We start from the raw sequence: 144,179 nt of genomic DNA, 5'->3' as shown, positions 1-144,179 counted from the left end.
ATTTTCATCAACGTTGTAAAGAATATCTTTTACCTGGGCTACAAAGTTTGGTAACCAATTTAGAAGCTTATCTCACTGAGTTATTTTAGTAACATTTGCAACAATTTTCAAGAAGATGCCAGCATTTTGGAGATGTTTGCTAGAAATCATGATTTTGCTGTACAAATTTGCTTATCTAACTGAGTTATACACTTTAATAATGTGTGCAATACATTTTACCCAGCTTTACCTCTGCAGTAAAAGACCCTGACCTGTGTTGTTTATTACAAAAGGTGAAAATAGATTAATCAACAAAAAGTAAGCCTGTTCACTCAGCACTCCTGGACCTTCACCTGTGAGAAACCATTGGAGTTCCAAAATTAAGCAGTAGGGGCCACTATTCAAACATGTCACATAATTCACATAAAAACGTTTTGTTGGCAAAGTTCTACTAAATCTAAGGCAGGCCAGTCATGATGCAAGTTACACATCAAAGAAGAGTTAAATTAGTTCAAATCATTTGAAACTTTCTATGAAATTAAATAATCATCACACAGATGAAATATTAATCTGAAGTTCATTCATGCCACTGTATAAAGCTCAGTGAAAGCAAGATCCAAATGGATGTTATCTTAATAACCTCATATAATATCAAGACTAAATTTACTTTAATGGTCAAAAACAAATATTCAGATAATATATTTATATATATTTCACCATTACGTTTTCCTGCAGTGTGAATAAACTGATCAGCTTGAAGATCTGCTGCTTAACTTCCTCACTTAACTTTAGTCTTAACTATTTTGTAAAGATTTCTTTACACTCAAGTTGAAGCTCTTTAATACAGGAATGAATCAAGAAAAGTCACTGTCCAATTAGAAATAAGATAATCCAATAACTCAGAGGTGGTGTAACACAGACCATTGTATCGGGCTGAGAAGAATTTCGATAGTTTGGCTGTTTAAAACCCTGACCTGCAGTTTAAAACATGTAATACTGAAATTGAATTATGGGGATTTCCATAGTGTTTCATCCCTTTTTAGCCTGTGTACTCTGATCATCTTGTATAGGGTGGGGAGTGCCTTTGATCTGGAGGAATTAGGTAGTCTGTGCAGCCAACAAAGATAACTGATGTTACGTTTTAATTAAATCCTAATTTAAACTGGTGCCAGCAAGCACATACAGTAAAATACCAGACGTATATTTTGGGAGATAATTACAAACTAAACCCCTGCCATGTTTATGAGATCCTCTGTGTTTGTTTCATCTGCAATATATTTAATGTAATGTTTCATAGCAGAGGGTTTTTTTTTAACAGGACTAAATATTCCTGATGCTTGCAGTAAAGGTTATGATTATCTTATGCTCCAAGCAACTTAAATAATTTCTTTGAAGACCATTTAAAATGACTTACTTTATAAAACTTATAAATGTTCATGGAAAAATGGAGGGATATGTGAACAAACTATTTGCTGTGCAGTAAAAATTCAATGAAGTATTTAAGCAATCGATAAGGTGTCAGTTTTGGCTCAGCATTGTTCTATTCTGAGTCAGAAGGTTGTGGGTTCTGCCTCAAGCTAGAGACGTGAACACCTTGTCTAGACTAATACTCTGGGGCAGTGAGGGCATGCTATGCAATAGCACATGCTGCCTTCAAGATGTTAGACTGAGGCTTGACTTTCAAATTGAAGTAATAGATTCCATGGCACTATTTGAGGAGGAACAGACCCAAAGTTATGAAAGGCACAATAGAAGCTTAGAACTTCCTGTTTGCTCATATCAACCCCAAATTTTATCTTCAATTATTTTTTTGATTAGATTACTTACAGTGTAGAAACAGGCCCTTCGGCCCAACAAGTCCACACCGACCCGCCAAAGCGCAACCCACCCATACCCCTACATTTACCCCTTACCTAACACTACAGGTGTTAGGCATGTATTTAGCATGGCCAATTCACCTGACCCGCACATCTTTGGACTGTGGGAGGAAACCGGAACACCCGGAGGAAACCCACGCAGACACGGGGGGAAAGTGCAAACTCCACACAGTCAGTCGCCTGAGTCGGGAACTGAACCTGGGTCCCAAGCGCTGTGAGGCAGCAGTGCTAACCACTGTGCCACCATTTATCAACAAAAGTAAAGAAAACATTTCCTGAGCATGTTCGTGAAGACAACGTCCCTTTAAAATTATACTTCATCAGCAACTTGGACTTCCAAGAGACCTTTAATGTAGAATAAAGGTAAAATGGTTCACAGTGGTGTAGTCGAGAATTAGATGTTCAACAAACAAAGGTAGTATTAGGCAAGGTGAGCAGACATGTGGTCAAAATTTGGGTTGAAGGAAGATCTTAAGGAGAAAGCGGGTGACGGAAGAGTTTATATAAAGAATTGCAGAGCCTAGGTCTCGATAACTGATGACATGACCATCAATAACGGAATGGTCAGAGAGAAGGAGATGCATTGCAAGTGATTATTTCTGTACAAAGTTAAAAATCACACAACACCCCTGTTCAACACCGGCATCTCCAAATCATGATTATTTCTGTGTTTGTAACACTGTGTAGTTGATACCAAATATTAATAAAAGATCAGTACGGTGGGATATAGAAACTACAGTTTTTCCCTATCTGCTGTAATGACATTCTTAGTTTAATTTCATATAAATATAAGTTGTGAGTAAACAACAACTTTATATTTATTTGAATGAACATGTCATATCATACCTCCAGAGCAGGTAGAACTTGAATCCAGGTCTTTTAGCTCAACAGCTGGAAATACTACCACTGGGTCTGAAGAGCCTTCTAACCAACTGTTTCTTATTTCCTAATCAACCTGTAAAGGGATGATATTACACACCTCTGTAACAAGGGTGGGACTTGAACCAGCACCTCCTGCTCTAGAGGTAGAGACACTACCACTGTGCTAAATTGCCTGTAGTGTTAGGTGAAGGAGTAAATGTAGGGGAATGGGTCTGGGTGAGTTGCGCTTTGGCGGGTCGGTGTGGACGTGTTGGGCCGATGGGCCTGTTTCCACACTGTAAGTAATCTAATCTATCATAATCTAACTTAACAGTTTATTGTCATGGCTTGATCATTTCTATTTGCTAGAAGTCTTTGTCTGTCCAGGAGGAGGCTCCACTTACCTTTCTGTTAACCAACATTAGCAAATTTGAACTCAAGTCAATTGAACAAAACTGGTAGAAACCAAGCCAAGTTAAAACCACTTTCTTGGCTCTTATACATTTTTGAATGAACAAAAATACAACTTGAAGAGGCTAAGTACATTGATCAATCTTAGTAGCAGAATTCTGTTACTATCTGCTGGAAACCTTTGCAAGAATGTTTAACAGATTTTTTTAACATCTGTTTTGAGAATGAGTTCTGCAGATTGGATGACTTTGAGACCATCAATAAGCTTCAATGTGTGGTGCAGCACAAGCTGTCATTCACAGTCAAACCATCCAAATGTGATTCCACTGCAATAGTTATGCTTTCTGCAATAATTCCACAGAGGCCGGTATCCCACCACCAAGTCATCCTTTACTTACACGTGCAAAGTACTTGACACTGGTCCGGCTTCCTCAGAACCAGCTCTCAGAGTGAACAAAACCTCTGACACTCCTCTTTATATCAGACAGCCAAAGTTCCATGATTAGACCAGATTAACACCTCCAATCAAAGAACTCATATTCCATGAGGTCTATCTGGCTGATCTCATTACCATCACTACTCATTCAGTGTCTAGTAATATCACAATTCAGATCATTTAGAAAACTCTTGATTAAAAGTTTCCAGTACCTGTAACTCAGGGGTTTCAGGGGTTATAATCCACATTTCATGCTTTGAATTCAATGTATATCACTTGTGAGCTCACTTCAGATTAGGTTCATTTGCACAGTTTATAAACTCAATCAGAGCATGTGTGGACTCTTCTGCTGCTGATGCATTGATGTTGCAATATATGCAAGGCAAAACGTTATTGTTTGAAATTTCATTTTTGGTCATAAAGTTAAAAATCAGCAGGGGAGAAATTTCTTTAAAATTTCATTATATTTCTGTTAAACGTCACCCCTTTTAAGATCCGAAATTTAGATTGTTTTGTTTTGTCTGTAATCTGTAACTCAGTTCTGAAGAAGCCAGGTGCTGGGCTTAGATGGCCACGTCTGGCTATCATTTGTCAACAACCCATCTTTAATATTCCTGCAAAATAATACATTTCACTGACACTAAAGCCTGTAAATGCAAGCACCAAGACTTTGGCAGATTCTAGTACCAATTGAATGGTGTTTGTTCGGAGAGTTGCCATACCTCAGCAACCCAGTGGAACCTCTCATTTATGGAAGCTGTAACACATTAAGCAAACTGAGCAGCCCATCGTTCTGGAGACTGATTGAATATTTTTGAAACTTTCCTGCCAAGGTTGACCAAAAACAGCAAATATTGAATTTACAAACTAATGTTCTAAATGCTATTGACCCTCTGTCCTCGATTTACCATAGCTCTTTTCTGGCACAGGTTGGTTGCACTGACCATTATTATTCCACCTTTTTACTTTCACTACCACTAGTCTCTGTAGCTTTCAAGCACTTGTGTATAAGCAAAAGTAAGAATAACACTTCAAAGCTATCTTCCTGCTTTCAGTAAAATGACAAATCAATGAATTTAACAAATATTAAGTGGCAATTTACTGTGGCAACTATTTTAGCTTTGAGCTTTCCTGATTTTTGTTTATGTTTGAAAACTCAGTTTGATGTTATGATTTTCTGAATGATGCATTTATTCCTGACTCCTCAGGGATATATTTCTGCCCAGATGACTTGATTTCACTATTTCTGATTTCCATAGAGATTCTAATGTAATGACTAAATAATTAAACTTCTTTACAATTTAAAGAGAGCTTTAATGCACTGCAAAACATAATAAGGAGCTGTTGATGTAGTTACTGATGTGCTGCATGGTTCAGTGAATTCTTGACTCATCTCAGTCTCATTCCCATCAAATAATAACTCATGGTCATAATAATTAAAGATACAACTTTCTTCATGTCATATTTCCTTTCATGAAAGTATATTGTATGGCAAGGTTTTGCAGAAAGTATTTATCAATGGCTTTTAAATACTCCAGTTTGAAATGTTATTTTAGAAACTTGTGTGGGTAGAAAAAGCAACAAATAAAAACAGCAACTTGGCCCAAACAGCATGACACGAGCAATGACCCAAACAACCCCAAGCTTCATCCAAGCATTAGGAAACAGTTATGTTTAATCTACAGTGGACAAGGCAGGGCACAGGATGTGCTGTTGGTTTCCAGTATTGACAAAACAACTTTTCTTTGTCCATATAGCTGCTTACAAAGTTATTTGTAAACCAGCTTCACAGATTAATCAGATATAAACTGCATTCTCTCATTCCTACAGACTAGTTTGATTTGATGAACCAGCAGACAATGCTCTTAATAACTTTTCAGATGCAACATTATTGCTCCGGATATTTCATATCTTTGTGTTTACATTGTACATTAATGCTTTTGTACTATTCTTTTAAAGTTCTCAGACAGTAGTCAGCCCCTTCTAAACCATTTTTTTTGTTAGGAATTAGAATCATAAAATCCCTACAGTGCAGAAAGAGACTGTTCAGCCCAATGAGTCTATACCGAATCTCCAAAGAACACTCTCCCAACCTATCCCTGTAATCTCTCCATTATCATGGCTAATCCACCTAGCCTGCACAGTTTTGGATTATGGGAGGAAACAGGAGCACCCAGTGGAAATGGGTAGAATGTGCAAACTCCACACAGAGAGTTACTTGAGGCTGGAATCAAATTGGATCCCTAGTGCTGTGCGGTAGCAATGCTAACCACTGAGCCACCGTGTCACCCATTGTGTGCTAAGTTGCCATTTTTTGGGATTTTGTTGCTCAGTACTTCTCCAGTAAGAAGAAGTGCTGATTGTCCAGTTCTAAATATTCACCATTGCTGTGAAGTTGCTAATAATGCTATAAGGCTTTCAATGAAATGTCACTCATTCTAACCTGTAACACTAGAGTGCAAATCTTTGAAGCTGAACTCTTACAGGGGAGGAATAAAATGCTGAAAAATAGAAACTTTAATTCAAAAAATATAGTTCAGGAATCTTGCACAACTTGATCAGTTTGAATCAAAATAAAATGAAATGTAGGATATCATGACACTTAAGTTGAAATTCACACTTCTGCTCATTAAAATGATGGAAATGGTAATGTTAGGGGATTGCAACTGCAGCTAATTGCAGTATTAACATACTTGGTATAAACATCATGGCATAGACAGAGAGCACAGGGAGCCAACACCTTCAACATATTGTCTAGCTATCACCATTGTTAACAGCTAACCCGAGAATGCAACTTTTAAAAAAAAGGTTTTGTGATTTGCACATGAAACAAGTGAAACTATTATTGTATTCTAACAGATGAAAGGCTTAACAGACAATTAATTTTTCAATGTAAAATTTCAGTTACATCACACTGTAATTTTTTGCTATAAATTCTGTGTTAGGATTGAGCCCTTCATTATCACCTGATGAAGGAGCGTCGCTCCGAAAGCTAGTGTGCTTGCAATTAAACCTGTTGGACTATAACCTGGTGTTGTGTGATTTTTAACTTTGTAAAGTCCAGTCCAACACCGGCATCTTCAAATTACAACATACTTGGTGTATGCTAAGACATTGGATGCTGCCTGACCTGCTGCTCATTTCCAGCAACACATTTTAAGCTCTGATCTCCAGCATCTGCAGGCCTCACTTTCTCCTAGTATGCTAAGACTAGTCAATATGTTATCTCTTTTCACAAAAATACTATCTTTCAAGTAGAAAAGTCAACAGTATATTTGCAGTGTGATTGAGATGCAACTTGGGCCTATCCTGAAATCATCATGAACCAGCAGGAAGCCTCTGATGAAAGGTAAGACTCAATAACATTGAACCTTATATCAGTCAGAGAGCAGACTGCAAGGGCAGAATGGTAAAAGATCAGCCTGGGTTTCTTTAATTTCACATTGTATGTCCTATTTCACTGTTTCCTCAGCTCTCGCAGTTGTGAGGGCACACTGGTCAGTTGAATATTGTGTAACTTAGCTCAGATCCCTGAACCTTTTTTGAATATGAAATACAAATATCTCCAGTGGTTAGTCTCGGCAATTTTTGACAGCCAGATAGAACACTTTGTGATAGCCCCATTGTCAGGATGAGCCTAGAGAGTTATTCTGCCTGCTCCAATGCATCCACTGACATGGAATAACAGTGATGGGAACTGTCAAAACCTTCTCTATTCAACAATTGAAATATTTGCACTATTTGACTTTAAACTTTTCAATATTAGTATACAAAGTTATAACTCCAACACTTTAATAAATGCAGAGCCAGTCTAGCAAGTTTACTATTGGTTACTGCTATTCTTTGTAGGAAAGTCATGATAACAGAGCTCCTTTAAATTGCAGAGAAAGAAAGGAGTATTGTTGAAGGTTTAGTATCAAAAGGCAACTTGGATCAAAATGAACTTCAAAAGAAATCTGAGATTTTCTGGATTTTTTTTCTAAATTCTTTTAAATTAAGTTTTTAAGTGGACATGTTTGGAAAGGAAAAGCTGTAGCTGTGGTGGGGCAGGTAGGATTTACCGGTGGCGAATTGGAATGATTGGAATATTATTCATTCACTTTATGCCCAGACTTGTCATTTTTAACCTCACAGAGAAGTTTCGATCTAGATTTACATTCTGCTTAACCTTTTTATGTCTCATGTCAGGTGAATGGATTTACCATATTGTTGCTTCAATAGTCAGGAAATACATTAATCATCTCAATGCCAACACTGTGCTTGAAAAGAGCCATGAGGCGTACAAGCAGGGCGATTGACTAGTACTGAAAAGGACCCTTTATAGTTGGCCTCAAACCTGAGATAGGAAAGTAAAGCACAATTTCCAGGCACAAACCCTGAGTACATGTATATACCAAGATAGTGCAGTTGAAATCTGATATGCCATGGTCTAAGAACCAGCTGTAAGCGATGCCATATGGCAAAAGTACTAAAGACCTTCAAGCAACTAATGGAGTATAGACACTGTGGAATGTTCAGGTCTGGGCAAGCTATGTACAGTCTGGCACTTGCCAAATAAACAATTGTGTCTCTATGATGCTTTCAAAATCCAATAAAATTGTGCTTATTCAAGGTAATAAGGAACTTAGATTAATTATACCCAACATCCAAGGTAGAATTTAACTATGATATCGCCAAATACTGAAGAATAAGGCCAAGTCCATTTTAAGAGTACATTTTAGCTGGTAAATTGTAAGAACTTGAATGCAGCTCGCCAATTGTAAGCCACTGCCACCTGACATAACACAGAAAATAATTTTAAACTTAGCTTTCTGGAATGCCTTCTTGTAAAGTTGTCCAAAATTGCAATCAGCATCCTGTGTATGCCTTAATATTACGATTTGCATACTAATAGAAAGGTGAGATTTTGAGAAAACATTCAGAAAATATCTATTGAAGGAAAGGGCAGCCAGTGCCAGACTCAGAAGTACAGATAGCAGTATAAAAATATTAATTTAGGTTTCTTTTTCTTATGGATTACACAAAACGCATCTCAGTCATTCACGATCCTCTGCAGAGTGAGTGTATTGCTGCAGTTAACAGCTGTTTCTTCACAAAGTTGAGTAGGTATGTATGTGAAGTTGCACAGTGGGGTCTGTAGTTAAAGCTTAGCCATAGCGAAAACTGGCTGGAATTGCTTGTTCTGTTTGAAAATAATTATGTCCTAAATGCCTGAAAGTCTTCACCATGTCAAATTCCAGACGAACTTGGATTGGCATAATTCTTCTTTCATTGACAGAGGATCAATGCCACAGAATCACAGCAGCTTGAAATTTGCCTGTGGGAGTGGTGTGACCACAAGAACTGCAGACATTCAAATGAACAGCCCATCAGTACAGCTATGGATAAGCAATGGTGTGGCTCTGCCAGCATGCCCTAATCCCAAAAATGATTTTCAAAAGACCCAATAATTATATGTTTGCCACAAGACTGAATAAAATGAAACCAGGACATAGTGCTGCTGTTACCAGCTTGGTCAGCTAATAGTATGCATGCAGTTGGAAAAATAGATGAATGCAATGTGTAAAGTGATGTTGAGACTAAGTATGAGCACTTGAGTTACCCAACAGTGAGGTTACCCAATCCAAGAATGAATCACACATCATGTGACCATGATTAATTAAAATTCCATGCAGACTAATTCCTGCACAGAGGGTCTACGTGGCTTTCATTTTACACATTATATTAGATAATTGTATTCTGAGTCTACATTCAATTAGCACAGATGTGCAACTTCCATGCTAAAGTTATTGAAGAAATACCAACAGCAACTGTTAATCATTCTCAGCAACTGCCCCATTTGGCAAATTTAAAAGCCTGGGAACAATAAACCGGTGAGCATGAATGGTGGGCAAATTGGAGGAAATCCTAAGGGACAGGATTTACACGTATTTGGAAAGGCTAGGACTAATTAGGGATAGTCAACATGGCTTTGTACATGGGAAATCATGCTCATGAACTTGATTGAGTTTTTTGAAAAAGTAACGAAGACGATTGATGTGGGCAGAGCAGTGGACATGATCTATATGGACTTCAGTAAGGCATTCAACAAGATCCCCCATGGGAGATTGGTTAGCAAGGTTAGATCTCATGGAATACAGGGAGAACTAGCCATTTGGATACAGAATTGACTTGAAGGAGGAAGACAGAGAGTGGTGGTGGAGGGTTGTTTTTCAAATTGGTGGCCTGTGACCAATGGAATGCCATAAGGATCGATTCTAGGTCCACTATTCTTTGTCAGTCATATAAATGATTTGGATATGAACATAGGAGGTATAGTTAGTAAGTTTGCAGACACCAAAATTGGAGGTGTAGCAGACAGTGAAGATGGTTACCTCAGCTTACAATAGAATCTTGATCAGATGGGCTAATGGGCTGAGAAACCTTGGAGTGCAGGTTCACAGGTCCTTGAAAGTAGAGTCACAGGTAGATAGGATAGTGAAGATGGGGTTTGGTATGCTTTATTGGTCAGAGCATTGAGTATAGGAGTTGGGAGGTCATGTTATGGCTGTAGGACATTAGTTAGGCCACTTTTAGAATATTGCGTGCAATTCTGGTCTCATTCCTCTTGGAAGGATGTTGTGAAACTTACATCTCTATGATTCTAATGGTTAATGGTTATTATTGATAACCTTTATTCTAACATTCTCCTTTCTTGTGCTGATGGCCTGACTATATCTTCTGCAAGTCAACTGTAAGCCATCTTCTGAAATAAGACTCTTATATACACTTAAACCACCCACTTGCACAATTCTTTACATACAATCAATAGTTATCTTTGCAATAGAAATGCTAACCATGAAAGTTTTTATCTGCGTCTTTGATGTGAGTAGAATCCCTTTAAAGAGACAAACATCGTTTTAACTGTTTAAGTCTCTTCATCATTAAAGAGATAATGACCTGAGATAAACCCCTTCCTCACTGCCCACATCCTTTCCCTCACCTTTGACATATGATCACTCCACTAAACAGGCACCTTAATTTTCCACATGTTCTTTTGAAAGTAGGATATGATTAGATTAAATTACTTACAGATTAGATTACTTACAGTGTGGAAACAGACCCTTTGGCCCAACAAGTCCACACTGACCCGCCGAAGCGAAACCCACCCCACCCAGACCCATTGCCCTACATTTATCCATCCACCTAACACTACGGGCAACTTAGCATGGCCAATTTGCCTAACCTGCACATTTTTGGATTGTGCGAGGAAAGCAGAGCACCCGGAGGAAACCCACGCAGACACAGGGAGAATGTGCAATCTCCACACAGAAAGTTGCCTGAGGCGGAAATTGAACCCGGGTCTCTAGCACTGTGAGGCAGAAGTGCTAACCACTGTGCCACCGTGCCACCATTCTGATAATTTCACATTTACATTTTTAAATGTATAAACTATCATGACCCAACCTAAAATTGAGATTCTTTAGACCTCAGACTTTGCACATAGCTCACAAAACCATTGTTAATTTATTATTCAGTTTTCAAGATGCACTATGAGAGCATCAAAAAGATTTGGTGTAGCCAAGTGACAACATTGGTTACAGACATAAATGTTTTCTGCCAGGAATCATTATGATAGTAAGTGGAGCTCATTTTGAAAGCAAATGGAGTTCATTTTGACTAGATTAAAAATGCAAGAAAACTTTCAAATACCACACTGGGTAGGGACAGCAGTGATATGGGCAGAGGTTGACAAAAGGTCATCATTTATCATACAGTCATAGAGTTATAGAGATGTACAGCATGGAAACAGACCCTTCGGTCCAACCTGTCCATGCCAACCAGATATCCCAACCCAATCTAGTCCCACCTGCCAGCACCCGGCCCATATCCCTCCAAACCCTTCCTATTCATATACCCATCCAAATGCCTCTTAAATGTTGCAATTGAACCAGCCTCCACCACAACCTCTGGCAGCTCATTCCATACACGTACCACCTTCTGCATGAAAAAGTTGCCGTGTAGGTCTCTTTTATATCTTTCCCCTCTCACTCTAAACCTATGCCCTCTAGTTCTGGACTCCCTGACCCCAGGGAAAAGGCTTTGTCTATTTATCCTATCCATACCCCTCACAATTTTGTAAACCTCTATAAAGTCACCCTCAGCATCCGACGCTCCAGGGAAAACAGCCCTGGCCTGTTCAGCCTCTCCCTGTAGCTCAGATCCTCCAGCCCAGGCAACATCCTTGTAAATCTTTTCTGAACCCTTTCAAGTTTCACAACATGTTTCCGATAGGAAGGAGACCAGAATTGCACGCAATATTCCAACAGTGGCCTAACCAATTACCTGTACAGCTACAACATGACCTCCCAACTCCTGTACTCAATACTCTGACCAATAAAGGAAAGCATACCAAATGCCTTCTTCACTATCCTTCATCTACCTGTGACTCCATTTTCAAGGAGCTATGAACCTGCACTCCAAGGTCTCTTTGTTCAGCAACACTCCCTAGGACCTTACCATTAAGCGTATAACTCCTGCTAAGATTTGCTTTCCCAAAATGCAGCACCCCGCATTTATCTGAATTAAACTCCATTTGCCACTTCTCAGCCCATTGGCCCATCTGGTCCAGATCCTGTTGTAATCTGAGGTAACCCTCTTCGCTGTCCACTAGATTAACGGAGACTATTACTAAGCAAATACTTCATGCATCATTTTAATTATGAATGTAAGGAAGTGAGCTTCATTGTCATTAAGACTTTTGCCAGACTTCCGCATCTCAAGCCATTTGATAATTGGCAAATAGGCTGACTCCAAAGAGACCTGCTGTTGATGTCCTTGACATATATGGAGCAAAATGCAGCATATTTGTGGGTTCCCCATTACTTTCTGACAATCAGATTGCACAGATTGCGTTGATAAAAACCCTCCTTACTGACTCTGTGATACCTCTTTACAAAAACAATACAAAATTATTCTCTTGATCTTTCTCTGTCACCACTTCCAGCCTGACAACAATTCCACACAGGGCTCCTGGAGCCTGTTATAATCGGCTTCAAAAGTTTATTAACTCTTGTTGTAAAAGATGCAGTGCTCTCTGACTCAGCTACTCCCTGTGGCAAAGCATTCTACACTACTATGAACACAGTACTGAAAGAGATACGGTTTCGTACAGACTTGCTCTGCTGATGCAGTAAATCATTAAGGCAAGGCTTTATTGCTTCAAGCTTGGGTTAAAAAAAAGTCTATTCTATTCCCAGGAAACAACAGCTGAACTTGGATACTATGTATTTTTGCACTGCTTTCAGGCTGGAAAGAAACTCTCTGGGCTCACTGAGTTCCTAGCCTTGATGTGTTTAAAGGAAAGTGAACAGTCTCTTATTGAAGTGGAATCAAATCTGAACTATTCCCTCCTAAGCTAAGTGAAAACTTGACTCAGTTCCAGCCGTCCACTTCGTTTAAAAAAATAAACAGTTCATGAAACCTAGATTAGTTTCCATTGCTGATTTTACACACTGTTGCCATTCATGCCTAACAAGTGGAAAATCTAGTCTCTATTCCTTACTATGTTAAGTAAGAATCACTGAATAGAATTATACACTTATTGACAGTAAAATGTGCAGTTTAAAGTGTTTGTTATTCGTTTAGCAAGACAGATCAGATTACCTTTTCTGACATGGGCAACATTTGAACAACTGCCAGATCAAATGAAGAAAATTATTGTGAACGTAGGACATTTTCTGAAATATTAACACAGAATAATGTGTAATGAGTTGAAGATTTTGTCAGCTACCCTTCAGGCCTTCGCAAACCCAATCAATGTTACTTCAGAAAGGAAGCAGTCCTGTATTTCCTTTTCATAGTAAATGCCTTAACATAGGTGTTGAATTGGTGCTTGATTTTTGGTGTCTAAAGATGGAAAAATCAAATATCTATTAGGCTAAGCCTTTAGTCCTGGAGAAAAGTAATTCTCTTATAATCACCTTTATGTAAGCATTATGAAAGAGACTGGTAGGAGTTGGTTTGAAATATTTGACAAAGTGACATAACTTGGTCTAACCGCATAATGGCACATGACACAAGACTCCTCTGCACTGTCCCCTCTCCTGAAACAAAAAAAAGTTTCTCAATCCTTTTTCATGAGATTGTATTGCTTTAACCATCATTTGAACTCAGGCCATCTTTGTTGCTTATATTAATAATGCTTTATTTTAGTGCAGGAATTAGCATCATTAATTTTAAATGGATAAATGCTTCTGGCAAATGAGTGAACAAAGAAATGTTATATAAATGTGTTGCATAAATGTGTTCCTGGTCTCTTTCTTACTTATTTCTTCTGTGCATTGTAGATATTTGCCCCTACAATAATGCTTAAAAATAAAACTAATTATTTTAGTTTGTTATTTAACTATATGTTTTTATGCCCTAATTATAGTAGCTTTAGCCATAGAAGGACGCCATTTCTGCAAGGCACATTAATAGCTGAAAAGTAAGATTCCAGAAAATAGGATTGTGCATGTTTGAAAAGGACAATGAACCTAACTTTGCAGGTGTGCTGACTTGTGTTTTACTGGCAGAAAAACCAAAACTGGTTCAAATTATAAGCACCCTTTGATCATGAATACAGTTCAGCATTCATTTCAGTTGAAAGGAAGTGCATGAATTATTTTCTATTATTATATCCATAATAAAGATATTACAACATCCTCATTCAAAAATGCTGTTGCCACTTAACTTAGAAGATGAGAAATATTTTTTATCCATCCTGGTGATGCATTAAGAAATATAATTGCTTCTACTTGCAAGTTTTAATACAAAATAGTCATGAATACAAATCTATGAATAGACTTCCTGCCTATGAACCACATGAAACAGACAGAAATATCCTAATAAAAGAAACAAGAGAAATGAAATTGGTTAAATGGCTCCAAAACAAAGCTGGCACAGATGCCATGGACTGAATGGTCTCTTTCTGTGCTGCAAGCATTCTATGATTCTATTACATAAGAAAATTGGTTAGAACCAATTTCACATAAAGGTCTTAGAGCAGAGCAGACACCCACTGCTGTCATGAATAACTATTTTCTCATCAGCAGAATTTGCATTCAGTCTATTAACAAACAAATGGGTTGAAAGGTTTATTTCTTTACAAAAGATTAAGTTTTAATAATGTTCCCAGTGAATGAGAGTGCTTAGAAGCCAGTTATTGTCATGAAATATATTTAGCACTTCTATTGACACATAGGTTTCAGGTAGAAACTGCAGTCAAGCATAATAAGCCTTGTAAATTTAATAAGTCACAATATATGTAGGCGCTACAATGGAAAGTGTTTGCACATCAATCTTTCCTATGTGTGCAGTCTGGCTGGTAAATAATTCGCACATTTTGTATAAGACTCAGTAGAGCTAGTGAAGAAAGAAATATATTTTGCTTTGATTCCAGCAGGACCTTGTGACAATCTAATTGACAAATTCTATGAGCCCATAAAAACATTTTACAATGTTTATCATGTGATTTAAGCAAGTTTATTCAGTCTATTGGCTCCCTGAGTAAACAGTTATCATTTGGGCTTTAACAATTGAAATCATAAATTCATAGAATGAAACAGCACAAATGGAGACCATTCGGCCCCACATGCATCTGCTGACTTGTTGGTGGAGCAATCCAATTAGTCTCATTCCACTGTTCTTTTCTTAAAAGAGCACAATTTTGAGTTGGCAGGAAAGGTTGCAAAAAGAAAAAATAATTGAACAAATTAGCCCTGAACAGAAACTAACATCTTCTCTCTACTTTTTCACACTGAGGGTGGTTCACATATGGAATGAACTGCCAGATGAAGTATTAGATGTAGGTACAGTTACAACATTTAAAATACATTTGTACAGGCACATGAATAGGAAAGATTTAGAGGGATATGGGTCAACCGCAGGCAAGTGGGACTGATTTAGCTTGGGAAACTTGGGAGTTGGACCAAAGAGTCTGTTGCTGTGCTGTGTGATTCTATGACCTCAACAATTAAGTGCTGGGCAAGAAGATCCATTGGAGACTTTCTTAATTTTCAGTAATTAAAGATTTTACGTGGTCAATTAACGGCTAGTGAAGGGCCTCAACTCACCACCTCCCCTACCACCTGTGGGTTGCAGGTTGTTACTTTTCCAATTTGGTGACAATTAAAGGCACAGATGAGTAAGGTGAGGTCGGAGTGGTTCAGTGGCTGAAAACATTCCCCTGCCTTTGCTTTGCCAACACTGGTCCACTCTTCTTATGACCCATGACCCCCATTCAACAAGAAAAAACAAAATCCTACCTTTTCACTGCTGAATCTTCCAATGGGTATACTTCGACCGGCAGACTTTAGGACCCAGAGGTTGGAGGCCTTTGATTGGCTGGCAGCTTCTGGTGTGACTGGGGTTGTAAATATCAAGACCTGTGATAGGGTAAAATACTTGTCCTCGGTCAGCTTGCCAGCTTTTAATGAGCTGACTGGTGAGTGATTGAGGTGAATAATCTCACCAGTGGCATTGGTGTATTGCTCAACACACTTGCCCCCTGAATTCGAACAACTATGTTTATAATATTTATGCACTGCTCTGAAATTCAATATTATTTTGGGGATAACAGATATTAATCTGAATAGGAGTAAACATTTTTCACAGTTTCACATTCTGGTTGAAAATTATCGGGGTAGTAGGAGTAAGCAATTCAGTTCCTTGAGCCTGCTCCACTATTTATACTCCACTTCCTTCCCTCCCAATGACCCTCTAAACTGTGACTAATTAAAAATCTGTACATCTCTTCCTTAAATTTATTCAGTGTCCCGGTGTCCACTGTACACTGGAGTAATAAATTCCACAGATTCAAGACCCTTTGAAAAAAGTAATTTCTTCTCATCTCTGTTTTAAGTAAAACTGTGACCTCTCATTCTAGATAACCCCACAAAGGGAAAAACCCCTTTCCACATCAACTTTGTTAATCCCCTTTTTCATCTTATATGCCACAACTGGATCTCTCCCTATCCTTCTAAACTCAAGCAAATATCAACCTAAACTGCTCAATCTTACCTCATAAGACAAGCCTTTCATCTCTGTATGTTTTCAGATGATTTTTAGCACTAATGTTTATGTTCTTCCTTGCTAGTCCAACTTGTAGAAAAAAAGGCTATTCATCACAAGTTCAAGAAACAAAGGAATAAAAGTCTAAAAAAATGTAAAATAAGGTGAAGTAATAACCTGCAATATTCACCCTCTCTACAACAGTCTAAATAAGATAGGTATTAAAGCTGAAAGTCAAATGACAAAATTTACTTCAAATTGTTTTTTACATCCAACAAATACCATTCAGAAATTCACTTAAAATCTTCTTTCACACAATTATTTTATTAAACAATTTTAGCTCCTGCAAAAAAGAACCAAAAATATCTAAATTTATACACAATTATTTTCAAAACCATTATTTGACAAAAATATTTGTTTTAGAATTAATTTACATTAATTCACTTGCATTTACTTTGCTTGATGCTATTTTAATCATGTTTATGATTTTTCTGTTTGATTTCTACTAATCATTCCCTACATCCTGAGTGTTGCTCTCATGAATCCTCAGGATAAAAAGTTTCATCTACACCTATTTCCCTCAATGTTTGCTAATGCATCTGAATATTTTCACCATCAGTGTCAAAAACAATGATTACAGTATTGTTCTTGACATTTTCAATATCAATGTCTGGATTTTCAGTGTATGTTGAAATGTTAAATATACCACATTTCATCTTTTGTTCACCTATGGGTGGGGGTGTCAATGGAAAAGCCAAAATCTGTTGTTCAGTTTTTATTAAATTGAAATTTCACCATCTGCCATGCTGGAATTAAACCCATGACCTTACACTTGTACTCTGGGATACGAACCTACTGACCTTATCACTGTGCCATCAGCTCCTTATTTTCCCTTTAAAATGAACAGGTTGCCCAATGATTTCAGTCAGCAGTAAAACATCAATGACATTTCAGTCAGTCTGGAATCAAATGTTGACCAGGTAAGGATGCCAGACTTATTAACCATAAATGATATGAGTAAACTAGTAAGTTTTTAATGACAGTTATTGATAACTGTCAAGGTCGTCATTACTGATACTGGCTTTACAATCCAGATTTATTAATTGAATTCAAGTTCCATCAGTTACCATTGCACTCCAAGAGCATTTTGTTTGGGTCACTAGTGCAGTGACATTACCATTATATCACCACCTCCCCTCAAATCAAAACAAAGAGATTTATTGATTATTGTACTAACCTGTTATACTGTTTTAAGGAGCTGTTTTGTTTTTGTTACTCTTGTGAGAAGTATATTCAGTGAGTTAGATGAGTCATTTCAGGGTGACAATTATAATTTATCATCCAGGCAACACATTGAAGGTAGCTATTTTTCTATTTTGTTGCAGACCAATATTCAAATCCCTATGAATTACTATCATTATTATACATTGAATCTGATTGGCAATTATGATGTGTGTCATAAACAAAGGCTTCCTTAAAAAGTCATCAGGCTGAATTTTACCAGAAAACAGCTGAGTGTTATTTTCATGGAAGGATTCTCTCCATAATGCCCTCATGGGTTTTCTCAGACTATCTTCTCAAACTCTCCTCATTACTAATGGAAAACACTCCCATGGTACTCAACTCGCCATATTCGCCCAGTTGCCATACGTGGAAGATCTCACTACTGCCCAGACATCCAGGGATCCCTGGCATCGGCTGAATAAGTGCCTATATATAAACTCAGTCAAATGCTGGCTTGTCTTGAACTGCCTGACAGGGTTTATTTGATTTGCCCCAGAAATGGCAGACAAGGAAACCTTAGTGCCCCACTTTGTGTACAGAGATTTGGTGGTCCTGGTGGATAGGGTGTTGTGGAGGAGAGGCATCATCTTTCTTACAACTTGCAGAGGAGGTCTCCACACCAAGCTGCGCCAGCTTGGTCCAGGCTTGGATCTGGGTCAGTGAAGTGTCTATGGTCCAGAGGAAAAGGCAGCCTTACCACAAGAAGGCCAATGACCTTCTCTACTGCGCCAGGGTAAGTTTCACCAGATTCTCTCTAATACCTCACACTTACTTTATCTGTGCTACTGCACTTACCTCCCACCGAGGCTCATGCTCCACCATTCTCACCATTGCAATCATCATCTCCCCTCACTCACTCACTCACTCCCAGCCATTCCAATCATCCCAGACAACTGACCTTTCTTGGTCTCTGCGCTGCCTACTCACTCACTCACGGCACCTCACCACCTTCCCCTCCCCATCTACACCAGCGCTAACAACTGTGCTACCAACTTTCATTGCACTAAGTTCCTCATTCTGTCTCATTCTAGAAGGTGCAACCTACAATAGCCAGGACATAGGGATGGCTGCATGACATTTGGCCCCACAACCCATATGGGGCTGGCTGGCTGGCTGGGACCAAGACTGCTCATATGGTGATACGGAACAGTCATGATCTGGCAGATAAGCAAGAAACATTGGGAGAAAGTGAGGACTACAGATGCTGGAGTTCAGAGTTGAGAGTGTGGTGCTAGAAAAGCACAGCAGGTCAGGCAGCATCTGAGGAGCAGGAAAATAGGTGTTTCGGGCATAAACCCTTCATCAGGAATCGCAAGCAAGCTAGAAGGATTGTCTATTGCTGTACTTTTATTGTCACAGTGAATGCATTTTTAATATGACCAAACTTCACCCCTTGTTTCCAATGCATTCTCTCTTCTGGCCCTTGCAGGTACCAGTGGAATCAACATCTGAGGCCAGCACTGCAAGATATCTCCTTTTCCACCTGAGAAGAAGTATTTCTGGATCTTTGAGACATTGCACTGGCAAGGCAACCTCCTGCAAATCACACTCACCCCCCACCCTGCCACGAGCTTATTCCTGGTTCCTCAGGATGGATATTTCATCTAGATTAAAGTCAGGTGCTCCCCTTCACTGCTACATCTCTGCTCCCTGTTCAAGAAAGAAATACCCATCATTAGCAGTCAGAGAACTGCCGGAGCCTAGGCACTTAATCTGCCCCAGGCAGGAGCGGACCCCATGTTATCGGTCACTACACACTTCATTGAAATGCACAAACAGACACAGGAGCATGAGGCAGGCCTGCCAGAGGCATGAAGCATACTGACACAAAGTTTGTAAAACTACACACCAACACTATTTACATCATGCTGCCTCGAGCTTGTAAGAATTTGGTTGCCTCCGTAGATAAGCTGATGGCTGCCACAGACAGCCAGATGTCCAGCAGTCTCGATGTTTGCACAGTCCACCCACACACATGCATTCTATTACTCCAGTCACTGGTGGTCAGCACCAACAACAAGGCGACAGGCAGACGAGGGACCTCGATCCCAAATCCAGATGCCCCTTCCTGAAGGGTGACATGGTGGCTCAGTGGTTAGCACTGCTGCCTCACAGCACCAAGGTCCCAGTTTTGATTCCAGCCTCAGGTGACTGTCTGTGCGGAGATTGCACATTCTCCCCGTGTCTGCATGGGTTTCCTCCCACATTCCAAAGATGTGCAGGTTAGGTGAATTGGCCATGCTAAATTGCCCCATAGTGCGTTAGTCAGAGGAAATGGGTCTGGGTGGGTTACTCTTTAGAGGGTCAGTCTGGACTGGTTGGGCCGAAGGGAATCTAATCCTCCCGAGGATGCCGGGTGATGCCAGTAGGTACTTAGACAGAGAAAGAACCACATACAGACCGCCTCTCAAACATTCCAGAAGCTGTCACCCTCAGCTCTGCAGGAGTTCAAGCCAAAAAGGTGCTCCTCCCTCTGGGTGGCACACACTCAGCAGGTCTGGCCAGGTTTTTTTTTACAGTCCCATGCAGAGTCAAATCTAACCTAGAGTATTATTGATTTACAGTGTGTGTGATCCACAATGGTTTGAAATTAACATTGCGCAAAATGTAAAACAATGCCTCAGTGTTCAACACTAAAATGCCTTAACTTGATCAGCCATTTAAAAAAAGAATACTGTTTCCTAATGTGAACCGAATTGGCAGAAAGTACACTGCCAACCATTAATCTTAGCTGGCAACCAAGTACCCCATCTCAATTTGCTTAACTTTGAACCTCTCAGTTTGTATTACTTAAACCGCCAGGTACTTTTTGTCATATAATGTTGAAAAGAAGTAATCTCTTTATACTTTACAACCTGATAAAATGTGTTGATAAAAATTGTCATTTAAAATTGTCTTTCATCATTAGCTGTTTTCTGGCATGTCACAGTGACAAAATTAAACAAAGGTCACCATTTACAAGCTTATACTATAACCCGCTGAATGAAGCATTTAATTTTTGATTAAATCAAAACAATTGTGCGATTTGTTAAATAATTATTTGCAGTTCTTAATTATTTACTGTGATTTTATATTTTATTTTACAATAACTGCATACAATTTTACTCTATCAGTCAATAATGTACCACATAGATTTACTTAGAAAATTACTTGGTAGCCACAGTTAATTAATAGATCAATTTTTTGTACTTTTATTAGTATTAAGCCATATAAGTGCCAGCCAATGGCTAGCTCCAGCAACAAGAATCTAACTACCACTCCTTAACATTCTCAGACATTATATTTGCTTATTCTCCCCATCAACATGGGCAACAAAAACTGGCCTGACCAACGATGTCCGCAATCCAGGAAAAAACAAAAAAAAAATTCTGAATACACAGATAGTTTAAATAAATTGGTATGTTGGACAGAAGCAATCTGAGATTCTAACTGATATTAGCAAGGAAATAATTTTCTTACAGACAGGTCAATTTTATAATTTCTATCACCTTAGTTGTACAGTTGTTCGATTGTCCAATTTGTTTTCATCTTTCCTTTGCACTTAGTATTTCTGCAATGTGATTTTCTTATCAACAATACTCAAAAGTAGAAAAGCCTCATTATCATGCATGTGAATTTAAATGCACTACTTAAATCGAACACTGAATTCCTGCTTGATCACAGAATGTCCTAGAGTATGTGGAGGGGGTTTGTTCCAAATTCCAGTTTAATCTTTCCCTCTCAGGTGTCATAAATTATCAGAAAAATCACCTTGATCTGAATTTAGTTCAAGTTGCATTTGAGTGATGGTCAATAGTTGAGTTATCAGTTTCTCCCTGGAAGTGTCAATAAATATGTATTTTAATGATTACAGCATTCTGGAGGAAGTTTTGCAGCTTACTATGGCCTATACTGGATTTGTTATTGTTTCTGAAAGTTGTATTGTAAGTCCTACGTTTGTGTGTTTGAAGATTTTGCCAATGTTGGATTGTAGATCAACAGCAAGATATATTTCTGTTAAATATTTCCAAACCACTGAGCTACTGTAGATTAGGCCCTTTCAGAGCTGCATCACATGACCCTGCGGGATGGCATTCCAATGCCTACTTCATGTGTAACGTCTAATGTAGCAATATACAGGTAATAGCATCCAAGTGTGAATGTCGCATCTGCATCATTCTAACATGGAATGCAATAACTCTCATCATTTTATTTCCTCTGGGTTGCTTTCACCAACTAGGGCATGTCAAAGGGAAGATTTGCTGATTTTTTTCGGGGGGGAATAGTTCATTGCTTATTCAATTGAAAGAAGTCATGGACTGGTGCAACATTGCTCATATTGTACACTATGCAAAGAGAGGAGAAAATTAACACACTTTGGCTATTTTGGAGAGATTGACACACACAAGGGTCCAAACAAATATTTGGTACTTTTGAAAAATAAACAGAAAATGACATAATACTCATTACCCACAAAACCATGGAATTTTTCAGATTATGAGGGGTGGATTGGCAGCACAGTGGTTAGCATTGCTGCCTCACAATGTCTGTGACCTAGGTTCAATTCCATCCTCCAGTATAATGTTTGCGCATTCTCCTCCTGTTCTGCGTGGGTTCTCCTGCAATTCAAAGATGTGCAGGTTAGTTGGGTTGGTAATACCAAATTGTCTGTTGGTTGGGTGGATTAGCCATGGGAAGTGCATGATTATAGGGCCTAGGTGGGATGCTCTTCAGTGACACAATGTGGAATGGACTGTCAAATGGCTTGCTTTTCAGATATTTTTATAGTCCCACTTCTGCCTCAAGATAACCTCAAGACACCTTTCAGTTCAATGTCTCATGATCACTGGCCTGGATGTAACATGCGGTTGCATTTTTCCATTAACTTTCAACCCTTGACATTGGAAGTAATTTGGGTAAAGGAGGTTCCCCTAATGGCCGATATACCATACGGCATATTGTCTATAAACAGGAAAAGTGTGGCACTGGAAAAGCACAGCAGGTCAGGCAGCATCTGAGGAGCAGTAGAATCGATATTTCGGGCATAAACCCTTCATCAGTATTATAAGGTGGGGTTGGAGGAAAAGGAGCTGAGAGATAAATAGGTAGTGGTGGGGCTGGGGGGAAGGTAGAATGGAAGGTGATAGGTAGATGCAAGTAGTGGGTGATGATGATAGGTTGGAGGGGAGGGTGGAGCAGATAGGTGGGAAGGAGGATGGGCAGGTAGGACAGATCCTAAGGGTGGTGCCAAGTTGGAGGGTTGGAGCTGGGATGAGGTGGGGGAGGGGAGATGAGGAGGCTGTATGATTGGCGTTGGCATTGTGTGGCTGGCATGGGCACCGCCCTCTTGAACTGTCTTACCTGTCCACCTTCCTTCCCACCTATCCGCTCCACCTGCGTCTACCTAGCGCCTTCCCAGCTACCTTCCCCCCGGCCTGATCCTTACCCTCCTTTTTACCTCTCAGCTCCCCCCCATCCCTCCCCGCATTCCTGATGAATGGCTTATGCCTGAAATGTCAACTTGCTGCTCCTGACCTGCTGTGCTTTTCCAGTGACACATTTTCAGCTCTGATCTCCAGCATCTGCAGTCCTCACTTTCTCCTATAAACTGAAAAGGTCAACCAATAATGTTATTTCCCCTTTTATAGATAAAGGATACTCCTGAATATGTGCATCTGTCAAATTAGCTATTAACCAGCTTTCCCAATGGTAAAAATATCAAATTGCATTGGCCAAGAACCAAGCAGGCTGGGAATCTGATTGACTGAGTTATGTATTCATTGACACCAACCTATTCCTCTCTGCTCCACTTATCGTTGTGTCCTCTCCGAAGCTAAGATCAGTTATGTGCCACCATTGCTGTGTATATACAGCTCTTACATGTTTCTGCCTTTCCAATGTTCTAGAGAATGGTACTCTTGTGTATTAACTGTTATATCCAACAGAGAAAAATGAAGAGATACCACAGTCTACGCTGTGTGCTATGCTATAATTTGGACCAGAGGGTCTGAATTCTAGAGGAGAAAGTGAGGACTGCAGATGCTGGAGATCAGAGCTGAAAGTGTGTTGCTGGAAAAGCACAGCAGGTCAGGCAGCATTCAAATAGCAGGAGAATCGATGTTCCTAAAGAAGGGCTCATGCCCGAAACATCGATTCTCTTGCTCTTTGGATGCTGCCTGACCTGCTGTGCTTTTCCAGCAACACATTTTCAGGTCTGAATTCTAGTCTCACCTGCCCCAGATATGTATCATAATATGTCTGAACAGATTGACTAAGAATATCTATAAAATTTGGCTGCACTTTATCTTTGACACAAGTGTCTATCCTTCACAAAGTTTACAAGTAAGTAAGGACTCTTGTGGTAAAGTTCCTGCCTGAGTTCGCAGTTCAAACCCCATCTGCTTCAGAGATGATCACTCATCTGAACAGGTTGGTTAAAAGTATCTATTTGGAGAACAAGTTTTTCGCAATGCCTGGACAATATGGACAAATTTTTCTGAAACAGCTCTTTTTATTTGTTGTGGAGCCAAATATTCCTATCATTGTCCACAGGTTAGTACTTTAGAACAGAAATATTGATAGTTCTACCAGATGTGTGTTCCCAAAGAATAAATAAAATATTTCCATCCTGTTTCAGTTCCAAGACTCTTTTCATTTGTTGAAAACCATCAATACATACACAATGGGTTCACATTCCTGTAGAAGGACTACAGTGAAGAGTGCAAATGGGCACAAGTGATATACCCTGCAGAAGGTTTTGTTGTGCGTGGACCATTCACAAAATATAACTTTTGTTATGTGTTTAACTGCATCTGAGAAAGGCACTCTAGCAATTGTCATTTTGTTTGTCATAGGTTCAGAACAGAATGAATTTTAATCTTTTAAAATGTGTGGGGTAGTAAAGAGCAGGAAACCTATGCTTTTATGAAATAAAGAGACTTCTTTGCAAATATAACACTGATTTCCGTGCTAGCTGAAAGGAGAAGTCTAAGTGCCAAGGCGGAGTGAGTGGTGGAGTAATCAGTAAATTGAACGTCAAATGAATTTGTTTAACTCCAGGTTATTCACTGTATTGGTTTCAATGAACTGCACCCACAGCAGGAAGCTGCTGCTACAGTCTGGTGCAGCAATCTGGTGGTGGGCTATGGTGAAAGCATTGCTTTACTCTACCACAGAACTAACTTTCAGAATATTCATGTTGAATATTAACGAACGAAACTCATTCAGAATCAATTTGTTGGAAAGTTTGGGGGATGGTAGGATTGGTGCACCTCAGTAATTTTTACTCGTAACACTCAATCATGTAATTTCCATCCAATCCTACTTTGCAGTAACCAATAGATGAACATGATAACTTCACTAACATATGATGAGTGACCTAATGTCAAATTCCTGTGTATTTTCTCCCCCTATATTCCAGGAAACAGTGTCGGCCTTTTGGCTCGGCCCAATTATAAACTCCAAGTTACCAGTTACCAGAGGATTTTGAGATCTGCTGGATCTTGCCTGGACCTTGAAGGATCACTGAAGGAGCTGAACATCTATTGGTGGATCTTTATGCTGGTTTCAGCATAAAGCCATTTCAGTGACCAGCCAACCAGAGCCAAGGTGTCCACAAGTACCCCTGCCCCAGGCCAGGGTGTCTGGAACACAGACAGGGTGGCTGGACAAGGAACACCTGTCAATTGGACCTTCTTTATGAAGAGGATCCACCTGGTTCCAAGCAACAGATTTTCTGGAGAAATTATGATCACAAAGGTTGCTCTATCAGGGAGATTTGGGCTGATAGCCTTCATTGTTATCATCAGAAAACCTCGAGATCGCGGCTGGAAGGTGATTGCGAGTGGAGCATTGTTGATTGAGCTGAGCTGCAGTTGGTGCTGACTTCAGCCTAACACCAATTCAGTGCCCAGCCAACCAAATCTATAGCCTTTGCACCAGCCCAGGAGCTCCGCAATACCATTAGGGTGACTGTGAAGAAGGTGGAGGAAGGATCACCGGTCATCTGGACCTGCGTCATGAAGACTGATCACCTGAATTGCCACAGGCTCCAAGCAGCAGATATTTTCTGTCAACAGGTTTTTGTTGGGATTCTGTGCGGTACGGTCTGTTCCCTGGGATGCACACCGGGAGACAAACATTATGTGTGACTGGAGGGCCATTGACTCGGTGAAAGTGACTCTTTGGTCTGCCTGAAACTTGTTGGTCTTCCAAAGCTGAGTGTTGCAGACTGGCACATTCCAAGGTCGAGGACCACATGCTGAAGGACACACTAAGCTTGAGGCAGCCGCTGCCAAGGCGCAGAGGGGAAAGTCCACGGTCTGAGGTCTTTCAGCCAAAGTACAATGGGGTTCCATTCAGTTATTGTGACCCTGCTAGTGCCTCAAATGTACGTAAATATGGTCTTGTATAAATAAGAAATGCCCTGGGTTTGTTTGTTCTCCATATGTAAAGATTGTGTACAGAAATGAACTGCTCTAGTGACTATGTATGTGTATGAAGATATTTTGGAATAAAGTATATTTTTGAAATATGAAAAGATATTTTCTGTCTGCAGGATTTTCCAAGTGGGGAGTATTTTGATGTGACCTTCAGGAACATGAAGCAATATGAGCATCTCCTGAGGTATTTGAGGTGAAAGGAGATGGGGTCCCCATTCCGTCCTGTCAGCAACACCATTGTTCATTCTCCCTGCTCAGAGGAGCCGGATTTTAGATTAGATTCTATACTGTATGGAAGCAGGCTCTTTGGCCCAACAAGTCCACACCAATCCTCGGAAGAGTAACCCACCCAGACCCATTCCCATACCCTATATTTACCCCTGACTAATGCACCTAATACTATGGGCAATTTAGCATGACCAATTCACCTAACCTGCATATTTTTGGATTGTGGGACACGCAGACACAGGGAGAACATGCAATCTCCACACAGACAGTCACCTGAGGCGGGAATTGAACCAGGGTCCCTAGCACTGTGAGGCAGCAGTGATAAACACTGAGCCAACATGCCACCCATTACAATCCATTTGTACAACCCCTCATGTGAAGGCTGCAGAAGTCCTGATCTTCCTGGGAAAGTACATACAGCGAGAAGGAGGCAGCACTGACACAGGGGGCCCCTGTGGAATCTGAACCAGCAGGTGCCAGGACAAGGTGACCCTGAAGGTGGATGATAGTGGAAATATCCTCCACCCTGCCCTCCAGCTTTGCGATTGGAGGGAGCAGAGGCAACTTGACATTTGCGGGGCAGCCTAGGGTATGTCCAACCTGTAGAAATGAATCTCTGCAGGAACTGCAAACAGGAGGGCTACCTAGCTAAGGACTGCAAGGAGTCCTAGAGCTGTAATCTGTGTGGGGATGCAGGCCTGTACAACGCCTGCCCTCATGGAGGAAAAGGACAGTTACCTCAGCACTGAGAGTGTCCAACTGTTCACCACACCACGAAGATGCAGGGAATCCCCTGGTGACAAGATTCCATAATACCTCAAAATGGGTTTTAAAATTGCCAGTATTAATGCGCGGAGCATAAACTTTCTACACGATGTATTTCCACATTGATTTATCTGGCCATTGTCAAAGCAGACCTCCTGTTTTTGAGGGATACCACAGCTCAGCAGCTGCAGGAAATGGTCAAGCTCATGGACCTACGGGCCTTCGAATTGGTGAGGGGAAAACAATTGCTGTTCCTTCAGCCTGGGTAATCTGCTATGAGGAGACAACTTCACCATCTGCAAAGTTAAGGAGGTGGTGGGTGGGTGTCTCCACATAATTATGTACAGAAACACTCCCCTGAGATTAATTAACGTTTAGGCCCTGGTAATAAAGAATAAGAGGCTGGCCGTGACATCCACGCTGGTCCCTCTGGCAGGAGATTTCAACTGCATTATTGAAGCAGATGGATGATCCAGAGGGACTGACAGTAAACCAGAACCATGCCCAGATTCCTGAAGGAAATTGTTAAAGCCTCCAAACTGCTTGTTGTCTTCAGCACCCTGCAGACGGAGCACTGCATAGATACATCTAGTTGCAGCCAGAGAGGTCCATCCACTCAAGGATAGATTTCCTGTTTGTGTCCTGCACACTCACAGTTAGATCTACTGACTTTAAGCCAGTGTCTTTCTTTGACCATTGCCTTCTGCTGGTCAGCTGTCACCTACAGGACGATCAGCAAACCGGCAAGGGAATGTGGAAACTGAATGTGAAACTGTTGACCCCAGAACACATTGAGGAGCCTGAGAGGGATTCCACAGGTTGGAGAACTGTGAAGCCCCTCTTTGAGTCTCCAGCTGAGTCATAGAGATATACAGCATGGAAACAAACCCTTTGGTCCAACCCTGTCATGCCGACCAGATGTCCCAACCCAATATAGTCCCACCAGCCAGCACCCGGCCCATATCCCTCCAAACCCTTCCTATTCATATACCCTTCCAAACGCCTCTTAAATGTTACAATTGTACCAGCCTCCGCCATTTCCTCTGGCAGCTCATTCCATACACATACCACCCTCTGCATAAAAAAGTTGCACCATAGGTCTCTTTTATATCTTTCCCCTCTAACTCTAAACCTATGCCCTCTAGTTCTGGGCTTCCCAACCCCAGGGAAAAGACTTTGCCTATTTATCCTATCCATGCCCCTCATCATTTTGTAAACCTCTATAAGGTCACCCCTCAGCCTCCGACGCTCCAGGGAAAACAGCCCCAGCCTATTCAGCTTCTCCCTACAGCTCAAATCTTCAAACCCTGGCAACATCCTTGTAAATCTTTTCTGAACCCTTTCAAGTTTCACAACATGTTTCCGATAGGAAGGAGACCAGAATTGCATGCAATATTCCAACAGTGGCCTAACCAATGACCTGTACAGCCGCAACATGACCTCCCAACTCCTGTACTCAATACTCTGACCAATAAAGGAAAGCATACCAAACACTTTCTTCACTATCCTATCCACCTGTGACTCCACTGTCAAGGAGCTATGAACCTGCACTCCAAGGTCTCTTTGTTCAGCAACACTCCCTAGGATCTTACCATTAAGTGTATAAGTCCTGCTAAGATTTGCTTTCCCAAAATGCAGCACCTTGCATTTATCTGAATTAAACTCCATCTGCCACTTCTCAGCCCATTGGCCCATCTGGTCCAGATCCTGTTATAATTTGAACCCTCGATGCTGTCTACTACACCTCCAATTTTGGTGTCACCTGCAAACTCACTAACTGTACCTCTTATGCTCGCATCCAAATCATTTATATAAATGACAAAAAGTAGAGGACCCAGCACTGATCCTTGTGGCACTCCACTGGTTGCAGGCCTCCAATCTGATCTTTAACCTCAAATGTGTTGAGAAGGTTAGACAGACAGAAGGGGAAAACTGCCCAAACTCCAGAAAAGTATGCAGACCCTAGTCCTGCTGCAGCTGATGGGAGTTGATGCCATGAGGATCTCCAGGAGGCGAAGAGCCAGCAAGCCATTGCCTCAAAGGCCTCCAAGATGGTTTTTTGGTCCAGGGTCCACACCATGGAGCAGGGTAAGACACGCTTGGGTTTCTTCTTCCAGAAGGTGCACAGGGAGAGTCTGTGGTCAGCAGCCTGAAGGAAAAAGATGGCTTGGTAGCATCATCATCTCAGTCTGACACCCTGAGGATCAGGTATGATGAAACCAACAGTAGCTCGGCCACCCCAGTCGTTCCTGTCTTCTATCATGGAGGTCTTAGACAACAGCATTTGGGACTGGCTGGACCAGTCACTATCTCTGGATGAGCTGACAAAGGTCCTTGAGGTCTTGGAACAGTATAAAACTCCCGGAAGTATTAGCTAACTAGCCTAGTTGTCTTGAACTCCATGGGATCTGATTGGCCAGATCCTGCTGCAAGTGTATGGTGATATGCTTCTGTCAGGTAGTGTGTGTGAATCCATGAGCAAAGGTATCATCACCCTGATGTACAAGCGGAAGGGGGATAGAAGGAAATAAGAAATTTGTGACCAATTTCACTGTTAAATATGGATTACAAAATCCTTTCTAAGATCATTGCCAACTGTCAGGTCAGGTCTGCTTTGGGATTAGTGATTTACCCTGACCATTCCTGTGCTGTACTGGGCAGGATGATTTCTGAGATCCTCACGCTCCTCAGGGATATGATCACCTACACGCGAGACATGGGGTGAATGGCTGCCTTATCAGCCTAGACCAGGGCAAGGCCTTTGACAGGAAACCACAATCTACATGAGCGATGCGCTCTCCAAAATGGGCTTTGGGGAGGAAATCCATAACTGGATCTGACTGTTGTACACAAGCATCAGCAGTGCAGTCTCAATCAATGAGTGGGAATCAGAACAATTCCTGACTAGATCTGGAGTCAGGCAGGACTCTACTCTCTCCCGCTTTGTTTATGTGTTGTATAGAGCCTTTTACTGAGTCCATCAGGAAGGATATGAGCCTGAGAGAGGTGATTATTCGAGGCAGCAGAGGCCTGCAGGTCAAAGCCTCCCTGTACATGGATGATATTGCCATTTTCTCCTTGGATCTGCTGGCAGTGCACAGATTCATGAGCATCCTTGACCAGTTCAAACTAGCCTCAGGAGCCAAGGTAAGTCGAGGCAAGAACAAGGCCATGTTCTTTGGGGACTGGGCTGAGCGATCCTTTATCCTCTTTACCTTCAGGACACATTAACTGAAGATGCTGGGAATATGATTCAGATGGGCTGGGTATATGTCAATATCACCAAGGCAAGGCAGATGGGAGCATCACCCCCTCTCCATTGTGGGTAAACTCCTGGTCATCAGATATGAGGTGCTCTTGATTGTTGTATGTGGCATAGGTCTGGCCTGTTCCCTGAGCATACACCACTGCAGTCACCTGAGCCATCCTCCACTTCATCTGGAGGTCAAGGAGAGACCATGTCGACAGGGATACCCATGTACAAAGCTCTAGATAAAGGGGAAAGGACATACCTGATGCCACCCTCATCTTGATGGCCATCTTTGTGTGTGCTGCATCAAGCTGTGCGTGGATCCCTGGTACGCAAACACCAAGTGTCACCTGTTCCCGGTGTTGCAAAGAATGGGACTCACCTCATTGTCACAGAACGCTGCAAGTAGTTGGACCATTCCATATCACCTGTCCCTTGTGGAAAAATTTACAAAGGACCACAAGTCCATGAGACATTAGTCAGCACAGAGCATCCTCAAGACGCTGTGCAAAAGGAGAGGGTGGATCCTGTCATGTAGTTCCCTGAGGAGACTGTCAAGGTCATTTGGCAGAATGCCTCATCACCAGAACCTTCGAACAAGCCCCAAGACATGGCTTGGCTGGTGGTGAGAAGGTCACTAACCATCAGATTCCCCATGTATACCCAGACTCTCTGCACCACCGCACTCTGGCCTCGCAGCCGTGGCTGCAATGGGCATGGGAATAGACTGTCACAGACCTCCTTCTGGAATGTGCCATTGCAAAGAAGGTCTGGAGAAAGATGCAGTGGTTTTTGTTGAGGGTCATCCCGAGCAACTCCATGACACAGGCCTCTGTGCACTCTGGCCTGTTCCCTGGCATGTACACTGAGACAAACATCAACTGCACCTGCAGGACTTAGTGGAAGATGTTCTTTGGTGGAAACTTGTTGGTCTTCCAGTGTGAAGAGGTGACCTCGATCGAGTGTTGCAGACTGGCACAATCCAAGATCCAGGACAACGTGATGAGGGATGCACTAAAGCTTGGGGCAGCTGCTGCCAAGGTGCAGTGGGGAAAGACCACAGTCTGAGGTCTTCCTGCTGAAGTTTACCGAGGGTCGATTGAGTTATCAGACCCTCTTAGTGCCTCAATATCTATAAATACTCTCCTGCATGAGAAGTAAATGCCTTTGGCTTTTGCAACTGCAGGGAATGTCAAATTCTAACGTAAGTTTTCCTTGAAAACGTACAGAACTGCTTTAGTACCTGTGAGTGTAGGTAATGGTTGCTTTTGTGAATAAAGTATATTTTTGCAAAATTCCAGGAAACAATCAATATTCCTCGTAAAGACTATAAAGTAGCTGACATTAAAAAATGGAAAGATGGGGCGGTTGAGCTATAAGGAAACAGTCCGAGGCAAGTATGTCTCCTTTTATTTTTGTATGCTGCAATTTCCTTCCAAGCCTGGGAGCAGTGTCACTTTAAGACTCTGCGACTGGCTTGATAAGCGTGGGTTGTGTTGTGACAGACACTCTCTCTCTCTGTCGTAGGAGAAAGACTGAGCTCCTGACTGACTGGCTGATTGACTGATCCAAGCCATGTGGGGTACGAGGCGCAGATTCTTAATCGTCCTGCTCTTCTCGACTGCTTTTACGATCGACCTGCTCTTCAACATCTTACCAAAGTTACAGCAGCGGTCGATTGGGAACCTGCGCTGCCCGTGTGAGGAGTCTCTCAACAGCAGTGCTGTTCTGCGGGGCTCCCCGCCCCTCGACACAACTCTCTCCAAACTCCGCCAACTCTTCTCGCACCCTTTGTACCGGGAACAGAAGGTCGCCCGGGGAACTGGGGAGCCCCTCGTAGAAAAGGACGATGCTGTGAAATATTGCAATTACAAAGCGAAAGCGGCGAATAGGTAAGTCGTGGGTAAACTCTCTCTCTCTCTCTCTGTTAGGATTATTATTCCTGCAAATACGTGTTTCGTCTGAAGTGTGTGAGGGATAAATGCAAATCATGGAAATAGTTGTTCACTTTTTTAAACAAAAAAATCCATTGATGAAATCCTCCTGTCGCTATCCGGGGGAAATTGAGCTTGCTCATTGCTGACATCTGACACACATACATACTACAGCTCATCGACAGGTAGACACTTATGGACTGAAAGCATCAGCTGCCAGTCTCAATGTTCCTTTGCCCCAGTTTGTGTGACAGTAGCCCTGTTGCTAGCTCATCTCACAAATAACTTGAGCTACTGGACTGCTCGTCTGGTGCCTGGGGCAAGAAGGAAAGCAAAATCCTGCTGCTGTCGGAGATCTGCAATAAAAACAGCAAGTGCTGGAGAAATCTCAGCGGGTCTGTGCAGAGAGAACAGAATTAACGCTCGGAGACCAAAGAGTAATGGGACTCAGCATTTGGAACCAACATTATCTGTATTTCTCTGGGTCAGTCGGGATCCTTTTCATTACTGAATTTTGATTGGGTTGGCATGTTGGCTCAGCACCATAGTCTCACAGGACTAAGGACCTGGGTTCAATTCTAGCTTTGGTCAAATGTCTGTGTGGAGTTTGCATGTTCTTCCCGTGTTTGTGTGAGTTACCTCTGGGTGCTCTGTTTTCCTCCCACAGTCCAAAGATGTGCAGATTAGGTGAATTGGCCAGGCTAAATTGCCCATAGAGTTAGGTGCATCATACAGAGGGAAATAGGTCTGGGTGGGTTACTCTACGGAGGGTCGATGTGGACTTGTTGGGCCAATGGTCTGTTTCCACACAGTAGGGAATCTAATCTTGATTTACAGCTGTCAATCATTCTGTAAAGTCATCCCATGAAGTGCCACTGTGCCACTCTACTTCACCCACTGCTTGTGCCAACTGAGTGCCTCACTAGTCCGTTGCAATTTGACGTGTCCAGGATGGTACATTCGGTAAAGCCAGCATTTCTTGAGATTTGCTTTTAAATCTACCCTGAGCTAAGTAACTCACATTTTCCAATCAACAGGTCAAAGGAAAGCCTGATATTTTACTAGCAAATAGAAGCTATTGTTCTTGCAATCAGCCTCTTTGGACCTGATTTTAGGATTGAGTGCATGGATTTGGAATGGATTAAAATCAGGTCCCAAATCAATGCAGTCAGTGTTAATTGTTAGAAAAAATGTGCCATTTAAATTTTAAAAGAACCAGTATTTAATTCACCAATTTTCTTACATATTTGGCTGAAGTGAAAAAATATATAAATTTTAAGAATAATCCTGAAATTTTTGAAATTGGAAATTATTTAGTTCATGTTGCAGTTTCCCAAATATAACTGATCAGACAGGCATTGAGTTAACCTGTCTCCATGTAGCAAATTCAAATGCTCTCTGTACAATGTACTTAAAGCAGTTTGAGGCACAAAATAATTATACAACACAGTTGGAAGTGCTGCACAAGTGTATCCCACACGTGGTTCATTTCATAGCTCAACTGAGAAATACAGTTTAAGACCATTTTTTGAATTTGTGTTGAGACTCTTGCCAAATCCTACAGCGATATCAAGGGCTCTGAGTAGTCAGTTCTGTGGCTATCACCAGCATCTCCTTTCAGAGTAGAGAGAAATTTCTTATCCATCTGCAACACCCCTGCTGTAGGTTTGAGCTCAATTATGCCAAAGAATTAGGTTGGGATTAATTTCAATGGCCCCATGCACCACTTGCAGGTGGTATAATTTCCTGTGGGTCTTCAACATTGTGGAACAGTTTAATTTACAAGTACAATCACATGCAAATGAGATCATGCAAATTTTCATGGTGCTAATGTTTTCAGTTACATAGTGTGCTCACTTGGTCCTTAGAGACTAGCCACGAACTCCACTTTCAGCATGTACATTCTTTTTAAAAGATGAAACAGTTTGAAGTCAGATTATTACATCCAGAAGTGTTCAAATGGTTCCAGCATTTTGTGATTACACACTCCTTACTCTTCTGAGGTGCAGGTGGCTCTGTGAATGCATGTATGAAAGGGCCTTCTGCACAGGGTCAGCTTCTCTCAATATTATCCACAAGTATGTGGACTCAGGCTGAGTTCTGCCTAAGGAGAGTGGCCTTCACACATCTTCATCTACCAATGAGATAGTGCCAGAATTGATTTGTCTACTCCAGACAGCTTCAAGGTTTGCATTTCCAATTGCAATTAAAATCAAATTCATCTCCAACTTGTATGTTGCCAGGATTTTTATTGCAGGGTGTAGGTGTAATATCTGAATCATTAATGTTTGGCTCATCTGGGTAAAAACTATGTTAAAACTTCCCGGGGGGAAATAAAGCTGTAGGACAGTGCTTGGAATTGATGCATCACTGAATGAAGCCTAGGGCTTTACTAATGGAATTCATTGGTCATCCTAATTCACAAACACAATGCCCGGCCATACATGGAACTATGAGAACTTCTGTTGTAACTATATTAGATTAGATTAGATTACTTACAGTGTGGAAACAGGCCCTTCGGCCCAACAAGTCCACACCGACCCGTTGAAGCACAACCCACCCATTCCCCTACATTTACCCCTTACCTAACACTACAGGCAATTTAGCATGACCAATTTACCTGACCTGCACATCTTTGGACTGTGGGAGGAAACCGGAGCACCCGGAGGAAACCCACACAGACACGGGGAGAATGTGCAAACTCCACACAGTCAGTCGCCTGAGTTGGGAATTGAACCCGGGTCTCTGGCGCTGTGAGGCAACAGTGCTAACACTGTGCCACCGTGCCACCCACGATATCTAGATGGGTCAACATTTCACCACACAATGTTATTAAGGTTAATGCCGTCTCTCCTGGCAACTTCCAGGAAGCCGACTTACATTTGGAATACAGAGGTTGGGGCTTTTCAAAGTGGGCTGTAGGGGACCGACACTGCTGGTGCTGCCAGGACCTGTCAATGCAAAAATGTTGACTGAATGCCTTGGGCTTACTTTCATATGTGCACAGATTTATTTCGAGCTACAGCTAGCTGACATAAAACCTGCCCGGGAGTACTGCCTATCAAATCAATAAAGGTATCAAAACACTGCTGCACCCTCCCGTCCCATCTCGGCACTTCTAGTTCTGCAACTGCCAATTGTCAATCACACTCTCCCCCCGCCCCTCAATGCAGATGGGCTCTGCTCACCTCCCACCCATCTCCAGGTTTTACAAAACCGCCTGGACACATGCAGCTTTCCCCATCAAAGATCTTCCAGTTCCAGTCACCATGCTGCAAGTTAATGTCATTTTAAGGGGACCATACTGTTCAGGGAACTATAAAGGGGAAATCTCTGAGGATGTTGACATGAAGTAGGTTTCCAGGCACAAAGAGGAATATTCCAGGTTCTCATGGTGGAGTTATTCAGCAAGTTGACACTCACATCCATTTCCTTTATTGGTTGGCCAGTATGTACACTACACAATTGTCTATAACACCTTTCTCAATTTGGGCTTTGGAACTTGAGTTGGTCATTAGGGACTGCTATTTCTTCCCACTTGATTCAAGCAAAATTGGAAGCAGGTGCTCTAATTATAGGATGTGTGCAAAGAGTGGGAAGATTATCTATAAACAATGCAGTTTATCTGAATAAATTTCCGAAACAACTCTACATATTTTTGGAAAAGATCTTGGACTTGTCAAACCTTTGCCAATGAAGTCTGGACATAGTAAGGTTGATAGACTGTCTACCATGAAAATGTTTGTTACTGAGGTGAACAGAGATTGACAAATATAAATTTCCAATGAGTTGGTTTGCAGATTCAGGGTAGGTTTCAGCATGCACTAAATGCTATTTGTGCCAAAAAAAAGTGAAAAAAGATTTCCAACCATCTCTCTTCTGTATCCGACCTATTTAGTACTCAGGTCAGGCATGACTCACTCTTAACTGCAGCACTCCTGCAGTCTTTTTATTATATAAAAATTACATTCATTTAAACAACATCTTGAGACTCCCAACATTTCCTTTCTCAGCACAGCCCCCATATATTCCACAGAATTTTGCACTGCATCTCAAAAAGTGACTTATTCATTTGCTGCTGTTAAATTCACAATACAAACAACAAGTGAGATGAATGAGCAATTCATTTATTTTTGGTTGTTTGCCTGAGTGTGAAATGTTAGGACACTGGAATGATTTTTACTCTGTATTAAGCCGTAAGACCTTTCATGTTCATTTGAGGCACTGGAAAAAGCAGATGGGCTTCATCTTAACTTGTCCAAAAGATAGTGGCACTGACAATTTAGCATTTTTTCAGCAGTGAACAAAAGATTGAACTTAATTCATCTGGAGTGATTAACTCTCTCTTAGACATAACAGAACAATCTACTTACTGTTTTCTTGGAATTTTGCAAAACATTCATTTTTACAAAAAAGAAGTTATGTATATTGCTATTGGAAAGAACATGATTCATACTGCTTCTAATTTATTGGCAGATTTCCCCCGACATTGCTCCCTGTGATTCAGAAGTCTAACAGTATGCAGATTAGCAACAACGTGAGCAAGGAAAGTTTTACCTGAAGTAAATATATTACAGGAAGTAATTGCTTGGTAAAACAGAACTTAAATATTGATAAAAAGAGACATGAAGTTAAAGCTTTTGACCTCGAACTCTTCAGGACTAAAATGCAAGACACCAAATGGAAAAGGAACACTATTTATACTTCATAAGAAAAGCTTCAACTTCATGTCTTCTTTTGGCAATGATGCAGGAAATGGGCATAATTTTTAATATGTGAATGTGGCTGTAGGATATAGGCAGCTTTAATTTTCAAGAAAACAAATACTTTTTTATATGAAGGTATATTGATTAAATGTGAGTGAGGTGCAGATCAACTATGATTTAATCGAACAATGCATGTAAGTCAAGGGGCTGAATAGCCTATTCCTGTTCTCGCTCTATGTACAAAGTACAATTTTCAGCAGGTAGCATACAAGCTAGATTGTAGGCTTGTAATCGCACACAGAGAAGATTTTTGCAGATGTGTGTTTGTATCTTTGGATTTCTAATAATTTGAGGACCTGCTGAGCAACATTATCTTCAAGCTTTAACTGATGCTTGCCTTTGGTACATAAAATACTCTGAATTCCTCAGAATCCTGTACACATCATACAACCAATTCAAACCAAAGTGATGTGAAGTTTATGCACTGCTGTACCTTAGGGGTCATACTGGGAGCGGAGATTGTCACTTTGAAACAATATTAAAGTGGCAATTTGACAGCACCCTTGGTGAAAGTGACAAATCATACATCTTTTATTAAAGAAGATGGTGTAGCAAGTTATTCTGAGGATGCAATGTATTGAAATTTTATATCCTGGGGATAAGATGGAGAATAGCAAGAACTTCAAACATTTTTCCTTTAAAATTCTGTAGGGAAATATTTTTCATCCATTATCTGTATAAATATATATATTCTATGCACACACATGTATTAGAGAACTATAAATAGACAAGAAAGAGGAGCGGATGCAAGGAGTTTTATGCATTGACTTTAGCATGAGCAAGATTGGGATCCAGTGAAATTTGACAGCTTCCCAATCAAATAGTTGAGTCATACTCTGGATAAGTAACTGAGCTTTAATCCTTCTCAGTTTCTAAGGAAAGTCAACTTATTCTCCACAAGAATTGCTAAACCAGGTAATAATTGATTGATCATAACTGATTTCCTAAATTCTCAACATCAAATAAAAACTCATTTAGTCTTGCTTGCCCAATCTGGTATTTTCTATTCAAATTTTCCAATCAAAAGACAACGTTTATGACTGCAGATTTAAGGCCTTTGGGGTGCAGTAGTAATCTCCCTACTTATGGTCGGGGGGTCTGGGTTCAAGAGCCAATGCGTGTAATAACATCTCTGAACAGGTTGCTTAGAAAATATTTAAGACTGCAAATTTCAGTGACAGCAATGAGAGAGGTCACCAACAGTGTGTTTTAAAGCTGAGGGCATTGTTACACATATAATTTGTAAGCAATTATAGTTGGAAGCAAACTGAGGCAAAACTTATTTTATTATACCCTTGAGTGAAGTTATTTTTAAAACAGGAAACTTTTTTTATCTTTGGTGCACAAACCTTTAGTTTGTGATGGCAACTACAGTCTCTAGTGTTTGTGTTCATTCACAGGAAGCTGTTGGCCACTAATGTCTATCAACTAACTTGCTGCAGCATTTCTCATACATGGTGGTTCTTCAACCAACTATATTTTAACCTTTCAGACCAATGTCCTAAGCATAAAAATAATCATCAGAAAAAACTTCAAGCCAATAGAACAGCCAAGTGACATCCTAAATCATCATGTATCTTGTTAAGGAGTATTGCCATTGCCCAATAGTCATCAATACTGTTAAAGCGTGGAGGACAATGTGTCAGGGTGAGGGCAATATTGCTAAAACATCACTTTTGACACCCATAGTTAGTATGCTGGGCTTTTACCCAGAGATGATGGACTCTGAGTTTAAACTATGAGCAGCTACGGGGGTGTCTTGCCTGGGTGATTTATTCGACAAGGACATATTGATGTCCTTTGACCAGTTGGCTTGGAAATTTGAATTGCCCAGAAGGGATCTCTTCCATTTCTTTCAAATTGGAAACTTCATGCAAAAAGAGACCACACTTCTAACTAGTCCTTATAGATCTAACATGGACAAGAGGGTGTTGAGTGCTGAGGATACATTATATGTTAGCAACACTTATCATCTATTGGAAGAAGGTCTCTTGGATGAGACCGAACGGCTCTGTAAGGTATGGGAGAGGGAGTTGGACGTTGAGGTCCCTTCTGAAATATGAGAGGCTATTGGGGAAAATGCATGAAGGATCTGGATTTGCAACAGGACCCATGCCTTGCAATTGAAGATTCTCCATGGGGTCCATCTGGCCCCAAACTTTGATACATTTAAAACGGGAACATCTCCAATGAATGTGTTCTAAATGTAAAGTGAGCATAGGCATGCTTACTCATTGTCTTTGGTCCTGCCACAGACTGTGGGCATACTGGAGCACTGTGGTAGGCAAAATAGAGAAGGCCTTGGGGACGGAGCTGGAGATGGACCTGGTAACTCCTCTTCTTGGCTTTGTGAATTCACTTTCATTAGATGCATTTTAAAAAAGCCTTTTCAGTGTCTTCACTTTTTATGCCAAAAAGAACATTTTATTAGAGTGGATGTCGGAAAATCTTCCAGGGCTGGCGGGCAGGCATAAGCTAGTCATGGAACACATCCCCTTAGACTTTCTTATAAGTGTAGTGCATCATAAATCTGAGAATTTCTATAAGGCACGGCGGTCCTTTTTGGACTACCTGAGTACAGATTTGTTCGCCATACTAATAAGAGCCTTCATATAGTCATGGCAATCCTATGTATTCAATCTGGTATCCTGAGGGGAGGAATTACGAGCAAATAAGTATGTAAAAACTTATGCGCTCGATAATCGAGAACTATTGATTTGTTTTGCTGAACTGTGTTATGATTATTTTCATTATTATTACTATTGTTAAGACTTCTTTTTTAGCTTAGTTATTAGTTGACATTTATCTATGTAATTAGCTGTTTTTTTTAATATTAGTTTGAATTGTTTGGTTTTGTATTTGTTGTAATATTCAAAAGAAAAAAATTCCTTTTTCTAAATAAAAATACATATATATTTTTTAAAATTGCACCTTGACTCATTTATAAAAATAGACCTGCAATATATTGAGGACATCTCAGTGAGTTTTTTGGTCGGTTAAGTAGTTACTAGTGTAATGTGGTGAAGATTGCATCCACTTTGTGCAGAGCAAGGTCTCACATATTCAGTGAGTTAGGTGATGTTTGATTGGTTCTTTGATTAATGTCAGTGATCAGAACACTGAAATATCTTTTCAAATCTTGTCCATGCACTTTTACAATTTTTTTCTTACATAGTCTATCTGTGTGTGTGAGAGAGAGAGAGACAACCACTATAAACATTACCTCAACAATCTAATGAAAATGAATTAACAAAGCTAAGAAGAAGAGACACTGGGTCCATCTTCACTTCCGTCCCCAAGGCCTTCTCTATTTTGCCTACCACAGCGCTCCAGTATGCCCACAGTCTGTGGCAGGAGCAAAATCAGTGAGGAAGCCCTGAGGAATTTATCGGTGGCCACTTTCTATTTCTCATCTACATGCCAATCCTCAGAACATCATGCTGGAGAACAGCATTAGTTATCAATGTGTGTTGATGACAACCAGCTCTGGCTGCATCTTGCTTGATTCCTCCACTGTTGCTAAGTTGTCAGAGTGTATATCTGCTAACCATAACTGGGTGAGTAGAAATTTCCTCCAGTTAAATAATGGGAAGCTATTGTCTTCAGTGCTTGTTCCTCACTTCATTCCTAGCTATTGAATCATCCCTGCCCCTGATAACAGTCTGAGCATCAACTAATTGATCACTGGTCACCACCTTGAGTCATAGTTGACCTTGAGATGAGCTTGTAACTACGTATGTGCGTTATCATGTTTACCACCTAAATCACCTCAGTGACATTGTCACCCTCTGTTTTTGTCTCAGCTGCTGAAACCATCATTCTTCCCTTCATTAACTGTAGACTTGACAGTTCCATTTCATCTTGGTTTCACACATTCTACCCTGACTAAATTTGAGGCCATCCAAAACTCTGCTGCACTTGTCCTTACTTTTAAGAAGTTTTGTACACTTATCACTCCTATGCCACTGACTTACATTAGTTCCCATCAAGTAAAATCTTGATTTCAAAATTTCTTATCCTTATTGGCGCCGCCTTTAGCTCAGTAGTTACTTCAATTTCACTCAAATCCTTCTGGCCGCGAGTTCGCGTCCAGTTAACTACGGGCACTGCCCGGCGTTTTTTTGGGGCGGCACGGTGGCACAGTGGTTAGCACTGCTGCCTCACAGCGCCAGAGACCCGGGTTCAGTTCCCGCCTCAGGCAACTGACTGTGTGGAGTTTGCACGTTCTCCCCGTGTCTGCGTGGGTTTCCTCTGGGTGCTCCGGTTTCCTCCCACAGTCCAAAGATGTGCGGTTCAGGTGAATTGGCCATGCTAAATTGCCCGTAGTGTTAGGTTAGGGGTAGGGGTATGGGTGGGTTGCGCTTCGGCGGGTCGGTGTGGACTTGTTGGGCCGAAGGGCCTGTTTCCACACTGTAAGTAATCTAATCATTAGTAATCTAATCTAATCTAATTTTCCAATCTCTCTATGCCTTAATTACTCCTGATTTCCATAACCACCTCCAGTCCCATAACTTTCTGAGACATTACACTCCTCTAAGTCAGAGTTTATGTGCATTATAATTGCCCCACTATTGCTGGCTGAGACTTTTAGTTGTCCAGGTCCCAGGGTCTCAACTTCCAAAAGTGACTCCATAAGCCCTCCTTCTTCGGACAAGCTTTTGGTCATTTGACCCAAGGTATTTTGATGTGGCACACATCATATTTTGTTTTATCATGTGCCTGTGAAGCACCTTGGTAGTTTTTTTTAATTTGAAAGGCACTGTGTAAAGACTGAGCTGCTGTTGTTCTATGCATAGACTTGTTCTTAATAACATAACAGCATATAGACAACTTGCTGGCAAGGACCAAAATACTGTAGTCTGTTGATACGAGCAACTTTGATGTTCAGTAACTCAGATTTTCAGTTTGAGGAGGTAAATTTCCAGAGATACATAAAATGTGAAATTCAAGCTATTATGTAGAGTCTAAAGTCTGTAAATTGTCACTTCATGATGTGCAAATGGGGAGTCAAAGGCAGAGAGAGAAATGACTTTCAATGCTAAATAAATGTCAGATGGATTGACAATTTATGCAGCTAATTACAACTGACTGCCAAGGGTTTTATTTCTTGTTTTTAACAGATTGACTGACCAGGTTTTTTTTTAAAAAAACAGGCAGACAGATGAGCTCTTCATTTTGCTTTAATTGAGTAATCAGCTACAGACTTTATTTTTGTATGTTGACTGATTGCATCCACACTAAACAAAATTGCAAAAATATAAAGAGAGATAGAAAGGAAGGGAGAGGATGCCTTCATGAGTAGATTTTCAAAACATTTTTTTAAATTGGCATGGGAGTGACACAATACAATACAATGCTGTGTGAATTACATTCAAAATAGAATTGAGCTGCAAGCATGCAGTAATAGTAAAACATTAAAGGCCATGTTTTTTGCACAGAATATGGAAAACTTCCTGACTTGGCAGACCTGCCTACCTTATATGAGCCCTTGCCACCCTGTAGGGGTTAGCCCCCCTATAGGGAGGCAGCAGCAAGATAGAGTTGAGTCTGTCACCTCCAGAGGTAAATATGAGGTGGCAGTGGAGGCAGATGGTTGGCAAAGCTAGCAGGAGAATCACATTTACAAGCCCATCGGCCCAGTTGTAATGTCAGACTGTTAAACAAATCCTCTTCCCCTCTCCCCCATATACTCTCCACGTCCCTTCATATCTTCCTGTCCACTCATATCTTCCTTTGAATAGTCATGAACCATATGTACTTGCTGAAAGAACCTGCTGGTCTTAGGCTGCTTCCATGTGAGTATTTTATCTGATACAACAATGCTTATATTATCTCATATTATAATAATCTAAATAGGATCTTGTAATGTTGAAGAATCTAACAGAATTATTACAACCAACTATTATGTGAATATTATACTCCTTAATCACATAAATGTGCTAATATTAAGCCGTTAAGTTTTGATCAGTATCAGACAGTATTGTTATTAGATTAGATTAGATTACTTACAGTGTGGAAACAGGCCCTTCGGCCCAACAAGTCCACACCGACCCGCCGAAGCGCAACCCACCCATACCCCTACCCCTACATTCACCCCTTACCTAACACTACGGGCAATTTAGCATGGCCAATTCACCTGACCCGCACATCTTTGGACTGTGGGAGGAAACCGGAGCACCCGGAGGAAACCCACGCAGACACGGGGAGAACGTGCAAACTCCACACAGTCAGTCGCCTGAGACGGGAAATGAACCCGGGTCTGCAGCGCTGTGAGGCACTAGTGCTAACCACTGTGCCACCGTGTATGTTTCAAGTGATCCATGGTAAGATGGAATATGTGAGTTACTTCCATTAAAACAGTGAAAATAACATGAGCATGTCTTTTAAAGGCATAATGCCACATGACTATTAGATATAGCACAACATACTCCTTTCTCCAAAGATAAAAACGTATCCAAAATAGATATGCACATAGGCAATGATGTTGGTTTGTTAATTATACAAGCACATGAAGCAGAGTTTGCAACACCAATATAGCAAATTTTAATATAATGCCTTCAGTGCTTTTAACTAGTACTGTTCTGATGATCAATTGCCCATTTGGGGAGCTTTGTGTTCTTCTCTATGCATTTGTTTGACAATTTTATTGTCTTGCTGCTGGTTGTCTTCAATCGTAGAATCCCCACAGTGCGGAAAGAGGCCATTCAGCCCATTGAATCTTCACCAATCTTCCGAAGAACATCCCACCTAGATGCACCCACAACCTTAACCCTGCACTAACTATGGCCAATCCACTAACCTGCACATCATTGAAAAGTGGAAAGAAACTGGAGCACCCAAAAAAAATGGGAAGACGTGGGGAGAATTTGCAAATTCCACACAGACATTCACCTAAGGCTAGAATCGAATTGGGGTCTCTGGTGTTATTAGGTAGCAATGCTAGCATTTGAGCCACCTTGCTGGATTATCTCACAGGCATCATTGTATGAATGTTCCTCTGGACTCTTTTCATACATGATTAGTATACCATTCACTGGTCTAACCTGGCTTCTTCACAATACAAACACATGATTATTTTAAAAACCTTCAGTAATATCCAAGCATTTGTATTTTTAACTTGTCCACTGTAGCTAATGCACAGTTTTGGCAATTCTCTACCTGTTTGCTCATCATGCATCTTTCTTATTCTCCTTTTTCTTTGAAGAAGGTCGAACTCGAATGCTGAATATAGGATTAAAGACAGGATTCTTGGCAGTGTGGAGGAACAGAGGGATCTGGATATGCAAGTACATAGATCCCTCAAAGTTGCCACCCAGGTGGATAGGGTTGTTAAGAAAACATATGCTGTTTTGGCTTTCATTAACAGGTGGATCAAGTTTAAGAGCTGCGAGGATTTGCAGCTCTACAAGACCCTGTTGAGACCACATTTCGAATATTGTGTCCAGTTCTAGTCACCCTACTATAGGAAAGATACAGAGGCTTTGGAGAGGGTGCAAAGAAGGTTTATCAGGATGCTGCCTGGGCTGGAGGGCTTGCTGTACGAAGAAAGGTTGAATAAGCTTGGACTTTTCTCTCTGGAGAGAAGGAGGAAGAGAGGAAACCTGATCGAGGTGTACAAGATAATGAGAGGAATAGATAGAGTCAATAGCCAGGACTTTTCCCCAGGGCAGGATTGACTGGTATGAGAAGTCATATTAGGAAGAAGGTATAAAGGAGACTTTAGAGGTAGGTTCTTTATGCAGAGAGTTGTGAATGCATTGAATGTGTTGCCAGCTGTGGTGATCGAAGCAGAGTCATTGGGGATATTTAAGTGACTGCTGGACATGCACATGGATAGCAGGGAGTTGAGGGGAGCGTAGGTTAAGTTACTATAACTTACATTAGAATTAAACCTTGGCACAACACCGTGGGCCAAAGGGCCTGTCTGTGCTGTACTTTTCTATGTTCTATGAGGAATGTTCTGTGTTTCAGAATGGTTAGATAATTGGTGGCTGGGCAAAGTTGCTTGCATTTGCTATTTGAGCAATAGTTGTCCTTTTTCCATTGTTGTTGCACAAAATGCAGCAATCCCATGCCCTTTGCACAGCATAGTCCAACAAACTGTTCAAGAGATTCTTGGGTTTGCTACTTATATGACATCAGTTGGAGTGTCTTGTTCATAGAAAGACTGAGTGTTAGTTTTACAAAGCCCATCTTTGGCAAAGGCTAGCAAGATATTTTAGAGCTGTTTTCTAAAATTGAACAGGACACATCGAATGAACAGTTGTAATTCAATAACAGTATCACTAGATGCCTAATCCATTATGAGGTTTTTGCTATGATTCTATTTCTACTGTACCACCTTAGGCTGTGTGACCCTGATTATACAGCAGTCGAAGTTAAATCTGCTCCCTCCTTAAGAACAAATGCTTTGCAGCTGTTGTTATGAGACACTTTTACTTGTACATCAACTGTAAGGACAGTGTGCGCTGGCCTTCCAGCTTTCTGTATGGAACTATGTGAGTTCCTGCTATACAGTGCATTTCAGATACTTTTTAACTAAGGAAACCTTAGAAATTTATGATTTGGTGGTTCGGGCTTGGACTGGGGTGGACAAAGTTAAAAAAATCACACAACACCAGGTTGTAGACCAACAGGTTTATTTGGAAGCACTAGCTTTCGGAGCGCTGCTCCTTCATCAGATGGTTCCAAATAAACCTGTTGGCCTATAACCTGGTGCTGTGTGATTTTTAACTTAGAAATTTATGTTAACTTGAAATAACTTACATTCCAATCAAAAGTAAATTAGCTCCCATGGGAGCATTTTTAAAACTAAGGCATGTCAGAGATTTTAGGACAGGTGATCAGAAACTGGTTAAAGAGAGACATTTTAAGGAAGATATTTTGAGAGGAATTCAAGATAGAGAACTCAAAATATTATGGAAGGAATTCCAGAGCTTAAGACTGAAACACCTGAAGATGGTGAAGGTTTGACAAGGTCAGAATTAGAGTCCAAGACCTTGGAGGGCTATTAGACTGGAGAATGTTACAGAGAGATGAAAAAGAAACGGAAATTCATAACATTTGTCATGATTTAAAACCTAACTTTCCCGACTGGTGTTATTAAAAATGTATTTGATTACTAATTAATCACGTGCACAAGTATCAGAGCAGCTTTTCACTCAAAGCTTTTAGCCACGCTTAAAGGGGAAAAAAAAGGTGATAAGTTTAAAAATGGTGAATGACCGCTAGCTGTAACAAGTCCCTGTGAAATTAACATGGCTACCATAAATAATTATGCAACATGTAGCCAGATTAAACCCTAGAAAGATCACTTCCCTTTTGACATATCAATTATAGAACTCTGACACATAGGGAAGGTGAGCCTTCAACATATAGGTCATGTATGGTAAACGTATGATTTCAATTTCTTCTCACTTGTCCCTTTTAACAAAGAAAATGAATCTGGAGTTCATAAACAAATCACTACTGGAGAATACTATTGAAGATAGAGACTGTCTTACTGTGCCCTTCCTGTTAACCTTGTCCCACTTCTTTGTTTGTGCATCTACTTGGAAAGTGAAGTACATTTACTTGAATGCCTGCTTATATCAAGTAATTGATGTTTGGCTCATCCTGTGTGGGATAATGTTACTTCATAGTTACTGTTGATTACCATTGGCAAGAATGCAAATCATCTCCAGTTCCCTGGCTGCTCCTAATTTTCCAATCATAATTCAATCAGGTTCAACAAGGAGCACACATTGATTAAAATATCAATTTAAATGAAGTAAAGGTGGATTGCATTGACTTGAATGAAACAGATTTAAGTCTTCACACGTCTTCAGTGCTCATCACTTGGCATTTTAAAAAATCAAAATCATTGCCAATAGTTATAATAGTTTATCCTGATGCTTGCTCATAGATTCACTGTGTATTTTGCATCTACACAAATCTGCTATGAGTCATGAAACTATCAGCTTTCATTAGTTGTTGATTTGAAGCAACGCAAGTTGAATTTTAAGTGTTTTAATCAATGGGTTAATCTTACAGTGAATGATGTTTAATTTAAAAGAACGCAAGAATTATTCATAATTTCCCTTTCCATGTAATGCAATACTTTGTAAGAATCAAGACCATTTCTGCAGTTATGGAAATTTGGACCCAAAGTGTATAACTGGAACTGAGGGCAGAAATTGAAAGTGTTGAACATGAGGAACTATATGAAAGGAAAGAGAGAGAGAGAGACCCTGAGAGAGAGAATGAGGAAAATAAAGAACAGTGTGTGGGCATATGGGAAATATGGGAACAGCTAGTGACGATGGGATGGTGTACACTTTTGTAAACCTGGTGATAACACATAGGTAGACAATTTAGGAAGGTCTGACAATTTGCTATCATACACCTAACATGAGTATATAAAGTTGTAGTTGGGACACAGTGGTATGGTAGTCATTTCACTGGACTAATAATCAGAGCCCCATATTGATGTCTCAGGTCATACAGAGAGAGGGTCATATGTGGAGGAACTCTTGCAGTGGAAGTGCTGCTGTTCCAAAGCCAAAAGATCAGATTCAGGTCCCTCCTGTCACAGAGATATGCCATAAAAGTATGGGAGCTGTTTTGGTACAGTAATAGTGACCTCTGAGCCAGGACATTTGAGTTCAAGCCCTACCAACTCTAGATGTATGTGATAACATCTCTCTGAACAGATTGATTAGACAATATTTTATAAAGCTGTAATTGCCCCAAGTGTTTTTTTTATATAAAATTGGAACTAATTGCTACCATCAAGGAAAATGGAGAAACAGTTGAAAAACTGCATGCTTTGAAATTTCTTGCCATCTTTAACACTTACATGATTATTTCATCGTTATTGTGCTAGAAAACATCAAGGAAACTCAGGTTTAGTTATTTACAAAGCTTCTTTAATATGGTAAAGATAAGTTGCTACAATCCTTTGGAAATCTTTGCGACCTGCCCAAATCTCACAGGGCTCATTTGCACCAGGACAAGATACTATGATGGCTGGGAGTTTCCTGCTATCACAACATCGATACGTTTGGGGAAGTTACACTCATATAAAAAAGAACAGCAGCCTTCTTCGTCCTCTGATTAAAATGTGTGAAGATTTGGAGAGCTGAGCAGACTCAGTGCACTTTCAGCTGTCCTTTCTCAACCATTTATTTTTCATACCTTTGTTCATTGAGATTTGTACTTCATCCCCAAAGGTGCAGCAGTCCTATTGCATTTCAACAATTCTTTACTATCCCATACATACACAGAACAACTCTGGGCAAGTGTGGTACCACCTGCAGACATGCCCCAGGACCAGGAGCACATGGAGGTGAAGAAAATCAGACAGGAAGGCTGAAGACATTGGTGATGAGTGCCAAAACTATCTTCCTCCAGATGACAGGCTGAAACTGCTGTCTGGTTTGCTGCCTGCTGCATCTATGGTTTTCTGTGCATTTCCAGGTGGATTCACTAGTCTTTCTGGGAAAATTTCACTGCCTTTTGGTGAAATGTTGTCCTGTCATGGTGCCACAGTTGCCCTGTGACTGATCATGGCTCTACCAGCAGAAGGTAGTCTGTATGAAGGTAACAGTTGAGCTGAGTGGCTGCAATGCAAAACAGTTGTAGAAACAAGTCCTATAGCCTCACTTTGTTAAACCCACCTATTTTAATGAACACTGCAATATTTCCAGAGTCTGCACTGAAATGGCCAAGAGCCTGCATTTTTATTGCTCAATAAATGGTCTGTCAGTACTTGCACCAATTCGCAAGCAAATTGATTTATCAGGACACCTACACACAGCTCCCTCTGCTGATGAATGCTTCAGCATTGCAACATTAATATTGAGGAAATTGTACTTGATGAGCTGTCAGTACAAAGGAAGAAGATAAACTTTGTTTTGTACACAGAAGGGAAAAACAAGACCAGATTCCTCACCACAGAGTTAAATGATAAACAAAATGTAATTAATAGAAATCAAAAATGACTGGAAAAGCGTCCTTTGCAGAGTTAGGTAGTGAAACAAACAAGGAGTCTGTTCCTTTAATAACACCGGACTGAGCACTGCAGATTCTGACTGCAGCAATGCAAATTACTGATGCAATTCTGCAGTTGCAAAAGACACCAACAACTATTTAATTGTTCTGAGATCTATGGAAATTCTTCTGCCTCTGGCATGAAGGGACGAATTAAACAAAGTTCAATCTTCCAGCAAACAGCTGATGTTTGAATTCCATTCTAGCAGCTCCATTTTCAAGTGTCTTTCTCTTTATTTTGGTAAGGAGCCTTACCGTGGAGGAATCTGCAATAAATTGATCTGGCCTCAGGTATACTTTGAAAATGTTGGCAATATTTCTGTTTGTGGGAGATTGCGTTACACCAGTAACCACACTTCAAAGAACACTTGAGTGGTTGTAAAACTCTTTGGAATGCCCTGTGAATGTGAAAGGTGCAATATAAATATAACTTTTTTAATGCCAGATGCTATCCAATTTGACAATATTATTAATAACTTGAATGTTTTGTGTCTATTTATGATGAGTTATGTGACACGTTTTACCAAGTGACATTGATGTAATCAAAATAGATATCTGTGGATTTTCCCTCCTCTTCCTCAGAATTGGCTACACATAAACTAGGCTGTTGTTTTGTTTTGCAAAAGGATTTTAGCAATTACCACAGTTTAAGTTAGCCATTTGAGTTGTGGCACCATTTTCATGTCTTGATTTTTTTCAGTTCAAGTGACCTGATAGTCTAGAAATCTAGGCAGCTTTATTCAGGATAGAGAATGGGATCCAGTGAATATAATATATTTGGATTTCCAAAAGGCATTTTGATAAGGTGCCACATTTTAAGATACCTAATAAGAAAAGAACCCATGGTGATGTGGTTACTATACAATTGAAGACAGAGAGGTGGGAGAAGGGAGTATATGCAGGATAGCAACCTGTAACTATTAGAGTTCTACAGGGATCAGTGTTAGCCCCACAATGGGAAAATGTGGGGCTATGTACTTTTAACAGGAAGAAAAGAGAAGCTGAATATTGATAAAAATGCAAATGACTGCAGAAAGCAACTCAGGAATTTGAGGAACCGTCATGCATAAATAATGAAAAGCTAACGTTCTAGTTCCGCGGGTAATGGGGAGGCAAAAAGCCTATTGGTCCTTATTTCAAAGGGAATTGAGTGTAAAAGTAGAGATCTTCATAAAATTATACATTTTAAATTATACTAATTGAAAGACACATAGAAGGCTGAGAGCAGTTGTGGTCCCATTATCTAAGAGAAAGTATATGATTATTGGAGTACAAAGAAAGTTAATTGGTTGATCTCAGGAATGGAGGGATTTTCTTATGAGGAAAGATTGAGTAGTTTGGACTTGTACTCATGGTGTCTTAAGGGGCTTGACAGGGTGGATGTGTAGAGGTTGTCTGGTCTTGTGGGAGACTCTAGGACAAGACAGTTAATCTTCGAGAAAGGGGCCATTCATTAAAGACAGAGTTGATGAGGATTTTCTTTTTTCAGGGTAGTGAATCCATAGAGTGATTTACTGCCGAGGGATTTTGAGGCTGATCATTAAGAATATTCAAGGCTGCGAGAAACAAAACTTTAGTCAGTAGGAAAATGGAGGTTTAAAGGGGAAAGGCAGAAAAGTGGAGTTGTGGATGATCAGAGCAGTGATGATATCATTGAATGGCAGAGCTGAATCAACGGGCTGAATGGCTTATACTTGTGTTCCTGTGTTTTATCTTTCCTTTTATACATAATGAGAAGTCTAATAATGAAAAACAGTTTTGGTTGTCCACATATGAAGCATATTTTGTAATGTATAAATCAGGTTAAAAAATGCTGCAATTTTTTTATATTTAAGGTGTTTTCACTGAAACATATTAGAACTTCCCATAAATGATGTTCATTGATATGGGTATGTAATAACACGTTCTCACGTGCATTTAAGTAATAATGTGGCAGTTTATCATAGTTTGACAATAAAACTCTCAACTTTATTTATTATTAAAAAATGGGAATTTTGCCTTGAAATTATTATCAAGATATTTTTAACAAAGCAGCAGTAAGATCAAGAAGACACATCATAAAATTGCTGTGCACTTTAATCAGTGGTCACACAATGGGAGTTCTGTACACTTAAATGTATACACAACAATAAACACTGTTAAAATTAGCATCATTGCTAATTAGGATTGGGTGCAAATCACATTTTTAACTTATACGTCAAACCTGCCAGTTGTTCTTTGCATTCTTGGAACTTTTCAGTTAAGTCTGAGGCTGCTTCTGCTGCAGTGAAGTTACTCCAAGAAACAGCTAATTTTCAATTAATGTCATTCTTCAGTGCAGACCACAATAGGGATCATTCAGTCCTCACCTGACAGGCAACCTATCTGAGAATATAAGCAAGGTAGGGACTGCCAGGAATGTAGAATGGCACAAAAGTGTACTGTCTGTGAAAATGCCACAGTTCTATCCAGCAATTCTTGCAGGCAAGGGACTGCTGAAGGCAGACCATTTGTGCCCCAAGGTTTCCATCCTGTTAATGTACAGGTGCTCCTTCAATCAAGGAAAAAGCTCTGTGTTTCAACCATCTGAAGGAGAAAACAGATAGCAGTGCAAACCTAGAGTTATAGCGTCATAGAGATGTGCAGCACAGAAACAGACTCTTTGGTCCAACTCGTCCATGCCGACCAGATATCCTAAATAAATCTAGTCCAATTACCAGCGTTTGAACCCTTTCCATTCATATACCCATCCAGATGCCTTTTTAAATGTTGTAATTGTTCTAGAGCTCTTCCACAATCCCTCGTCTTCTGCCTTAAGTTTGTGTCTTCAGTGTGTCACTAGTCAACTTATACTCCTTCTGCCCAGTGGTAGTGATTTGGCTGCTTTCTGAGTATCCAGGATAAATTCATCACAATTGCAATCACATTCTACAGACTGCTTGCAAACTCCCCCTAATGACAACAAAATATGGTGTCCAGATAGTGGACTTTTTAAGAAAGTAAGAAGGCTGTTGAAATTGAAATCATTTGTACTCTGCAGTTAAAAACAGCCTTTAAAAGCTGAAGCTGTGCAATATTCTCCTCCCTGCACTGTCGGTGGTCCCCTGTTGACAGGCCCAACTTGGGAACTCCAATAAAAGCAAAGTACTGCAGATTCTGGAGATCTGAGATAAAATCAGAATGTGCTGGGGAAGCCTGGCAGTGTTGACAACATCTGTAGAGACTGAAACAGAGTTAATGTTTCAAGTCTGATGTGAATCTTCTTTGGATGGAGACTTGAAACATAAGCTCTGTTTTTCTCCACAGATGCTGTCAGACCTGTTGAGTTTCTGCAGCAGTTCTGAATTAGAAACATCTTGTATCTACACAGTGAAGCCAACATCAACTGATCTTATGAGCTTAGCCCAGTGAAATAGCTGCAAGTTCTAATATCAGTGGAACCAAAACCACCATTTCAGTGAAATGGAAGATTAAGCTTCATATTTTCTGCTATTTGAAAATGTTACCAAAAAGTCACATAAGTGTTGATTCAAAATCTATAATAAGTAGAGAATAGTCATCTTGGCATAGTGTTAATTTAAGGATTTATATTCCTTTAAAGATGCTAACTAATGTCAGATTGTTTCATGTAAGCTCTTGCTTTGAGTCATTATTGAGGGACTTGTTCAGCATTCCATAGCTGCACAAAAAGGCAACTACTTTTATTTTGTCAGACTACATACTATTTAGTTTAAAGAGTGGGAAGATTTGAAAGCATCATCATAGCAATTACAGCAGTGAACAGTGCCAGACTGTACACACCTGATGAACAAAAACTATTTGTGTTCTTGCTGCTCTGCCTGGAGAAAACCTCGGCCAAGCTGATTTATTGGTGCGATATTAAATTTTTCTTTACTCTTTCAAAACTTCCTGTGAGAGCAAAAGAGAAAATGCTGGAAAATCTCAGCAGGTCTGGCAGCATCTGTAAGGAGAGAAAAGAGCTGACGTTTCGAGTCTAACTGACCCTTTGTCAAGATGAGCTTTGACAAAGGGTCAGTTAGACTTGAAACGTCAGCTCTTTTCTCTCCTTACAGATGCAGCCAGACCTGCTGAGATTTTCCAGCATTTTCTCTTTTGGTTTCAGATTCCAGCATCCGCAGTAATTTGCTTTTTTTCTGTGAGAGCGTTTATCTAGTTTTATTTCCTGTGCTAACTTTTAGGCAGAATGCCACCTCAAAGGGCAGCACCATGGCTCAGTGGTTAGCACTGCTGCCTCACAGCAGCAGGGACCTACGTTTGATTTCACTTCAGGTAACTGTGTGGGATTTGCACATTCTCCCCATACCTGTGTGAGCTTCCTCCGAGTGCTCTTGTTCACTCCCACAATCCAAAGGCATGCAAGTTGGGTGGATTGGAGATTAGATTTCCCTGTAGTGTCTAGGGATGTGTAATAGTATAATAGGTGGATTAGCTGTGGGAAATGCAGGGGTTAGGGTCGGGGTCTAGGTGGTGGTCTTCGAGGGTCAGAAAGACTCAGGGGATGAATGGCTTCTTTCTGTGCTGTAGGGATTCTGTGTTACCTGTTTGCTCGGATTAATAGTTTTCAAATAGAAATCCACAAACATGTTTGAGTTGCTGGTACTTTTTGTTACATTTTGGTCCCTTTTACTCTCCAATTCATAATTACTGATCTTCAATACAATCTTGTTTGTGTAGCAAAGTGAAACCAATATTTAAAATCACAAAAGCAAAACACAAGTTAGAGAGGTGTTGGCTTTTGAATTTTAGCTTCATTACAGCTTTCAGGCCCTTATCCTATAACTTGTTTCACAGAAGCCAATACACTAACCTTTATATTTGTTCTATCTTCTATTTGAAGGAGAAGAGCACGAAGAGGGGACACAGGAACAAAGTACCACTCCCGGGTTTACCTGGCTTCTAATTGGCTGAAGTTTCACTTAGCAATTGATAGCTATGGATTGTACCCTCGACTGGAAACATTTATTGATGACCTGCTTGAAGACCTGGCTGTTGTTGACATCAGTGAAGTTGGTAAGCTCTCTTACAAATAGACAAAGCCACTGCAATTGGTTTGGATTGGTGCAAACCCACATGATGGTCTCCTGGTGTCATGCATCACAGTACATAGGGTCCACAGCAAAGGCTCAGGCCTTCCAAGTGAGCTGGTCTGTGCTGGCTTTCCTGCGCCATATACTTGTGTAAAGTAGGAGGAGTTTTAGAGTCATAGTCATATCACTATGACTCTAAATCTCCTCTCACTCTACACAAGGCTCTTTACAAAAGGTGAAGGGGAACCTGTAGATGTAGTGTATTGGATTTCCAGAAGGCAATTGATAAGATGGTGCATTAAAGGTTACTGTGCAAAATAAAACTCCTGGTTTGGGGGGTAATATATTAACATGACTAGAAGATTATCTGGCTAGCAGAAAACAGAATATGCGTAAATGGGTCGTTGTCTGATTGACAGGATCTGACAAGTGGAGGCCCACAAACGTTTGTGCTGGGACCTCAACACTTTACAGTTTCCATCAATAATTTAGGTGAAGGAAGCAAAGGCATGGCAGCTAAATTTTATGATAACACCATGATAAGTAGAAAAGTATATTGTAAAAAAGACATAGGAAGTTGCAGATTGATATACATAGGTTTAGTGAATTGTCAGAAATCTTGTAGCTGGAGTATAATGTGGGAAAATTATACAGTTGTTTACTGTAGCAGGAAGAATGAAAAAGTAATGTGTTATGAAAATGGAGAATGAGTAGAGAATTCTGAGATGCAATGGAATTTAGCTTATCTAGTGTATGAGTCACAAAACAATAGTATGCAGGTGCACCACGTAATGAAGAAAGCTTATGGAACAAGAGGAATTGAACATAAAAGTAAGGATATAATGCTTCAATAATACAGGGTATTGGTGAGACTATATCTTGAATATTGTGAGCAGTTCTGATCTTTTTATTTGATGGGAGATGAAAAAAGAGGATGAAAATATGTTGGAGATGGTTCAGAGCTGGTTTATGGGAATGATAAATGCTAATACTGTTTGGTGAGTGGGTTGCCTTGTGATACAGGCTGGGCTCATTTCCAATGGAATTTAGAAGAGTGAAAGGTGATGTGCTGAAGAATATAAAATCCTAAATGGCTTTGACAAGGTAAGACCTGGAAATAATGTTTCCACTTATGAGTCTAGAACTAAGGGAGGCTGTTTTAAAATTAGGACATGGATGAGAAAAACTATTTTCTGTCAGAGGATTGTGTGACTTTGGAAATATCTCTGCTTCTGAAGCCAGTGGAAGCAGGGTTATTGAATATTCTTAAGGTGGAGGTTAGTAAATTCTTCTTGGGTGAAGGAATCAAACATTATTAGGGTAGATGGGAAGGTGGGATATGAAGCATAAAAAGAGCAGCCATGATCTTACAGAATAGTGGAGCAGGTTTAAGGGGTCAAAGATCTACCTCTGCTGCTATTCCATTCATTCATATATACATTGCCAGAATGAAAGTAACACTGTGAACTTCATCTTTGTGGTAAAAAACAGAACAAACATAGGAACAGAATTGGAAACGTTAGAGGAATGTCCCCACTAATCACAAGAGGATTGGAGTACAGGAACAGTGAGTTTTGCTTCAGTCGTAATAGGAGATTGGTAAGACTGCATCTAGAGAGCTGTGTGTACTTTTGGTCTCTTTATCTCAAGAATGATATTGTTGCCATGAACTGAGTGTGACAAAGATTTTCACATCAGAAATTTATTCCTGGGATGACACACCTGTCCTAAGAAGAGACTAGGCAGATTGCACCTGTATTCTCTCTAGTTTTAAGTATAAGAGGTGATCACATTGAAATCTAGAAACTACTGAAAGGGATCGACATAGCAGATGCAGGTAAGCCATTTCCCCTGATTGGGGAATTCATTTAATAGCATCATGGCTGACTGTTTTTTTTTACCCACCCTATTCTCATAACACTTTACAACAATAATAAATTAACCTCTACTTTAAATATACTCAAAGACTAAGCTTCCACACCCCTCTAGAGTAGAGAATTCCAAAGATTGACCACCCTCTGAGTAAAGGAAATTCTCATCTCAGTTCCAAACCACATCCCCTTCGTTTTTAGATTGTACCTTTGGAAGTAAATTCCCAATTTCGCCAGGTATTTAAGTGTTTGTTTTGAGGCCTTTTCGAGTAAGAATAAGGAATATGAGACTCGTTTATCACAAGGTTTTTTCTGACTACATCAGTGGTGAATTTTACAACTGACCCTGATAAGGTATAGTGTCTTGCTTTCGAGCCAGGAAGGTGAAGGTTAATAATAATCAGGTTTTCTTGGATTAATTTCCTTATCTGTAATGTGTAATAGGCCTGGCTTCCATGCAGAAATCAAATTGCTATCCAGGGAATATTAAACCATAGGAGCAATAAAAGTGCTGAAAACATCAAAGGCCTTTGTGTTTTTTGTGAATGAATCCCAGCTCATTCAGACATCAGCAGTACTCAGTGTTAATCCAGAATCGTGCGATGGTTGTCTCAGGGGAATGTTGGAATGAATAGTGACTCCATCATTATGTAAGTACCAGATGTGATATTTGGAATGCTCCTACCTTAGGTCAAAAGTAATTACTGTTGTTGGAGTAAGTAAAATGTTTCTGTGATGCATGAAGACTCAAAAGAGAGCTTTGAGTTTTGCCAAAACAAATAAAGAAGCAAATTGCTAATGAAGTAAAAACAACATAAATCCCAGGTTTCTATTGTACAGTTTGACACAGCAAACTCCTGAATAATTTTCAATGTGTGTAAATATTTTAGCATTATTCAGTGTCTTATTTAATAATTGATTAGTTTATTATCTTATCTATTGTTCATTCAAATTTCTAACAGATTCCTGTAATTATACTCTTAACTATAAAAGAAACAGAGCTTTGGAGCTAAATTAAATAGATATCCTGTATAGAGCATAGAAACAGGATTGTACAAATGTTTAATTACACAGTTCTGTATCTTCTCGGACATGATAAATGCAGGTCTGGTGCATTAGAGTGTACAGCAGTTTTACATGGAATATGGAGGAGTTGAAGGGTTAATGAATGATATCAGATTATTAACAATTATTGTCAGAAACACAGAGATCAAGACAGAAGTGAAGGCTGGTAGTGGCAACTGTACAAACCCAGATGTTGATTTGCCTTTTTATTTAACTCTGTGATCTGGCTGTATTGCTCACAAGACAAAGCTTTTCACTGTGTCTCGGAACACGTGGCAATAAATTCAATTCAATTAATCAATTCAATTCAAACTGCTTTCACTGAACATGTTACCAAGTTGCCTTGGTCTTGATCTGTTTCATTCAAAGGCCCTATTGTGTTTGGAAATAAAACATTTTTAAGAAAGTTATTATTTGAGAGTGATTTTGTACAATTTTTGGCTGTACATTTTATACAAAATCTCTTGAAAATCAAAGCGGACAGTTATAATCATAATGTAATCCTGCTGCGTGTTGTTGAAGCTAACTTGTGTAGCCAAAAGTGCACCAGACGAGACTGCTTGTTTACTTCAAACATTTAAATAAGCTCAGCTTAAGTTTCAAAAGTTTACAGAAGATCAAATTGAGCATGTTTGACGTTTGCTTTGGTATAGCACTAGAGTTACACGTTGTCAAATTTAAGTGGTGTGAGGTGGCCTCCCAAACAACACTGACCTTGCTGCAGTACAGAAACAGGGTCAAATTGTGCTCTTCAGTTATGTACTGTCACTTTTGGAATCGCCCTGAAATATAAACTGCTTCATAGATACCCAGAAATGGCAGTCTCCCTCCTTCTTAGGTGATTAATTTTTAATCTTTTAATTATTATAAATAAAATATTTTTACATATTTCATAGATTACACGTACGATGAAAAGGCTTTGAATGGCAGATGCAATTGTAAAGAAGGTATGAGTGAAATTTAACCTTCTCTATTCTGAATCATATTTCTTGCTTTCCAGTAAATAAAAGCCGATCACAGTGCAGCCTAATATTGTTGCTTTATGTCAAGATTAGCACAAGACCCTGAAGCATCAAATTTTAATCTTAGTTAATAAAAGCATTAGTTGCTTTGATGGACAAAATGAAGCAACCTTAAAACTATGTGATGTAACTGATGTTTTTGGACTTTGATATTTTTGGCCACTATAAATCACTTGTATTTGAGCAGAACCTTCACTGTTTGAGCTGGTTTAAAGTAAACTTTGTATCTGTTCCTGCTACAGGAAAGTGACGCGTGACTCAACAGGAGAGGGGAAAAAAACAATTTGACTTTTTTCTACTTTGTGTCATTTGTGGTTGATGCTCACTGCTATTAAAAGCACATCAGCAACATTTTCACACTCAGTTCTGGTCAAGCACACAGAAAGTTGTTCAGCAAACCCCTTTGAATGAAAAGGTGTTTGTTTTGAGCACTTAGACCCCTTACTATTGAGAACTGTGACATTGCTGATTGCAATGAAATCTGTTTAACCTTAGCCTGATCAATATTACCTTTTGCACCTTTTTTTTAGACTTACAGTGTGGAAACAGGCCCTTCGGCCCAACAAGTCCACACCGACCCGCCAAAGCGCAATCCACCCATACCCCTACATTTACCCCTTACCTAACACTACGGGCAATTTAGCATGGCCAATTCACCTGAACCGCACATCTTTGGACTGTGGGAGGAAACCGGAGCACCCGGAGGAAACCCACACAGACACGGGGAGAACGTGCAAACTCCACACAGTCAGTTGCCTGAGTCGGGAACTGAACCCGGGTCTCAGGCACTGTGAGGCAGCAATGCTAACCTCTGTGCCACCGTGCCGCCCAATTAGATTACTTACAGTGTGGAAACAGGCCCTTTGGCCCAACAAGTCCACACCGACCCACCGAAGCGCTACCCACCCATACCCTTACATTTACCCCTTACCTAACACAACGGACAATTTAGCATGGCCAATTCACCTGACCCGCACATCTTTGGACTGTGGGAGGAAACCGGAGCACCCGGAGGAAACCCACGCAGACACGGGGAGAACGTGCAAACTCCACACAGTCGGTCACCTGAGTCGGGAACTGAACCCGGGTCTCAGGCGCTGTGAGGCTGCAGTGCTAACCACTGTGCCACCGTGCCGCCCACAAATGAAAATGTGTTTTTCTCATAGCAGTAGGACAGTACAATGTTTGAGGCTGATAAAATGGTGTTTGTATTTAAGTAGAGAAATGAACCATGTGTCCAAATGTGCAAATACCAGATATTTGATCCAACATTAGGGGAAGGATCAAGTCTAGAGCCAAAACTACTATGAGGATCCTGTGTAGTAACTAGAAGGAGGGGAGTTAAATATTCTAAGTAGAATGCTATATGAATTACTATCTAAGATTTGAGTGTTAGGCAATTAACATCATGTCTATGTCCTATTGAGCAACAGTTTTTGAAGTGTAGGTTGCTGTTCGAAGCAGACCTGGTATACTGTGTTTCTCTTACCTCAAAAAAATGTCTTGCCAAACAGTACAAAGTTTGTTTTCCACAAAGGGAGTAGTTTACCTTCAAACTAAAACTTCATCCCATTGGAAATATGAAGTTTATAAATAAGCAATTTGTTGAAGTGCTGTTTAGAAGATGTTTCATATCATAGGATCATAGAATGGCTGCAGCACAGAAGGGGACTATTCAACCCATCATGTCTATGCTGGCTGTTTTTCACATAATGCTGTTTGCTTGCCCTTTCCCCTCTCAATCAGGGCCTGACTGACACACTATGTCACCCAGTCCTCCAGGATTTAAAGGTCAACATGGCAAAGGTTAAGTTAATACAGCTACTGTGCCACATGCTGATTTGAAAATCAGAGAGCACCTCAGCTGCCAACTTAGTAGGGTTTTTTTTCCCATTCAAGGTTACATTATACCTAGCACAGAGTAAAATCAAAAGTGTGCTTAATAACTTTCCAGCACACTGGGAACATTAAGGAGTTGATAATGTGATCCAGGCTACACATGCCAGAATTGTTTTTAGGTTAGATTACTTACAGTATGGAAACAGGCCCTTCAGCCCAACAAGTCCACACCGACCCGCCACCCACCCAGACCCATTCCCATACATTTACCCATCACCTAACACTACGAGCAATTTAGCATGGCCAATTCACCTGACCTGCACATTTTTGGATTGTGGGAGGAAACCGGAGCACCCGGAGGAAACCCACACAGACACAGGGAGAACGTACAAACTCCACACAGAGAGTCACCTGAGGCGGGAATTGAACCCGGGTGACTGGCGCTGTGAGGCAGCAGTGCTAACCACTGTGCCACTGTGCCACCCATAGAAGGTTCCAAAGGTGCTTTACATGCCTTTCCCAATCTTTGCCCCATGTGTAAAATTGGATCATTTTTATATTACATTTACATTTGGCTCCCAGTATGCAACAGAAAATCTCAAGTGCACTGAAGGCCATAGAATTCTGCACAAAATGTTCAAGGGCACTCATGATCACACGATTGACCTGAATGTCAGTAATCATGAGGGAAATTTAATTTTAGAACAGAATGCGCTACCTTGGAATTCTTTCTACCTCAATCTGGTACTGGTGTGCAGGAAGAACAATAGTTTTACAGTAGTTATTGTGTATATAAGGTTATATTATAATAAATATGAAGTATGAGCTGATCTAGCATTGATGTAATTCCCTGAAATGAAAGGTCATGACATAAATTGCTACAGCTATCTAGAAGCTGGCTTGCTTGGCGCCAGTGTCAGTGTTTTGTAATTCTGAAATACACAAGTGAAACTACACTTAGTTTAATTGTTTGGGACTTAGGGCATCATTCTGCGGAAGGAAGCACTTTTCCCTCAATCATGAGAATTACAGTTTTTAACTGAAGGATGGGAATTGTGGGCAGAAGTTGTGGATTTCCCACTTAAAACTACATGGACAGTCTGCCTCATATAACCGAAAGTGCTTGCTCTGTTATAAAGACACTGCACCTTGGCTTCAAGTTTTTTTTAATTCTCTGTTTGTCTTGGATAGTGAGTAGTGGCTAACAGCAGTATTCAAATGAAGGTATTCTATATGTTATGAAACATTATTTTATCTGTTGATTTTCTTGGTGTGTTTGATTTTCTTGGTGTTTTCTCCCCACAAGTTGTGAAGCCAAGTGGGGTTCATCTGAAACTGCTCCTAAAATTTCAGAATTTCGGCAAAGCAATATTCAAGCCTATGAGGTAAGTCAATTCACCAACACCCAATAATGCAAATTAAACAGTCTGTAACTCTTTCACTTTGGAGTGGATGATTCGATTTTGTAATTGTTCATCACTACTATAAATATACCAATGAAAAAGGGTACAAAGAAAGATTGAGGATATTGCATTTTTCCCATGAGTTGTTGATGTCCATATGCTTAAATCAAACTGCAGAGATACTGCGAGAGACAGACCTTGGGAATGACACATACTACTTTTAATTCTTGGCATTTTTTGCTCATCATTTTCTTGAAAATAACCATAAAACAATCCTTTTTTTTAACTTACTAATTGTTTTCTCCTTCCCATTGCCCTTAAAGGCATTGTTTATTACCATGAGTCTAAAAGGTACTGGACTTCCTCTCTGTTATGTTGCTGATTTGGACATTATTCAATGTGAGTCATTACTGAGCTTTTCACACTAACTGACCTTGGTCTGCACACATACACATGAGCCGCCATCACCTTCAAGAGTAGATAGGAATGAGAAATAGGCAGTAACTTTACAATATTCTCATGTTCTGTAAATGAACACCAAAGAGAGTTAAGTGAATGGTGTCATAGAAATGTATAGCATGGAATTAGGAGGAGTCACTTCATTTTATTATTTTCTGCTCAACCATAAACATGATTGTAAGGAAAATGGTTACAACTTCACAACAAATAGCACCTGGTGAGAAAACCTTAGCCATTATTTCTAAGACATTAAAATTAATTGACTATCCCGTCTCCAACCACTGGTCATAGTTTGATTCAATGAAAATGCACTCAAATGTCACCAACATTAATGGAAATACCACATTCTGAACTGAGTTCCAGTTTTTAAAATGTTACAACGAACCAGAAAAACAAGTTTCAAACTCCACCACAAAACTTTTGGTCACTCAATAAAATGGAATTTACCTCTCATTAGCAATGGTCAGAGGTAACCAGGCCTATGAAAGAAGGTGAGTTACAGTCTTGACCTATAGTTTGACCTGTTAACCTTCATGCTTAAAGAAATTCATTATTCCACTGTATATCACATGTCGCAAGCAGGTGGCTTCACCCACAAATCTAACTGAAGTAATCAGTACCAAGATTAAAAGCTTCTTTCCCTTCATAGAAAACTGTCACTATACAATAAATGGTCAGACTTCCAAGACCCCCAAGGGGATTGTCTGAGATTATGGTGTAGCATTGCTGAAAACTTTGAAAAAATGGCATACATGATTCTGCTATTTCTCTGAAATTTCTGCTGAAATTAAAGTGAAGATAATTGCAATCCACTGTGGAAATCTTACTCACTTTAAAATTTAAATTTCACAAATTTAAAGTAAAATGCATATTTTGCTGTTCAACATCAAATGAATACATAATAATCATGCTGCTGGGTCTCCTATTTTTTTTAAATATGGCCAAACTACTCATCAACACTGTTGCAACCCACTTGCAAAGGTGTTCTGATTATCAAGACCCCCTACTCCAGGGTTCCGTAAAAGTAAATGATACATCCTGGTGCAGTAGATTTTGCAACAGTACCACCATAGCCAAAGTTTAAAGCAAAACAAATCACAACCTTTACATGATGCAGATTTCAACATTCGTGTTGGAGTGTGTTCATGAACTGCAATACTGGCTCACAGTTGAGAAGATGTTCACAAGCTACAAGGTAATTCATATCAATTGAGCATTTCAATTATGTTCAAACATGTAACACTCAAGTGTAACTGCTATTCAAGATGCGGCTCTCAGTTATTATACTTTAGAACTCTAAGCATTAAAAACTAATGTGCCAGCTGTGGCTCGGTCAGTCAGACATTTGCCTCTGAGGCAAATATTTGTGGATAGAAGACAATGTGCATTTGAGCACAAAGTTCCAGCATAATGTTGGAGTGCTGCACTATTATACATGCTGTCTTTTGGAGGAGATGCTAAACTGAACTTGCCCCCTCAATTTTCACAAAAGAGCGCATGAATCTAATTTTAATAAGAGCAAGGGAATTATCCCTGGTGCCCTGATCAATGTATATCCTTCAACCAACATCACAAGATCAGCTTATTGATCATTATTACATTGCTATCTACAAATTGATTGCTCCAGTTCCTACATTACAAAAGGAATTATCCTTAAAAGTACTTAATGGACTGTGAAACGCATTGTGACATCCTGAAGTCTGGAAAGGTGTCTGATAAACGCAATTTTTCCTTAATATTTGTATTACTAACTGATACCAGGAAGCAATTCACGAGATAAATTGGTTGAATTTGAGCTTGTTTTGAGTGTCAATCACAGCAGGTTAAAAATCTCAGTCCCTGTTCAGTCTAGGATTCCTAATAGGACAGTCCAACTTAGCAATTGATGATCTCACCCGATGAGCAGGGGGATTGCTTTCATAGACCACCCAAATGCAAAAACAAAGCAAAATTCAGACTGATCCAGTTCAGATTTTGTAAAGACCTTGGGAGCTCAGCCAAAGAAAATATACATGAGGTGGAACTTGTCTTTTTGTTTTGTTTTAGTGAGATTCATGGGGCCCTGTCTGACATGGCATACAACATTTTGCCCTTCACTTTCTTAGTTTTTAAATGGGCTCTTGAGGACTTTTCTTATGGAATGGCACGTCAGGGGAAGTGCTCATTGTTGCTGGTGCTTCCCAGTGTTCCCACTGCCTTTATCATATTTAAAGCAAACTGTGCTCAACTTCCAATACTGCAAACCAGGAACCGGCCCTCACATTGCACAGCTGGCTCAGTGGTTAGTACTGCTGCTTCACAGCGCCAGGGACCCGGGTTCAATTCCAGCCTCGGGCAACTGTCTCTGTGGAGTTTGCACATTCTCCCCATGTCTGCGTGGGTTTCTTTAGGGTGCTCCAGTTTCCTCCCACAATCCCAAGATGTGCAGGTTAGGTGAATTGGCCAAGCTAAGTTGCCCATAATGTTCAGGGATGTGTATGTTAGATGCATTAATTAGGGGTGTATGTAGAGTAATAGGTTCGGGGAATGGGTCTAGATGGGTTACTCTTCAGAGGGTCAATGTGGACTTGTTGGGCCAAAGGGCCTGTTTCCACACTGGAGGGATTCTGTGATTCTATGAGAGGAAAGAAAGGCTTCCTCCACACTTTACAGACAGGGACTTGAAGGTGATGTGAAGAGGAGGGCTGTCTTCTCTCCTGCAGACTGCCACAAGAGGTCATGCCACCTGGACCTAAATAGCTCAGGTGAGTGCTGTATTTCAAGTCAGGAGGGGACAGCCTGCAATGAAAGAAAAGGCCAATGATCCTCTGCATCCTTCAAGATAAGGGCCACCATCGTCTCTCTGCTACCTCACACCTCCTGGGCCACCACTGTCTCTAACTCTGCCACTGCACACGCTTCACACTAAAGCTCATGGACTGGAACTCTCACTATTCCATCCATCAAGTCCACGCAATGACTCCCATCCATCTCATTCCCCAACTGCTAACACTTGCTGCCATCTGAGCTTCGTAGTCACTGGGGAGACCTTACCACGTCTCCTGCTAATGTATCACCACTAACAGCTCTTCCATCCACTTCCATCATATTCAACCCGGCCGTTGTCTCATTGCAAGAGAATTTGTCCCCTAATTGAGCTGAGAAGTGAATTACCAATGGGTGGTGGGAGGGGACGGTGGACATCAGCTCCTCACTCCATGCATTAACAAGATTCTTGGATTAACCAGAGAAGAGCATGACCACTTGTGGGGATGAAGAGACCTCAAGAGGAAGCTGCTGAGCCCTGAGATGATACACTCACAGAATTTTTCTCTGCACCTCCACCAACTCAAGAGACTTTCACCTCGATGGGTATTCTTCCTAGATGTACTCGGGAGCACAGTCTGGTGACTATGGCATGTTAAACCTCACATGAATCTCAGCAAAAATGACATTTAGCCAAAATATGGGAATAGTCACCCCAATGATACTTTTTGTTATCTCTATTTCCCAACAAGGGCGGCATGGTGGCTCAGAGGTTAGCAGTGCTGCCTCACAGAGCCAGGGACCCAGGTTCAATTCCACTCTCGTGTATCTTTATGGAGTTTGCATGTTGTTCCTGGGTCTGTGTGGGTTTCCTCCGTATGCTCCAGTTTCCTTCCACTGTCAAAAGATGTGCAAATTAGGTGCATTGGCCATGCTAAATTGCCACATAATGTTCAGAGATGTGCAGGCTAGATGGATTAGGTTTGGGAAATGCAGGGTTATGGGGATGGGGTAGGAGTCTGGGTGGGATGATCTTCGGAGAATTGTCGTATACTTGATGGGCCAAATGGCCTCTTTCCATACTGTCGGGATTCTATTATTCTTACTTTTTGCCATTGTGCATGCCATACTGGGGATTGGAAAATTCCACCTATTGTAAAAATACTTCATTTTCAAGGATTTAATGCCTGCATTGGACTAAAAAAGGAACACACACAGCCATGCTTGTTAAGTATAGATTTGATTTTCAAACAGCAAATATGCATTTTACTATTTAGGAAATGCCATTTTAAAGTGGTTTTACATGCAAGTCTTCAGGGCATATGGCATTAACATTAGCCAGCAGGTCTCTTCTGCTTTGTTTCATTCATGTAGTTTTAGTTCCTCCATTGCCAATATTCAAGTAGTCAGGCAGTATCAATGGAGAGAGAAGCACAGTTAATATTTCCGCTCAATAACCTTCTATCAAAACTGCAAAAAGTTGCCAATTTTTTATGTTTAAGCAAGTTCAGGGGAAGGGAAAGATGGGAGAGGAGGAAAGCTTGAAAGGGAAGGTGTGTAAATGGGGAAAGGCAGGAGAGACTAAATGGGGAAAGGCAGGAGAGATGGGGTGATGGTTCAAGGCAAAAGGGGATGGTAGCGCACAAACCCTCAAAATCTCTGACAACCTCCTTCAATTCTGATTGCATCTCTCTTTTCCTGTCTTTCTGTTACCATGACCATACCAACCAATGTTGTAAGAAGATTTAAAATCAGCAGCAATTACTTCTGTTTGACAATATCATTACTGTACACTGTGGATATGCAGTCAGAAAGAAAACAAAAAATAAATTCTTCCATGGTCTTTCTGCCGGAATGTAACTATGACCATCCAATATCTTCTTAAAGGATGGTTTATGAATGTATGTGTCTCCATGGCCTATCACTGACTAGTCCAGCAGTTAAAAGAAGGTATTCAGAACATAAGGAGTCAGACTCTTTCTGACAGCTGGCTACACAGCAGATTGCAGGAAGTCAGTAGGTCACTGTGAAATCATGGGAAGAGCCATTAAGAGGAGAATTAAAGAAATAATTCACAGAGGTAATGTGCATGTGTGCACGTAATAACCAGGTTAATGCTACCCTTTAATTTGTTGAATGATGAATGATCCACACTACAAAAGAAATATTCCTTCCATTTTCTCAGGCAGAAACGAGAGGACGAAACTCCAGCAGATGTATTTTATTTTGTTGACATTCAAAGACATAATGCTGAAATAGCTGCTTTTCACCTGGACAGGTAAGGCCAAATTAAAGAATCCAGTGTAACTGAGTGAAAATGGAATGCGGTTTTGCTAACACTAAGGTGGCAATGAAATGAATTACGGGCTGTTTCTATGTTTTTACAGACTTCAATAGCAATAGCTCCCTGGTAGAATAATGCGATTGAACAATGATTCACTTCATTGTATATATTAATGTATTCATTAATTCTTGTTGGTCTTTGTAGTGCTCTGTAGGGTTTGAATTTTTGATGCAAGTTTTTTTTAACTGATTAATATTTAAACAGTGGAAAGGCAACATTTATTGTCTATTCGTAGTTGATTGGAATTTATAAATGAGCAGCTGACTCAATATTTCAGATGGGATTAAGTCAGCCTCGTAGCATTGTACTGGGTCTTGTAAGCACAGACCAAGTAGGCAGGATGAGATTTTATTGAATTAATGGTTTTTTACAATAATCCACCTGCCATCTTGCTCAACTTTCTGGTGATTTATTGAAGGACCAAAAGCAAGAAGTTTTTGAGCAATATGATCTTGGGAATTAACATTTCTGTTTTCTCTAAATGTTGTCGTAAATGCTAGTGTGAATACAAGCACCTGGGGTGAAAATTAATGTTCTCTTGCTTGTGGGTTTGAAGATCCTACATTGTGGAAGCTGGCCATTCAGCCCATCGAGCCTACACCGACCCTCTGAAGAGCATCCAATCCAGACCCACCCTTCTACCCTATCCCTGTAATCCTGCATTTCCCGTGGCTCATACACCTAGCCTGCACATCCCTAAGTTGGGGTGGGGAGAGTGCAGTCGGCACATGCCTGCCACCAGTTGTCTATTACACCCCCTTTTTACTGAGTGGGGGTACCAGATGTCAAGTTGCCAGTCAACATGTGGACCAGTTAAAGCCCTTAAGCAACCAATTAATGCCCAGTTAATGCTGTGACTGGGATTTAAGCAGCAGATAGAGATCCTGCCCACGGCATCCAGCCCAGGAACTGAGGTAAGACATCCTGGTATTGGGTGGGTAGAGGGCAGAAGCTTGTCTCTGTTCAATGTCTTTGGACAGCTGAGGGGCTGGCCTGCTCTTTCTGATGTTCTTTTAGCTGTGGTGAACAGGGTGCCTTTAATTCCAGCCACATAAATTCAATTCATTGGGAGTATCACTTTAAAAGCCTTATGATTGAAGTGAATCAGGAGAGAACTCAGAAAACCGTAACATCACTTCTAAATAGCTAAGCACAAGTGAGAGCAAGCTATCTGTACACAACTGAATTAATTGACACTTAGTGGTGGGCCATTGTTTGATTTAAATACATTTTAAATTATATTCCTCCCTCATAAAATTTTTAAAAGTATTTTCCATTATCAGTTTTGGGAATGCACATTTAACCATGAGAACAGAATAATGATATCCCCCCAGGAACCCCAAAACACATCTTCTAGTGTTAATGATGTTATGAATCATTCATTTTTCATAAAGGAGGCCAGAATCCATTTCTGATTAGAACAAAAGGGAATTTCTAAGTTTTGAAATATCAAAAACATTCCAGCTCTGGCAAGGCAATGAAATAAACCCATGCTGTGTTGGAGCATAGAAAGGTTTTGTACGAAAGTCCCCTTATGAAGTTGTACTCCTTACAAATCTTCATAAATATTGTTATTGCAAAGATTATAACTGGCTCACATTCCACGTAAGGTTTAAGCCAAAATACTATAATTATGTCAACCACGTAAACTATTGAGAGCCAATATAATCATATATAAGTTCCCTGTAGGGTGAGACATCTACAAAAACAATTGGGTGGAGATTGGATTTTATTTTTAATTCACTTTTTATTGCTAAGACTTAACTGTGGAGTGGAAGATGTTGGAAATCAATAAGTTTCTTAAAAATCTGTCTTTACTTTGTTCTTTCATCTTAATGTTTTCTTTCACAGGAGCAACGTATTGCCATCCAGTTTACATTCCCCCTGTTGCCCCTAAACTGGAAAGATGTTGTGACTCAGGCTTGGTTCCAGTCTGGAATGTGTGTTTGAAGAGGAATGCAAACCTTTCATTCCCTTCCCCCTCAATGGGGAATGCACTAAGAGCTGATCCATCCATCTAGCAGCCTTACTGTGAACTAATACAGCACAGCCCTTCCACTGCTCAGGAAGTGGAATTGAATTTGTCCCAGACATGTGATAGTGAAACTCAATTGCAGTGAAAAGAAAAATTATCATGGGGTGTATAAAACAACTGGCTCTGCTCCCTCCCTGTTGTGTGTCAGCTTGCAAGTTATATTTTAAACCCACAGCATCAAAATGTCTTTGAATACAAGTTGTCAGTGACTTAGCAATCATCGTTACATTGTCCACAAGTATAGACTCTATAAAACGGTGCACTCAAATTTTGCATTCAAACAACAATCTGAATAAGAAAGGGAGAGAAGGGATTTCCATATTCAGTCTTCATCATTAACTGATCGAAAAGCTTCACTGACATTGTTGTATATGACAGGGTCTACAGAGAGCAGGGATAATGGGCTAATTGGATATAACTACTGGTGTCCCACAAAGATTTGTGTTGGGAATTGAACTGTGCATAAAGACATGCTGATGGGTTAAATAGCCATATGTCCTCATTTGACACAAAGAAAAGGAGCATTGTAAGTAGTGTGGATGGATACATAAAATTATAAAGAGATACAAATAGACCAAGCAATTAGACAAACCTCTGACAAATGAATTTTGATGGAGATAACCAAGACTTTGGGCCTAATAGGATGGAATGGGGGTCTTTCCAAATGATGAAAGCTAGAAACAATGGAAATCAAAAGCGAATTGGGGTCCCATAGCCAACATAGGAAATCCATTACTTAGAGTTTCATGGGACTGGGGCATTGATTTTTGAGGAGTGAATTAGAAAATATGCAAACAGTGTTAGGAGGTTGGAACTCTGCGGGATGGATAGATCTTTATTAACCAAAGATATTAAGGAAAAAGGTCAGTAAATGAAGTTGGGTTATGAACAGCCATGATCTTGTAAAACTGGCTCAAGGGTTAAATGGCTTTCTCCTGCTGCTATATTACAAGAAATTTAGGAATATGCACCGTCAACAGTCCCTGTCAGGTATTCAAGCCAAATGGCACTGGGGCTGTTAGGATTGTCCACTTTTTATTTTAAACAACAGATTATACACAGTAGCTGTTAAAGTAACAAATCGTTCAGGAATTTAAATCCCTGCACCTCAGGCACATATGCACTAACTTTGTCTGAAGATATGCGAATCAAATTTATTATTCATTGTATTTGCTTTCCATTAAAGAATTCTTGATTTCCGGCGTGTTCCACCAGTGGCTGGCCGAAAGCTTAACCTAAGTAAAGAAGTCAGAGACCTGACTAGAAATGAAGATTTGAAAGGCACCTTTTTCATCTCACCAGGTAATGAAGAAAGAAGCCAAACTTTACAGAAGCCTGTGTAGTTCAGAACAAAAGCTTTATGACAACTGAAAAGCTACTTAGTTTTCTTCCAACTAAGAGAAGCTAAAAACGGTTTAATCATCTTACATCTAATTATAGGCATGAGTCTGTTTTGATCTTTCCAATGAGTGGAAAGCTGGGTTTGTGTACAATCATTGTTCAACATAGTAACTGCAAAGAGTAACTCTTTTGGAAAATGCATGGGAGAAGCCAGCCTGAGATATTCAGAACAGCAGAAAAGTAGATTTGCAACTGTCCTGTCCAAAATATAATTTCAGATATTTGTTATGCTTCACGAAGGCTGTAAGGCTGAAGTGTTTAATGACAATAAGAGCTTTATTAAGGGAGGTGTTCATTCTGCAATGCCCAAGCTAGATAGAGCTGTTTCTATCCAAAATGGCCAAAGACATTAACATGATGTCACATGATCAGACTGTCAAAGTGACAGTCCAAAACACTTACATTAATGTACAACAATATTCAGTCTTCTCTCATAATGTCCAAATTCAGTAACAATTTTGCGGTGTAAAAAGGGAAGCCAATTTACATCTGATTCGATATTACTAATGTATGTGCTTTATTAAACTATTATTAAATTAAGAAGAGTGCAGAAAAGATTTACTGGACTGAATGGTTTGTGTTATAAGGAGAGGTTGCTTGAGCTGAGACTTTTTTCCCAGGAGCATAGGAGACTGAGGGTGACCTTTTAGAGGTCTATAAAATCATGAGAGACATAGATAAGGTAGAAAGCAGACCGCTTTCCCCTATGGTAGGGGAGTCTAAAACTAGAGGGCATAGGTTTAAGGTGAGAGGACAGAGATAGAAAAGGGTGCAGAGGGTCAATTATTTCACACAGAGGATAGTGAGTGGAACAGACTGCCGGGGTACTGCTGGAAGCAAGTACAACTTCATCATTCAAAAATATTTGGACAGATACATGGATGGGATAGGTTTGGAGGGATAAGGACCAAATGCTGGCAAATGGGATTAGTTTAAATTGTGGAAACTGGGCGACATGGACAAGTTGGGCTGAAGGTCCTGTTTTCATACTGTAGATGTCTATAACTTAATGATTCTAGCTATTTAATTGGCTCTACATTTGATAAACCCATGACATATTTCATCATTTTTCTATTATGTTGAGGCATTTACTATGAAAGGATTTCCACTTAGCAAAAGTGGATAGCCAGGCAAATTTCTATTATTTTAAATTTGGCAACTCAACTATTTTAGTAAACTAGTATAATGTTTGATCCCTCTCCCTTTGATGGTTATAAGAATGTATAGAAGTGTGAAAGAATAACGTTATTTGACTATAAAGTTGCTCCTTTCACATACAATGTCATCTTTCCCATGTTAACTTTTTGTGAAAAACATCTACACAAATACTTCCTCATTACGAAAGGTAACCAAATAAAACTCCCAACTGTTTGTACTAAGCTATTCACTGTTGCCCAGTGGTAATGGAATGAATCTGTCAATATAATCTGGTGACAGATTATTTTGCAAAATGTTTTATTCAGTTCAAAATAACGACCTTGTGAACAAGAAATGCAGCAGAGGATCTTTCTACATGCCTGTCCACAGAAATGAAGGAACATTGAGGACCCAAATAGCAGGAAGTTCTTGTTTCCAGCCAGAGTTGAAAGCTGAACAGTTCTCTTAATTCCTTTGGATGTTGATGAAGTATCAAAGTACACACCTGCCGTTCCTGTAATATCTGCTTTGTAGGTCTGTTAACCTACCAGCAATGTCCTGGAACCACCAGGAATCAGAGATTAATCTCCTGGATTCTGTCAACAACAAAAACATAAAGATTATAGTGCTTTTCTCATTTCTTTTGAATGTTTTTGTTGTTTACTTATAAAGGTATTAAAGATGGGCAAAAGAAGACTGACTTGGTAAGTGGACTGGGGGAAAGTCATTGCTGAGGCTTGCAGGATTATGTCTGGTCAGAGTTGGCAACTCTATTTGTCAGTTTTCAAAATAAGGTCAATATATGGTTATGCCAATGTTGTGAATTAATTGTCTCTATTCTTTTACAGACAACAATGTATGTTTCTTTGCAAGATGCCTGTACTCGTGTAAGACAGAGTATGCAGTCTGTGGGAAACCTCACCTACTGGAAGGGTCAGTGTCTGCCTTTCTGCCTGACCTCCACATTGCCCAGCGGGAACTCATTGAGAACCCGTGGAGCAGATCCTACACGTTTGCTGATAAAAAGGAGTAAGTGCTAGGATTTATCATTCTCAGTATTTCAGCTTCAAAGAGACAGAACATTCTTCCTTTTTAGATAATAGCAACTGAAATGAAACAGGTTTGAATAGAGTACCAGCAGTCACGAGTGGAACACACCAAACGAAGATTTGTATTCCACTGGTTTCCATTCCTTCAGTTATTTTCTAATCAACCTGTTCAGAAATGTCATTACAGACCACTGGAGCAGGTGGAACCTAAATCTGGGCCTCCTGACTCAGAGGTTGGGGCACTACCACTGCACCACAAGAGTTCTGATTCCATTACTTCATTGTTACTTTGACAATTAGCTTCATGGGTGGTGCAGTGGCTCAGTGATTAGCACTGCTGCCTCACAGCGTCAGGGACCCAGGTTCAATTCCACCCTTGGGTGACTATCAGTGAGGCATTTGCACATTTTCCCTGTGTCTGCATGGTTTCCTCCCACAGTACAAAGGTGTGCATTCTAAGTGGATTGGCCATGCTAAATTGCCCATAGTGTCCAGGGCTGTGCAGGCTAGGTGGATTATTCATGGGAAATGCTGGGTTATAGCGTAAGGGTAAAGGTCTGGGTGGGATGCTCTTTAGACAGTCAGTGTGAACTCTTTGGACTGAATGGCCTGCTTCCAAACTGTAGGGACTCTACAAAATTAGTCTCAGCTTGGTAATGGTGATGCAACTGGACAGGTATTTCAGAGACTTAGCCTGATGCTTTAAAAGTTTTGATATTTCTACTTCTGGGGCATAAGGTTTTGGTTCAAGTTCCACCTGCTCTGAAAGTGTGTGATGTGACCTGTCCAAACAGGTTGAACAAAAAATGCAGAACTCACATATTGCATGCTTTCTATTTCAGCTTATTAATGATTCCCATCCTCTGAGCCCTCCAGGCCCCCACAAATATATAATTACATTTCCTCTCTGCCTTCTTCCTGTAATGTTTGATGGCCTACTCTGTCCTACTCCACTGAATTTTACAGCACCTCCACCAATGTAATTGCGGGCAAGGGAGCATGTAGAAGAGAACAGAGGGCTAGTCTGTAACTTCTAGTCCACCCCAACCTGTCCCCCATAATATAGTGGGTGATGCGTATCAGCAACCCACCCATCTTTAGTCCTCCTCTTTCGCATTCATGGGGTTTCATGTATTTGTGGCTTTAATTCCCCATGTTGAGAATCTGATTGCCTTGAAGAATTCATTCAATTGAGCTTATACTTTCTCAGTTTCAAATAACCTCTTCAGTGTTAGAACATAGAACATAGAACAGTACAGCACAGAATAGGCCCTTCAGCCCACGATGTTGCGCCGACCACTGATCCTCATGTATGCACCCTCAAATTTCTGTGACCATATGCATGTCCAGGAGTCTCTTAAATGTCCCCAATGACCCTGCCTCCACAACTGCTGCTGGCAATGCATTCCATGCTGTCACAACTCTCTGTGTAAAGAACCTGCCTCTGACATCCCTCTATACTTTCCTCCAACCAGCTTAAAATTATGACTCCTCGTGTTAGTCATTTCTGCCCTGGGAAATAGTCTCTGGCTATCGACTCTATCTATGCCTCTCATTATCCTGTATACCTCAATTAGGTCCCCTCTTCTCCTCCTTTTCTCCAATGAAAGAAGTCCTAGGTCAGTCAACTTCTCCTCATAAGGTAAGCCCTCTAGTCCAGGCAGCATCCTGGCAAACCTCCTCTGAACCCTCTCCAAAGCATCCACATCTTTCTTATTATAGGGTGACCAGAACTGGACGCAGTATTCCAAGTGTGTTCTAACCAAAGTTTTATAGAGCTGCAACAAGATCTCATGACTCTGAAACTCAATCCCCCTGTTAATGAAAGCCAAAACACCATATGCTTTCTTAACAACCCTGTCCACTTGGGTGGCCATTTTAAGGGATCTATGTACCTGCACACCAAGATCCCTCTGTTCCTCCACACTGCCAAGAATCCTATCCTTAATCCTATACTCAGCTTTCAAATTCGACCTTCCAAAATGCATCATCTCACATTTATCCAGTTTGAACTCCATCTGCCACCTCTCAGCCCATCTCTGCATCCTGTCAATGTCCCGCTGCAGCCTACAACAGCCCTCTATACTGTCAACGACACCTCCAACCTTTGTGTCATCTGCAAACTTGCCGACCCATCCTTCAATCCCCTCATCCAAGTCATTAATAAAAATTACAAACAATAGAGACCCAAGGACAGAGCCCTGTGGAACACCACTCATCACAGACTTCCAGGCAGAATATTTTCCTTCTACTACCACTCGCTGTCTTCTGTTGGCCAGCCAGTTCTGTATCCAGACAGCTATGTTCCCCTGAATCCCATTCCTCCTGACCTTCTGAATGAGCCTACCATGGGGAACCTTATCAAATGCCTTGCTGAAGTCCATATACGCCGCATCCACAGCTCGACCCTCATCAACTTTTCTAGTTACATCCTCAAAGAACTTGATAAGGTTTGTGAGGCATGACCTGCACCTCACAAAGCCGTATTGACTGCATTTAATCAAGCCATGCTCTTCCAGTTGGTCATAAATCCTATCCCTCAGAATCCTTTCTAACACCTTGCAGACAACAGACGTGAGACTAACTGGTCTGTAATTGCCAGGAATTTCCCTATTTCCTTTCTTGAAGAGAGGAATTACATTTGCCTCTCTCCAGTCCTCAGGTACGACTCCAGTGGAGAGCGAGGATGAAAAGATCTTCGCAAGTGGCGAAGTAATTACATTTCTCGTTTCCCAAAGCAGCCGAGGACAAATCTGGTCTGGGCCTGGCGACTTGTCAATCTTAATGTTTGACAAAATTTTCAGCACGTCAGCTTCCTCTTCTCTATCCATTTCAGCATACACACCTACTCTTCAAAGGTTTCATTCACTACAAAGTTTGTTTCTTTTGTAAAGACAGAAGCAAAAAACTCATTTAGGGCTTCCCCTACCTCCTCAGACTCCACACACAAGTTCCCTATGCTATCTCTGATCGGCCCTACTCTTTCTTTGACCATTCTCTTATTCCTCACATAAGTGTAAAATGCCTTTGTGTTCTCCCTAATCCGTTCCGCCAAGCCTTTCTCGTGCCCCCTCCTGGCTCTCCTCAGATCATTTTTAAGCTCTTCCTCACTTGCTTGTAATCCTGTAGACCTGAGCTTGACCCTAGCTTCCTCCACCTTATGTAAGCTACCTTCTTCCTTTTGATGAGAAGTTCCACTGCTCTCATCATCCAAGGTTCCTTTATCTTACCACTTCCTGCCGGTCTCAGAGGGACATATTTATTCATCACTTGCAACAACTGTTCCTTAAACAGTCTCTACATGTCTATAGTGCCTTTACCATGGAACAATTGCTCCCAATCCATGTTTCCTAACTCATGTCTAATCGCATTATAGTTTCCTCTTCCCCAATTAAATATCCTCCCATTTTGCCTAATCCTCTCCTTCTCCACAGCTATGTAGAATGTTGTGGTCACTATCACCAAAATGCTCTCCCACCACAAGATCTGATACCTGCCCCGGCTCGTTTCCGAGCATCAAGTCTAGAATGGCCTCTCCTCTCGTCGGTCTGTCAACATACTGAGTTAGGAAACCCTCCTGAACACACCTTACAAAACAGCTCCATTCAAATCTTCTGCTCGAAGGAGGTTCCAATCAATATTGGGAAAGTTAAAAGTCACCCATTGCAACAACCCTACTACGTCCACACTTTTCCAAAATCTGCCGACCTATGCTTTCTTCCATCTCCCTGCTGCTATTGGGGGGCCTGTAGTAAACCCCTAAAGAGGTGACTGCTCCCTTGCTGTTCCTAATTTCCACCCATACTGACTCGGTAGGCAGATCTTCCTTAACAATGCAAGCTTCTGTAGCTCTGATAGCCTCTCTGATTAGTAGTGCTACGCCCCCTCCTCTTTTTCCCCCCTCCCTATTCTTTTTAAATGCTCTAAACCCTGGAACATCTACCAACCATTCCTGCCCCTGAGAAACCCATGTCTCTGTTATGTACATCATAGCACCAGGTACTGATCCATGCTCTAAGTTTGTCACTTTTATTCCTGATACTCCTTGCGTTAAAGCAAACACACTTTAACTGATACCTTGGTTCCTTGCCAGGAAAACCCTTCCCACGAGCTGGTATACCACTTGCTATTGCCTCACCTGCATCAACTGTCACCTCCGGTATACAGCTCAGGTTCCCCAACCCCCTGCCATACTAGTTTAAACCCTCTCGAACTACTCGAGGAAACCTTCCACCCAGGACATTGGTCCCCTTCCAGTTCAGATGCAACCCGTCCTTCTTGTACAGGTCCCACCTTCCCCAGAAGGCATCCCAATTATCTACATATCTGAAGTTCTCCCTCCTACACCAGCTGCGCAGCCACGTATTAAACTGCACCCGCGCCCTGTTCCTCACCTCGCTATCTCGTGGCACTGGTAGTAAACTAGAGAACACTACTCTGTTCGTCCTGCTTTGCAACTTCCATCCTAACTCCCTGAAATCACTTTTTATATCTTCAATCCTTTTCCTGGCTACATCATTAGTGCCAATATGTAACAAGATTTCTGGCTGTTTGCCCTCCCCTTTTAGAACCTTATACACCCGATCAGATACGTCCCGGACCGTGGCACCAGGGAGGCAACATACCTTCCGGGAATCCCGATCCTGACCACAAAATCTCTGGTCGATTCCCCTAATGATCGAGTCCCCTACCACGAGTACTTTCCTATTCTGCCCCCTTCCCTTCTTTGCCACAGTGACAGGCTCAATGCCAGAGACTGACTGCTATGGCTTTCCTCTGGTAGGTCATCCCCCCCAGCAGTATCCAACACAGTATACTTATTGCTGAGGGGAATGTCAAACACTTACGGACCCGAAGTTTTAAACTAATTTCCTTATAGTGAGCTAACCTTTTTCTTAACAGTTTCAAACTACTTCCATTTCTCAGGAGCAACTGTTACACACATTCAGCTTCAGTCAAGATTTCTGCACACTGTTCCATGCTGAAACTAGAAGGATGTTTTCCAAACCAAAGGTGTTTCCCTTATACTCAAAAAATCCAGAATGTTCCAGCTGAAAGCCTAACGCACTGTACTGTTTACATTATTCACTTATAAACTCTCCCAATGTAATCAAAACCCATTATCAAGTCCCTCTCTAATACTGTATTTTTAAATAATTCCCCATGGTTACTGAAACACTTACAAGTTAATCACTTCTGAAATACGCAAAGCCCATTTGCCACTATTTCAAATTTAAACACTCAAAAATATAAATCGTACTCCTTGCATCAGAAGGTAAATCCCATTCACACACAACCAAACACTTGGAACATACATTCTATGGTATTAGATACATAAAATGGGGGATCTCCAAAACACGCAAACTCAGCAGAAACTAGATAGATTGGATAAGAATAATGGAATTCCTAAAGTGTTTGCTCAAGCAGTATTGGTCATTCAACATGCATAACACAGATGGAGGAAAACAATATTAGCAATTAGAAAAGTTAGAAGCAAGGTTCCACTTAGTCAAAATGGTAAATATTAGACAAAGTTGAATTATCTTAAAGCAATATGTATTTGGGTAAACAATGTATTAATGAGTTTGTTGACATAATGATGTACTGCAAGTGTTATTATGACTAGGATTTTAAAACATTTCCATTTTCTCATTATTTTTTCTGTAGGTGGGAAACCAATCCAAATTATTGTGAAAAGATCAAACGTACTCCTCCTTACAACACGGGTAGCAGATTATTGAATGTTATTGACATGGCGATATTTGACTTTTTAACAGGTAGGAATGGAAAGGAAGATAATTTTCTTATTTACTTCCAACAGCAATAGCACCAATAGTGTAGTAAACAAGGTGTTTCACAAGAATATAATCTTGCAACAGTTGTCACCAAGCCACGAAAGGAACAGTTGACCAAAAACATGGATTTGAGTGACATTTCAATGGAGTAAGGAGAGATAGAAGGACAGCAAGGTTTTAACTGATATAATACAATTGACTTTAATTCCCTGTAGAGTTTATAGCATAGGATATCGTTTGACATTAGTGCCTCAACTTGGATTCAGAAAGTGAAAGTTCGTGTGAAGTCTGATGTTTTTTATATGTTAGTATCCTGTCATTTCTGTTGATTTATGCATTTTGAGGGATAATGGGAAAAGGCAGTGTCAATTCAGCTGTAATGCCAGTCAAGTCGATTCACCAGGCGATACTTAAATGTTTGGATTGACCAAGGTTGACCAGGGAGTCTCCATCTGTATCTGTAGAATTGTCTGTCAGCACAATTCGGGAGAAAAAACAAAGCCCTATCACCATATAACAAATAAAAAGGATAGTACAATGAAAACAGGGGTTGTTTTAATATGAGAAATGAAATATATGTAACGCAACAGGCAGAATTCACATTTTAATGGAGTAAATGATGATTGCAACACAAGCAGATTTCTCAAAACAATCACCAGTAACAGCTGACACCACCAGAGGGAGCTCAATGCAGAGAAGTCTTGTGAGATTGATCCTGTTTTGATTGAACTTGTTCCTGTACTCAGTGTTGCACTAACCAGGTTCAGATATCAGCTCTGAAATGGAACCGTGTTTCTTTTTAAGGTGTAACGATATTTCTTCTGGGTTATTGCCAGTTTTGTTAATGGTTGAAAATGAATGATTTTGCACACATCAAATCCCCATATCGAGTCCAAAATCATTGGTTTGTTTTAAAGCATATGTCAGGCAGAGAAATATTTCAGAGATCAGAATAGATCTGTTGAGTGACTCTTGCTCCCAGAGGTTATATTTTACTGACAGAGCTAATTGAGCAGCTTCCAGAAGCCAAGACAAGTGTCAACTGGAAAGAGAATGAATTCTGTTACTTGAGGTTACTCCTTTCAATCCCACTTTTAATAAACAGTGGAGGCCACAGTATCATGTTGAAAGATTTTCCACTTGGAAGCAACAAGATTGTTGAAGGAATTAATCTGCATCATTCTTAGTGCAGACCTCTGGAACTCCACTCCCCAAATCTTGCTATCCTCCTAGTTTCTTCAAAACATATATTTAAAACATGCTTTACTGTAAGTCTTCATGGTTTGATTTCTGCTTCTGGGAAGTATTTTGAGACAAGGTCAATGTTAAGGGTGCTCTTTTTCATGACTGCTAGGAAAATGAGCTGCTGAAGGATTTTAAAATATTTTATGATATCACTAGACAAGGACAATGCAAGGAGACTTAGCAGAACTAGCAAAGATTCAGTGATTAATATTCATAATTAATGGCATCTTAAATGGATCATTAGTTGCCAGGCTCATTAAATACTAGGACAGCCATCTGGACAGCTAAAGCTGAATTCCAAAAACAATTTGTGAATATGGATCCAGGCCTGATGAAAATTTTCTGCTGCTACTTTTATCAGTGTTTCTAAATTTGTTTACAGGAAATATGGATCGACATCACTTTGAGGTCTTCACAAAGTTTGGAAAGGATGGCTACATCATCCACTTTGACAATGCCAGAGGGTAAAAACTTACTGCAGCTCATACATAAAGCAAACAAGTAAAAATCATGATAACATTTTAAAAAAACAAGAGTTCATTTTGAAATGTGTTTTTCAGAGGGTCTAAGTCCACATGGAAGAGAATGACAACGAAATTGCACAAATGCTTCATCACCTTGTCCTTGGTCATTGTAATTTGATTGTCTCAGTTTAATTTACATTCCTGCTTACCAGCAACTAACACACATGGAATTGACCACAAAATTATTTGCATTTGCACACACCCAACTCTGGAAGCTTCCTGTGACTCATGATCAGACACCATACCGTCAACTATCGGAACCCAAAATCAAAACAGACAAGTGTGTGTATGAGAAATCAAGAGCAAATACCATTGATGCTGGAAATTTAAAATATAAAACATAAGGTCAGATAACTTCTGTGGAGTGAGAGAAAAATGTTAAGGTATCAATTCAACAACCATTCATCAGAACTGAGATAAGTTGGAGATGTAATAAATTAAGAGGTTATGACAGAACGTAGAGGGTCGGGGCAAGAATGAAAGGGAAAATCTGTGATAGACTGGAAGGAAGGAGAGATTAAATGACAAAAGAGTTGATACTGGGGCAAGTGAGGATATCAGAGATGGGGCTGGAGGAGGTGTTCAGCATTTTTGCCAAAGCTACAGCAAAAGTCCAGGAGAATTTTCAGTACATTTCCTCATTCTGTTCTATGTTTTCAGTCACTATTTCCTTTTAATTTCCATTGCACAGTGTCCTACTCAGCTAGGAACTGCTTTCATAGTTATTCAGGTATGCATTTTGACATCTGTGGGACACCACTAATAATACCACCTTCAGATCAAGAGGCTGCTCTTACTTTTGGAGTCATTTTCTAAAGGGAAGAACTTCAGTTGGTTGAGTTCTTATTGTATGCGGGAGGGTAGAAACATCTGGTCCAGCTATGAACTGCAGATTAGCAAAAGGGAATTTTAAAGAAAACGTCTTCAAGATCATCGAAATGCTGAGCAAGCACAAAGCTGGAGCCTTGCCCATTGAGAACACAAGTCCAGCTGTGCTGAATGAAACATTTTAAAAATGTTATTGGCTAGTGCAGTGCTAAAGACAGCTTTCCTAGTTTAGCTCTAATTATGGCACCATTTGTTTTCTCAAATGTGTCTTTACTGCTGATTTCTGACAGCTTGTTTCAGGTGTAGTAAGCCATTGGAAACTGGCAGATTTAGCAAGTGAGCTGGGAACACACTCATTTTGATGCTGCACATCAGAGGTCATTTTCTTGAAAATATTCAAGGAAAACTGTCAGAAAATAAAGACTACTGATAACTGGGATTGCAAATAACCATCAGAAAATAAATGTAAAGTAAATCTCAATTCAGGAAATGAGTGCAGTCTGAATCGAACACACCCTGTCATTTTAATTATAAAAGAAGGTCTGCATTCTATTAGGGTAATATAAAAGCATCAGTCATTGTCACTATTTCCAAAAAGTGTGTCTGAAATGGGAAGACAGACAGTCTGGATTTATTCTAACTAGTCTAGGCTAGTTTTGTAACATACCTGGAAGAGATTTCTGTGGTGAGAACTTAGTTCCTTTTAAATCTTTCTTTAATGATCAGAAAAGAGACAAAGACTATTTCAGACTCTTGTAAACAAAAACCCGCTACTTGGAAAACAAAGCTCCCTGAGCTATACAGGTTACTATCGACTTGGATGAATCCTGATTGTTTGGGGCAGCACAGTGATACAGTGGTTAGCACTCCTCCAGTTCTAAAGATGTGCAGATTAGATGGATTGACCATGCTAAATTGTTCACAGTAACCAGGGGTGTGCAGATGAGGTGGATTAGTCGTGGTAGTTCTGGGGATAGGGATGCTGTTTGGAGGGTCGGTGCAGATTTGATGGCCTGAATGACCTCTAACCGCACTGAATAGGGATTTTATGATAAAGTGATTCTTAACAGGTTGTAGTTTACGTTCCTGGTGAAAGCCTGATGCCTGAAACATCAACTGTTCTGCTCCTCGGATGCTGTCTGACCTGTTGTGATTTTCCAGTGTTTTTTTGATTCTGACCCTCCAGCATCTACAGTCCTCACTTTCTCCTGATATCAGAACAGCTAGCTTGATGATATGAACACACAGTAGAACGCGGCAGGGTCAAAAAATGCATCATGTTTTTGGACCTGTCCAAACCACAGGGTGATTGTTCACCTTTGGAGTTCATTGATCTAGATATCTGTCAACACTGCATTACAGTAAAATATTGCAATATGCCATCATTGAGACTCAAACACTAATTGAGTCTAGTAATTGATTGGTTTTGCTCATATTAACAGATAATTGAAGTCCCTGCAAGCTCAAACAAAAACCAGGTCAATAACCTACAGTGAAATTTCTTAGCTTTTGTTTGGAAATTCTGTCCTGTTGTAAACAACCTGTTGTTACTCCTCTGCTGTTACAATCTTATTTTATTGCCATGACCTTTGTTACGACACCGTGCATCTTTAATATAATGAAACATCCTTAGTTGCTTCACAGGACCATTATCAAACAAAATTTGACACCGAAACACATCAGGAGGTATTTGGGCAGATGACCAAAAGCTTGGTCTAAACGTTTTTAAGGAGAATCAGAAGAGAGGGGTGGTGATATAGAGGGATATACAGAGACATAATGAGGATTTTAAAATAGAGCATTTCTGGACCAGGAGTCAAAGTTGCCGGGCAACCTGAGGGTAATGCATGAATGGGACTTGATGTGAGTTTGGACATGGGCATGGGAGTTTGGGATGAGCTTACGGTTATGTAAGGTGGAGGATAGAAAGTCAACCATGACTGCATCATTATGCGTTGAGGTAAGAAAAAGCGTGGGTGGTAATTTCAGCAGCTGATGAGCTGAGACAGGGGCAGAGTCATTTAAGCCATTTCCTGTGATATGGTATTGCAACATTTCATGGACAGAAAAATTAAAGGGTGTGGTTGTTGTGCAAAATAACAAATAGTTGAAACTGCATCGTTGGGCTTGCATGGGTATCTAATCCTGACAACAAAGTTATAGTTAATTAATGTTTGTATATTATTCTGATAAGCATATCTCAATGACAATGCTTTCTTTCTCATTTTGACGAACTAGCTTTTTTTAAAAATAAAAAAAATTCTTTATTTTTCTTAGGTTTGGTAAACACTCACATGATGAACTCTCCATCCTTGCCCCGCTCATTCAGTGCTGCAGGTAATCCCTCACTGTCTGAATAACATCTTATAGATGAGGACAAATTCATTCAAACATGTGTTATACCCGTATCTGGGTCATGATATGGGTGTGAAACATACCAATTTAGCCATGAGACCATCTGTGCCTAATCTGGACCTGCATTGGTCCTGCTGTTACTTTTTGACCTGAGATCAGAGGATCAATTTTTTTTTAAATCATCAGCAATAATTTAAATCTGAAGGAATGAGACTTCACTCTTGTAAAATGTAATTTTTATTGTTGGAGATTGATTAGCAGTAATTAAGACTTATTAACCTATTAAAAGTTCACTTCCCATGAAAGAAACTGCTGTAACTTTTTCACTGTATTATGTTTTGTGGGTATCAACTGGGTAGGTATAGCAAGTCTATGGCCCCTATGTGTTTAAACACCAAACCTCTCAGTGAGGTGTCTGTGCAGGAATAGAAACATTGAACAACTTCCAAACATCCACTTCTAACATACATATGTGGACACTGTAAGTTGCTGTTTGATTGTACTCATTGTTCAGGAGTAAGATGCTCTCCTTATTAATCTTGATGCAAAATCCAGTCCAATAGATTGTCAGCTGAAGGCCCTAATCGATGCACTGTTTACTTTACAGAATAAAGAAGTCCACACTCTTACGTTTGAAGCTGTTGTCACAGCCAGATTATCGATTGAGTGATGTTATGCGGGAATCCTTGCTTCATGATGCTCTCAGCCCAGTGTTGACAGAACCTCACCTCCTTGCCCTTGACAGGAGGCTGCAGGCTGTGCTGAAGGCAGTTCAGAAATGTTTGCAGCAACACGGATTCGATGATGTGATCAAGGACGATGTGGGAGATGAGTTTGACTACATGGATTTTAACAGCAATGCAGTAGCCAGATAACCGGCCCACTCACATTTTCTCCATAAGCACAAGGAGAGTGAATGACAAATAGGAAAGAATGGAAACACCATTCAGAATAGAATTCTTCACGCATTTAAAAGGCAAATTCTTTCTTGATGTGGTGGTTTTGTTTTTGTTTCTTGTGCCACTTTCAATTATTTCCGAAGATGCACTTCTGTGGACTGACGCGTAGTAATATTTAAGACTGCACAATTTTATCCATCTCTGTAGCCTGGGTCCCCAACCTGGTTGCTTAGAATACGAGATGTGGAACTTTCTCAAAGTTGTTTGGATTTGCTGCTGAGGATTCACGGGTTCATTTTTTTGTCTGAGCCAATAGATGGAGCACCAGCTCATCAGTTCAATCCTGCACTAAACTGAGTGAAGAAATAACACTGTCCATCTCACCCAGCTATGGGAACCTCTCTTGCTCCAAGGTGGGCACTTTGACAGTGAATTTTAGGTCTGCCAACTGTAACATTTTAGATGGGCTGTCACATTTTGTTAATTACAAACCTTTTCTAAGGTGGGGGAGGGGGTGGAACTAGGTTACAGCTTTAGTCCTGTTATTTTCTTTGCACTGCTAAACATTTATTGGAAACCTGGTGGCTTCAAAAGAACTAACAAGGTCATAATTAACAATCAGGCAGTTAGCATGGTATGCCAGGCGCCAGATCTTTCATTGGAAGGCCCACTCCATTTTGATGGCTGTTGCTCAGGAACATGCTCCCTTGGGACTGCATGATCTGCCCACCAGAGGTCAGTGTAACAGTCACTGAGATTTACTTAACAGAGTGTCCATGCAACACTGAACTCAGGAAATGCTCAGCCAGGACCCTATGTACATTATAGAATCCTGATTTACATCAATTAATGAGATAACCCAATCAGTATGATTGGAGAGGCCCACGTTAAAATGGTGGGGGTGCCCCTGGGCCTGGCCAGGCTGAATATGAAGAGGCCCAGGCAGCGGGCTCTGCTGAGGGTCATCTCTGCTGCTTGTCTACCCTCTTTCACGGCTACATTTGTGCCCGGGTGTCCTCAGAGAGGGAGCATGTGGTGTCCATCAATAGTTTCAATGCCTTAAGAGAGAGGTAGATACTGCAGATATACAATGCTTATTTCTCCTACCAACTCCATTTTGGTTTAGTCCCTTCCTGCTCTTCCTATCCCTCACCTTTGATGGTTTGCATTGCCATAATGGGCTTCGCATGTAAATATTCAATTGGATACATGGATGTTTTTACCTGGGGTGATTACTATTTAAAGCAAAATAAAACTAAATCGATGGAGGGTCAGCAATGAGTGGTTCCTGGTAGGATTGATTGTCTTCACTTTAATTCTGCTACCATTATTCTGCCACTAGCTGGAAGGAATTAAACTCAGTATAATGATTCCCACCTCGGGACACACAGAAGCAAGTGGGAAAATAGAGCAAGAGGGCTGGGTTCAGGTCCCACCCATTCCAGAGATGTGTAATAACAACTCTGAACAGGTTGATTAGAAATATAGATTAAATAAAAAAAAGAATAGTTTTATATGTCAGAGTGCAAACTGGACTTTGAAATTCCAGAAATTTTTGGATACCCCACTCAGAACAAGATGACCTCTCACCTCTGTAACCAGATAGGCGACAACACTAATTTTATTTAGTTTTGTCTTGATTTATCTGTATAAAAGTTTTGTGCCCCATCTGCAGCTGACACATCTTAGTCCTATTACAAGTCTCAAATAGTAATCATCTCCACTTACTTTAATACTTGCTGATAACTTAGATTTTCTGACAGTAAATATTCAGTTTTCTGTATCAGTTCTGTGGTTTCATTCAAACTGTCAGATAACTCAAACTTTGTTGAGCATATAAATGATTTAGAATTATAAAGAAGGAGACAACAGCAAGGAACTTGCTAAATGCTGCTCCCTGCCATTTGGCTAGAGGTGAGGTTCTGGAGTTGGAACAGTTGTACGGAAATTTCTAACATATTTTATTAAAGGAGGGAAAGGAATACAATCATTTATGGCTTTTTGTGATTCTAGTAATTTGCCCTCTTCTTGTAGGCCCAGGATTTACAAGCATGTGCCAACCTACAGAAATGTCCTTCAGCAAACAGCCAGTAGCAAACCTCAGTATAGGCCTAATCTCATAAAGAAGCTCTGGACAGGCAGTAGCCGTCAATGGCTGGCCATGTTTAAATGCAGAATCCCCTCCCTCTTTGTCAGCTCATTAACTCAGCCATGACCCAAAGCACACAGTGACTGGTTTTTAATGTAGGTGACAGGGTTCTTGGTACCGTGTCACCTATTTTCAGGAAAGCTCGGGACATTAAGTGCCTCTCAGCGGCTGGCCTCCCCTGGTATAAGGATATCTCGAGCAGAAGGCCCTCCCCTCAGCCAGTCAGAGGCTGACAACTGTTCAATTGTGCCACTGTGAGGCTGTGGTTGTTGCTGGTAATGCACCCACCTGAAGCCTAGAAATGGCAATGAAGGCAAGCCATTCATGGAAGGAGCATTGTGAGGAGATGAGGGCAGAGGCCTTCCATTTCAGTAGCCTTCCATTTCCCAATGCCAGGTTCTTTGATCTCCCCCTCAGCCCGATAAACCAACCCCGACACACCGTGCCTTTTGATTAGTGAGTCTCCCCACCTCAAGCTAATGGATGAATTTATTTTCATTGATTGATCACCTGAAGGCAGCAGCAGTCCTGAAGGCCATCTATGGGCCTTCCAGCCCTAGACACAATCAAGGCAGAGGTAGGAAGGGGGTGGAGTCTCCACCCACCACCTTCCAGGGAATTAAATGCCCCCCAACCTGGACTACCCATTTTTCCTTATCACAATAAAAATCTGCCATTTCTTTCTGATTTTCATCAAAACAAAACAATTATACTTCTTCCTTGTATCTGAGCGACTCTTCCTCAAGGTTGTTCTGGAATCTTCCTTTATTTTGTTCCCACTCACCTGAATTTATTTGCCTGTACAACTACAACGCAATCACAGAATTGTTACAGTGCAGGAGGAGGCATTTGGCCCATTGTGCCTGCAGTGGCTTGGTGTTGGACCTCTACTTTTTCCCTTCCACCCTGCACATTATTTCTATTTAAGTAATACTCCAATGCCCACTTAAATTCCTCACTTGAACCTGACCACACCACTCTTCCAGGCAGTGCATTCCAGATCCCAGCTATATGCTGTGTGAAAAGACAATAAGACATCGGAGCAGAATTGGGTGATTCAGCCTATCAAATCTGTTCCTTCATTTAAGGTGATCTTGGCTGATCTGATAATCCTCTACTTTTCCCCATAATCTTTGATTCCCCCACTAAGGAAAACTAACAATGCTAGCCCACCACTCTTTTTTTCCTGCCTGTCCTTCTGAAAAGTCACATAACCCTGAATATATCCCAGCTTTAATCTCCTTGTAACCATAAACCTGAATATATCCCAACTTTGATCTCCTTGTAACCATATCTCTGTAATGGCTCTAGAATCACACCCTGTATTCATGGCAGTAATTAGTTTTTTTCTGAATACAACACAAGTTCAAGTAATGAGCAATTTTACCTATTTTTATCCCCTTTGACCTTATTTATTGAGGTTTTTCTATCTTTGTACATTGTCCCACTCGGAGTTCAATATATAAATAGTTGCTTTTAATGCTACCATATCTTGTTACCTTTCCCCTCTCCCTTTCACTTCCCCTCTCTAATTGGTTTAAATGCCCTCTCAACACCTGTAGTTATTTGATTCGCCAAGACACCGGTCCCAGCTAAGTTTAAATGCAAACCATCCATTGCAATAGCTCTCATTACTCCAGTGCCCCGTGAACTGAAATCCATTTCAAAAAAGACTATTCTCACGACACAATCACTTCCTTTGCAAAACAAATCATAGCATAGCAAGTACCTAAAAGAATTCGACTCTGCTCAGAACAACTACTAATATTTACTGAGACACTCAGCATCCACCTTTCCAACATGTTTGTAACATTGAAGTTCCTGTGCGTTCATTCTGCAAGTGGCCTTGAGCTTGTTTTCCCTTCTGATCTCAAACTTTGCAAATGTCACCAAGGCCTCCAGTCCTGTTATTACGTCAGATTTCAGAGATACACCAATCTGACTCCAGCTTTCACCCAACATGCTGTGTTTACGTTCAGGGTTGATGATGTTGGTTGGAGACATTCGTGAATGTTTTGACACAGAAAGAGTCCTGGAGTCGGAGCGTACAGTGTCCCACTTTGAGGCTTTACACAACAGGTGGGCACTGGAGAGCATCCCCAGCCACAACAAATGTTACTTCATCTAATTTATTCAGATTCCTTTAAAGTGTTGGTTTACTTTTTTGTTTGTTATTGGGGTTCATTGATGGAGTCCTGGAAGGGATACTTATTACTTATCTCAATATTTGATTTGAAACCTGTCATCAAATCTTAAAAATAAAGAAACTAAAACAATTGAGACTTGTGGAGTTGAAAATCTTTACTTCTGGGAGTAATTGTCTTGTGAAACATTGTCAAAACCAAGAACGCATTCACAAGTAGTTCAAGATGGGAAATTAAAATTGTCACCTCTGATTAAATTCTCTCCCTGTCTCTGTGCTGTCCCCATCTCAGTGCTGTCCCTGTCTCTGTGCTGGTCCTGACTCTGTGCTGTCCCCATCTCAGTGCTGTCCCTGTCTCTGTGCTGGTCCTGACTCTGTGCTGTCCCCATCTCAGTGCCGTCCCTGTCTCTGTATTGCCCCGCTCTCTGTATTTCCCTTTATGTGTAGCCTGTGACTCTGTGTTGCATTGCTCTATCTTCCTGAGGCCCCTGTTTCCTCGTTTTCCTCTTTTGTTTCACCTCTATTTCTCCATCTGCCCCATTCCCTAGACTTTGCCTCTCTGACCAACTTCTCTCAAGTACCACACCCTGACTCCCTGTTCCTGCTTCTCAAGGCAGCTGTCAGGAGTTGCCCCAGTCCATGGTCATCTCATCCACAGTAACTCCACCGTAACTACCTCTGCATTGCACACCCAGGAAGCAGTTCCAGGAAACATAAACATCTAGATCACCGTAAAGCCAATATGTAGATGTAAACTGGCATTTAGTACTGAATAGCCAGCAGCAGGGATTGAGGGATGAATCACCAATATCAATATCTTTGGATGTAAGTTTGCTCAGCGGAGTTGCTACCTGAATAGTGCACTCCTCAGCTCATCATTTCCATACCTACTCCATTTCTCTTTGGTTCAAGTTAACTGGCCAGGATACACAATGAAGACATTAAACAGTTAATTCCTATTTCACCATCAACACCTCCCCTTTGTCTCCATAAAGCTAAGCGTTCCCATAATGTTTGACTCAATGTTAACAATTGCTATAGAGTCAGATTCATGCATAGTTTTTAGCTGTGTTCTGTAACCTGACCAAATTTCTTGGTTTTTAGAGAAAACAAATGTCTGCTTTTCCATGAACATAATAACTAAACAAATTGAAAAATGTTTTTTTCAACACTTTTCATTTTGACATCACTGGAAACCTTTGCTGATTTAGAATCAACTTGCCCATGAATGGAGGTATCACCTTATCTGTTCTTGCTCCCAAGACAATATGTGTTAACGGCAGTGGATCAGAAATATTGCTCATGATGTAGGGACATGGGTTCAAATTCTCACTGAGGTAGCTGATGTAATTTAAAATTAATTAAATTCTGGGATACAAAGTTTGGGTCAGATATAAAATCCATCGAATTCACGAATTTCCTTTAGGGAAGGAAATCTACCATCCTTACCTGGGTTGTAGTTGAATCTTAACTGGGTCTGGATGAGGTGTTGTTCAGACATGGGCCAAATAGCATCTATCTGCACAGCAGGAATTTTAGGATTCTATGATTCTACCCTTTGAAATGGCCCAGCAAGGCATTCAGTTCAAGGGTAATAAGCATTAGGCAATACATCGCTAATGACGCCCACATCCTATAAAATAAAGAAATTTTTAAAATCTCACTTAACACTAGCCTTATTTGATGCATGAGAAATGAAGGGTTCTTGTTGGTGAATGGGATCCATTTACATACATCATGAATTAGTCTGATGGAAATCTCTGTCATAATCCCAGTTAACATACTGTTCCGAGTTGGAGATTTCAGATCCACCAATCAAACAGTGCAACCTTGACTAAACCCAATTCTAATTAAAATTTTGTAATGTATTCACAAGAGCTTTCTTTATAAATTTAGACTTAGTTTCAAGGTCAATATTTATATGCGCATTGTAGAGGAAATCCAAGTTTTTTGCAAAACAGCTGAAAAATATTTGCAGAGACGGAAAACTTACCATGTGTAGAACCTCGCACTGTTAAGGAAGGCCTTGGGAATTGTTTCATAGAATGAAAGGAATAGATTGTGATCACTTAACTGTCAGAGTTAGGACTCTTGGATATGTAGCACACCAATGATATTGTTTTGCAGCACTATGAGTTTACCTATAGCTTGAATTTGAACAACTATATTTTTCTTAATCTGATTTACAACAAAAAGGCAGTTTTCATTAGGAGATGCATTCCACTTGTACTCAGATACTTACAGCCTTATATGTTACCTATAAAGGGGGCAGTAACAGCCTTGTGGTATTATCACTGGGCTCTTGATCCAGAGCCTCAGGTTCTGGTAACCCAGGTTCAAATCCTGTCTTGGCAGATGGTGGAATTTGAATTCAATTAATAAAAAAAATCTGGCAATAAGAGTCTAATGACGATCATGAGTCCATTGTCAATTGTTTGAACCCATCTGGTTCACTAATGTCTTTTAGGGAAGGAAACTGCCATCCTTACCTTGTCTGACCTACATGTAACTCCCAATCCACAGCAATGTGATTGACCCCTAACCTAATTAGGGATGGATAATAAATGCTGGACTAGGTAGCAACATCTTTAGCTTGTGAATGAATAAAACATTCCATGCATTCTCAATCCTTTTACATCTGAAGCACACCTATCCCATATGTAAAAATTGGATTACCCCCAAAACACAATACAAGTGTATGGTCTGTATTTAATAAGTAATACAGTTAATGATTTATTGTTGTTGTTTTATCATTCAGTAAGCACTCATATATCACAGTTAGAGTGTATCCTGGGTAAGTACTTTGTTTTTACTGATGCTATTGCTGAAAATATAGCTTTATATTAGTAGCTCATACTAAAAAGGGCCAACACATTGTGGTGAAACAGAAGAAGCTACTATGTATTCATGGAAGCATTCACAACCAGAACTCTCACTGTCTGCAATAGATTAGAGGACTTATTGAGGTGAAGTCCATGTGACAGGCAGAGTAAACATTACTTTTATTGGAACTGGTTGAAATTGGTTCTCGCTTTACTACAAACAAAGGTGAACAAATATTTTGTTTCTGTGGTCAGTCTGGAGAATGCAAAAAACATTCCAGTAATAACTTTAAATCAAGAGATGGAAAGGGAGAAAGAACTGTCCAGCAACATGCCCATTTGTCACTGTGAACTAATAACACATTTCACTAAAAGATCAGAAACCATTTTCAATACCATTCTTTAGAATTTATAAAATTGTGACAGAGTTACCTGAATAATTCAGATTTTAGTACCTTCCAATATTAAATATTTTTGGGAATTACTGGATTGCTTTGTCAGTGCAGCTCAATGAAATTAGTGTCATCACTTACCTCCACGTATTCATTTTGATTTAATGGAGCAAAAATCTACTCACAGTTGGTCTGTTTAAAAGAAGACAAGACTAAAAGTGTACATTTTTGTTTTATTATTTTACTGTTAGGAAGGTTTGTTATAAATCTTCGGTTTGTATGATAAACCCCTCACCAGCAAAATGAAAGTTTAGAAATTAATCAAATGTCTCCTTGATTCAGAGTTCTCAGGTTGAGAATCAATCCCCTGTAATTCTGTGGAACTGCTGCAAGTCACTGCCTGTAGACTGTGAAGTGTAGAAATGGTGAGGAAGCTCTTCTTAGTTATTGCACATCACAAGTGGACCGGGCGGAGTCCCCAGTGATAGAGAACCCATAGCACCATCCCGATAGCTGTGGCTCCTCATTATCTTTGTGAGCTCACCCAAGAGGATGCATGTCTGCACAGTCCAAAGATAGAGAGAGAATACTGCCTCCTTAATGCATGCAATATATTAGTTGTTTGTCAACTCTGTCCTTTTAGTGTTGTGTGTTGGCTGAGATTACACATCAGTTGTTGTCAGTTGGTTGTCGATAATATTTTGGGGGGAACCTGAAAAAGAAAAACATATTGTAAGATGCTTTGTAACACTGCTGATGGTTACACTGCTCAATTCAGTTTTACTACTTGGTCGGGGGAACTGAGTGGTGAATGCTAGCCTTTCAGTTCCAGAAGGCAGCTTTAGCTCAAGGTGAGATTGATAATATCCAAACCTTCTCTCCCCATTGACCAGAACAGCCATAAAGTGAAATGCCTTCTGCCAGTCCCAATCTTGGCCTGATGCTGTCAAACTTTGAGCACAGAACTTCCTTTGTCTGCATTCTCATTTTGAATGGCTGGAAATTAAGCTGGTGTGAGAGATGATCTAGCTCTCTCAGACACACTGAGAGCTGCTGCTCTCCATTAGTAAATGTTCTGCTGCAGGAACATTTATTCTCCAACTAAGCTTTTCTCAAATGAAAGTGAAAAAATGTGTCCCTCATCCCAGTGAACACAAAGGAATAAATGTAATTGCTTAAATAGATCTTTTCAAGTAATAGGAAAAATGTGATTGATTAGAAAATAAGGAAAAACCCAAATATGTGTATTTTCTATACTCACAGAATCTTTACAGGAACTCAATATAATTACTCAGCAAATCTTGCTTCTATCAAATGCCCAAACAATGTAATTTGGAGCAAAATGCCTGGCTTCCCAATCAGGATGCTGTTCACATTTTATCCTGAGTGTTATTTTCAATCCATTGCTGCAGAGCAATAAACGTCTTGTAGGTGGAATCATCAGAACATCAGGAAATGAGCAGGAGTAAGCCATTTGGCTCCTCAATTTTGCTCCACCATTCATCAAGATCATGGCTGCTCATCCCCAGGCATCAAATCCTCTTTTGTGCCAGCTCCTCATAGCCCCCAAGTCCTCAATATTGTCAAAATCTATTTACCACCTCTTTACAATCTTTCAGTGGTCTAGCCTCCACAACTCTCTGACGTACAGAATTCCAAACATTCCAAATGTCTGGAATTTTTGATTCCTCTGGTAAAGAAATTCCTTCACATCTCAGTTTTAAATGGATGTCCCTTAATCTGAAATTTTGATTGCTAGATTGAGATTCCCCTACTAGTAGAAAAATCTTCTCAATCTTTACCCCGTGAAGCAACTCACAATGTTACATGCTTCAATAAGATCACTCCTCATTCCTCTAGACTCTAATGAATGGTTAGCCATTCTCAATAGGCAACCTCCTTATTCCAGGAATCACCCAATTGAATCTCTTTTGAACTGTGTCCAATGCCAATGTATCCTTTCTTAAGTATGTAAACCAAAATTGCACAGACTACTCCAGATGTGGCTTCATGAACACCCTGTATAGTTATAATCATTCTTTACTACTTATAAATTCAAACACCCTAGCAATGAAGGCCCGAATTCTATTTGCTTTCTTTATTCCTTGTGATAACCCTTTTTTTTCTGTGGACAAGAACCATCTGCACTGCACTTATTTGGAGCCTCTCTCCATTTAAATAATAATCTGCTTTTTCATTCTTCCTACGAACGTGCCTGACCTCTCAATTTCTTACATTAAACTCTATGTGCCAGGTTTTGCATATTCACTCAACCTATCCATAATCCTTGCAGATTTTTTTTGTTTTCATCATAGTATGCCCCACCCTCCTGATAGGAGATCCTATCTTGCGCAATAACCATTTATGTGGCACCTTATCAAATAGCTTCTGGAAATCTAAATACACTAAATCTATTGGCTAACCTTTACCTCCTTGTTATATCCTCAAAGAATGCAAACAAATTTATCAATCATGATTTCCCTTCTCAAAGCCATGTTGATTCTGATTGTGTTAAGCTTTTTCTCAATATCCTGCTATTTCTTCCTTAATAATGCACTCTAGCATTTTCCTAATTACAGATGGTAGACTAACTGGCCTATAGTTTCCTGTTACCTGTCTCCCTCCCTTCTTGAATAGGGGTGTCATATTATTTTCCAAACTATTGGAACGCTCCTGAAATCCATTGCTTTCACTGACTCTGCAGCCACTTTGAAATCCTGGCATATAGGCTTTCATTGTCTGCCTCAGTTACATTGGCTTATCAATATTTTGTCCCTCATGGTATAGACTTTCAAGATCTCTCTTCTTGTGTTCACCTTACTTATCTGATAACTTTGCAATGTCTTCAGTGTCCTCCACCATGAAGATTGCTGCAATACATTGGTTTCAATTATCTGCCATTCCCTTGCTCCTTGTTATCAGTTCCTCAGTTGTATTCTCCAAGGTGCCACATTTTAATTAACTCACTTTAACTACTCCCATTAAATCAGCTTTTTAGACATTCACTGCTTGTTCCTAAAAAATACCCCAGTCTTCGCATCTATGTCTAATTTTTACCACTCTTAATGTCTTAGTTTTGATGGTACTCTCCTTGACCACCTTTGTTAACCATCTCTGATTCCCCATGTTCCACCATCTTTGCACAGTAAATAATTGAATATATGTCCTTGATAATATGTAAAAACAGAAATGAAACAGTGATCACTTCTCATCAGGCCCTCCCTTTGGCCATCTGGTTCCTGCTAGACAGAGGAGAAGACAACCAATTTTTGATAGAACTCTTCCTCAATCCTGATTGGAGATTTATTTTCCTAAACCTGTCCATTCAGTCAGGCTGCTATTAATTTATATTCATCTTGTATTCTTCCATTTTTACAATTAGATTTGAAATAGTTATACCTAAGTATTTATCGAGTGAATGTACTGGAGAATACAAGAACAAAGGATATGATTTGAGTAGCTGCTTCTTCAGTTGCCATTAGTTGTAGTGCTGCTACTTTCCAGAATATCAGTGCTGCAGAGAGAAGTGTTGAAATATCATGCATTTATTTTTAATCTTCAACACAATGGGAAAAATCTTTGGTGTCCGGGTCATCGGAGACTGGACATAAAACTGAAGATGGGAGGAAGCTTGAACTTCCAACACATGATTCTCCTCCTCCCCAGGATCTGATGCTAATATGTCTGCTTCCAAGTTAGAATGGGAGACTTGGGCAGTTCTGATGAACATAACTGGATTCTTACCCCAGAAACATCAGACAAGTTAAGAATTAGTCTAACACTAGGGAACCACAGAACCAGATAAATCCTGAACTCTACATTCACCTTAAAGGGCTATTGACCTTCAGTTCAATGTCGCTTCATTACAACCGCACCTCTGATAGTGTATACTCCCTGTACTGTAATGGGAATACCAGCACCAAACTTTATCTTCAACTACTGGAATGGGACTTGAACACAGAAACTTCTGATTCAGAGGTAAAAGCACTAACATATGAACTGCAGCAAAAGCAAAAACAATTATTTGGGCCTTGACCAATATCTTTATATCCTCATTAGCCAGAGGGGTCACAGAGGACTGGCGAGTAACTAATGTTGTATCTCTCTTCAAGAAGGGAAATAGGGATAATCCAGGAAACTACTGACTATCGAGTCTCAAATCAATGATTGGGAAGTTATCGGAAAGAACTCTTAGGGTCAGGGTTTATCCATGTTTGAAAATGTATGGCCTAATTAGGGATGGCTTTGTGCAAGGCAGGTCATGTCTTACTAACATGACTGAATTTCCAGAAGATTAAGATACATGGGATCTATGGTGACTTGGTGCGTGGATTCAGAATTGGCTTGCCCAGAGAAGATAGGGAGTAGTAGTGGAAGCATGTTTTTCAGGCTGGAGGTCTCTGACTAGCAGTGTTCTGCAGGGATCCATACTGGGAGCTCTATTGTTTGTGATATATATGAATGACTTAGTTGAAAATGTAGATGGATGGGTTAGTAATTTTGCAGCTGATACAAAGATCACTAGGCTTGTGGATAGTGTAAAAAGGTGTCAAAGGATATGGTAGGATATAGATCAGTAGCAGATATGGGCAGAGAAGTGGCAGATGGAGTTTAATCCATGTAAAGTGTGAGGTGTTGCACTTTGGGAGATCAAATGTTAAGGAAAAATATACAGTTAATGGTAGGACTCTGAACAGCATTAATGTACAGAAGGGGTTTAAGTCCATAATTCCCTGAAAGTGGCCACATACATAGATAAGGTTATAAAGAAGGAGTATGGTATGCTTGTCTCTATTGTTTGGGGAATTGAGCACAAGGGTCAGAATGTCATGTTGCAGATTTATAAAACTTTGGTTAGGCCACACTTTAGAGTGCTATGTTCAAATGTGGTCACTGTGCATTACAGGATGAATGTAGAGGCTTTGGAGAGGGTGCAGAAGAGGTTTACCAGGATGCTGCCTGGATTAGAGGGTATGAGCTATAAGGAGGGTCTAGAAAAGCTAGGGTTGTTTTCTCTTGAGCAGATGCTTAGGGGAGACTAGAGAGATGCTATAAAATTATGAGATGCATAGATAGGGTTGACGGTCAGAATCTTTTTTCTAGAGTTGACATGTCTAATAAGAGAGGTGGAAGGGGGAAAGTTCAAAGGAGACTGGAGGGGCAAGTCTTTGTACACAGAGAGTGGTCAGAGTCTGGAACACACTGCCAGGGATGGTGATGGAGGCAGATACAATAGGCGAAAGTGAGGACTGCAGATCCTAGAGATTAGAGTCGAGAGTGTGGTGCTGGAAAAGCACAGCAGGTCAGGCACATCCGAGGTGCTGGAGAATCGATGTTTCAGGCAAAAGCCCTTCATCAGGATACCTGATTCCAGGAAACGTCAATTCTTCTGCTCCTCAGATATTGCCAGACCTGCTGTGCTTTTCCAGCATCACACTCTCGACACAGATACGATAGGGGCATTTAAGGGATTTTTAGATAAGCACATGAATATGGAGGGATATGGACCAAGGGCAAGCAGAAGAGATTAATTTGGTGTCATGTTAGACACAGCATTCTGCGCCGAAGGGTCCATTCTTGTACTGTACTGTACTCTTCAATCTTCTATGTTCGATTTATAAGTACAAAGTAGCAAATAAACTCTTAAATAATGATACAAAATATGGTAAATTATTATTAGTGAGGTGGGTGTTTGGAGAGGGGGCTGCAAAATGCAGGTGGCAAGGAGAGAAAATTGACTGCCCCAATTCAGCGATAATCGAAAAAGTGAGCAGGAGGCAGGACACCAAGTTCAGGCATACACATGAGGGTAAAACAGAAGGCAAATCTATAATAACATCATCTGGATTCTAAAGATGGTGGAATTGGAGGCTCGTGAGCCTTTATGGCATTGTGACAGCTCCCAGGAAATAGCAATGGATAAAATAATACAGGCATGTTCAGTGGAATTTGAGGAGCTGGTGTAACAGTATATGTTAGGGTCACCTAAGAGACTAATGATACTGAACCTAAGAAAGATGGACAGTTACAACTGAATTGCTAGATACGATGACTAGTCTACACAAATAGCTAAAGCAAGGAGGATGGGTGTGTGCAAACAGGAATCTTCTTTTATTAGTGACTTCAATTAAGTATAAATTGTGAATACCCAATAGTTTGTTTCCATAACTGAAATGCAAGGCTGCTTTATGAACCAGTGTCTCGGGGAAGTCACAAGAATAATATGATCTCAGATGCAAAAAGTGGAGAACCTGGATATTAATTGCATCCCAAGAACAGTAAATCAAGAAGCAAAAGGTGGGGAAGAAATAAATACTGTAACTTTTTCTAGAAAATAAGTTCTTCAGAATTAAATGGGGCTGAAGCCTGATTAGTCCCCTGGACCTGTTGCATCTTATAATATTAAAGCAAATAGCTACAACGAAAGAAGCTTCACTGGCAACAATCTTCCAGGCATGCTCAGATTCTGAAAAAGTCCAAGACAATAAAAAAAGTACCAATGTAACACCCTTATTCAAAATGAGAGGGAGATAAAGATGGGTAACTATAAGCCTGTTAGCTTAACATATGTTATTGGGAAAACACTACAGTTTATTCAAAAGGATGTAATAGTGAAGCATTTAGAAATACATAGTATAATCAAGCACAGTCAACACGGCTTTCTGAAAGAGAAATCATGGCTTACAAATTTACTAGCATTTTTTGAGGAAGTAGCAAAACAGATAAGATAGATAAGAAAGATTTAGTAGGTGTAATATATCTGGATTTCCAAAGGGATTTCAGTAAGGTACCATATATAAGGTTACTTCATTAAATAATAGCCCATAGTGTTTGGGATAGTATATTAGCATGGGTAGAGAATTATTTAACTAATAGAAGACAGTGTCTTATACATATTACTGACTTGGATGAGGAAAGTGAGTGTACTATAGCTAAGCTTGCGAATGACACACAAATAGGCAAATGGTGAGGATGACACAGAGTCTGCAGAGGGCTAGAGACAGTTTAAGTGAGTGGGCAAATGTTGGCAGTTCTAATATAATGTAGGAAAATGTGAGGTTATTCACTATTACAGGAAGAATAGAAGAGCAGAATATTATTTAAATGGAGAAAGTATGCAGAAAGCTACTGCACAGAGTGATTTGCGAGGCCGGGTAAATCACAAAAAGCTAGCTTTAAAGTTCATTGGATATTAGGGAAAGCAAATGGATGTTGGTCTGTATTTCAAAGGGAATAGAGTATAAAATTTGGGAAATTCTGGCTAAAACTTTACAGGCACTGGTCAGATCATGCTGAAAGTATAGTGAACGGCTTTGGTCCTCTTATCTAAGGTAATATCATGGCATTAGAGGCTGTCCTGTGAAGGTTCATTCAGTTGATCCCAGCTACGGATGGATTTTATGAGGAGGTTTAGTCTGTAGTCATTGGAGCTTAGAAAAATGAGTTGCGACCCTGTTGAAACATAAGATTCTTGTGGGCTTGACAGGAAAGATGTGGAGAAGCAGTTTTCCACTTGTGGGAGAGACTAGGACCAGAGGGCAGAATCTCAGAGTAAAGGGGGTCATCCGTTTATGATAAAGTTGAGAAGGAATTTCTTCTCTCAGATAGTAGCAGATCCATGGAATTCCTTACTGCAGAGAGTTGTCGAGGCAGAGTCATTAAGAATATTCAAGGCTGAGGTAGTCAATTTTTTAAAAAATATAAGGGAATTAATGCATAATTCACACACAATTCTTTGGATTTTGCATCACTTATAGATAGGGTGGTTAAGAAGGCGTTTAGCCAATTTGCCTTCATTGCTCAGACTTTTGACTATAGGAGTTGGAACATCATGTTGAGGTTGTATAGGATGTTGGTGAGTACTCTTCTGGAGTAGTGTGTCCAGTTCTGATCACCTTGTTACAGGAAAAATATTGTTAAGCTGGAGAAGGTTCAGAAGATTTTTCCAGGATGTTGCTGGGAATGGACCATTTGAGTTCCAAAGAGAGGCAGGATAGGCTGGGATGTTTTCACTGGAGCGTAGAAGATTGAGGGGTGACCTCGTAGCAGTTTATAAACTCAGGTGAGGTATAGATATGGTGAATGGCAGGTATCTTTTCCCAATGGTGGGGAATTTCAAGATTAAAGGGCATATTTTTAAGATGATAAGAGAAAGATTTTAAAAAGACCTAAGAGCCAATGTGTTTACACAGAGTGATTCATATAGAGTCATAGAGATGTACAGCATGGAAACAGACCCTTTGGTCCAACCTGTCCATGCCGACCAGATATCCCAACCCAATCTAGAACCACCTGCCAGCATCCGGCCCATATTCCTCCAAACCCTTCCTATTCATATACCCATCCAAATGCCTCTTAAATGTTGCAATTGTACCAGTCTCCACCACTTCCTCTGGCAGCTCATTCCATACAAGTACCACCCTCTGCGTGAAAAGGTTGCCCCTTAGGTCTCTTTTATATCTTTCCTCTCTCACCCTAAACCTATGCCCTCTGGTTCTGGACTCCCCAACCCCAGGGAAAAGACTTTGCCGATTTATCCTATCCATGCCCTTCGTAATTTTGTAAACCTCTATAAGGTCACCCCTCAGCCTCCGACGCTTCAGGGAAAACAGCCTCAGCCTGTTCAGCCTCTCCCTGCAGCTCAGATTCTCCAACCCTGGCAACATCCTTGTAAATCTTTTTTGAACCCTTTCAAGTTTCACAACATCTTTCCGATAGGAAGGAGACCAGAATTGCATGCAATATAGGAGGTATGGTTAATAAGTTTGCAGATGACACCAAAATTGGTGTGGTGTTGTGAACAGCAAAGAAGGTGACCTCAGAGTACGATGGTACCTCAATCAGATGGGCTGATGGGGCAAGGAGTGGCAGGTGGAGATTAATCTAGATAAGTGTGAAGTGCTACATTTCTGTTTCTGTGCTGTATGATTCTGACTGTACGAAAAGCTAGGAATGTGGAGTTGAGGATTATCAGATCTGCAATGATCTTACTGAAGGACGGAGCAGATTCAATAGGCTGAGTGGCCTTCCTCTGCTTCTCTGTCTTATTTAATCAATAAGGTAGGCTGCAGACAAATCAGAGAACAGCAAAAATAAATGAAGAGAGTTCAACAATACTTCAGTAATATTAAAGTAAGATACTTGTAAAAGTACAAGTTAGTGTGTGCAAGATAAAATCACATCAATGAATAGCAATCTGACACTAAACAATGTAGCCTCAAATTGATGAATAAATTATTGAGAAGAAAATACAGAGGAAAGATAACCTGCATAAACCATTCAGAAGGAAATGTCAAGTGGACAGCTTAGATGATGTCAAAACCAGTAGAATCATATTAGAAAGTAATCAGATGGGCAAAGAGATACTTGGAACAAAATACTACAGTTGCCCAGAAATAATTGTAAAGCAGTATTACAATATTTTAACCATCAGAAGTTAGTCATAAAGTTTGATAACAATTACACTACTCTACAGTTGACACCAAGCTAGTCATATATCCCAAGAGTTAATAAAAAACGCAGAAGATTATTTTATTGTCACAGTCAGAGAAACTTAAACACTTAAATCCTAATGCCAAACATGACAAGGAGTGCTTACCAGCTCATTTTCTACATTTTTAAATGCCACTTTCACTGATAGAAGAAGTACTGTAATGCATGGCAACAGTAACACAATGGTGGTCAATGTAATGGTTGATAGACCATTGAGGAACAAAGCTCGATGATGAATTATTGCTTTAAAAACACCTTCACTCCAATGCAGCATTTAATAGTGGTATTTGAAGGTTTGAAAAAAATTCTTTTGTTACTATTTAGAATATGAATAATTCCTAAGCAGGCTTCCTGTGGTGATCACAAACTCATCAAGGAGGTATTGGCTTTATTGTTCCAAAATGCATACAGGCATGTATCTATGTGTATTTTGCACCCTAGGCCTTCCGAATCCATGGAAAAGGCCACACAGAAATGTTAAGCGGTCACAAATACAGAAGGAAATTGTTTTAGCAGTAAAGGAAAATGAAGTGCTGCATTTTGTGTCCTGATTTGCACCTCCATTGAGAAATGAAACCCCAGCCCTTAAACTTTAATAGAGGGCTGTAAAGTCAACATGACATAAGGGAACAAATTGCATCTTTTAATGCTTTGATTGATGCACCAAAAACAGAGAATTCAAATCACAGATGAATTTTCCAGCTTTTTTTTTAATCCCTGTTTCTGAAACATTCCCTCCATACTGCCAAAGACAAAACAACCGCATGATTGATAAACAAGGCAGAATTAACCACATCTGCTGGAAAAGCAGTGAAAGAATTCCGAACAAAACAACATTTTTGTTTTCCTGATTGACCTTAGGAACTGACGGTGTGCCCAATCAGGCTAATGCAAGGAGATGTGGAAATCAGCTTTAAACAAAATCTTTTTATTCAAAACATGAAGAGAAAATCAGACGGTGAGTCAATTAGGCACTCACACATGTCCTGGGATTACAGGAAAGGAAAAGTCATTGGAAATTGTTAGCATCTAAATAAAGGAAGAAAATAATAACTGAGTAGGGAGGAGATGGAAGATATCTCTAAGTACTTTGTATGTGAAGTATACTTTGACACTAGAATTGAAAAATCCTGTTTATAGTGGAAACTGAAACCTTGTACTTGCCTTTGCTACCTCAAAACATTTTGTTTATGTGTTCATGCAATGTAGGCATCCCTAGCTCGATAAGCATTTATTGCTGATCACTACTTGTCCATGAAAAGGTGGTGGTCAGTCATGTTCTTGAATCAATGTAGTCCGAGGAGTGAACGGACACACCTTTGCTGTTGAGAAAGGAGTTCTAGGATTCTGGCCCAGTGACAGTGAAGAAGCAGGTGATGATGTTTCTATGCATCTGCTTCCTGTGTTCATCTCAATGACAGAGGTCACAGGTCTGGCAGGTGCTGTTGGAGGAGCCTTGGTGAGTTGCTTGATTGCTTCTTGATGATGGTACACACCACTGCTACTGGATGTCAATAGTGAATGGAGTGACTGTTGAATGGTGTGGTGGTGGTTCCAATTAAGCAAGCTCTATTCTCCTGGATAGTGGAAGAGAGTGAGGACTGCAGATGCTTGAGACCAGAGTCAAGAGTGTGGTGCTGGAAAAGCACAGCAGGTCAGGCAGCATCTGAAGAGCAGGAGAATGGATGTTTCGGGCATTAGCCCTTCACCAGGATTTCCTGGATGGTGTCACACTTTGAGTGTTGTTGAAATTGCACTCATTCAGGCAAGTGGAAATATTCCATCACATCTCAGACTTGTGCCTTGTAGATGGTGAGCAGACATTGGACAGATAAGAGATGGGTTTTATACATGGCAGCATTTCTGGTCTCTGATATAACTCTGCAGTCATATATTTAGATTGTTAGTCAGTTTAGAACTTCATAATGGTAAACTGAGGATGTTGTAAGTGTGGGTTCAGCAATGTTAATGCCATTGGATGATAAGCGGAGATGCTCAGATATTCTCTTGTTGCCTGGTAATTGCTTGGCAGTGCAATGTTATTTGCCACTTATAAGTGTTGCTACGTATTGACGCAGACTGAAAAGTTGTGAATGGTGCAATCATTAGAGAACATTCCTACTTTTGACTTCACAATGGAGGGAAGATTATTGATGAAGAAGCTGTTGACTGATTGAACCATCTCTCCTGCAGAGGTGTCCTGAGACTGTGATGACTGACCTTCAACAGCAAACACTGTCCTTTGCACTGTGTTTGACTCTAACCAGTGGACAGATTTTCATATGCTTCCCCATTGACTCCAGTTTAACTAGTGCTCCTTTATGCCACACTCAGTCAAAAGATGCCTTGATGTAAAGGGCCGTCACCTCCACATCTCTTCTCCTCTGGAATCCAGCTGTTTTGTCCATGTTTGAACCAAGGCTGTCATGAAGTCAGGAGCTGAGTGGGCCTTGGTGGAATCTATTGATGTGTCTCTGAGCAGATGTTGCTGAGCAAATGCAACTTAACAGCACCATCAATAATATATTTCATCACTTTGTTAATTATTGAAAGTAGGCCATGGTAATTGGCTGCATTTAAGTCTTTTTCTTTCAAGGTGCATGCTCATTGTCAGCAAGCCAGCATTTGTTACTGATTTATAAATGCCATTGAACTGAATTGTCAGGCCATTTCAGTGGGTAGTTTAGAATAAACTGCATTGTTATGTATCTAGGGTTACGTGTAGGCTAGATCAAGTAAGGCAGATTTCCCTCCCTTTAGTAAACCAAATAGGTTTTTACAACAATGAATAGTGGTTCCATAATTATCACTGGATTAATTTTACATTCTAGATCATTTTATTAAATTCAAATTTCACCACCTGTTATGGCGGGATTTTTTTTTAGATTCCCTACAGTGTGGAAACAGGCCCTTTAGCCCAACAAGTCCACACCGACCCTCCGAAGAGCAACCCACCCAATCCCATTCCTCTACATTCACCCCTGACTAATGCACCAAACACTATGGGCAATTTAGCGTGGCCAATTCACCTAACCTGCACATCTTTGGACTGTGGGAGGAAACCAGAGCAACTGGAGGAAACCCACGCAGACACGGGAGGATGTGCAAACTCCGCACAGACAGTTGCCCAAGCGGGAATTGAACCCGGATCCCTGGCACTGTGAGGCAGCAGTGCTAACCACTGAGCCACCGTAGCCTGTGTCTCTGTATAACTTATTCAATAATGTTATCACTATATTACCATCTTCCCTCAGTCTGTTTTTATATACAAGGTACACCTGAGCAATATTCCATCTGGTCAGGTAGATACCAGTGTTGCAACTGCATTGGACCAAGATTAGTGTGGTGCTGGAAAAGCACAGCAGGTCAGGCAGCATCCGAGGAGCAGGAAAATCGATGTTTCGGGCAGGAGCCCTTCATCAGCCTTTATTGCATCAACTATATTCAAGTTTCTTGAACTCGGACTCTGAAGACTGGCATCTGTATTGCTAGGAACCTTATGGGAACCAAGCACTCAGCACTTCTGGCCAAATATTGTTACAAAAGATTCAGCCTTGTCCTTTGCACTGATGTGTTGGGCTCCTCTATTTTAGAGAAGAAGGGATATTTGTGGATTCTCGTCCTCCAGTGATTTGTTTAACTGTCCACCACAATTTACAACTGGATGAGGCAGAACTGCAGAGCTTTGTACAGCTATATTGATTGTGGAATCACATAGCCCTGTCAACTGCACTTGCTTATGCTCAGGGAGAAGGTAGGGCCGATCAGGAATAGTGTAGGGAACTTGTGCGTGGAGTCTGAGCAGATAGGGAAAGCCCTGAATGAGTATTTAGCTTCAGTTTTCTCTAAGGAAAGGGATCTTGTTGTCAATGAAACTTTGAGGAGCTGGGATACAGTCTTGACCAGATCAAGACTGATAAATTTGATGTGCTGGAATATTTGGAAAACATTAAGGTTGATAAGTCCCCAGGGCCAGACCAGATTTATCCTAGGCTGCTCCGGGAAGCGAGAAAGGAGGTTGCTAAGCCGTTGGCGAAGATTTTTACTTCCTCACTCTCAACAGGAGTCAAACCAGAGGATTGGAAGGAGGCAAATGTTGTTCCTCTTTTCAAGAAGGGTAATAGGGAAATCCCTGGCAATTACAGACCAGTCAGTCTTACGTCTGTGGTCAGCAAAGTTTTGGAAAGAATTCTGAGGGATAGGATCCATAACTATTTGGCAAACATACAGTGATTAAAGGCAGTCAGCATGGCTTTGTGAGGGGCAGGTAATGCCTCACAAATCTTATTGAGTTCTTCGAGGAGGTGACAAGACAGGTCGACGAAGGTCGAGCAGTGGATGTGGTGTATATGGATTTCAGCAATGCATTTGATAAGGTTCCCCATGGTAAGCTCATTCGTAAAGTCAGGAGGTATGGGATACAGGGAGATTTGGCTATCTGGATTCAGAATTGGATGGTTGACAGAAGGCAGTGGTTGTAGATGGAAAGTATTCTGCCTGGAGGACAATGTTGAGCAGGGTCCCGCAGGGCTCTGTTTTTGGGCCTCTGCTCTTTGTAGTTTTTATAAATGACTTGAATGAGGAGGTTGAGGGGTGGGTTAGTAAATTTGCAGATGACACAAAGGTTGCAGGTGTTTTCGATAGTATCGAGGGCTATTGCAGGCTGCAGTGCGACATCGACAGGATGCAGAGTTGGGCTGAGAAATGGCAGATGGAGTTCAACCTGGATAAATGCGAAGTGATGTATTTTGGAAAATCGAACTCGAATGCTGAATATAGGATTTAAGACAGGATTCTTGGCAGTGTGGAGGAACAGAGGGATCTGGGTGTACATAGATTCCTCCAAAGTTGCCACCCAAGTGGATAGAGTTGTTAAGAAAGCATATGGTGTTTTGGCTTTCATTAACAGGGGGATCGAGTTTAAGAGCCGCAAGGTTTTGCTACAGCCCTACAAATCCCTGGTGAGACCACACTTGGAATATTGTTTCCACTTCTGGTCGCCCTACTATAGGAAAGATACAGAGGCTTTGGAGAGGGTGCAAAGAAGGTTTACCAGGATGCTGCCTGGACTGGAGGGCTTGCCTAATGAAGAAAGGTTGAAAAGGCTCATACTTTTCTCTCTGGAGAGGAGGAAGAGAGGAGACCTGATCGAGGTATACAAGATAATGAGAGGAATACATGGAGTCAATAGCCAGAGACTCTTCCCCAGGGCAGAATTGATGGGTACAAGGGGTCATAGATTTAAGATAATAGAGGAAAAGTGTAGGGGAGACGTCAGAGGTAGGTTCTTTACGCAGAGAGTTGTGAATGCATGGAATGCGTTGCCAGCTGTGGTGGTGGAAGCAGAGTCATTCAGGACATTTAAGTGACTGCTGGACATGCACATGGAGAGCAGTGAGGGGTGTGTAGGTTAAGTTATTATATTTTACATTCAAATTAAACCTCAGCACAACATCATGGGCCAAAAGGCCTGTTCCGTGCTGTACTTTTCTATGTTCTATTTGGTATCCAAGTAGCCCTGTAGCTTTAGGATCACATAGATATGCATAGAATTGTTTCTGGCATGTCTCCCAGCATACTTCATTGAACCAATCTTAATGGTACAGTGGAGTAAATGCTATACTATAACGATTACAGATTGTGATTGACTACAATTCTGCTGCTGCTGAAGGCCAAAAGCACCTTATGGATGCCCAATTTTGGTTTATGGTTAATGTTGAGTTTTGTTTATTCCAGTATATGGCCAATTCTATTCTCCACAAACTTGTGGTTGCTCAAAACTCTGCTCCCTGTCCTGACCTGCACCAATTACTTTCTCCTTTGTACTCCATGGCCAACATTGGTTACAAGTTAAACGAAGCCTTGGTTTTAAAATTCACATTTTTGTTGTTAACTCTTTCCATGGCCTCACCCTCCTTCACAGCTATGAGTGGCTTTCTTTTCTCCTTCAGAATAAATCTTAAAATCAACCTCTTTGACCAGCTTTTGGTTATCTGGTCCAATATCTCCTTCTGTGGCTTGGTGTCACAATTTTCAAATAATGGGACGTTTTTTTACAGGAGTGTAGGAGGTTGAGTGGTGATCTTATAGAGGTTGATAAAATAATGAGGAGTAGAGATAAAATGAATCGCAAGGGTCTTTTCCCTAGAGTGGGGGAGTTCAAAACTAGACAGCATATTTTTAAGGTAAGATAAGATAGATTTAACAACAACATGGGGGCAACTTTTTTACACAGAGAGTGGTTCATATGTGGAATGAACTGCCAGAGGAAAAGCAGGAATAGTTAGAATTTTTAAAAGACATTTAGGTAAGTATGTGAATTGGAAAGTTTGGAGGAAAATCATGCAAGTGGAAATAGTTTGGCATGAGCTAGTTGGACCAAAGGGTCTGTTTCCATGCTGTATGACTCTATGACTCAAATATTTGAAAAGTTCCCTGGGACATTTTATATCATTAAAAGGTGAAATATAAATGAAGTTTGTTATTGAGGTAGTCTAACTCCTTTTCTATAATGTGGGACTCCTGTGATTGTCTATCATTGTCCGTAACGAGAGACAGGTCATTGATTAAGTTCCATAATTCACATTGGCCATTTTGCTGCCACATTAGATAAAAATTGGCTAAAAGTTTAAATTTTGTCTCATTAAAATATATTAATTGGATGGATCCTAGATGTTCTCAGTAGATAGAAATATCAATTTCAGAAATCCTACACAAAATATTCTTCGTAATTCAGATACATGGAAAACCAAAAGGTTTCAAAGGAAAACTTAGTAATCAGTGAAACTATCTCCATGTCTCTGTATACTTAACTTATTGTGAGAAAATACCTTTACTTGTCAGTCTTGGTTCAGTAGTAACTATCAGAAGATTGAGAGTTCAAGACCCATCACAGAGGCTTGAACACATGATCTAGTCTGCCATATCATTACGTTACTAAGGGAATCCTGCACTGTTGGAAACACCATCTTTTGGCTGGGGTTTTGAACCAAGTGGTTGCAGAAGGTCCAATGGGTCTATCTGAACCTCTTCCTCAAACAATATAATTTAAAACAAATAGTGGTCATTTCTTTCATGATCATTTGTGGAGGTTTTCATGCGCAGATTGAACAATAATTTTCACGTGTAACAACAGTGACAAACATGCAATGCTTTGTAAATACACAAAACATTAGTTTGCGTTATCTTGTCTCCTGAAGACACTTCCAAGTGACCTCTTACCTTGGTTGATGTCTTGCCAGCTCTGTGCAGTTACAACTTACATGTTCTCTGATTGATACAGTGTGTATGGTGAGCTCATTCCTACCATATCGATAAGTCACCTTTGCTATCTGTACAAATCAAAAACAATTAACAATGCCACTCTGCCGAAGAGCATCTGTCAATATTCCATTGAAGAACTTGCATAAAAAGCACATGACATTACATCATGCTATGCAATATTTTTATATCAAAACAAACATTTCTTTGGAAACACATATCTCTAATTCCCTCCTGAGGGTTATTATTGAATGCTCCAACCGCCCTTTCAGGCAGTGCATTCAGATCATTGTGACTCACTACATTTTAAAAAAATTCTCTTCCTGTCCTCTCTAGTTATTTTACCAATTTTATCAAAGTTGGTCAAGAAAGGAAACATGATGAACAATATGCATAATATGTCTGAGCTGGTTTGAACAGAAGCTGGTTTTGTCTCCTGTATTTAGCAAGAGCACAGAGCTGAATGAATTGCAAAACAAATTGTGCTGCTAAACAGTAAAGCTAGGGCTGTGGTGAGAGCAGGAATTGGCTGCAGGGTGGGAATTGAGAGCAGAGTGGAAAATGATGCTCAGTAACAGCAGCTACAGGGGCAACAAAAAAAAGTAAATATATAAATAAAGTAAATACTTAGAACAAAAGACTAAAATTAAATTTAACTTGGTAGAGGATGTCAACGTTAAGGGGGTTTTTATTGTAATTACTAAAAATTCACATATATATATAATCTTTTAAAATATGTTCAGGGAGATACAATATTTAAACCATACAGATAACATAATATATATGTAACAAAAATATGTAAACTTCAAAGTGAAATAATACGACAATAGAGAGCCATAGCCAAAATTGCTGTGCCGTGCGGAAATTTAAGGTCACTTCATATGTCTTAACTAACCACTTGGACAGGAAACGTATTCAGCAGAATAACAGAAAAGAGAAAGAAAAACAGAATTGTTTTCAAAGGCATGAAACTATTAAATGTTGAACTCAGATGTATTCATACAAGAAACGCAGCATGGTAGCCTGAAGTATTGCAACCAATTAGGCAGGCAAATTATCCTTAGACCTTCATTATAAAAGGACTGCAATACAAGAAGAAAATTTTGTGTAAAGGATTTTGGTGAGATGACACCTGGATTACTGCATGAAGGTTTAGTCTCCATATCAAAAGAAAGTTCACTAGATGATATTTTGGGATGAGAATATTGTCCAATGATAACAGACAATTGAAACTGGGCTTATGTTCTCTGACATTTAGATAAATGGGTACTAATCTAATTGAAACTTGCAAGGTTCTGAAGGGACTTGACAAGGTAGACAATGAGGGATTGCTTTCCAGCTGAGAAATCTCAAACCTGAGGACACAGCATAGTTGATGAGATGAGGAAAAATTTCTTCACAGCAGGTTATGAATCTTTGTAACTGTTCATTCCAAAAGAATGGGGATGCCTTCACATTAACTTCAAGACTGTGGTCAATAGATTTCCCACTGGTCTGGGAATCAAGAGATATGGGAAGTAGGTAGGAGGTGGAGTTTCAGTAGAAGTTCTGCCATGATCTCATTGAACTGGGCAGCAAGCCCCCGAGGCTTGATCCTTTACTCTTGATCCTACTCCTGATGTCCTTATGTTCTTAGCAGAATGGTTAAGAACGAGAGGAGATCTTGTGATCTGGAATGCATTGCCTGAAAGGGCAGTCAAAGCAGATTCAAAACCAAATACCTAATGCAGACAGCACCGCAGGACTAAGAGGACAAAAAATAGAGAAGTGGGACTAATTGGTATAGGCCCTCCATTGAGCTGGCACAGATATGATGGAACAAATGACCTCCTTGTCTGCTGCAACTCTAATTCTATAATGTGTTGCAGTGATAGCCTGAGATTTATAATGATGATGTGTCAGCTTCCAAGTTGTTGAGGCATGTAAGACATGAGTGATAGGAAGAAACTATCATAATTACTTGAGACTGCAAAACTTTTAAAGCAAAGTCTGGAATCTCAATGGAGGAAGAAAAATTGAACATGTTGAACAGGTAGAGAAATTCAAACTCATGATACAAACTAGAATATTGAAAGAAACTGCAACAGTACCACAGCAAATACAATGGGGTGCTGCCCATAATTACTTAAAAATACAAAATAAACAGTGCTTTGAGGCAGTAAAACTTCTCCTGTTTATTTTAGTGTGGGCAACCTGAAGAAAGGTTTCCACAAAATTCACTATGGAGCCTCTTTAAATAATAATGTTCTTTATTATTTATTAATTCATGTTTTGAAGGAAATGTTATTCCAGCAAATGTATAAAACTCTTTTCTTTTAAAAAAAAACTGGTCAGTTAATACCGTCTAAGTTGTGGAAGTGAAACCTTCTTTTATGCACATCCAATATAAGCACGTTCATTATATAAGGGCGTTTTCACTAAGCGCCAGATTGGACCAGCTTAGTCAATACTGAGTAGGTATTAGGGACAAGTATGGTTATGAACAGTTCCTCTTTTGTTTTCCATCCCACATCTTGTGGAACAAACTGAGTCAATTATGTGTAACAGCACCTCCAGCAGCAGGTGGCGATGGTGATAGAGGGCACTGAGCAAGGGAGCTGAACAGTTCACTGGGATCTCCACCAGTAGGTGGTGACAATGAGGGATGACAGCTGCAATAGTCAAATGGACTCGTAATGGGAGGAAAAAAATGGTGTTTTGGTGAAAGCAGAACTGATAGGAAGAGGGAGCAGATTAGACAAAGAATTCTTCAGTCAACTCTTACACATAAGCATATATAATGAAATAAAACTTGGTCAATACTGAAGGTTTGTTTCTGAAATTTTCTTCGACACTACATAATTCCTTGCTAATCCTTAATTTCCCTTCCTGTTTGTAATGACCTGATGCCATTGGAATAAAAAATCCCTATTTCCTGATCTTTGTGCTTTGCATGTGTTAAAATCTCATTCAAATACACATATATTTGTTATAGATGATCAATTATTCTGTTGACTTCTTCATATGAAATAATTCAGATTCTGATTTAATTTTATCCCCCACTTTTCTCTTTTCGGTACCACATAATTGGTGTCCCTGCGACTAAGGCGTTCCATGAGTCCATAATGTAATTGTTGGACTTAACTGGCAAAGTAATCCCTGTTGCACAACACCATTTGCTACAGTCATCACCCTTGTGAATTCTTGGAGACCAACCGCCAGTTGTTTTTTAGCTTTTTAACACCATTCCATTAAGTCCTGACATGAGGCTGTCAAAACTTGTTTAGTATAGAATTTGGACACTCATCAGAAGTAACTTTCAACAGACCTGGTGGCGTTTCATTCAATTCTGGGCTCCAGAGGTTGAAAGGACAAATGATGTAATTTACTGCACTATTAATCAGTAACCACAGTGCATTCCTTCAAAGTTAGTACTGCTCTCACCATTGAATGAGAAGACTATAGCCACATGGCCCATTCCAGGACTTCATATATTGATACTTCAGTGGAGTACCACATTGTCACAGACCACACATTATGCAAGTGAATCTTCTGGAGAAGAACTGAGAATATATTGACCTAATTTACTTAGCTGACATCGTGTCATGTATAAAATGTCTGCCAGGTTCGCCTACAACAAGAGGACTGCATGTCAAAACATTGGTTGTTAATCATTTTGCAATATCACGAAGACTGCTGTACAATTGGAAATTCTCTTTTTCTAATGACTTTTCATTTATAATAGAAGGTAAACTTTTTTTGAAAAATTCTTATTCACAGGATCTGGGCACTGTTGAAAGGTCAGTATTTGCTGCCCATCAGCAACTCCCCTTAAGAATGATGTGGTAAGCCATCTTCTTGAATATGACTGAGTTACTTGCTATACCTTTTCAGAGGCAGTAAAGAGTCAACTCCAATTCTCTGTGTCTAGAGTCACGTATAGGCTAGACCAACTAAGGTTATTTCATTTCCTTCTCTAAATTACATAAGTGACCTACGTGGATGTTTTCTGATTATCTATTTTTTATGGTCACCATTGCAGAGTCATTCCTATTTTCACATTCAGATTGTATTTAAGAGTAGAGTCATAGAGATGTACAGCATGGAAACAGACCCTTCAGTCCAACCTGTCCATGCCGACCAGATATCCCAACCAAATCTAGTCCCACCTGCCTGCACCCAGCCCATATCCCTCCAAACCCTTCCTATTCATATACCCATCCAAATGCCTTTTAAATGTTGCAATTGTACCAGCCTCCACCACAATCTCTGGCAGCTCATTCCATACATGTACCACCCTCTGCGTGAAAAAGTTGCCCCTTACGTCACTTTTATATCTTTCCTCCCTCACCCTAAACCTATGCCCTCTAGTTCTGGACTCCCTGACCCTAGGAATAAGACTTTGTCTATTTATCCTATCCATGCCCCTCATAATTTGTAAACCCTTACAAGGTCCCAGCCTCCGACGCTCCAGGGAAAACAGCCCCAGCCTTTTCAGCCTCTCCCTATAGCTCAAATCCTCCAACCCTGGCAACATCCTTGTAAATCTTTTCTGAACCCTTTCAAGCTTCACAACATCTTTCCGATAGGAAGGAGACCAGAATTGCACACAATATTCAAACAGTGGCCTAACCAATGTCCTGAACAGCCGCAATATGACCTCCCAATTCCTGTACTCAATACTCTGACCAATAAAGGAAAGCATACCAAAAGCCTTCTTCACTATCCTATCTATCTGCAACTCCACTTTCAAGGAACGATGAACCTGCACTCCAAGGTCTCTTTGTTCAGGAACACTCCCTAGGACCTTACCATTAGTTACATAAGTCCTGCTAAGATTTGCTTTCCCAAAATGCAGCACCTCGCATTTACCTGAATTAACTCCATCTGCCACTTCTTAGCCCATTGGCCCATCTGGTCCAGATCCTGTTATAATTTGAGGTAACTCCCTTCGCTGTCCACTACACGTCCAATTTTGGTGTCATCTGCAAACTTACTAACTGTACCTCTTATGCTCGCACACAAATCATTTATGTAAATGTCAAAAAGTAGAGGGCCCAGCACCTATCCTTGTGACACTCCACTGGTCACAGGCCTCCAATCTGAAAGACAACCCTCCACCACCACCCTCTGTCTTCTACCTTTGAGCCAGTTCTGTATCCAAATGGCTAGTTCTCCCTGTATTCCATGAGATCTAACCTTGCTAATCAGTCTCCCATGGGCAACCTTGTTGAACGCCGCACTGAAGTCCATATAGATCACATCTACTGCTCTGCCCTCATCAATCTTTTTTGTTACTTCTTCAAAAAACTCAATCAAGTTTGTGAGACATGATTTTCCATGCACAAAGCCATGTTGACTATCCCTAATCAGTCCTTGCCATTCCAAATACATGTACATCCTGTCCCTCAGGATTCCTTCCAACAACTTGCCCACCACCGAGGTCAGGAACACCGGTCTATTGTTCCCTGGCTTGTCTTTACCACCCTTCTTAAACAGTGGCACCTTGTTTGCCAACCTCTAGTCTTCCAGCACCTCATCTGTGACTATTGATGATACAAATACTTCAGCAAGAGGCCCAGCAATCACTTCTCTAGCTTCCCACAGAGTTTTCGGGTACACCTGATCAGGTCCTGGGGATTTATCCACCTTTAACCGTTTCAAGACATCCATAACTTCCTCATCTGTAATCTGGACATTTTGCACGATGTCACCATCTATTTCCCTACAGTCTATAATCTTCCATATCCTTTTCCACAGTAAATACTGGTGCAAAATATTCATTTAGTGTCTCCCACATTTTCTGTGGCTCCACACAAAGGCCACTTGTGCTTATAATGTCTCTAAAGGAGTTTTAATTCTGGTCTTCAATCATTAATTCAATATTGAAATGTTATATAAATAAGGACAGAAATATTTCACCTGTGAATTTGAATTTTCAAGTTTTTGGAATGTTTTTCTTTTTAATTTATAATTAAGAGATAGTCAGCAGAAGTGTGATAGTTTTGTTTTAATTTAATCATGCCTGATTTAAAAACAATGCCTGAACAATGCAAAGCACCATTCAAAATGATGCTGATACAGAGTGTTTGTGAGTGGATAGGGGAAGGGCAGCAGTTGACAGCCATTGACATTTCATGGAGTTGGAGATGTGAACTGCTAAGAGATTAAAATTCCTAAACTAGCCAGTCTGCAAAGTTTCAAAGGTCATGTATAAAGTTGTAAAAGTTGCAGAACATATGAAACAACACATTACTACATACCTGAAAAGGCTTGTAATATGCGTGGACAGGAATGCATTGATAGGTTTTGGTGTTACAACAGCCAGAACAGCGCTTTATCTCTACACACGAAGGCCACAGAAGGAAGCCCACTGAAGTTGGGTCCACTTTGTATCGAGGAACTTCTACTGTGACTGTTCGTGTTTTGCATCCAGCTGGTTTTGAATATTCTTTGGTTAATGAGAAAAGAAAGCGGTAAAGTTATTATTTACAAATACAAACTCATTCAAATCTACATTAATATTATAATTCACACTCCATTCTACGGAAATCAAATGTAATAAGGATAAAGGTAACAGTTAATTGAATGTTATTTCCTCCAAAGGATGGCCTTGCTATCTCCTAAACAAAGCAATATATGTATGACATGACTACATGTTACTGCTAGCTGCTCCAGAGATGGTGCTGTAACATTTCTCAGTTTGTTGTAACAAACATTGCTATGGATGGTTAATACTCCAACCCTGTAAAAATAAGTCTTTCAGTTAAATCACAGGTCTGCCATAAAACAACTAAAGTCATACTCTTACAAAGCAATATAGAAATGTTGAATATAATAAGAATGCTAAAGTTCATTTTTTCTGTTAAATTAAGTTGTATTTTTTTGCATTGCTCTTAGAGGGAAATCTATATAACAGAAACTTCTCTGCTCTCTGTACGCAATTTTCCAAACACTGATGTTCAGAACTTATGCAATATTTTTCATGTATTCAGATGTGAAAACGTAAGCAAAGCATGGGTGAAAAATACATTTTGAAACTTAAACACATCCTTCAAGAAGACCATGTAGCTCACTTGTGCCCGCAATATGGTTTTACCTATAAAGAGTAAATTGTCAGAAATTGTTTCAGAACCTGTTCCCATTCATTATGAACAGCAGTTTTAATATTTAGAAGAAAGGAATTCATCAAATAATCTATAAGACTTTGTACTGTAGCACCCAAATGACACACAGTGGTATCATCGATTCTGTCATTCCTCTAATTCTTAAAGCTCTGAATTATGTACAATGCACTCAATTGTTTGTAGTGATGGCATACACATCCTTTTTTTCACTGGGACCATTTTCCCTGAACTTGAAATTACACAATTTGAATTAAATTTAAATCTTTACAACAAGCCTGATTCAACCATATTTGGATCTCTTTCAGATTTTAATTTGAGGTGTTCCACATTCCAACTGTCTCAGAAAATCATGGCTCTGCTACTTTTAACTATCATTAGCATTCTTCGTAAAACAATCCCCACAGCAACACAGTCTAAATAACATTGGACAGTACTAATTACATTGTTGAATGTCTAAAAATGTAGTGAGCATAGCAGATGTTGAGGAGGGAATTAATGGCTCTTGATCTTGTGAACATTTCTAACTGCTTGAGGTACATTCATGTGGTTAAGCATTCAAATGAATTACAGCTCTTGAAATCCATCTGCCCTATTCATTATTCCATATATATTTAGTACACTGTTTTTAACTCAGTAGGTCATTTTGATAATGTAACATTTTCAGCTATTACCATATTGTAGCTTCATATTTTCAGATATGAATTTGTTTTAAATTACTCCCGTTAGCAAGTTTTAGCTTTAGTCATGTTAACTGGTATGACATTAGCTTTATAGCTTTTTTCTCAAACTAATACAGGATGCACCTTTACTGACAGGCACATGAATTTAACTTTGGTCTTTACCAGACCTGTGTAGGAAGTTGGTTAGGATTTTTTTTTCTGGACAGGCTGTCAACTGTCCATAAATTCATACCCCAACAATGAGGTCCAAGGCATGCAGCAGCGCAGGCTATGCTGGTACTATGAAGCCCTTATATACGACCTACACATTTTGCCTGTATGGCATGTCAGAGTCCTCAAGGGTATGTCCCACCCCAGGTATGGAGTAGTATCAAGAAGGGGTGATTATGGAGCAAATGAAGCATATCATTTACAAATGAAAGGGACTTAATATCTGACTAAGGCAGCTGCCAAGAACAGCTGAAAAAGTAACCATTCTGGAAATGAGGAATATCAAGATCCCATGTCTATTTCAGGAAATAATGATCTCACCCAAGAAATACCCTGAAAATGCAATCAGTTATTGGAACTTGCTCTAATTAAACAAGTATGAAGTTTAGTTCACATTGCATTTATTCTTAATACTTAGAGTCTCAAAAATGGTACATTATGCACATCACTGAAAAATTAGTTTGCATCAGTCACACACGATCTATGATCATATATCAGCTTGGACAAATACATATTGTCAATTTCAATTCAAATCTGATGCTTCCAATGTAACCTGGAGAGTATCAATGACCCAGGAAGTAGGAATGAGGAAACTGAAGCTATGTAGAAGAGAAACATGTATGTGCAATATTGTCAAGCTCTCTCATCTCACCCTATTCTCCTAAAGAATGACCATACATTGCCATCCATATTGTTGCACCCATTACACACATTGGTGTTCCAATCAGAGTAACTTATCATTTATGTCTGAAAGATGATCCATTGATGAAGACAAAAGGGCTCATCCTTGTGATGTAGCAATTCTGGGACAATCATTAGCTCCATCTAATTGTGAGAAGAATGCTGACTATTAGATCATAGCCAAGATCACTAATTTGTCATTTAGTGGAAAATGGCCATTCACAGAAAAATGAACAGAATGCAACTGCAAAAGCTAAATGAAAATTCCCTAGTTATATGCATTAAAGATGGAATTTGCTTTATCCAGTCAGTGGCTCTGCCTATTGCCCACTTGATTTTGCAGAAATATTTTTATTTCTGCTCTCCAAAGTCTGCTGCTCATTCATCTTCAGGACTTTTTTTCTTGAGATTTGTACTCAAATATTCTTTGAGCGGACTCAGGAATGAGATAAGTTCCTGGATGGTTATGGTAAACAAATGAGCGTAATGTTAAATTTCCACTTCTGGAATCAGAAGCATGAAAGCTGATTCCTGAAACAAATCATTTTCTATCTTAGAGGAATCTTCACAAGTGAAAAAGTCCAGCTTCTGAACAAAATGTGTTAATTACGTGAAAGTATTTTGGATAATGTTTGTAATTGCAAGTATGTGTAAATGGTGAAAAGAAAGCAAATTGAGGCCTAAATATGCTTAAGTAACACCTAGTTTATTCTCACCCAACAACACTTGAGGAGCGAGGTGCTTGTATTGGTAAGTAAGATCTCACTGTCAAAGAGGAAATGGAAGCTGAGCATGAACTGGTAGTAATGCTAGCAGACCTGCTATTTTTGATCTTGGTTGGCTCTGTGGTGATGGTTCTGGCGTTATTGCTAGGTGAAGCGGTGAGAGCGAGCGTCCTTCATTGCTTGCCTTTTGTCCAAGCTGTTCATTAGTACCTTTGTGTCTCCCCAGCCTAATTGGCACACCTTAAAAAAAACACAAAGCACAAAAACCCTGCTCAGTTCAACAAGCATGCAATGCCAAGTCCAAATTCACCATGAGACGTCACGTGGCTGTGAAAATTACTCAGCTAGCGGCATGATAGGCCTGGGCCTGCAGTCACTGTCGGCGATGAAGTCAGGAGATTCCAGAAATTGTTGCATTTGATGTAACTTGAATGAGCGATACCTTCAAGGAACCCTTTCATAAAGTAATATTCCACAAAAACTACAAAAGAATCAAAATAAGGAGGTCTAGTTTCAATGGGATCGTGTTCCTTATTTTTCTCAAAGCAATTGGCATAGCATCAAACTATGTAATTGGCACTTCAGCCATTGCATGTTGGATGACTCTCATCTGCTTTGGTGATTATTTAAGGACAGTGAAATATATTTAGAGTCTGATATCTGCAGACATACAGCTGATGGTACCAATTTCTTACGGGACAACAAAAAGATGGTAATTGGTTCAAAGGAGTAACATTTCTGACCATTTCCATCACTGCTTGAAGGTCAAAAGGAACTAGTGATGCAGTTGAAATATACAGTAGAAATATTAATGCACAGACACATGTGCACACTTTATGAAAAATTCTCTTGGCTATTTTAACTTCGATATTAAGCCACTCATTTTAAGTGTATTAATGCCTCTACCAAATTAAAGGACTTTTTAATGAGCCCATTAAATGTTTAACATCTAATATTCACATTGTATAATTTCAAGGGTGTATTGTTCACCGAGTGGAAAATCAGTGAAAACATTCCATCAACAGATCATGGCAGGAACAGAGAACATTATTGAAACCCTTTTTTAAAATCAGTTTCCCAAGTCATAAGAATATTTTCAAATGATGGAATTCTGGCAATCCAGCAAATACAAAACTCTTCTTGATGAAGAATATATAAAGAGAAGTGACTTTATTTCATTTAATATTCAGCCATGAACTGAAATGAAAAATTAGAGGTTGGGGAACATTTGTCACCAGTGATCATAATGTAATAAGGTTTAGTATGTGGCAAGATTATGATGAAGGGCAAATAAAATGATTAAGGCAGATTTCAACAGTTGCTTTTGGCCCTGAAGGTCTAATTGTATGAAATTAGAAAGATAAAAACTAAACGTGATTGAAATTCCCTTCAAAATATTGTAATCAAGGTAGACCCATATATAATAGCCTTCATAGGAAACAAAATTTTAAAAAACCAAAATGCTATTTCTTTGATGTTGAGTTGGCTTCAAGGTGGCATACTTGACATTCTTTTTAGGAGAACTTCTAATCTCTTACTGGAAACAAGAATATTCAGAGTAAGGCAGTGATGGCATGTCATCATAGCTCATTGGTGGAACCTTAACAAACAGGCTTGTTAATGACACTGTGATTCTTCATACAACCAAATAACCCAGCATGTTAATGCATTTTAACTGGCAGGATGGTCCTAGTTCATCAAGTATTGAAATCAATGAATTGTGCCAACAAAGTACACAGTTTTAGTTGGGTTTCAGACTACATCAGATTTTTATCTCATTACGCATTCATGGCAAGGACTGCATATGTTGCCCATTCCAAATTGACAACAAGAAGGTGGTAGTGAGCCACTATCTTGAATGACTACAGCTTTTATGTTGAAGGTATTCCTGCTATGCTATTAGATAGCATTTCTGAAGGATGTATTTCCAGTTCAGGATGGTTTATGACTTGGCAGGGAACTGCAGGGGTTGGTATTCATTAGCACCTGCTGGCATTGCTGTTGTGTGTGATAGAAATTACTAATCTGAGAGATGCTATGAAAACCTTGGTTCCTGTCAACTTCCACATAAGTTTTCTGTGCAGTTAGCTGGACAGTTTCCTTACAGGTGAAAGTATGTGTGCTCTATATCAAGCTTGAGTTGAGTGAATTTCTTCTTGTTTGTTTTCAAGACTCTGAAGTATAATGATAGATCTTTGCGTATTACAGATTTTTGATTAAACATTCAAGAGGCATAAGGCAAGCTACATATTCGCAGAGTATGCTTAAGCTTTTGTTGCATTTCACTGGATGTCTAGTGTTGTTAGACAAATAGTTAATATTGTTCCAAAAGTATTAAAAAAGTCAAGAGGAATTTACAAAATTAATTTAAGACTGAAATTGTCAAGTCTATAACATAAGTCATTAAAGTCATTTTGAGGTTCCTTTCTGTTTATCCAAATTCACAATATTTGGTTTTCTACCCAGTCTTACTATACTGAAGCAATTTTTTAAAAGTACTTGGGTGTTGTCTGTTAGACTTTTGTTTTTGCTGCTTTTATTCTCTGCCCATGGTATCTTTCACCTTCACTCTTTCCTTTTAATCATGGTTGTTCCATTCCTCCCACCAGCTGCTTTTCTGTAAGTGATTTTTTTTTCCCTTTTAAGCAAGTCTCCAATTTGCTTTCTACTCTTTCTTCAGTAGTGTTGCTTGTGGGAATATCAGGCAAGATTAGGCAAGGTGAGCAATCTCCATGGAAAGAGCTAAGCAAGTTTGAGCAAGAAGCTTAGATCTAGCCCAAAAAAGGATTGAATGAGCGGGGACAGAAAGTGGAAGAAGTGCAGTAAGCAATCAGCTTAAAAAAAAAACCCCAAAGTATTTCAATATTGTGAAAGTGTTGTAAGCCTAATGCACAAACCTACCTTACTTTGACATGGATTTGTTATGTAATATGTTTTGATTCTGAACGGCATAAACACAAGAAACTGGTGCGTTGTGACATTTATATGATTATAGGAAGAACAGCTTCAGAAAGCTTGAAGCTAATTCTTTGAATTAGTATGATTACGAGAATAAATTATATGCATTTTTTGAATTAGATTCAGAGGAACAACAACTTATTAAAGTCTGATATCCATGTGAGAGTTCAATGTGAATTTGGCCATCAATCAAATAAGCTTAAGTACAAAGCTACCATCAGATAATGATCCATTGAATCATTTGCAGAGAAAAGAGCTATGCCTAGAGCTATAAAGAACTGAAGAAAAATGTTAATATAGTTTTCAAGAAAAACAAGTACTTAAGCACCATAACTGGATACTTGGTGCATGATCTCTCCTTGAACTGATGGCAATTATATTGTTCATTGATCACCTTGTTAAGAATTTCTAGACTTTCCAAGATGTCCAGGACACAATGCAGCAGCTGCCCGGAAATAAGGAAAGTGATGCAGCAAGTTACATATTTGGATGCAATGTGGTCCACAAAAGGTGGTCATAGAATTCCTTCAATATGGAAGGAGGCCATTTGGCCCACCAAATCCACACCGATCCTCCAAAGAGCATCCCACCCAGATCCATCTTATCCCTGTAACCCTGCTAATTTCCCACAGCTAATCTGCCTAAACTGCATATCCCTGGACTCGATGGGCAATTTAGCACCTAACTTGCACATCTTTGGACTGTGGGAGGAAACCCACGCAGACATGGAGAGAATGTGCAAACTCCATACAGACAGTCGTCCAAAGGAATCGAACCTGGGTCTGTGAGCCAACAATGCTAACCACTGAGCCCAATTCCACCCAATCGAGGTGCAGAGAGTTTTAAAAATTACAGCAACTAAGGCACTTTTGAACACTTCTGGTTTTTACACAGTTGGCCTGCTTTTGTGCAGGGGATTTCTAAGAAGCACTGTGGACACTTGCTACAGTGCCAAGTCAAGTTAGCCTATCCTCATAATTGTTTATCATTCAATAGTTATAGAAATAAGTAAAAATGTTAGGTTTCTTCATGGCATCCAAAGAACACTTAACAGTTCTTATTCATAAAGTCAACTTGCCGCTGCTCAGCTGTGTCTGTGAGATGACTGTTGTGTTAAATGAGTTGAGCAAGTCTTTGTTATTTTTGTCATGGAAATACATACAGCAATATGAAAATAACAGACAGGAAGGGAATAAGCTGCTCAATTCACATGATGATAGCTCCTGCCCACATTCAGCAATGTCATCTCCTGGAACAGGCACATAAAGAGAAAGAAGTCAGGGGCAATAACAGGAATACATAGCAAGCCTGTTTGTAATTCAGAACAAAGAAAAAGCTGGCAGTATTTGTCAATAAACAAAATAGGAAGAGACACAAATTCTTTTAAAAATCTTGTTTGGGCAATCCACTGCATGCTTCCACTGCTTTTAAACATCTTCAAAATAGCACTTCAATTGCGTGCATGGCAGTAAATCCTCCTCAGCAACATATTTACAAAACACCCTATCATCTGATTATTCTATTTGTTACATTTCTTACATCAGACAATATCTTACATTTCACTTCCCAAATCCATGATGTTTTCATTGCAATGTATTATTAAAAAATTTGTAATTGCTTATTTTCAATGGCACATTTCCAAACTGCTGCACGATGCATAAGTACAGTGGGAAGCTGTATCATTTGTATCAACATGATTTATTCATGGTTTAACAAAACATCATATTAATGGGCATGTGAATGTGACTTACATTGATGCCTGTTGGAAGTACTCGCAATTCCACAAGCATCCAATCTGAAGATGAATGATGCACAGATCTGTTGCTGCAATTATCCCTGGTCCATTGTTTCACTCCTGGTCTTTTGCCAAGTTTCTCACTAGCTAATATCAGTTTGACCACTTCTGCTTGGTACAAGTTGCATGGTTACCTGGAAACAGTTTAGCTGAGGATGTGCTTTAAAATGACTTCTCAACCATATGTGCAGAGGGCTGGTATTTATAGGAAAGAGCTAATACTCAGAAGATCTTAGGTTGATGATACCATCATAGAAAATTATGAATTTGGCTTCAATGAATCCAAAAGCCTTCAGGTTAGATATTGAACGCATTACAACAGCTGCCTGATTATGTCTAAATTTCAACAACTTGCAGCAAGACTTTCAGAAAAGGGTATCTGCCAATATTAGCTGATCTGACCTGCATATGACTCCAGAGCCACACCATGAACAATAACTGGAGGGGTAATAAATACAGATTCTGAAGTTACCAGCATCCTCAAAACAAATGCTTGTTGAACAGGGAACAACAAAAGGCCTAGAATATTTCTCATCCATTGCAAACCACATTATTTCTGAGCAAGTACACTGGATAGGTTGACCAGAAGTACTCTTGTCACTAATCGAAGTCAGTTTTATTGAACCTAAATGTAACATCACAACTTGTTCAGAACAGTTGCACATGCCTTTTGGCTTCACTAAGACATATTTAAGGAGTTTGCTATGCTTGAACTCATTGGAGAGGGGCCAATGGTTTAGCAGTAGGATTGCTGGATATTTTTGCCCAGATTGGTTCCATCAGAGATGAGCTCATAGCAAGGAGAAGAAATCAACTCCATTTGGCTGTTTTTTGCTTCTTTGTCCTCACATTGTTCACATTCTTTATACAACTTATAGTCATAGTCATAGAGATATACAGCACAGAAACAGACCCTTTGGTCCAACTCGTCCATGCCGACCAGATATCCCAACCTAACCTAGTTGCATTTGCCAGCACTTGGCCCATATCCCTCTACACTATTCCTATTCATATACCCATCCAGATGCCTTTTAAATGCTGCAATTGTACTACCTCCACCTCTTCCTCATTCCATACATGCACAACCCTCTGCATGAAAAAGTTCCCCCTTAAGATCCCTTTTATATCTTTCCCTTTTCACCCTAAACCTATGTCCTCTAGTTCTAGGCTCCCCCACTCCAGGGAAAACTTTGTCTATTTACCCTATCCATGCCCCTCATGATTTTGTAAATCTCTATAAGGTCACCCCTCAGCCTCCAACACTTCAGGGAAAACAGCCCCAGCCTGCTCAGCCTCTCCCTGTAGCTCAAATCCTCCAACCCTGGCAACATCCTGGTAAATCTTTTCTGAACCCTTTCAGGTTTCACAACATCCTTCCAATATAAAGGAGACCAGCAATATTCTAAAAGTGGCCTAACCAACATCCAATGTAGCCTCAACATGACCTCCCAACTCCTATACTCAATGTTCTGCCCAATAAAGAAAAGCATACCAAATGCTTTCTTCACTATGCTATCTACCTGTGATTCTACTCTCAAGGAGCTATGAACTTGCACTCCTAGGTCTCTTTGATCAGCAACACTCCCTAGGACTTTACCATTAAGTGTATAAGCCCTGCTAAGATTTGCTTTCCCAAAATGCAGCACCTCGCATTCAGAGTCATAGAGTCATTATCTAAATTAAACTCCATCTGTCACACCTCAGCCCACTGGCCCATCTGATCAAGATTCTATTGTAATCAGAGGTAGCCTTCTTCGCTGTCCACTACACCTCCAATTTTGGTGTCATCTGCAAACTTACTAACAATACCTCCTATGTTCATGAGACATGATTTCCCACACACAAACCCATCTTTACTATCTCTAATTAGTCCTTGCCTTTCTAACTCCATGTAAATCCTGTCCCTCAGGATTCCCTCCAACAACTTGGGCGGCACAGTGGCACAGTGGTTAGCACTGCTGCCTCACAGCGCCTGAGGCCCAGGTTCAATTCCCGACTCAGGCGACTGACTGTGTGGAGTTTGCACGTTCTCCCCGTGTCTGATGGGTTTCCTCCGGGTGGTCCAGTTTCCTCCCACAGTCCAAAGATGTGCGGGTCAGGTGAATTGGCCATGCTAAATTGCCCGTAGTGTTAGGTAAGGGGTAAATGTAGGGGTATGGGTGGGTTGCGCTTCGGCAGGTCGGTGTGGACTTGTTGGGCCGAAGGGCCTGTTTCCACACTGTAATAACCTAATCTAAACTTGCCCACCATCAATGTCAAGCTCACCAGTCTATAATTCCCTGGCTTGTCTTAAGTAATGGTACCATGCTAGCCAACCTCCAATCTTCTGACACCTCATCTGTGACGATTGATGATACAAGTATCTCAGCAAGAGGCCTTCTGTCTTGAGTTAAACTTTTCAGACATCATTATATCCAAATGTTAAGAGATTAATTTTCCAAGAGATTATTTTGACAGTTCCTCGTTGTTGTTTAAACCCAATAAAACTGTTTACTCTGGGACCTCAGTGCAAGACATTTTTATCATTTTTTCTTTTTATTATGGATACTCGATGATGACAACAATGCCATTTTTGAAACTCAATGTCTAGCTTCTTTAGTCAAGAGTGTGATGCTGGAAAAGCATCACAGGTCAGGCAGCATCTGAGGAACAGGAGAATCGAGGCTTCGGGCAAGTGCCCTTCATCAGGAATGATGGAGGGCTTATGTCCGAAACATTGATTCTCCTACTCCTCGGATGCTGCCTGACCTGCTGTGCTTTTCCAGCACCACACTCTTGACTCTGATCTTCAGCATCTGCAGTCCTCACTTTTGTCTAACTTCTTTAACGTTGCACAGCCAAGTACGCATTCTGGAGCAGGAAGGACCACACAACAGTGTTACTTAAAATTAAAGTGACATCACCTACTTCGAGATTACTTGCTGCTTGACCTCTTTGAGCTATTACGTCAATTCTGTTAGTGTTTTGTGTTTTTTAATTTATTTATTGAATTTGGGTGTTGCTGGCTGGCCATCATTTATTGCCCATTCCTAATTGTCCAGAGGATGTTAAAGATTCAACAACAATGCTTTCAAGATGGAGTCACGTGGAGGCCAGACCAGGTAAGGATGGCTGATTTCCTTTCTAAAGAACATGACTGAACCAGATGGGTTTTTTGACAATTTACAGTGGTTACATGGTCACCATTAGGCTGGCGTTTAAAGGCAGATTTTATTTAAATTAAGTTTCAACATCTGCCATGGTGGGATTCGAACACTGGTCCTCAAAACATTAGCCTATGTTTCTGGATTACTGATCCAGTGGCAGTGATATGGCTGCTAGTGGAGAATTTTCAGTAATATCAATGCTCCTGAATAAATTATTGACTCCTCAGTATGAGGAATGAGTTACTATTCCTCTTGCAATAGTTACTATAGCTTGATTTGAAGAATAGACAGAGTCCATCACAGAGGAGGATAAAATACTGGAGGAGGGAGGAACAGGGAGAGTAGATATTCTCTGCAGGAGGCCATTTCTAACCAGGGTGGTTCAGGGAGCAATTGTCCTCCTGGCCCAATGTGTGGTATGCCTGTGCTTTAGCAAGTGAATCCTCATTAAAATTTGCCACTTGCAGCTACAACTGGACCTACTGATTGCATTTTCAGTGGGATAAAGGTTATTGAGGCAAGGAACTTTAACACATCCAGCTCCTTTCAGGCTGGAGATACTTGCAACATCTCACAGTCTTTCATCTATTGTGTTATAACGGAGACCATAGAAGCTCTACATTTCAAGAAAATTCACTATATTTCAAATCTCTTGTCAGAGAGCAGCACGCAGAGCAACCACAAGGTTTTCTCTAAGATTGCAAGATTCCCCTTTGTGCAGAAGGCACAAACTGCATGCACATTATTTAACAGGCTTAGTGTACCAACATTGGAATGGTGTTCAGTTTGACTATAGAACAATCTCTAGTCCTGGCAGTGATCATGACACCTTTGTTCTGAGGCAGTCTACTTTGCCAGCTGCATTTGAATGCCGATGACAAAACCAGGAGTGGTGGCATGACTATAAAAGCTACCCACTGACCAAAGGCCCTGGTGGACAACGCATGCACACACGGGCAGTATGTATTTAATCAAGTCATTCTGCCACACATGGTTGAGTAAAACAATGGCGGTCAAAACAATGTAACCAATGCTCAAACTGCTTTGGAGAAACTCTGCAGTAGATAGCAGCATGGATATACTCTTTGTGGTGGTCTGCTACACTTCAAAGCTCAGTGTCATGAGGGGATGGACCTGGCCACCAGCTCTATTACAAATAGGGCTGAGGCACAGGAGGAGGAGGTGGAAGTGGAAGGCTGAAAGAAATCTCAACATGCCTTTTCTGAATTCAATACCAATGACCATCATCCCAATTCCCAATTCATCAATGGTCCCACAGTTTACCTTCCCTCTGTCACTGACCATCACTGTGCCTCTTCGCCACACAATGCAAATATAAATACCATCACAAACGGAACACTCCAAAGAAAATTTGTAAATGAAATGATAACTTATTGCACACAAATGTCAACTAATCACCTGTGGTGGCTCCCTTCCATTGTCTTTGCCTGAACTCATTACCTCTATGCTGTATCTAAAACATGGAGAAAATGAGGACTGCAGATGCTGGAGATTAGAGTCAAGAGAGTGGCACTGGAAAAGAGCAGCAGGTCAGTCAGCATCCAAGGAGCAAGAGAATCAACATTTCAGCCCGAAACGTCAATTCACCTCCTTCTCAGATGCTGCCTGACCTGCTGTGCTTTTCCAGCACCACACCCGCGACTCTGCATCTAAAATATGACTGTAGAAGGTTGATGATATTTCCCTGGAGGAGACTGTGAATGGTCTTGGAGTATTCTTGTGCAGCTATGAAACTAAAAGGCCTCATCTTGTACTGCACCAATGCCACTCTCTGTGTGCATTTGGTCATCATATTCAGGCAACAGTTGGTGGTTCAAGACCCTCAAGGTACAATGCTTTCACTATTGAAGGGTTCTTGTGCTGAAGTGGTCATGTGCCTAAATCTGAACCAGGAGGCTCGAGTTCAAGTTCCATCTGCTTCAGACGTATTTAATAACATGGCAGAAAGTGAGGACTGCAGATGCTGGAGATCAGAGTGGACAGTGTAGTGCTGGAAAAGCACAGCAGGTCAGGCAGCATCCGAGAAGCAGGAGGATCAATGTTCCAGGCATAAGCCTTTGATTCCTGATGAAGGGCTTACGCCCGAAACGTCAATTCTCCAGCTCCTCAGATTCTACCTGACCTGCTGTGCTTCTCAGCACCACACTCTCAACACATATATAATAACATCCCTGAACAGGTTGATTAGAAAATATCTGTACTGCCCCAACTTAGCATTGGCAACAGCAGCCTGGGTTGACTTCTGGGAGCACAAGAGGTGCAGCACTGGTAGGACAACAAATGCTGTCATCCTGAGAAAGAACAGAAGATTCATGCTCAATGAATCGGTGCTAGTTCTCTGGGATGGCATCCCAGAAAGCCCCACTGATTGTTTGCTGGATTGCTGTAACAGCTGAAAATGTGTTGCTGGAAAAGCGCAGCAGGTCAGGCAGCATCCAAGGAGAAGGAGAATCGACGTTTCGGGCATGAGCCCTTCTTCAGGAATGATTGTAACAACCTGGATTGCTGTAACAATCTGGAAGCCCCTTTTCACATTATAATACTGGTGACAGTCTGGGCTTGCAGGCAGAAACCTGGCTTTGAAAGGCAGAGGTTGCATCATGGCTCGATCCTCAATGTGTGAATGGCGTGGACCAGCTGTTCCAAGCTGGTGTGAGACTCCTCCATGAACCTTGACACTGACCACAGGTTTTCTGGTGGGTTCCCCAATGCACCAATCCTGACTGTGCATACCCATCAACATTCTTCTGTCCTATCTCAGTCCTATGCTATGAAGCTCGTGTCCAATCTCATCTGCCAGCAAGCTGGTACATCGTCTAGCCACATAACCTGCAGATTCTGCCTTTAACTTATCCTCCCAATTATGCATTATGGCAACTTCTAAATTGGTGACTGACGGTATGAAGTCAAATGATGGTGTGACTCAACTATTGTCTTCTTCCTGCAGCCTTGCCACATTGCTTACACCATCAGTTTCAAAAACGAGGAAAGAGTTTGAGATGAGGTACAGATGAAGAGAAACATTAAATAAATAAAGTACTATCAACATTGATGGTTTCAGCCCCATCACTGGCCACACAAGCACAGCCATCAGGGTACTGGTCAGTACTGTTCTTTCCTTGGGGCTTTGGTATGCCAATCTTAAGTCAATTAGCTCCTCCTTTACCCAGTTATGTGTCAATCTGTCCTGAAAGAGAGGAGGATGTGTGTTGGTGAGTACACAATTGAATTTAGCTGATATGCTTCCCATGGTTGAATGGCTGACAGTGTGTGAAAACAGTGAGATGGGGAGGTGAGACTTTAACAGTGCTAGGTGTGTGAAGCACATGAATTTTTGTTCATATAAGCATATGAATGTCAAGATGGATGAAGATTGTTGACAGGTGAGTGAGATGGCTATTGCTATTCAGTAACTTGTTTCTGAGGTTCATGATGCAGTTGATCCTTGAAAGATGCATTCACTGACTATGGCCACTTGTGTGAGGTCAATGATCTTTTTTTGACACAGATTCCAGTCCTTGGTCCTTGGTTCCTTTCACTGGTCCAGCTGCAAATGTGTTGCTGGTCAAAGCACAGCAGGTTAGGCAGCATCTCAGGAATAGAGAATTCGACGTTTCGAGCATAAGCCCTTCATCAGGAATAGGTCCCTCTACTTGTTTCGTACTGCTTTCTGAATGTTTACCTGGAGGGCATGCTGTGGTTGCAGGACACCTTTCTCCATTCCTCCTTTTCCAGCAAGGCCCGCAGTGGTCATTCAATAAACCTTGGAACCCATTCTCATGCTGACCTTCAATGCTTCTCAGGTGAGATTCACTTCCTGCATGACTGCTCGTACCTGCACAAGTCCCAACACTCCTCCTATTTAAGAGATGTACGCTACTTTAAAATGATACTTGCCACATTTAATATTGCAATCTGCTGATGAGTCCAACCAAACTACAGCACAATTAGACACGAAACTCATTGATATAAGAAGGCAACATGAATTTGGTATATTTCCTATGCTGTAATCAGTGGGTGCAGGCCAATTATTGTCATGGCCCTATCATGCATTTTTGCACCTTTAAAGTTGGCCACTTAGGCTTTTTTTGTTGCTACTTTGTCTAAATATAAGGATGAGTTTGCCTTCCATTGTTTACCTTTCCCCCTTTTTCAGAAATTAATGTAATTATTAATATGATTTTTTTTTGCTACCATGCCCAGTGCATCAAAGATGAAAGGTGGAATATCTGTCAACAGGCTCCCTAAGCTCATCCATCAGTTTGCTAGTTGTAAAGTTACAGCTTGAAATTGACTGGATGTGTGATGGAATTAACAGTAAAACAGCTCACATTACTTTCAATCCAAAGCTTAGTGGCATTTTTAGATAGTAAAACAAACCACCATGTTAAATTTCAGTGCTGTGTTATATACTCTGTCTGCTTGACTGCACTGAATTGAAGCTTAAATATGGATAGTGCAACTTAAACCTTACTACCCACTGCATTTAAAGAGTCAATCGAAGAGTACATATGTTCGACTTACCTATCTTATACATGGGTTTGAAGCCAGGAGAATCTATTGAAAGAAAATACATTTAAAAATTAGAGTGGAAATAATTGAGGAATATTTTTGAGATACTATCACTAGAATAAATGCAATCTAGACATTCATAAATGTCATTGCTAATTCATTGCAATGTAGCTTCAGTACACTCTGATAGTATCAATGTCATTATTCATTGCTGCCAGCTGTAAAAATGTAAGTAGAGGTATTATACATTCATAAAAGTGTACACTTCTGCATTTAGCAATGTGCACACAACATTAATATCAAAACAAAACAAGCACCAGCGTTTTAAAGACCACACAGTATTAATCATCTGAATAAGCAGACATGCAATGCTGTTCATATAGTTCAATTTGTGCCTTGATGGATAAAATATTAGTGAACTTGTTAGAAAGCAGAAAGGAAACTAAAATGAAAATAACAGACATTTTCAAGTGATATATTACACAGAGGTCTAGAAAGTAGATTTGAGGGGATTGAATTAATATTTCAATGGAAAGCCTGTTACCTTGTCAAAGACTGGTGCAACTGTGGAATTTTAATGATTGAACAAGTTACACATTTAACCCCTTAGCAATGTCACAGCTCAGCTCTGTATTATTTAGATTTACTGCCGAATCTGTCATCCCTCACCAAAGTAGACAATTTCACAGCTGACATCAATTATTATTCACTAATATAATTTTAGTGTCAATGTCTACAAGATTTAAATCATTGGTATGATATTTCAGACAATCTCCAAAATCAATCATCTTACTCACATGATAAGTTCTTTCTGGGAAACATGCTTGAATTTGTAAAAACTGTATGTTGTTAAGAAAGGAACAATCACATTAGAGCTCCAGGCTCTGTCTCCTCAAATATGGACTGTTTGGTGGAACTAAGCCAAGAGTAAGGTTTAATGGTTCAAGGCTAGGTGATTATTTCTCTTTTTTTAGTTGCAAATGAGGGCTGGAATTCAGCCAAGTTGTTTCTTGCACTGCTGAAGGAGACAACAGAGATCTTGTGATGTAGATTTGGCAGTAAGTTTTCCTCTCATCCAAACTGAAAAATGCTATTTTACCCGCAAAGCATCCGCAGATTGACTTTCAACAGAGCTGGGAGACACCACTTTCTGTTCTTCAGTAATTCTGTCTTTACACAAGTATGGTACCTTTTCTTTCAATACTTGAGTGAACATACAAAACTGACAAGTTATACTCCATAATTATTTCTTGGATCAATTTTTGCTGTTCTTAATCAGTTCAGGATTTATTCTTAGCCGATCGCAGATTGATGTACTAAAGTCATACTGACTATGAGCATGTAACCTATTTTAACTAAGACATTAAAAACCAAGACGTTTTGTTGTAATAGACAAAGAAATAAATGGTGTGTCAGCAATAAGTGACATAAAAATAAAGACCAGCTCTGCAACAACAATTAATTGTTTCACGTGACATGGATTTGAACAACTGTCATCTCTTTCTATGCCCGAGGGACTTTTACAACAGTAGTCCAACATTTTCCTTTGCGTTTGGAACTATACTTGTTTACATCTGGTGTTGCAGTATTTTATGCACAACAACATCCCTTTTATTGCTAAATTGTTTTCAGTTATGTTGTTCTCATGTTTCAATTCTGCCTCCATAAAAAAGCCTGCTTTTTGCTGAGAGGTTTAACCTGCCACGTGAAAAATATGCTTAGCTAGAATATTTCCAAACATGCCTCAAAGCCAGAACACGTGGGACAACTTGAATAACACTCGTTCAAATAATGAAACTTCAACAGTCTCTTGTTGTTAAATTTGTTTCTAAATGGCGATATCATCATGTGAAAGCAAACAAATATATGATGAGTTTTCATATTTCTTAAATGAGATTCAGCATATTCTGAAGGTTCATTTACTTAAATTCCTTCATCATATTGTTCAAGTCAGAATGACTTAGTCTGAGCTTTCATTTTGAATCCTTGTTGTATTTATTTTTTGAAAATTTCTCAAAAAATCAAACTTCATCCCTCAAAGCAGGACTTAAGCAGGTAGCAATTCCAGTCCTTAAAAGTCTCTTAAAAGCCATTTAATGGCTGGAATATGTTCCATCATATATTGCAATCAGGGCTGATATATATCTTAACTCCATCTGTCTGTCTTAGTTCCATATCCATTTATATCTTTCTCCAGCAAAAAATTCAGATTTACATTGATTAATTCAACTGGCATCAGCTGCTTTTCGTGGGAGAGAGATCCACACTTCTACCACCATTTACATGAAGAAATGTTTCCTATCTCCTCTCTCGAAGGGTTTGAATCTGATTGTTCCCCTGTCCTAGACTCTGCTAGCATTGGAAAAATTCCTTTTTCTACTCTATCCTTTTAAAATCCGAAAGCACTCAGTCAGATCACCCTTTCAATATTTTAGGGCATGCAAACCTAGTTAAGATTATTTCTCGTCATACTTTCATAATCTTTTGTTTTTGTCTTGACCTAGCTAGGCATAATTAAAATAACTTAAATTAAGGCTTATAAAGACAATAATCTCTTTTTAAAAGAAATGTATAAGTTTCAGATCAGATAATTTGTTCCCTTCTTAGTCAATGGAAGAGTTTTATAATGGGTTCCATTTAGAAGTGTAAAGATCTGTTTTTCTTCTGTTTCCAGATTACAATAAAGCATGCAGAAGCTAGGGCTGCACACTTATTGATATGAAAATGAGGTTTAAATGTGCTGAATGAATGTCATTGTTCTGTCACAAATCACTGCAACATTGGCTTTCATTTTTTTTCCTTGTATTTAAGACGCACTTTGGCCTGACTTGTGTTCAACTGGAATAATATTTGTATATATTGAAATAAAAATACATTTGAGATCCACTCATACTTTAAACTTTGGGGGAATAGTACTATTTTGATGAATCTGGGCTACACAGCTTCCAAAACCCATATATCTTTTCTAACATGGAGCATCCGGAGTTGTACACAACATATCAGCTGGGACCAACGAGGGATTTACAAATCTGTAACTATAAATTCTAATCCTCTAGTTATGATGACTAATATTTTGTTTGTCTTTTTACTTCTTATTTTGTATGACCACTTCATTTTAACCTATTTAGATCTCTGCTTTTCCCAGATTTTCAGCATTTAAAAAATACTCATTTTCAAAATCTTTTGTGATCAAAAATTGATGACTTGGCACTTAACTGCATGGAAATTATCTGCCACAGTTTAACCCACTCACATAATCTATTAGTATCTCTTTGTAATTTTAGGCTCTCATCCATATTATTTACTATATCACTAAGTTTTGTGACAAAACTAGATAGCTCAGTAGATAGTTACATATTGAGGTTATGAAGGAATACAATGAATATTTGAAGGTGGAACACAAATCCTTGTGGAAATGCACTAGTCACTTCATTCCAGCCCATATTTCCATTATTCAGATGAGCAGTTCTGCCCCTTCCAACATCTTGTCCAGGAGCTTGTCCAACATCAAAGTCTTTAATGAGTCACAACTTCTTTTCAGTTAAACTTCAGGAAGAATAAGGCAATGTTAATCCCATGCCCTTTCCAGAAAATCTATTTGCTTGCTACCAGCTATGTCTCTCTCCTGAGTCTGAGGCTGTACAGTAGCATTATCAACAATGGCATCATATCTCATTCAGACCATGTTTGAACTGCACATGATCCATTTATCAATGCGTGAGGACTTTTATTTCACCACTTATCTTCCTTGACTGATTTGTCTTCACTTTTTAAAAAATAAAATGAAATCCTAAACCTTTACTATCACCCTGAAGTGAGCATTCAAATACTAATAGTTTAGACATGATATGAAGTTATCCATTCTTTTATATTCTCTGAAAAATGAAAAATGATGGACATATTTGTGCTATATTTACCTAATACAAGTGCATCATATTTTATGGTGTTTAAGTTGTTAATTGATGAGCTGACTTCCCTTTTGTTTATTTTCCAAGATAGCCAATGTTTTAACCTGGAAAAAGATCATTCTGGCACTTGAGAAAGTTGCTCTACACATACGGTGTGATCAATACTTGGATGGACTTTGTGTAGAGTGATGCAAATGAAAACCCTATTATTTAAGAAGCAATAGGAAAATGTTTTTCTGGATATATTCTTCAGATTGCGAAGTCAGAAACATTGTTTGTTAACACTTTTTATCCGCACACTACTGATCCGTGGAGTGTCCTCTGGAAGTAAGAGGCCAGTAGACAAAATAAAAGGAAATAGGAAGGTGCAATGAAGACAATGAGGGGAGTATCATCTGCTGAGGAAGTTTGGTTAATGCAGCCTTGATATCTTTGTTCATTTCTGTTCAAAGACAAAGAAGGAAGATAAAGCAGACATTAATCCACCCAGTAGTGCATTTAAGGTTCTAAGTTATAATGGGCAGCATAAACAGAAGAAAAATAGCAAAAGTTGAAATCAGACGTTTTTAGGCATCTCTGTAGCTCTAAGGAGTTACTGTTCCACCAGTTAAATGCAGCAACATAAAGCATTCCAGGTCACTTTCAGTCACTGAATTATGATGGGCCAAATGGCCTTCTCCATCTGTAAGTAGCTTGTGATCTTGCAAACATATGGTGTTCTTTTCTAATTAATCAGAACAAACATAATCCTACTTTCTCTGGCTCGGAGCTGAATATCTGGTTTTGATTTGTTTGTTACGTAAATCAATTCTGGTGGTTGACCCAAACCAGCAATAAAGGACTGTGAGAATAAGAGCCTTGAATTCCAAGGGGTTCTGTGGGTCATTGCTTCCATATTATTCCAGTTGAGCACACGTCAAACCAAAGTGGATCTCAAATGCAAGGAATAAGAATGATAGCCAGTGCTGCAGTGACTTGAAGCAGAATGATTACATTCATCGAGCACATTTAAACCTCATTTTCATATCAATAACTATGCAACCCTAAATAGACAGTATCCTTCTGTAGTTTCTGTAGGCTTTATTGTAATCTGGAAACAGAAAAAGAAACAGATCTTTACAGTTCCAGGTCACAACCAAATAAAACCCATTATAGCACTCTTCTATTGGCTTAGAAGTAAAAGAAAACACCAAGCCAATTTTTTTTTAAAAGGAGAGATTATTATCCTTGTCAGCTTCAATATGTGCTCTTTTAATTATGCCTAGCTAGGTCAAAAAACCCCATGAAAATAGCATAGAAAGAAACCTGCCTTGCCATGCATATATTCTCATGAAAGCTGTGTGGTGGCATTTGCTTATTGCAAGCCTTTTCAGACCACCAGAATATTTTAATGAAACTAATTGAGAATACTTGACCCCTGATGTTTTTCACAAAAACCCAAGCTACGGAAATGTATCTATTAGCACTGGTTATCCTCAGAAGAATGTACCTGCCACTCTCGAGACACGTTTTTTCTTAGTTCGTTGTCTGGCCACAATTGTTAATCAGGCACAATTGAAATGCAAGTTTCAACACATATGGGGAATTCAGCGCTTGTACATAGACAGGTCCTGGGAGCATATGGAGTGTCCTTGGTGGCCTCAAGGAAACATATTTCCATCTAACAGAAGGAAGTGGGAGGATTAATGGTTGATAATATTTGAAAAGTAACCAGAAGGGTGGTGCAACGTCTGGACTGGAGAGTGGTTTGTCTGACAGAAGCTTCCTAGGGTGACCTGGAAAATTCCTACTGCAGAGCAGCTTACTGCTATGTTGTCCTTGGTGACAATGGGAAGTGTTGTGCATGTTCTAAGGTATCCATATACCTTTGCTACTACATTGTTTCTTCTGACAAGGCCAAGATGGGACTGGCATAGTTTTTGACAGGGGGGATGCAAGTCTGTCCGGTCCTGTGATTGGCTAATGCTCCTCATGCAAAATAGTTATTTAATAAAAAGGGAGTTGCTCTCACCTTCTCTGTTTTCATGCTTGCAAACCTACATTGGAGGATGGTTGTGGGAAAAAAACACCAAATGCAGCACAGGAAAATGAGTTTGCAGTAAAAAGAGGAAAAATGGGAAAATAATTTTATATGTGCTTTGCAGAGATACTTAATGCAAAATGTTACCAATTTAACCTGAGAATAGCCTGCTAAACTACAAACCCCTTTGTAGGGGGCAGATGTCACCTGTGCAGTTGTATTTCTAATCAATCTGTTTACAGTTGTTACTACACACCTCTGAAGAAGGGACTTGAGGAAGGAAAACTAGCACCACACTACAGGAACCCATAGGGAATTGTCATATATTGAGTTTCTATGATGGACTGATGCACACTTCATTACATAATTTCCAGACAGTAATGAGGCCTGTGAATACTGATGGCACAACATCACTTTCAAGGTCCAAAACCCTGGATTAAAATCTGATGTTACAAATCACATTTGTATACACATATCCAATTGCTACAAATCAATTTGCACACACATATCCAATTCCTGAACCATCAAAAAAACATTTTAAAAGTTTACACCAGTGTGTCTCATACATTAGCTAATCAACCCTGGTTTATAAGTGGTCAGATCAGATGGTCTCTTTGCATTTTAAAGAGCTTGACCTATCAGATGATCATTTACTCCACAAGGCCGGAGGGTGGAAGGACCTGTACTTGAGAGCGTTTACCAGAATGTTGCTGGGAATGGAGGTTTGAGTTATAAGGAGAAGCTGAGACTTCTTCACTGGAGCACAGGAGGTTGAGAGGTGACCTTATACAGGTTTATAAAACAATACGGGTAGAGATAAGGTGAGTGGCAGGTATTCCTTTCCCTAGTGCAAGTGATTTCAAGACTAGGATACATATATTTAAGGTGAGAGGAGAAAGATTTAAAAAGAACATGGGGGCAATTTTTTTTACACAGGGACTGATTCGTGTGTGGAATGAACATCCAGAGGAAGTGGTGGATGCCGTATAGTTACAAAGATTAAAAGACATTTAGATAAGAATGAGAAATGTTTGGAGGGATATATGCCAAGTGCAGGCAGGTGGGACTAGTTTAGTTTCGAAACATGGTTGGCATAGACTGATTGAACAAAAGGGTCTATAACTGAGATAGCTGAGAGTCCAACATTATGCCTTTGAGCCTGACATGACTGATGGCAGTATTAGTTCGAGAAAGCACAATTTTTTATTCCCTTGCCTTGTAATTGTTAAAGACTTGAACTCTCAGCAAAAGAAAATCCCAAGAGAGTTATTGAGAACAGGAGTTAGCTGACAGTTCCTTGCCTAGTATACCATGGAGTCATTTTACCAGGATCTACCTTATATGCTGCACTGCAGCCTATGTTGACTTGAACAGATGGAGCCTCAGAAGTCATTAGAAATAAATTAATGTACAAATTACACAACATGGCTCTCAGTTCAGTATCAAGAGTTACTAAGATTTTTTGCCTTTTGAGATGTCTATTCTTTCTCTGGGAGGAAACGTAAGTTTAAAAATTTATAAATTCGCCTGTGTTATCATAGTTATAAAACAATTATTTTGAATGTGTTGAATCAATAGGCAGCAGAAACATATACTGATGTCATGTTCCATAAAGCCTAGAGACTTCAAACTCAGAATCAAACCAGCAGGGTGAAGTTATTTCTCAATGACACCAGCAATTGTGAAGTAATTCTAACACCAACTTGAAAATCAAAATCATTCAACAGTTTTAAAAGGGACATATTTTGGTACATCAAATGACTTTACTGAATACTTAAAATTTCTGAAGCAATTCATTATTGCTAAGCTTAAATTTCAAATGATAATAAATGCATGAGATTTTCACTGTATTCAGAGCAGGCAGCATTAAAGGGGACAATTACACAAATTTGAATTGTCACTATAACCCTCAATGTTCTAATTAGAAGATATTAGCATTGAATGTATCCTATAAGTGTTGGTAAAGATATAAGAGGTCTGCATAACTAAAAATTACAGATTCAGCAGCTTATTATTGCGGCTCTAACCATTTAGAATGATTATACAGAGGTGAAATTAGAATGAATCTAAAAAGCATTTTTGTATATGGGTGGGGAAGGTGGAGGAAGGTGAAAGTTGTGGTATTATTTAAAAAGATCAGAATAATCAGTTGTAGGTGGAAAGGTGCTAACTGACGTCCATGTGAAGAATCCTGTAATTGCATGCCTCTTCGTATGTATTCAGTAGAGTAGCAGGCCAGTAATTGTGGTATTTGTGGCCTTCTTTAGGAATGTGGAATGTGGAATGGAAAAGGGGACTGTGCATAGCTACAAAGATGGGGGAGGGGTGACCAGCCTTTTGGTTTAGAGTTTTATGCCCATCTGTCATGGCAATGCAATGATAAAAGCAGAGCTATTATTTCAAAGTGGATGAACACAGCGAGCTGAAAACATTAATTGACCTATATCAAAACAGAGTTTTGACTCCAGCCCAACACCTGGCACCTCCATATTATATCAAAACAGAAAGTGCTAGAGAAACACTGCAGGTCTGGCAGCTTCCACATAGAGAAACACAGAGCTAACATTCAGAGTTCAGTGACCCTTTGTCAGAGCTTGTGAATTTCTCCTCAGAATGGACTAAAGGTTATTCATTTTAACATGACGTGGAGGTGCCGATGTTGGACTGGGGTGGACAAAGTTAAAAATCATACACCAGGTTAGAGTCCAACAGGTTTATTTGGAAATACAAACTTTTGGAGTGCTGCTCCTTTGCCAGGTAGCATTTTAACACGAGGTATTGAAGTTGAAACATTAACTCTATTTCTCTCTTCATGGATGTTGCTAGACCTGCTGAGTTTCTCCAAAACTTTCTGGCTTTATATCATTCATTAAACAAGATTTTAAAACCAAATTTTATTGGCCATTATAGGATTCGAACACATGTTCTCAGATAATGAGATTAGGTTTCTAGATTACTACAGCAGTAACATTACCATGACAACTAAAAGTCCTACAGTCAGCAACCAGTTTACAAGACCAAATAATTAAATTGATATTTTTATTTCCCCAAATTTAATGGCCAAATCAACATTAAAGGAAAAAAATGATCTTGCACTCATATGGTTACTTCTAAAATTATCCCAAAATGTTTTACAACCAATGAAGGAGGGTATTCTAATGTATTGTAGAAACTCAGAAACTACCAGTCAGTATTTTCAAAAACATTTGTACACTCAATGCCCTCATTCATTTCACATTAAAACCCCAAATGATATTTTCCCTAACAACATTGTTTACCTCGGCCACATGGATTGCAGCCAATCTACAAGGTGGCTCACCACTACCGTGATCTGAAGAGAAATTGGAGATGGGCAATAAATGCTGGTCCAGCCAGCGATGCTCACAAACCTTAAAAGAATAAAAACTATTCCTAATGGTGGCCATCCGTAAGATTAATGTCTTATTTTTATTCTTTCATAGATTATAGCAAAAACAGCAAATGTTGCACATTCAGGGTGACCAGGCATTGTTGGGATAGTTCCAGTTTTTTTTAACTAAATGTCCCTACATCCCAAGAAATATTTTAGATATTTTGTCAAAAATGAAATGGGCCTGGGTGATGGGGGAGAAGAGTAGAAAAACTGTTTGAAATGTTGCTCTTCTTCCTGTAAAGACCTATCACAGTGTGAATCATATTGCATTCAGTGCTACATTTCAGGGGTCCTCTTCTGGTGCAGTGGTAGTGTCCCTACCCCTGGACTGAGAGGTCTGGGTGCAATCCCACCTGCTTCAGAGGTGTGTAATTACATCTCTGAACAGGGTGATTAAAAGCAGGTTCACATAAACAACCCTCCCACGCCACCAAGTTTATCATCATCGAATGTAAGGTCTGCAGGAATACCTGAGAACTACTCATGGTGATGGATATGTTAATTAGGAATTAAATTAGTGTGAGTTGGTTGTATAAATATGGGGAGTTAGTCATCAGTGGGATGTGAGCTTTATGAAATGTGATTAACCAAAATACAAGTGTGAACTTGGTAACCCACTTTTAATCCACAATTCCCTCTAGGGAGGGAAAAGGAACAGGCGAATTGAAAAAGCAGGGGTGTAAATATAATGCTAAGGTTGGGGAAGAATAAAAAGAGCAGGAATAGCAGAGGAGATACTGAAAGGGCTAATAGTCACAGCGTTCAAATGAAGGTCACAGGGGATACCAGAGGGAGAGGAGAAGCTCTCTACAATCATAGCAGGAAAAGAATGTTCTAGTGGGGATGGGTAGAGGATGAATGACTCGAAACAGATATTTACTACCAGCGTTAATTGGTAAGTTGGTATTAAAAACAAGGCCTCTCAAGAAGGTTCAGTATAAATGGGAGGGGCCATATCTGTTTGCTTATGTTCCTGCACAGTGCAAATGCAGCCAACTCAAGGAATCGAAACAGAAACTGAAAAATTCCCTACATCAGCACCCAGTTAAGGCCTTAGCAGTGAAGGGAAACACAAGGCAGAATAAAAGTGAACAAGCACTTTCATCTCCAAACACCAACATCCCAACCGCGTACCGCCACTAATTAACCTTTGGCAAGAAAGACAAGAGGATTAGCACCCAGATACTGAAGGTAATTAGGAAAACTACTGGAATATTATTGTTGTTGCAAGCAGAATTAAATACAAGAGTAGGAAGTCATGCTTCAGTTATACAGGTCATTGGTGAGACCACATCTGGAGTACTGTGCACAGGGTTGAGCTCCTTATTTAAGAAGTCCAGCAGAATATCCAGGACCCTGCCTGCAGATCAGGATGCTGAATTACCCTGTCTAAGATGTCCTGGGTAAATCCATAGTTGTTTTGGAAATGGCATGTGGTAAGGTGGGACAGAAAAACGACATGAAAGATGCCATTGAGGCATGGTATACAATTAATGAGACAGGTTTAGTAAGATAGAGTGAGAAAACCCGTTAGGTCTATAGCAAAAAACTCTCCAAAAAACTCAAATTAATCAGGAATGGAATCAAGGGTTATGTGAAAAGGCAGGAAAGCTGAATTGTGGGTTATCAGATCAGCCATTACCTAATTTGGGCGACATGGTGGCTCAGTGGTTAGCACTGCTGCCTCACAGCACCAGGGACCCGGGTTCAATTCCCACCTCGGGTGACTGTCTGTGTGGAGTTTGCACATTCTCTTTGTGTCTGTGTGGGGTTCCTCTGGGTGGTCTGGTTTCCTCCCACAATTCAAAGATATGTAGGTCAGGTGAATTGGTCATGCTAAATTGCCTATAGTGTTGGGTACAAATAGGGGGCTAGGTTACTCTTCAGAGAGTTGGTATGAACTTGTTGGGCCAAATGGCCTGTTTCCACACTGTAGGAAATCCAATCTAATTCAAAGGCAGAGCAGATTCAATTGGCTGATTGACCTGCTTCTACTTTGTTTTATGACCATGTAGATATAAATGTAGTGTAAACAATTAAGAGAAGGTTTTCTAGACTCATCATCACTGGCAGTCCCTCACAGACAAAGATGACTCTCTTCCACTCTCAGGGTGAATCTGTAGGTGGCTGTACAGACCAATATGATGACCACAGCTCTGTTACACTTAAGGAAGATAGTGGTCATGAAAAGAGGTGGGTAGGGCATTGGTATGGCAAACTTGTGAAATATCTAGACTAGTGCCTGGAATAAATGTGTCGTCTTATGAGAACAGGCCAAGCTTGAATCCACTGGAGTTTAAAAGTTTTAGAGATGATTTGAGTGAGTAATATAAGATCCAGAGGGATCTCGACAATGTAGATATGGAAATGATGTTTCCACATAAGGGAGAATCTAGAACTAGAGCTCAACAGGATGAAGACATAAAGAGAATTTCTTTCTCACTGATGATCATGAGGCTTTAGAACTCACTTTCTTCCTGAAAAGGTCATGGAAGCAGATGCTTGGAATTTTTGTAGGCATAGGTGAATACATGCTTGTAAAGCAAGCGGCTAAAATATTATCAGGTAGATGGAAGTTACGAATAATCGGATCAGCATGACCTTATTGAATGGAGAAAGGAGAGGGCTGAAGGAGACAAGTGGCCTTTTCCTAGTTCATACGTAAGGCACCCAACAATCACCAGCCCCAGCAGTGATGGTGCTGGAAAGGTTATTCCACAGTAGGCTGTGCAGGAGCATTCACAGCCTTGTGTATATCAATTGAGGTTAAGGAAATCATTATGGAGGTTGTAGTTTCTAAGGTTGTCAGGTCGTGTTGTAGGAAATGAAGAAAATCAACAAGACTCACCAGATTGAGCTAATTATCATATGCATGGCAAGCTATGCAAACTTAAATGCCATCTTGCATATGGCAGCATTAGGAAAGGAAAAGCCATGCATGGGTCATGGAGAATGCAGCTCACCACTGGCTGCACAGTAGTTGTTGTGCAAAACATAATCAGCCTGGTAATGGCCAAAAGGGTCTAGTGAACATGTCATGATATCAAATAGGAACCATAACTCTCATTCCTGATATTTCTTCATAGCTTAGTACTTTTGTGCCAGATTCCTAACTATTAGCATTACTAAGCTTAGGAAGGAGGAGGAAGAGGAAAGGAAGGCATAAGCAACAACAACAGCGCCAGAGATGCTCTGAAAGCTGCAGCTGTGGATGAAGGTGCAGCACAGGAAGAGATGGCAAAGCAAAGTCTTCAAAACGTATGAGCACTATACCGAGAGATAGTGTTACAGTTGCCTGTGTATGAGTGAAAGGCAGAGTTGGGGGTAACTTTGCCAGTCTAGGGAGGCTATCACACATATCTGTCACCTCCTGCAAACAGACCTGCGACCATGTAGCTTGAAAGGGAAGCACTATGCCTGTGGCACTGAAGATCACAGCAGAAATGAACTTTCTGGCCACCAGCTTTTTTGAAACCTTCACAGAGGACATGTGTGACAGCCCACAACTGCATTTATAAGTTCACCACCTTTTACAGGAAATAATATAGTTTGTCCAGCTCACCACAGACCCAGAAAGCTATTAGAGCTGTTGGGTTCCCTCAACTACAAGGGGTCATCAGCTGCATGCTTGTGTTGCTCAGAACTCAATGGCATCATTCAGCCAGATTCTCAGACACAAAGGGATTTCACTCCTTCAATGTTCAGCTTATTTGGGACGATAGGTAACAATTCCTGTAGGTTTGTACCTGCTATCCAGGAAAATGTCATAATGTTTCCATTTGGTAAAACTCCCTGGCCCCTCAAAAGTTTACGCATCATCTCCAAGTCTGGCTCATGGGTGACAAATGATAGCCCCAGAAGGCATGGCTAATGAAACCAGTGCAAAACCCTCAGACTGATGCTGAACAGCATTACAATGCAACCACCTAGAGCCATTAGTGATGGGACAATTCATCTTCTAAAGATGAGCTTCAACAGCCTGCGGAGTACTCAGGAGGAGCACACAGTACTTGCTGAACAGTGACTCCAGAATACTGATTGTTGGCAGTGCCCTGCACAATTGAGTTCAATGACAGGGTTAGAACTTAGAAGAGGAGTAGATTGACCAACCATTCAGATAAGGAAGAAGGGGAAATCTAATGGAGACAACTGAGAGAGCCAACACTGATGACGAGGATGAGGAAACCCGGCCAGAAGTGAGATCTGGCTGAGAGGACAAGAGAATCTGATTGCAGCTATATTGGAGGCTGATTTTTTTTATTATTAACAAACATGGACACTCAGGACTTTGGAGGCATTTATGGGGCAGAAACATTCCTGCTCTCAAGAAAACACTTGGTGTATAATTTTAAAACATTAACCTGTCCACAGAAGTAGTACCATACGATTGGAGGATGGCAAATATAGGAATAGGAATAATCCTGGGAATTA

General features: G+C 40.1%; 1 protein-coding gene and 1 long non-coding RNA gene across 2 annotated transcripts; one reads left to right on the top strand and one right to left on the bottom strand.

The window, feature by feature from the left end:
- The first annotated feature begins 32,118 nt into the window (after nt 1-32,118).
- On the top strand, nt 32,119-84,292 carry fam20a (FAM20A golgi associated secretory pathway pseudokinase). The gene is made up of 11 exons (XM_060844812.1): nt 32,119-32,435; nt 54,111-54,283; nt 58,133-58,183; nt 61,404-61,482; nt 66,890-66,982; nt 70,270-70,385; nt 72,470-72,650; nt 78,338-78,447; nt 80,093-80,174; nt 83,340-83,399; nt 84,025-84,292. Exons 1-11 carry the CDS (start codon nt 32,119-32,121, stop codon nt 84,290-84,292), a joined length of 1,530 nt encoding a protein of 509 aa, XP_060700795.1.
- Nucleotides 84,293-92,113: 7,821 nt separating this feature from the next.
- On the bottom strand, nt 92,114-118,146 carry LOC132827880 (uncharacterized). The gene is made up of 4 exons (XR_009646055.1): nt 118,070-118,146; nt 114,817-115,004; nt 108,536-108,645; nt 92,114-92,534 (listed from the first exon to the last, which is right to left on the bottom strand). It is a non-coding gene; the product is annotated as an uncharacterized LOC132827880 (long non-coding RNA).
- Nucleotides 118,147-144,179: the final 26,033 nt, after the last annotated feature.

Source organism: Hemiscyllium ocellatum, chromosome 25 (assembly GCF_020745735.1).
Source record: "Hemiscyllium ocellatum isolate sHemOce1 chromosome 25, sHemOce1.pat.X.cur, whole genome shotgun sequence".
Classification (NCBI taxonomy): Eukaryota; Metazoa; Chordata; class Chondrichthyes; order Orectolobiformes; family Hemiscylliidae; genus Hemiscyllium; species Hemiscyllium ocellatum.
The sequence above is the reverse complement of the archived record's forward strand: the minus strand, read 5'-3'. Positions and strand labels throughout refer to the sequence as shown.

Excerpts from the sequence above, each read along its gene's own strand:
- fam20a (XM_060844812.1), top strand. The coding sequence starts at position 32,119 with ATGTGGGGTACGAGGCGCAGATTCTTAATCGTCCTGCTCTTCTCGACT. Across the intron at positions 61,483-66,889 it reads GCAATATTCAAGCCTATGAG|GCAGAAACGAGAGGACGAAA; the intron begins GTAAGTCAATTC and ends CCATTTTCTCAG. Across the intron at positions 78,448-80,092 it reads GATATTTGACTTTTTAACAG|GAAATATGGATCGACATCAC; the intron begins GTAGGAATGGAA and ends ATTTGTTTACAG.